Source organism: Pseudorasbora parva, chromosome 9 (genome assembly GCF_024679245.1).
Source record: "Pseudorasbora parva isolate DD20220531a chromosome 9, ASM2467924v1, whole genome shotgun sequence".
In the NCBI taxonomy this organism is placed as follows: Eukaryota; Metazoa; Chordata; class Actinopteri; order Cypriniformes; family Gobionidae; genus Pseudorasbora; species Pseudorasbora parva.
In genome coordinates this window covers 6,082,482-6,184,511 of record NC_090180.1, presented here as the reverse complement: position 1 = coordinate 6,184,511, position 102,030 = coordinate 6,082,482, and the positions used below count along the sequence as shown (strand labels likewise).

General features: G+C 37.2%; 7 protein-coding genes and 1 non-coding gene across 12 annotated transcripts; 3 read left to right on the top strand and 5 right to left on the bottom strand.

Moving 5' to 3' along the window:
• Positions 1 to 1,247: 1,247 nt before the first annotated feature.
• Positions 1,248 to 19,715, top strand: kcnb2a (potassium voltage-gated channel subfamily B member 2a). Its single transcript, XM_067453027.1, has 3 exons — positions 1,248 to 1,584; positions 4,130 to 4,796; positions 17,134 to 19,715. The coding sequence occupies exons 2-3, from the start codon at positions 4,221 to 4,223 to the stop codon at positions 19,057 to 19,059; spliced, it is 2,502 nt and encodes an 833-aa protein (XP_067309128.1). The 5' UTR covers positions 1,248 to 1,584; positions 4,130 to 4,220; the 3' UTR covers positions 19,060 to 19,715.
• A 1,329-nt stretch (positions 19,716 to 21,044) lies between these two features.
• On the bottom strand, positions 21,045 to 24,913 carry rpl7 (ribosomal protein L7). Its single transcript, XM_067453646.1, has 7 exons — positions 24,858 to 24,913; positions 24,176 to 24,278; positions 23,898 to 24,064; positions 23,554 to 23,691; positions 21,887 to 21,996; positions 21,580 to 21,798; positions 21,045 to 21,099 (listed from the first exon to the last, which is right to left on the bottom strand). The coding sequence occupies exons 1-6, from the start codon at positions 24,869 to 24,871 to the stop codon at positions 21,590 to 21,592; spliced, it is 741 nt and encodes a 246-aa protein (XP_067309747.1). The 5' UTR covers positions 24,872 to 24,913; the 3' UTR covers positions 21,045 to 21,099; positions 21,580 to 21,589.
• LOC137090422 (small nucleolar SNORD12/SNORD106) lies at positions 23,760 to 23,850 on the bottom strand. The gene has a single exon (XR_010907858.1). It is a non-coding gene; the product is annotated as a small nucleolar SNORD12/SNORD106 (small nucleolar RNA).
• Positions 24,914 to 25,039: 126 nt separating the features above from the next.
• Positions 25,040 to 27,761, top strand: rdh10b (retinol dehydrogenase 10b). Its single transcript, XM_067453645.1, has 6 exons — positions 25,040 to 25,651; positions 26,251 to 26,486; positions 26,589 to 26,687; positions 26,794 to 26,939; positions 27,028 to 27,159; positions 27,230 to 27,761. Exons 1-6 carry the CDS (start codon positions 25,351 to 25,353, stop codon positions 27,351 to 27,353), a joined length of 1,038 nt encoding a protein of 345 aa, XP_067309746.1. The 5' UTR covers positions 25,040 to 25,350; the 3' UTR covers positions 27,354 to 27,761.
• Positions 27,762 to 36,531: 8,770 nt separating this feature from the next.
• ube2wa (ubiquitin conjugating enzyme E2 Wa) lies at positions 36,532 to 42,749 on the bottom strand. The gene is made up of 6 exons (XM_067453644.1): positions 42,612 to 42,749; positions 42,012 to 42,103; positions 39,525 to 39,627; positions 39,271 to 39,426; positions 39,103 to 39,178; positions 36,532 to 38,990 (listed from the first exon to the last, which is right to left on the bottom strand). Exons 1-6 carry the CDS (start codon positions 42,624 to 42,626, stop codon positions 38,977 to 38,979), a joined length of 456 nt encoding a protein of 151 aa, XP_067309745.1. The 5' UTR covers positions 42,627 to 42,749; the 3' UTR covers positions 36,532 to 38,976.
• A 932-nt stretch (positions 42,750 to 43,681) lies between these two features.
• elocb (elongin C paralog b) lies at positions 43,682 to 46,532 on the bottom strand. Of its 2 annotated transcripts, none has more exons than XM_067453026.1 (4): positions 46,444 to 46,532; positions 46,090 to 46,118; positions 45,785 to 45,928; positions 43,682 to 44,346 (listed from the first exon to the last, which is right to left on the bottom strand). In XM_067453026.1, the coding sequence occupies exons 2-4, from the start codon at positions 46,091 to 46,093 to the stop codon at positions 44,156 to 44,158; spliced, it is 339 nt and encodes a 112-aa protein (XP_067309127.1). In that variant the 5' UTR covers positions 46,094 to 46,118; positions 46,444 to 46,532; the 3' UTR covers positions 43,682 to 44,155. The 2 variants fall into 2 exon arrangements, with proteins under 2 accessions (XP_067309127.1, XP_067309126.1); XM_067453025.1 differs by having other exon boundaries at positions 46,439 to 46,526.
• A 252-nt stretch (positions 46,533 to 46,784) lies between these two features.
• On the top strand, positions 46,785 to 48,725 carry tmem70 (transmembrane protein 70). Its single transcript, XM_067453024.1, has 3 exons — positions 46,785 to 47,032; positions 47,844 to 47,943; positions 48,103 to 48,725. Exons 1-3 carry the CDS (start codon positions 46,832 to 46,834, stop codon positions 48,546 to 48,548), a joined length of 747 nt encoding a protein of 248 aa, XP_067309125.1. The 5' UTR covers positions 46,785 to 46,831; the 3' UTR covers positions 48,549 to 48,725.
• Positions 48,726 to 66,384: 17,659 nt separating this feature from the next.
• On the bottom strand, positions 66,385 to 95,048 carry jph1b (junctophilin 1b). 4 transcript variants are annotated; one of them, XM_067453641.1, is made up of 6 exons: positions 89,641 to 90,355; positions 86,095 to 86,857; positions 79,510 to 79,628; positions 71,463 to 72,124; positions 68,425 to 68,522; positions 66,385 to 68,254 (listed from the first exon to the last, which is right to left on the bottom strand). In XM_067453641.1, exons 1-5 carry the CDS (start codon positions 90,017 to 90,019, stop codon positions 68,442 to 68,444), a joined length of 2,004 nt encoding a protein of 667 aa, XP_067309742.1. In that variant the 5' UTR covers positions 90,020 to 90,355; the 3' UTR covers positions 66,385 to 68,254; positions 68,425 to 68,441. The 4 variants fall into 4 exon arrangements, with proteins under 4 accessions (XP_067309742.1, XP_067309743.1, XP_067309744.1 ...); XM_067453642.1 differs by having other exon boundaries at positions 66,385 to 66,735; XM_067453643.1 differs by lacking the exon at positions 89,641 to 90,355 and adding an exon at positions 95,003 to 95,048 and having other exon boundaries at positions 66,385 to 68,522.
• Positions 95,049 to 102,030: the final 6,982 nt, after the last annotated feature.

Sequence of the window (102,030 nt, the reverse complement as noted above, 5' to 3'; positions counted from 1 at the left end):
AGGGACAAAAAGACAGATGGTCAAGTCTCAAATCACTGTAAAAAAAATATATTCTGTTAAATCTAACCATAAAATGTTACACAAAACACCCTATACACACATTTTAAGAAAAATGAGAAACAAAACCATGCACCATTTTAAGTATTTATATACATTATGAGGTAGCATTTACAGTATTTTACTTGTAAAAACATATTTTAAAGTAAAAGTACTTAATTTTTCTTATGTATTGTAAACTTGAACTGTACACAATATTATTACTTTCAAAATCATGCACTGCATTTTACAGTTAAATGACGTGATGTGATGATAAACCATTTATGATTTTTCACTATATAAGGGTATTTGATGTAGCATGTTTTTCTGTCAAATGTAAAAAAAACATGATACTATTTTAACACTCTCTGCTCCTCTCTTGAACATGACTTCTCAAAAGTTGGCACGTGACCTTCATTTAGCTGGGAGTGTAAAAGCATATCCCCTGTATTTTTAATGAATTTGCCTATTATGAGCTTTAATAGGTTCAGGATCAGAGCGAACAAGAAGGAGGGGGTGGGGGAGAAAGAGTCAGTTTCTCTGTTGACATTGATCCCAAAGGAACTATTGTCCCACTCAGTTAAAGTTGCCTAGAAGAATGCTGACAGGAAGTGTTGAGTGTGTTGAAGTGAAGAAGTGAGAGGGAAGGGGGTGAGAAAGAAGGATCATATCTCCATCCAGTGGCCAATTGAAATACAGCACTTTGCCCCCTGCTGTCTTCTGCTGTACATCTAATGGACATGATGATAAGAGTTTTTTTGATAACATCTTTAAAAAATCTATCTATCTATCTATCTATCTATCTATCTATCTATCTCTTGAGGGAAGTCGAGCCAAGATTATAGTATTTATACAAATAATGCACGTTATATCCAAGACAATAAGCCCCCCACGATCTAAATCTTTTAATCTTTTCAGAGGTGTGATCCCTGATTAAGTTCTATGAGAGAATCTTGAATATCATCTTATTCATCACGCGAATGATATTATCAAAGTTGCTTATTATGCTCTATATTAAGCCTTTCCCAAATGTGGATCTTCGTGTTCCATTGTGTCATATCCCCACCTCGTTTGAACTTGCTCTGACAGAGAGCTAGAGATCAGTGACACTGACTCCTGTACGGGACGGAGGGATCTGATGCTGCTGCTATCATTGGTGATGTACAGCTCAATCCAATTAGGCTTCACCTCCGGGCTGTGATGCAGCGCGCGGGGCGAACACTCCGGCTCACTCGAAGCTCCACTGAGCGCTAAGTGTGACAGTCCTTACACGCGCTGCTATTTCACTTTAAAACACACTAGCATGGCTTCGTGGCGAGAATAATCAACAGTCCTCGGGGTTTTTGCCCCCCCAACTTCGTATTTCTGCTCAATTCGCACGAGTTCCTTGTGAGATTGAGTTCATACAGAATGAAGAGGAACGACTGCCCTTTCAGCAGGGGTACCACTGATGCCTCTATCCCTTGAGCAGATGGAGGGGGAACTAAGAGGCTAACTGACTTCTTTTTGGTTGTAGAGGTAAAGGAAGAAGAGGCGAACGGCGGGAAGGTAAGATTAAATCGCTTGTATCCGCTTTAAAAGAACGGAGGTCGTTTGGATAGTTGTCCGTCAGATTGCACTGTTGTCAGTGGGCAGAGTAAACTCCGCGGACAGGCATGCCAGAACCAGCTACAGTTCTGCTGCTCTCAGCGTGTAGTCGCTCTTAGAAATAAAGGTTCCTGACAGAAACGGAAAAGGGCTTTGCAACTTGATGAAATTGGTTTTACATAAACTTACAGTCTCAACTCAACGGCTTTTTATCGAGCAAAAGTGCTTCCTAAAAAGAACCCAAGAACCTTTGTGTGAAAGTGTTTGATCAGCTGTCTTGAAACAGGTGCACTGGAAAGTACAGCCTCTACCTCCCTGATTAAGGATTAGTCAGTAATGATTGTACTTCAACAGCTTGAAATGCAAAGTTTATTAGAGGAAAGCGCAAGGATTAGACTAAAAAGTAGACCTTTTTCATCCTATGAGAATTATCTTTATTTTTTATTTGGGTAACCAATGTGTCTCACGTTAGTATTTTTGTTTCTCTCTTGACCATCACCGTAATTGAGTTGATTTTTCCTCAGTAATTAGCCTAGAGTTTACGGAGTAATGTTAGTAATAGGGCACACCAACTTAACCTTGTGGGGATAAAGCATAAAGCTGCGGATATATTTATGTGGGATGGTGATATAATAACGAAATGCAAACTATAGTTTTGATAGCCACATTGCAGTGCTGCAGCATTATGAAATGCTGGCCTATATAGTTTCCTCTCTGGTTGGGAGTTTTAAATAGCCGGCTGTTACGAAGTCTTTTAAGAGCAGGAAATAGAAGCCCGCTAAATAGTCCTACCGGGATTTATCATCAAGACATTCTTAAATACTCAATCGCATTACCGTCTGTCCTCAGAGCCAAAAGTATAGCCTGCTTGACATCCAAATGCTATACAAGAACATTTCAGTTGTCATTATTGTTGAATTTACATGTTCGAGAAAATTATTTAAAAACTACACAAAAATAACATTCGTATGATACGTTCTTTGAAAAAGAATTATTATGGCAATTTTGGTTGCATTTTTTTTAACGTTTATATATATATATATATATATATATATATATATATATATATATATATATATATATATATATATATATATATATACATATATTTTTAAAGTATTTAATAACCCTGGAAATTTCAAAAGGTGTAGCCAAATAGGAATGTTAAGTGGCATAAAAAAAATAAAATAAAAATTGTAGGCTAAGCATGTTTTCAAGATTTTCCACAAATATCATTATCCCAAATTTTTGAATATCAAGGTTTCTTAATGCTATTTCAAAACATGCCTATGCAAAAAAATCTAAGACTATGCCATAAAAAAAGCAAACAAACAAACAAACAAAAAACTTAATGACCTTGACACACACGCACAGGTTTTCTGGTCACATGACAACAAAATGGCCTCCTGCATGTTGATAATGCAACTTCGACTTTATTGGGTTTACACTTTAAACGCTTTCAAACATTTATAATATTTTAAAACTAAATTGTTGTTTCAATAGGCCTACATATAATTGACAGTTACAGCACCTAGATTTTTTTCTTTAACCTCCACAAACTTTTTATTAAGAAGGTAAAAACATGTCCATCTTAGGGCAAATTAAGTCGTATTCTTTATGAATCACATAAAATAAAATAAAAAATAAAAAACATGTTGTTGACCCTATTGCAACTAATGAAGTGCATGCAGGGTCCTTGTTAAGATTCATCCTTTCATAGTCATCTCCTTTCTAAAAACTGCGCTTTTGGAGGCTGCAAAGTTTATTGTAAAGTTTATTTATTTCATCATACACTTTTTGATAATAGGCCAGAAGAGAACTGGCACCCTGACTGAGTCTGGTTTCTCCCAAGGTTTCTTTTTCTCCATCATGCCCTGATGGAGTTTTGGTTCCTTGCCACTGTCGCCTTTGGCTTGGCTTGCTCAGTTGGGGACACTAAACTTATGATCCAAATTATTCAACCAAATATACAAATAAAATTAATTAGGTCTTATTTAATTCTATAAACTATAATACTGATCTGCTAACATTGTCGCTCTATGATAAATTAAAATAAGCATCCAAATAAATCAAATATATTATCATTGTAAAAGCGCTATATAAATAAAGTTGATTGATTGATTGATATTGGTTCGTTAGTTTTTTGGAGAATAAAATAAGGTCATAATAGTGTTGGAGTTCTGAAAGCACTGAATTCATTAAAATTATATTTGTACTGTTTTAATGGTTTTATTTATTTTTCATGTATATATATATATATATATATATATATATATATATATATATATATATATATATATATATATATATATATATATATATATATATATATATATATATATACTGTATGTATTATATAGTATACTTTTAATTATATATATATTAATATATTAACTATAGTCTACTTTTACTTTGCCTATTCGTATTCCTGTGAATTATTACAAATATTATTGGAGTAGTTTTTCTCTTCCATGATAAGTCTTCTTGAAATGTCTTTTATTTTCAGGTGCAACCATGGAGGGCCTTGTCTAAGGTGGATTCATCATATTACTCCTATTTGACATCTGAATTCGCATAACATTTGAGTAGCAGCAGTCATGGCTGAGAGGGCAAACTTTGGGGCTCAGAAGGTCGCCCGTCCACAGGGCTCACTCCCGCCAGAACCCATCGACATTATCCGGACAAAAGCTAGATCCAGAAGAGTCCGGATCAATGTGGGTGGGCTGGTCCATGAGGTGCTATGGAGAACCCTGGACCGACTGCCACGAACGCGTCTGGGGAAACTCAGAGACTGCAACACCCATGAAACCTTAATGGAGATCTGCGACGACTACAGTCTAAATGACAATGAGTATTTCTTTGACAGGCACCCCGGTGCCTTTTCCTCCATTTTAAACTTTTATCGGACTGGAAAGCTACACATGATGGAAGAGATGTGCGCTCTGTCTTTTGGCCAAGAGCTTGACTACTGGGGCATCGATGAGATCTATCTGGAGTCGTGCTGCCAGGCACGGTACCATCAGAAGAAGGAGCAGATGAATGAAGAGCTAAGAAGAGAGGCCGAAACTCTCAGGGAGAAGGAAGGAGATCAGGTGGACACGGGCTGCTGTCCAGACAAAAGGCAGAAGCTCTGGGATTTGCTGGAGAAACCGAGCTCTTCTGTGGCAGCCAAGGTAGGGCAAACACGTGGCCCATACACGCACAATACCAAATATCAGAGTATAGTCACACTAATTGATCACATTATGACATTTCCACTTAGGATGTTCTTTTTGTGCATCGGAGAGAACATTTGATAAACAAACTAGCACTTAAAAAAACACTGAAGAATGATTTTGAAATGAATTTTTAATTTGTCTTACAATGACTAGGGGCGAATTCAAGGGTAAAGTTTGGGCTGCAAAATTCTGAGACTGTTGCTAGCAGTGATATGATGAAATATGAAACCCAAAGATGAATTTATAAATACACAAATCCCATATGCATTTCCCCGGCTGTCATGATTGACATATTAGCCCAGGCTACAATGTCACAAAAGTAGGGGCATATTTGTGGTATATAGCTTGCTAGAGGGAAGATTTATGGTATGGCACGTGAGTGTTTAACTATTTTGGCTGCATTTTCCATCCGGGATTGTTGCTGTTGCTGATGTGGGGAGATGCTCATGGATGACTATGCCTCTTAAATAAAAATGATTAAGAATGATTCATTAAAACAATAAGCCTGTTAAATAAATAAAAAAGCGGCACTTTAAATATCTCTCATTGTGGAGTTAAAGTAAATTTTGACTAATTATATTTTCTTACGCATTAGTAGATTGTCCTGGTGGAAGTTGTTGAGAGTATTGAAATGCTTTTTCACAGCTCTTCAGGAGCTTTCTCTCCACTCACTGCCCAGTCCCTATACACAGATCGCCTACTTCCCAGAATACAGGCAGGGAAAGCAGTCAGAAGAGCCATTAGTGAAATGCTTTAATGTACAGGATTTTTTTCTTAGCCTTTGGCTCTTGAGAAAAGAGACTTTCCAAGGGGTAAATAAAAAAGCATGTTTAAAAAATTAAAAAAGTCACTAGAATCCTGAAAAAATGCATTTTGCATCGGGATTATGGTAAAGACGTCAGCATTGCAATCATGACAACTAACATTCTCATTAAAATGCTCATCCGTAAACTGATTATAGATTATAGTTTTTTAATGCAACACAAAACCAGATGTTATTTCACACATTTAAGGTGAATCATTTGGTGCAGAACTGATACTGAATGCAAAAGGTCTAAAAAGACAGTGGAAAGAAACAAAAGGTAAATTGGAAAAAGTGAGGACAGAAAGGGCAGATGCTAATCCTCATAAACACTCCCACTATCCGGCTCAGTAAACTCTAAGTATCAATTTAAACTGCATCCATATGTTTGCTTGGGCATATTTGTCTACAACTGTTACCTGACCAGAAAGGAGAAGCTACATCATCTCGCTCTGATTCATCGTGTTTGACAGATCTACTTTAGCATCGCGGGAGCGGGACTGGGCAGGTGGAGTTACACGTTCTGCTCTTAGAGAGGAAGATGAAGGTTGAGTCACTGCCACTATGATTTGTTGCCAGTCAATTGAGTGAGTCAGCACAAACACACAGCATTCATTGAGCCTACACCTATCAGCCATAATGTCTGCTCTGACAGGCCAGAAGCAGCTTTGTATTGACTGAAATCACCTTCAAATTTGAATTGTTTAGTTATCATATCACCGTTGTGTTCAGTGGAGGGAGACTGAGAGGGGGAAAAAAATTGGCATGATTGCAACAAGCCTATTTAGATGGTATGGCAGACTTGTGCTCACAGTGTATAGCAGTATATTCAATTACAAAGCAGTTCCCTTCAATAAAACCCACTTTACTGTCTGGAAACAAAATAATGCAACTCTGAGTTTTTGCACGCTTGAATCTGGGTTTTGGGAAAACAGAATGAAGCCCTTTACATTACAGGGGTCCTGTCATAAGGGGTTGAATGTGAGCAGCAAGATTAATGGCCAATGGTTCCTAACCTTGACCTCCACCTTCACTTCTGTGGGTCCAGTGGTTTGGTTATTGGACACTTTTGAGCAGGAAATGACTCGTGGGTTTCTGAGGAGGTATTTCCCAATGCCTGTGGACTGCATGCTGCAGGAAGAATATTGCCGATAATATGTTACTTTGTTGCAATATCAGTTTCATTACATTCCTGTTAGCATTAAATTTGTATATATTTAATATCTATGTTTGCTTTATGGGTTGGGATGTCTTCTCAGCAGTTACATGCGTTGTGGAGCCTATTACATTATGGAAAATTCGTTGTTATAAATAACGTACTGTTATTTTTATCATACATACAAAAGATAATAAATGTACAACTGGATAGTTGCTAGATGGTTGAAAAGAAAAAGCTAACAGTAGTTTAGTGGTCAGCACACTGCTCTCTGTGAGGCAATGGAGATTTAATCTCCTTTGGTGATTTACCTAGTCTGCTCCTACAAATAGACTGCTGGCATTCTGTCTGGCTTATGGCTACAGTGTGTAATGTGGTCACGTGTTAAGTCAGAGCAGTTAATCAATTAGTGAAGGCAGTTTTCCACCCTGCGGAAGTTATTAGGAACATTAGAGGACGTTAACTTTTCCACATTGTTTCCGCTGATTCAGAATGTGATGGCAAACATTGTGAATGGCCTGGGAAGATGGACTTTTATCTATTTCAACCAGCTTGTCTCAGATAAACTTTTTGACATCTCCATGGTGCTGGATGCGGAGGTGTGAGATGTCTGGGGTTTTCATTTCCTCGTCAACCATTTAGTTTCCCCTTAATTCTCTACTCATCTCAGAGGACTTGCGTGGTGTGTCAGAGGAATCGAAGCCTTTCCATCATATGTTCAGGCCGAGCTACTTTAAAGAGCTGTCACATCACCTTGATTTGTGTTGCATCATGCATAAAAATCTTGGGCCTTAAGCCACACAAAGACACATAAAATACAGTATGATAATGATGAATACTTCAGGGGATGCCATTCTTTCATGTTCATTTTAGCTGTTATGATATCTTAATTTTGGTAGTCAAACCATTCAATTTACTCTAAGACTATTAAACAAGATAATGCTAATGAAAATACAAAATGGAGTACACTTTTGCAAAGGAAATATATTTTAAATGTCTGTTTCTCTCAATGTGGCTCACATAGAAAGTGAATCATCCTATAGAGCATATAAATGCATAAATATAAATTTGATCTTTATTTAAATAAAAAACATCTTAAATATATTTTTTTTGTTTTAGATGAATGTTTTTATTATATTTTTATGAATGTCAAATAGCTGTTATCATACTTGATAATGAGAGACAGATATCATAATCTGCAAAGAGGTGTTCGCTGCACATTGTTTTGATAAGATCACTGTTCCTCTGAAATGTCGGTGGTGTGAATAATTTATGTGTATTTACAGTAATTGATCATGACATGATACTCTATGCTCTTAGCTCTGTGGCCAGAGAGCGGAAATGATCTGCACAAAGCACAGGGAATGGGAAAGGGGGAGAAAGGGAAAAAGAAGGAAAAGCTGTTTGGCAGTGGAGGTTCTGTTACTATATAAAGAGGCTTGGCTTCTGGCTGAGACTCTGGGTGCAAGGAGATACCTGGTGAATTCCCCTCGCAGCCATCACTTCAAGAGCCATGGAGGTCAACAGACAAAGTGAATGTGAAGATGAGTAACGGTTACATCCAGTGCTCTTTTGAGAGTCTACTACAGTGAGATTGCATCAGTCATTTTAAAACAATTCACCCTTTGTCCACCACGGTACAGATGTTATTTCTCAATGTACTATTAGAGTGAGGTTGGTAAATTGTCTTGTCTTATCATTATGGGCTGAGCAGAGCTATGTTCATGTGAATAATGTGCTGTCAGGTGACAGGTGAATGTTCACTGTGGTATTTATACTTTCAACTTAATTGAAGTATATTTCAAACGTGTTAATGGTGCTGAAAACAATTACAAATGATTTGTAGCATTTCACCTTAAAAAAGACTATTAAAGATACAAGGTTTTTCAGAACCTACTGTCTAGATATTTATCACTGAAAAAAATATTATTGGTTTAACTTATAAGTTTGTAGCCTGGTTGCCTTAAAATTTTGAGTTTATTGAAATAAAAAAATATTTGTTGATACAATGAAGGAAATTGGTTTAATAAATAAAAACTTAAAATATGATTGTATCCGAACCACATAAAAAATTTGATAAATCATGAAAATTGCACAATTTCACTGCATCATCACAAATAAAACACACACAATTACCCAATATGCTTACAAAATCTTTTAATAATATTTGAATAAAGTTTGTCAATGCTCAAAAATGTTCATTGTATTAACTCATTTTTTTTACTTCAATGAACTCAAAATTTTAAGGCAACCAGGTAGCTTACTTTTGAAATAATTTTATACAGTGTGTGCACAGATTTTGAAGAATAAAAATCAAGAGAGAAATCTAAGCTAAACTTTTTTCCGGTTCATTTATCAAATCCATGTGAGAGTTCAGATGTAGGTTAAAACTATGAAACTCAAAGTATCCTCAGATGGGAACAGACATTGAAAGTAATTGTCATGTTATGTAATCCTGTGCTTTCTTAAAGGAAGGGCTGAGCTTGTGACCCAGAGGGAGCAAACTACTGTACATAGACCCAACATAGGCGTCGAGCGGTGGAACGAGTCCTTTAGCCTCTCCGCCGGCTCAGAGGAGTTTCCAACCCCCACAATGTCACACAATTATGTAGTTAAGCCTGGGAAACCTAAAGGGATTTATCTTTAATCTGAGCAATGAACAAACAAAACAGCTACCGTTCCACCTTTCATTTCACTCCGATGGATAAAATGATGTCTGCTGCAAGTTATAGACAAGATCTGATCCTGTAATTAAAGCTTCATTGAGGGTTAAAGCCAATTATTAATGTAGCATGACTTACAATCAATAAGCATTGAGTCCGTCAGTAGTGTGTTTATTATTCTTTTAGCATGTATGAACTTGTCACATTTTCATATTCAGGATATTTCATAATCTGGAGGATAAACTTCCAAAAAAGGAAAGTAAAATTTTTAATGCCTTTCCTTAATGCCTTTTAATCCTAAAAGACACTGCATACCAAGGGATGTTCAAATGCAGATACAATTATGAAAAAGGCAAAAAGTGATAAACTTTTAAGACGATTATCTACTGTGGTAAAAGAAAAAACAACCCTTTGTGGTATTCGGCGACATGCAAAGCCAAAGTCAGAGGCGCACAAGCCCAAGGGAGGTTGAATCTGCCAGTCGGTCTCAGGTTTGAGCTGTAAAAGCATCAATACTAAAATTATGTTTTACATGACAGCTGAAATTTATTAGACAAGATCATTTCTGTGGTGGATCACTGAGAATATGAATTAATAAGAGTCAATGGGAATATGAAGACTACAGGCCAGATTTACTAAATGGAAAATTAACGTGAGACCGCAAGCCTATTATAAAGCTATGAGGGTGATCTACTGACAATGTGTAAATTAAAGAACACAGACAAAGACATTTCAAAAGCAAAATGGATTAAGACATGCTTTTTTTTTCTGGCATTAAATAATGTAACAAATACCAGTAAATTGACTAACGCAAACCTTAGTAAGCCACGTTGCATGATTTATTTAAATACTCTCCTCACATAAATTTTTCATCTGAAAAGGAAAATGCATAATAATTAAAGTCAGCCTCAAAAATAACTGCACATGTCTTTTCATTGCTCATTTTTTACTGACAGTGTAGTTTGCGCTGGCTCAAGGTGTTAGTAAATCTGACCATAGTTCAAAAGTGGAGTTATTAAAATACTCATAGTTAAAACAAATATCTGATGGAATAAAAACAGTGATAAATACAGTAAAATTTACATTTTCTTTCATTGAAATTTTGTTATGAAGACAATATATTTAAGGTCATGCATGGGAAATTTCCTCCTATCTAGTTCTGTATTAATGGGTAACTGCAGTAACTGGATATATATGTATATATATATATATATATATATATATATATATATATATATATATATATATATATATATATATATATATATATATATATAATTTAGGTGTAGAACTTCAATTTAGGGTGTACTGAATGCAGAAAGCCAGGTTTTTGTTTTTTGTTTTGTAAAATCAGATCTGATCCCATGCTGTTCTACTAATGATGCTCTTTCTTAGGCAATCTTTGTGCTATTCATACATTGTGACAGCAAAATTCATGCTATTAGCTCCACCTTCCCAACCCACAACAGCTAAAACCCTGCCACGGGCAGGAGCACTGCCAGTCTTGTAGGATAAGTCTTAGAGTTTTATCCTCTGAGCTCAACCTCTCCTTGAACCCAGTTGTGATTTCCATTCTGAGAGATGATTTTTGGGGGTCAAATGTCGAGCAAATTCTCGTGGACCATGTATGAGGGCAGATATGTTAGATTGTGTTAAAAATAGACAGTGGCAGTTGGACGGACTGAATAGCAGGCTGTGCACTGTGTTTAAGTAGAGGTTGCCTGCCTACCCCACTTGTGAGGCTGAATATTTTGCATGCGAGTAAGTGGTAGGCTGAGGGCTAGCCTGTAAATCACAAGCAGTCATCAGGGCCGCATTATTGACTAATCACTATAATCACGACCCCCTGCTTCCTCCCACCCCCGCGCATGCAAAGACTGTCAGGGTAGGGCAGTCATCTTACTATCTTGTAGCTCAGCTGCTCTCATGCGAGTTTGAACCTCCGTTAGTTTCACATGTACATGGACACTACATTGCACCTTTTAGAGGAACTGGATATAGTGTGTCTCTTACTCAGCAAAAGCTACATGACAAATGTGGGAGTTGAGCTCCAAATGAACCTGTCCTATAAAAAAACACAATCAAACAGATCCCATGACACCCCTTTATAAATAACCCTTCAGTATTGATCAAGACATTCTAGTGTTTCCAGACAGAGTTTCTTCTTCCTCTCATAGCTGTAATGATAACGATGTACTCCAGAAATAATTTAACCTTCAATTCCTCTCAGGAACAGGGGTGTCTTCCGAGGAGCTGTACGGGACGCTTTATATAGAGTTTTAACAGCAAATAATGATCGACGGTAACAAAATGCACTTCTCAGTCCTCCTCAGTTTGTTTGACTAAAGCATTTTTATTTCTATTATATAGGGTGTTCTTTAGAAAGGTATCTCAAGCAGTTCAGCAGAGAGAAAACAGGAACAAGGGTCTGTCCAGCAATAGATAGCAATATTGTTTGTGCAGGGATGTTTCTGAAAGAAGAACTGAAAACTTGGCCTGTTGTAATTGTTTGTGAGAGAACACATTACTGAGTCATTTGAGCATCCAACCAAGGTTTGCAGATAAAAGGAGATGGATTTAACACTCTAATTCCTGAAGCACAGGGCGTTTGCTGGATAAGTGGTTTGTACGGAGAAGGCGCTGTCCATGGTGCTGGCCTGAAACATGAATCAGCTTTACCAAATGTCCAATAGAAAAATAGAAAAATCTTCATTTTTCTGTTTTCCTGGTCTTTGACCTGGCATGTGAACCTTTTTACAATACAGGTAAATCCACCTCACCAGGCAGATTAAAAGGCAAATCCTCATGTTCGGTCAGATTGCCTTCAGTTTTTCCACATTTGTATTATTTGTGATTATTTTAAGATCCTCAGTTCAGTGCCAAGGCAATAATTCTTTTGCAGTGAATTTGAATGAGAAAAATCATCCAGATATTTTTTTTGTACTAGCTCACTATAAAGGCCAGATGTTTCAAGGACCAGAGCAGCTCAACCTCTCACACTAACCAGCCTATTTGACCCATTAGATTTACTGTTTAAAACCTTACATTCTGCTCATGTACATTGTGGTTCTGGTTTAGTGGTCTTTTGAAAATGTACATGTTTAACATGCTACATGAAAGGAAATTAAAACATGACTTAAAATTACTCATTAAAGACAAAATGTATTATCTATTTATTTTCGTTTATTACATGCCTTTCTGGAATTCTCTAATCTGCGCCACCTAGTGGTCAGATATGTCCTCATATTTGCCGTTGTCCATGGCAGATCCTCAAAGTTGTGCGATTGTCAAGAAAATTACTTTAGCATTAATATTACCATAATATTGTTACAGGTTTCTTCTTGTTTGTACATTGTAATGGATTGATTTTCTTTATTAGCTCTATATTAATATATAATCTTGGTTTTAATTGCCCTTGTAACATATTGGCAACGCTATTGCCACAAGAACAATATAGGCATTAGAGGTATTAGATATTCACACTATTAACAACAGCAGCTGTCAGACAAAAAAAGTGACACGTTTCAGTGCTTTTAAAATATTACATGTTTGTGGCACTTTTTTGCTTTTAGTTTATTCCAAAAAATTTATGTATAATTTGAACTATTTTATAAAATGTAATAAATTTGGGTTTCTAAAGAGTCCACTTCGTGTATTGTCCCCCAAAATTTAAATGTTCAAATTATTAGGAAATTGAATCACATTTTACTACTATTCAGCATTGATAATTCCCAACGGTCGCATACATGCTGAACTCGCTGAAACACTGTCAATGCAGAGGAATGTATAAATCCACTGTGCAATAATAATAATAATAATTACATGACACTAAAATGAGGCAAAATAACATAAAATGGAATATAAAACACTCAGTGCACATTGTTAATACCAAAAATATGAAACGTTTCCCAATAATTACTAGTGAATCACACTTTCATTTTAACATTGTTTTTTTACATAGTTTTTTAAATTATGTTTTAATGTAAAAGTATACATATGCCTTTTCCACCTTCTGAAAAAAATATTTTCTTTACAGTAAAATGGCATTGTATTGTCTTTTAAATTACAATTTTAGTCCCCCATAAACAGTAAAGTAACTAACAGTTAATCAACTAAATATTACAATTAATTGTATATATTTTTTACATTCTTTTTCTGTTAAAATGACTTCTAGTTTACAATGCTGTCATCAAAAATTCTCTAAAAACATCACGATCATGCTGCTATCATCAGCGGTGTCAGAATAGTGTATGGACACTAAAGTCCAAGCAATGTTCTGACTTTTATGGTGACTTTAAGTTTGAAGGACATGAATTCCCAGCCCAATGTGTCGCCGTGGTCAGCTCATTAACCAGGTTCTATAAAAACATTCATATCAAGGTACGTCTGACAGGCCTCAGTTTAATGCCTCTGCTGACACATGTATTTGTTCTCAACACGAGATGCAGGAGCGATAAGCACTGAAGGAGAAAGGCAGGAGGATTAGTTAACTGTCCTCATCTGTGGATCTGTATAAACATGATTACATGGGCAATGATCTCAACACAGGGAGAATTCTGGCATTATGCCAAGGCTTATGCGTACAGGGAAGCACAGGAAGCACCAAGAGAGTCACCTATAACGCTAATTTAACTCAGTTTCAGAGAGAGGGTGTACCTTGCTGATGTCAAAAAACTTTTGTTTACATTTGTTTCACGTGTTCTTCAAGGGACGAAGGGCGTCCTTTGACTCTTGGAAGTATTGCCATGTTCGTTTTGTATTTTCAGAGTGATGTTTTGGAACGTAAAAAAGAAAGCACATTGTATTATGAAGAACTAAAACACTGAATTGGATCTCAATTGGATGGGATATAACGTGTCCCATAGAGTTACCTCAGTGACCTTCTCCTCAGGGATTAAAATCAGCTCTTTTTTTACTCTCATCTTCGTGGGTGCGCCAACCTCTGACTGGACTTTAGGTCTCTTGGTCACAGCCAGACGCTACTCAACCCTACCTGGCGGGGACAATCCCTGCGTCAAGCGATGCCAATTACAGTCTCCCTGGGGGCTATTCAGAATCCTTTCCTTACTTCTACTGCATTACACAATGTCAGCAGGCATATGTTTTATTTGTGCCTACCCGTTAAGCCAGACATTTGTTTAGCCTGCCTCACCAGTTGTTTGACATGCTCTAGCAGCACTCAATACTTGTGTGATCAATACAACAAGGCACTGTTTTACTACCCAAATGACATTGGTGTAGCAGGTGTAGAAATAGTTTCAGTGCCATTTTATCGCCTTTAATTGCAGAGTTGACAGACCCATTGCTGGTTAAATATTCACTGCTTTATTCAAGCCCTCTACAAGACCTTTGAATAAACTGAAAGGCGATTATTGTAATCTAATGTAAGTATCACATTCGGAAAACGTTGACATTTTTCACTCTTGTTTGAGAACTGCATGGACCTTGTGAAAGATGTTCACATTGTCGTCTGTGTGGGAGGACATTTCAGGATAATTGTAATAGGATTGAGTTTCTATCTATAGTAAGGATATAGAAAGGTTAGGAGCAGTTACTCAGTCTTTCCCCTCCCCCCACAAGGGAAGAATCAACCTGTAATCTCTTTAGTCTTCCTTAAACATTGTAATATTAGTAAAAGATAGTGTGCTGGCTGCGCCATAGTGCTGATCGTGCGAAATTAGCTAAATCACCCATTCCTCTGGCTCATCATGCGTGTCATATATATTTTTTTGAGTTTTGAGCAATTTAAATGACTTAATGTGACTTCATATTTAAACTATTCTAGTGTAATATCATGAAGAAGTCTATCAAATGTGCTGAATATGTAAAAGTGTGTTATTACATCTCTTTCATAAGAGTATGTGCACCATCCACAATGACAGGACACTGTCAAGGTCAGCCGTTTTATTCTCCACCCAGGATCATTATTAATCCTCTCTTAATGCAGTTCCAGTGAATGAGTAACAGTTCCTCAATTTATTGCTCAGTTGTTTAGGTGTAGCACATCATAGTTTGTTATATATATTTATATATTGTTGTTATATATTGTTTTTTTTTCACAAGAGAGGGGATATAGAAAAGATGAATGTCTGAAAGTCTAAAGAGGCTGGTAAAGACATTGTAAAATAAAATCAGCTCATCGTGGTCTAGAAAATGCCCTTAAGAAGCTCTAAAACTTGCAAATGAGTTTTAAACACTGTAGGGGTAACACATTACAAATAGCGCGAGTTACGTAATCAGATTACTTTTCAAGTAACTAGTAAAGTAATGCATTGCTTGCAATTTACAATATCTGAGTCAATTTTTCCGTCCTTCGGATGAGATGTTAAACCGAGGTCCTGACTCTCTGTGGTCATTAAAAATCCCAGGATCTCTTTCGGAAAAAGAGTAGGGGTGTAACCCCGGCATCCAGGCCAAATTTGCCCACTGGCCTCTGTCCATCATGGCCTCCTAATAATCCCCATAACCTGATTGGCTTCATCACTAGGTCTCCTCTCCACCAATCAGCTGGTGTGTGGTGAGCGTTCTGGTGCAATATGGCTGCCGTCGCATCATCCAGGTGGATGCTGCACATTGGTGGTGGTTGAGGAGATTCCCCCCTTCAATGTAAAGCGCTTTGAGTGCCTTGAAAAGCGCTATATAAATCGAACGCATTATTATTATTATTAAATAAGTACTTTGTATTCCCATTTATTGAGCGGCACTCCCCCATGTTGAGAGGAATCGGGAGGAAGTGCAGGGGTTTAGTATGCGCTGTGTAAACGTGATGGTTATTGTAGTTCTGGACTAAAAGCCAACAACATGCATTTACTCGTCTCACTTGCACAAAAACAGATTTTTTATTCTACAAAAGGAAAAAAAAAAACGGTGAAATGCAAACTCATAATATTACACAAACCTGCAATAATGCCTACCTGGACAATGTTCACAGACTGACATTCTCTTACATATACATCAAAAGGTTTGCATTGGTAATGCATTTTTTTATTTTCAAGAATGTGATGTTATTTCTACATGTAATGCAGAAAACAGGAAAATTGATCTGAAATGCAATATAATAGCCAGACAAGTGACTCAGTCTGATCAGGGTTATTTGATTACCTTGCAAGATGATTTAGATAACCTCACGGGACAACCTCCATATTCTAACAAAGTAGCTGATCAATAAGTGCTTGTCAAAGCCATTTGTGAATTGATGTGCTGTAACAGAATGAGTGAACAGGCGATGCAGATCACATTATCCTAATAAGGATGAGGGCAGTCTCTTTCACTCTCATTTCTGTTTCCACTCAGACCCATTAGCATTTTCATTATCATAAATTCCAAGAAATGTCCCTTATTCTTAGCTTAATGTTTTGAATATATGCAACACTTAAAATGTACGTTTAAGTATGTTAAAGTATGTTTTATATATTCTGTATGAGTGTACAGTGGTCCTAATTTGGACACTTATGGAAACTGCATGTTATATGTAAAAATACCCCAAAAAGTAAAATTAAATGAAAATAAAATGCCTGAATATATAATTGTATTAGTATTATGTGTGATCATTTGATATATTTTTGCATAAATGTCCAAATAGTTTTATGGTTTTTGGGGCCACTATGTGTATATAACATTTAACTTCACACCACTAAATCTCTGCTTTTCCCCTCTTTTTCTTTTTCACAGATTCTGGCCATAATATCAATTCTGTTCATTATCCTCTCAACCATTGCACTGTCACTGAACACCCTGCCTGAATTACAAGTCATTGATGAATTCGGACAGTCCAACGACAACCCAAACCTGGCCCACGTTGAAGCCATTTGCATCGCCTGGTTCACTATGGAGTACATTCTCCGTTTTTTGTCTTCGCCAAATAAGTGGAAGTTCTTCAAAGGTCCTCTGAATGTCATTGATCTGTTGGCTATCCTCCCTTATTATGTCACAATATTTCTCACAGAATCCAACAAGAGTGTCCTCCAGTTCCAGAATGTGCGCAGGGTAGTTCAGATCTTCCGGATCATGAGAATCCTGAGAATCCTGAAACTCGCGAGACACTCGACTGGTCTTCAGTCTCTCGGGTTCACTCTGAGAAGGAGCTATAATGAACTCGGGCTGTTAATATTGTTTTTAGCCATGGGCATCATGATCTTCTCCAGTCTGGTGTTCTTTGCTGAAAAAGATGAAGATGCTACGAAATTCACCAGTATTCCTGCTTCATTCTGGTGGGCAACAATTACCATGACAACTGTGGGTTATGGAGATATCTATCCCCAAACTCTCCTGGGAAAAATAGTGGGTGGACTCTGTTGTATCGCTGGTGTGTTAGTAATTGCTCTGCCCATTCCTATAATTGTCAACAACTTCTCTGAGTTCTACAAAGAACAGAAGCGACAAGAAAAGGCTATCAAACGAAGAGAAGCACTTGAGAGGGCCAAGAGGAACGGGAGCATTGTGTCAATGAACCTGAAAGATGCCTTCACTCGCAATATGGAACTACTGGACGTTGTGATCGAAAAGAATGAGGAGAAGGGCTCAGACAATCATTTGTCACCCAGTCGCTGGAACTATCAGAAGAACCCGAACTCTGACTTGGTTTCCAAAGGCTATGATGCAAAATATCAAGAAGTAGCCCAGTTGGCTTCTCCAGATCGCTTATTAAAACCTACTTCAAGCCCTCAGCGACTGAACGCGAAATCCCTCGAGCAAATGTACAACCAGATGACGGCCGCCTCGTCCATGAGCAGCAGCGGACCTTCGGTTTCCAAAGCAAGCACTGTCGTTAAAGAAGAAGAGATGGAGATGAAAGTAGTGCAATGTGAACCACGGATCAAAGAGAGACCCGTCACGGAGATCAGAAGCCTGTCCAGCGTGGACAGTTTCGCCAGCTGTGCCACAGACATCAGTGAGGTCGAAAGAAGCGCGCTTCTGCCCAATTTTTCAGGAACGCACACAAGACATCCACGCGCTCCTCCGCCACTCGACCTCAGCCAGATCACCTCCCTGGAGAAACGAGCCCCTGAGAGAGCAAAGCAGGCCCCGATTATTAAAGAAGGCCTCTACGAGTTTATCCAGTGCAAGTCAGACGGCAGCACCATGTCACAGGGCGAGGAGAACCAAAGCTTCGATCCGAGCGGTGAAAACGTGAGGAGCCCTCCACGAGGAAACCAAGTCAAAGTCAAGGGACTCAAAGTGAACTTCACCGAATCTGCAGACGAGGGGGCTTCTAACTTGCACCTAGTCGTGACGGATGACGCGGCCACACTGACACCAAAGCTACCGGTATCTGACCCATTACTGCTAGCAGGTTCTCCTCGGCAGAGTCCCAGGTCCCCGGGGAAAGGCTTCGAAGGGGATGGAGCCACAAGCTCACTAGGATTCAGCCTGATGTCGCCTGAAAGTCAAAGAGGGAGAAACCACGTCGACAGAGCCGCTGTTAGTCCCACGTCCCCTAAAAGTGCACAAAACTGTGCTTCTGCAACGGTTGGCGCCGTTGGAGTGGAAGACAGCATTCAAAGTGGACAGAAAGTGGACAACCACCTGCTTTCCCCTGATATCCTGAAGTCTTCAGGGGAGGGAGGTCGCTCACCACCGTGTGAAACTAGCATGTGATGTGCTGAGTTGCATTAACATGTTATCTGTGTTGTTCACAGAACAAATTCATCTAAGTATGTGGACAGAGAGAGCAACTGATGTAGTGAAAGGGATTTTCTTTTGTCTTTCTTCGACACTACTGGACTGCATAGCCGCAGAGATTGACTTTATGATCCAGAGAGACAAGGTCTGCTTTCAACTTCAGGAGCTTAGTGATATTCATTCAGAGGGAGGACATTCAAGAACAAAACATACTCTTATTATTCTAACATTATTATTTTGTAACAGTATGACCCTCCATGTGAAGGATTAGTTAGCTGAGTCATATATCTTTTGAATCAAAGACTGATTAAGGCAACTGTGATGAGATACCACAAATTCTTCATTGTAGATTTACAGCCCTGCAGATGTTGTAAGCATACACATTTTTAAAAGACTAACCACTTTAAAATTTGTGTTGGGTTTGTTTAATAGTTCTGACCAAAGTGCTACCAGTGTAAATTGGCAGTCAGCATTTGACTTGAAATAATATTTTTGACCAAAATATGCCTTCATTTGATGTTTTCTTGCTGAGTGATAGGCTATTATTCCTCAGTGGTCATATGTGAAGCAAACACAAAGTTTTCCGTTCCCTTTGCAAATGCAGATCAAATCAAATTCCATTTTTTCCTTTAACTGTCCCTTTGAACAAGTAATACAAGAGGAAAGACGTAGAAAAAAGACTCTTAACAAAAATAAAACATGTCAGTAGTAAATATTCTGATATATATTTGAGCATGTCTGTTTCAATGAAACGCAAGTTCAAGTGTTTCCATTTGCATCACTTTATAGTTGAGCCATAGCCTACCTAGAAATACTTATATTTGATTAAATAGTTTAGCATGTTTACTGCTGTGGACATCTCTCCACATCAGTGAATCTGTACAGAAAGATGTTTTTTTATGTTGCCTTCAATTCAGAAACAGTTGAGGGAAACCTACGATGGCCATAGTAAATCAACTATGCCCTCTGCTGGATGAAGGAAATGGCACTTTATTTCTATGAGATGCCAGCTTGACTGGATGGGAGTATTGTATTTAAGGAATGTTATTTTAAAATATTTCTCCCTAACAAGCAATACAGTTGCCCGGGTAACAGAGGTCAACGGGTGTCAACAGCTAAAAGTAGAACCTGGAATGAGTGTATGATTTGTATGTTAACTGAACATTCAAGACATTATCATCTACATCCATTTAGCATAGAAACCCAGGTACACAAGTTGTGTGATGTTAATCGTACTCAAGTTATTTGTCAAACTAGGCAGGAACAAATCCTGCTTTAAGTATTCAAATCGGTGCCTTTTCATAAACAGTCATTTATGAGAAGGCGTTAAGATCTATGGTTTGGTTCAGACAAGTCTGTACAGAAAGTCCTACTTTTTATAGAGTTAAATATGCAAATACAATTAAGTTCTCAGGTTTTTTAATGTAATCTTGAAAGCCCTAATGTTTCTGTATGTAAAATCTTTTTTTGCTGATGTCATATCAAAAGGAACAATAAGCTGCATGATCATCTACTTGCACAAGATTTGAGCAGATTTATCTTTAATACGACTTGACTATTATATGTACATTTCAAAACAGACTTTCATTTCTGCATATCAAACTTTTCCCCCATTAAGTTTGGATTCTAGTTTGTATATCAATGTGATGTTTATAGTTGTACATCTTTTCTTTGAAATAGTGACTGCATTGTTCCAGATACCTAGAACGACCATTAAACAAATAAAATGTTTGTACAGGACACTACAGGCATGTTCTTTAAAGTTAAAACATCAGTAGCCCTTCAACCTCATCTTTAAGTGGTTTAATAGTGAGAAGCTTCTTTAGATGTGATGAAAGGCACAGCTGTAGCATCTTTTTGATGCAATTGAGAACTCGGGATACATGCTTTTACAATATAATCATGAGCAGACTAAAGTGTCATAATAAAGGGATGCCAAGAAATAAATCTCTAAACCAGTGTTTGTGTAAATGATTTTATTTTCACACAGACCACCAGCAGAAATGTTCCAAAAACCTGTAAAGACAAACCAAAAAAGTTTTAGAGTAAAAGTCAAACTCAAGCAAAGTCAGTCAAGCAAAGTGAGATTCCTCCCCCCGATATTTAATGGGTCTCATTCCCAATACCCATTTTAGAGAATATATTCAAACCTCTACACTACTGAGGGTTAACCAGCACAATTATGAATAGGCATCAGTATCAAGCAAATAATGCCTGAAGGCCTTGCTTCTGAGATCAATAAAGCCCACATTACACAAATTAACAATGAACAAAGTACTACGCCACTACCATAATAATGTTGCTTAATGCATTAACGTGAATGAAACGGTTATTCCATAACACAAACATCATTTAAGTGACACTTTTAGATCTACTAGTAATACGTAGATATTGAAAAATGACACATTGCCATTTTGATTTGCAAGGAAAAATGTAATGCAAATAAATTGTCAAACTTAAAAACAACTAGGCATCTGTTGCAGTCAAGGTGCTCACCTTGTGTTCTTTAGTTCATTCTCCTGATGAGTCTGTTGATCTGGTCCTCCCTATTTCCTGCATCGCCTCCCTCAACAAAGTGAGTGGTCTTCTTGTTCATGCCACCACGAGGAGAGGACAGTTTGAATGGCCAGAGGAAGTTGTTTGCAGCCTTGAAGTTCTTTCCAACAGTGTAGATCTCATGGATGAGATCCTCAACGCAGATGATTCCACATTGACCTGAATATATGCAAATTATGTGATTAATTCCTAATAAACTACTCTAAACACTACTACAATACAGTGTTCAATCACTGCCGGGTCTTACCAAGGGTCTTCTCGATAAGGGAGTTATCTGTCAGTCCAATGCGCTGCTTTTTAATCTTGCCGAATCCACGCTTGTAGATGAGCTCACGCACCGATTTAAGATTGGGGTAGCTGAAAAAGCAACATGAGGCTTCAGCAAGCAGGTAAAGTTCATTTTAATATTAGGAGACAGTTGCTGTATTCGGAACCACATACTAGCATACTATGCAGTTTCACATTATCTATGTGGCATAAATGGTAAATGTGGTATGCAGTTCCAAATTCAGCCATTGTATCACAGCACACAACATTTCACATTAAATGAGATTTTTGTCCCTCCACTGAATATCTATTCCCCCAGAACTCTTGATAGTTCAAACGTTTATAAAGAGATTATAAAATAAGACTATATGAATTAAGTGATTTAACTCAAGTCTTCCGAACAGACGTAATTGTTTAACAACGAATCTTTTCATCATAAAATCATCGTCTATTCAGAAGAGACTAATCAGCTTGGATTAAATATTTTTACATGAAGAAATAACTGATGACAAATTTCATTTTTGGGTAAGCTGCTGCTCTTTCACAGAACAAAATTAGAAGTATTTAGACAGCCACTTTTCCACATTATGAAAGGGGGGGTGATGAGTGACAAAGGCACCACCAAAAAAATTCTTGACTGATTTTCATCTGTACTATATTTAAAATCTTCTGAAGCCATACAATAGCTTTGTGAGAGAAAAAGAAAATGTGGCTCAATGTTAGATCTGATGTCAAAGTCAACTGGTCATGTCATGATGAAATGACAACTCAATGTTCAAATATTAGTTTGTAATAATTAGTAATAATAGCCTGGAACACAGAGTCCCCATTCACTAATTATATAAAGAGAAATGCCAGTACATTCTACAACTTGCTCAATGGGAGGAAAGTCCTATTGGTTTGGAGCAACATCAACTTCCAATTTTTGATCCAAGTATATACCTACAGTCAAAAGGTAATTGAAGCGCAATCAGCAGCGAAAGACAATGAATTTTACTATATGCACACACTCAGAGATGTGCGACAAATCCGCTGCTCAGTGTGAGAACTAAACAGTGCTTTTGCCACCTAATTGGGCTTGTGTGTGTCAAAGTGACCATATTTGCAAGTAAATAGTCACTTATGTCTTAAGTTAATGTAACAGGTTAAGAAAGAACTGAGAAATCGAGAAAGAACACCACATGAGTATAATGGATCCAAGCAGCCAGACTTAAATTGACAACATCCAAAATTACCTGCTTATTAATGCAAACAAAAAGAAAATCTCACTGCTCTTAACTGAATCAATTTCAATAAGAATAATAATGAATAAGAGTAAATGTATACCTAATTTCTGGTTAAGACCATGTCTTTTTTTATACATAATACTTTGTCATGTAGCATTTCTAGTAATTTAAGTTTGAGTCCATTTCATGCATTTCTTTGTTCAATTGTAGTTTGTTTTCTTTGCTCACTAGCATCAAATTGATCTCAACCTTATTTAAAGTTTAAAAAAAATAACCATACTGTGATATACTGTTATCGTGAAATAAAATTCCTCCTATTGTGATATCATCATTCACCCCAACCTTGAACCATAAGAATAAATACAATATTGACAGTCACAATTTGTTTTACATGTTCAACATTTAACACAGTTTTACGTACCCCCAGGCAATGTAGGGCTCTGCAATTCGGAGCATGTTGATGGAGGCCTTGTTGAGTTTGACAAAGACACCATTGAAGATCTGACGGAGACGGAGCAGCTGAAGCACCTTGCGGACTTTGGGGCTGACACCATTGATACTGAGGGGAGACAAGGTATCCCCATCAACAACGTTCAAAAGACTTAATTTCACTGAGATTACCACACAGTGGTGGTTTCAGAAGACTTGGCTTATTTTTCAAGAGGAATCACCATGGTCGATAAGACGGGGAAAAAAGAGCAACATCATTAACCACAATCTGTGACTGCCTGCACCATGGCAGACCTTATGAAAGTGAAAATTTACCCTCGAATCCTAACGACAAAAGCCAGTTTGGGCTCTGCTGGGACGTAGTAGTTGCCTGCCTTACGAGCCATCCTGCTCATGCGGATTTCACGCCTGTACATCTCCCTGTACTCCTTGTGGTAAGCTTCAGCTCTTTTGAAGATGAGCTTCCTGGTGACTTTGCGGGCCTATAGGTGAGAAGACATGAATTTTCAATTTGGGTTCTGTTGAAGCTTCATCAGATTATCTTGACCTGTTTATAAACAACAAAGCTAGCAGGTAAAATCTAAACCACCAACCTTCTTGTCAGCCATCGCCTTCTTCAGGCGCACAGTCCTGATGGCAGCAAACCGCTGTCGCCTCTTTAAGAGGCTTTCGGGGACTGAGGGAACCTTCTTCTTTCTGATGAGAAAAGGTAAAACATGTTATTAGGCCTGCAGACGCAGACCAGGGTATCATAAGAGCAATGTCACGTTAAAATAAGCACACACATATACATTTCACACACATATATTTTTTTTTATATATATATATATATATATATATATATATATATATATATATAAAACACATTGACAGCACGATCTTAGACTAAGTTGTATTCTCAAAACTACTAATGCTAGCGGAGTAGTATCATGCCTTTGCCTAAAGTTAGCAGCTAATGACAATAAATTCTAGATTGAATAGGACTATTTCATTACTACAGAGCACACTTAGCTATTTTGGTCCATAAAGACTTATTCGGGCACGTTTAAATGTTATTTCGTTAACTGCTTTTTCACACGTTGCTCAACCGATTCCACCCGGTAGGCTACACGACATTCAGATCAAATTTATTGATTCATCATTCACCGATGCTCCCAATTTTCCCATCATAGTACTTAAACATACCCATATTGCTCATTTAGACTCTGAACAATATCGTATGAGCTATATTTAAACCGATGGAAGAAGATTCAAATAGCACGGTATTCAACTTACGCTTCACCCGCCATTATCCCCACAGTAAAAGAGGCTTGTACGCATGCGCGGTGAAGCCTTATAAGCTAGGTCCTTCTTACTTCCGGTTAAGTGTAAGGTCTCTAGATCTATTGCCTGCATTTTAAAATTTAACACCGCTATAATTTTACTTTTAAGAGATGTTCTGGTTGAATTGCTATTTTATTCTTAAAATGCATTATGTTGATAAGTAGATAGGCTGGTAACAGTACATATAGATATGACGCACAAGCTATGACTACTTTGCATGGCAGGCGGACACGCGTGGAAAGTTATGAAGTCAAGTGAGTTCGATCATATTTAAAGAGCCAGAGCCACAAAAATACACTATGGGCAGATTTCATCTTGCCGTGGAAGCCGAGGGGTCCGGGTTTTGTTTACTGTTCGACAGAGTTTTTCTTTGAGCACCTCTGCGGTTTGATTTCTTTCTTTGCTGTTAGAACTGAATGTCGATTTAATTTGTTTAGTTTGGCGAATGGAAACACAGCGGCACGCACGCATCATGAACATAGTCACCGAACTATTCGTGGTCACTTTTAAAATAATCTGGTCGTTTGTGCTGGCCGGTGGTAAATGGTTTATTCGTCCAAGGGAGAAGAGTGTGGAGCGCCAGGTGTGTGTTATTACCGGTGCGGGAAGCGGTCTCGGGCGGCTCTTCGCATTGGAGTTTGCCCGGAGACGAGCGATCCTTGTTTTGTGGGACATCAACCGACAGGCTAACGAAGAGACCGCGGAGATTGTGCGTGAAATATACCGAGAAATGAACACCTCTGCTGGTGAGTTTGGTGGTAAACTACATTTTCTTCTTCATTTAAAAAAATAAATACCTGTATTCTTTCACAAGACACAATAAAGTCATATTAGTCTTACCGTGTTTATTGTTTGTTAAATGTAATAAGACAACCGTTAGTTCGTGTTAGCTCGGGTTCACTAAATATTAACGTTTGAATATTGTAATGCATTGGTAAATGTTGAAATTTTCATTAAGAAGGGTGAATTAAGTGCTTTAGATTAATGTTTCATTGTTAAAGTGTTGGGCTACCGATTTATTTCCCCCACTAAATGAATCCCAGATTTCCCAAAGAAATGTATAACCTCATAATAATAAAACGAAATAGTTTGTTAAAGTGTGTTTTTACAAAAAAAAAATTGTATAGCTGATAGGAATTTGCAGCGTTTTGCTCTGTAATATCCAATATTAAGAATAATTTTGTAACATTTATTTTTGTTGTTGATGCATTTACTTCTGGTGACTGCATCAACAACCCTTGTAGACTCAAATGTTGATACTGGTGGGGTTAAAGGGGATGAGTTGAAAATGGTTAAATGTTTGCAGTACTGTGCTGTTACCAAATCTATTCTCATATTCTTACAGGGTCTTCAGACGGTGTTCAAGAGTTGCCTGTGTTCCAGCTGAAAGTTTACACGTATGTTTGTGACGTTAGTAAACGCGAGAATGTGTATTCGACTGCAGAGAAGGTGCGCAAAGAGGTGGGCAACATCGACCTGTTGATCAATAATGCTGGAGTTGTCTCAGGACGTCATCTTCTCGAGTGCCCAGATGAGCTTATCGAAAGGACTATGATGGTCAACTGCCATGCTCACTTCTGGGTCAGTATTTGGCTTTGATCAGTTCTACTTATGTCAAGTTTCTTTATTCATACTTGATATTTTGTGTTCATCTTATGATTCTGTATATATTTATATTCACAGACAGCGAAGGCTTTCCTTCCCAAGATGCTGGAGCTGAATCACGGACACATTGTAACTGTTGCTAGTTCATTGGGCTTGTTCACTACAGCTGGTGTGGAGGTAACAAAGTCACACTGTTTTAATCTTATATCTAGTGTAATGTACTACAATGTAGCAAAGATGCTTTTGCAGTTCAGTAAACTATGGTTTCTCCTCTTTATTGTAGGACTATTGTGCAAGCAAGTTTGGAGCCATAGGCTTCCATGAGTCTTTGAGCCATGAACTGAAAGCAGCTGATAAGGATGGAATAAAGATGACGCTTGTCTGTCCTTTTTTAGTTGACACTGGCATGTTCAAAGGCTGCAAAATTAGGTTTGTGTTTTACTAAATATCTTTGATTTATTTCTGATAGCAAGACATATTTTAAATCTAAATATTCCCTTACAATCTTTTTAAACAGGAAAGAAATGGCTCCATTTTTTCCACCACTAAAGCCAGAGTACTGTGTAAAACAGGCCATGAGAGCCATACTAACAGACCAAGCAATGATCTGCACGCCACGAATCATGTATATGGTCACCTTCATGAAAACGTAAGTATAATATACTGGGTTTATTTAATTTGTATATGTATAATGGTCTTTAATCTCTCATATTTTGCAGGATTTTGCCGTTTGACGCCATTGTGTGCATGTACAGATTTATTGGTGCTGATAAGTGCATGTACCCCTTTCTGGCTCAACGGAAGGAGTCCACAAACAACAATGAATCAAAGACTGGAATCTAACTGGTTCTGACGGAGCAGTGCTGCTAAAATCTGTAGTTCCTCTGGAACGATGAAAGCTGTACATTACAAGATTTTTTCTGATGACATTTTTCTGTCAACTATGAGAATGCAAGAATTGCATATGTATAAACATTATTTAGCGATCAGCTTTAATTATTAAATGTTGTGTGTTACTGTAAGACTGCATAAGAAGGCCTGTCACCTATTTATATGCATTTACATTTTATTGGTCATGTATTGTTGCTTTCCTCATTTCCTCAAAACATCCCATGATTTGTCACTTTAGAGGTCTTATCCTCCTAATATAACACTACAAAATGCACTACATGTGTTGAAAGTATTTCTTGTTGATGATTTGGGTGACACCAATGATTGACAAAAGATGAGCTTAAATAAACAGTCTTCATATAATCATGTACCGTGTCCTTTTTCCCCCAGATTAAAATATTTAAGGGCTAAGTGATTAAAAGGTGCTTAGTTCTGGCAGCATTTCCGCTTTTGTGAGCAAAGAGGTGGTGGTTTAATCAGTGCTTAAAATGTGCTCATAGATTGTCAATGTTTTAAGATATAAAAATTGGAAAAGATAAATAAAAAGGCTACCCATTTGAGAGAGAAAAAAATCCATTCCATATGAGTACATTTCTAATTTCCATCATCTGCTGCATCTTCACTTTGAATTGTGCTTCCTTGTTCTTTATGCATTTAACTGCAGGAAACAATCTGACACATTTAACCAAAACTAATCGGCTATAATATCAGTAATGTAACTTTGTGGCCAGTTGAAAGCACAAAGCAGGCCTATTAAAAATACATTAAGTATTATATATTAGATTTACTTTCAAATACGGTGCCTTCTGAAATTATTTGTACCCCCCTTGTTTCTATCTGGGCTTTATTGCAGAGTGGCAAGACTCAAGCCTCTCTTCAGTGAACACACACACACACACAACAGCAACTATATGACAAGTTTTTACAGTCTGATTAATGTCAGTTCCAAATGTTAGGTCTGGAGGAACCCAGGTGATGAACTGAACCCAGTTCATCACCTGTCCTGCACAATACCATCCCAACAGTAAAGTGTGGTGGTAGCAGCATCATGCTGTGGGGTGTTTTTCAGTGGCAGGACCTGAGGGACTAGTCAGGAAAGCTTGACGCAGCAAAATATAGAGATGACCTTAATGAAAAACTAGTCCAGAGCATTCAGAACCTCAGACAGGGCAGAAGGTTCACCTTTCAACAGGACAATGACCCAAAGCACAGAGTAGACAATGCAAAAGTGGCTTATGGATAACTGCAAATGTCCTTGAATGGACCAGCCAGCGCCTGGCCTTGAACCCAATCAAACATCTCTAGAGAAACTGTGCTTGCAATGTACATTTTTTTCTTTCTTTACTAAATTTGAAAAGTTATCACAAATCAGTTTTTTTTGTTGTTGTTGCTTTGGCATTATGGTGTATGGAGTGTAGCTGTAAAAAAAAAAAAGAAGTAATTAACAAAATGTGAGGAGAGTGATTAATTTCACAAGGCACTGTATATAAATTCAGGTAAAAAGAAAAAAATATGATAATTTAACTGAATTATTTACAGAATGATAGGGCCCCTTTGGGAAAGAATGTAAAAAAATATATTTGTAATATTTCATTGGAAAAACACCAACAGCATTTAATGCAGAGAAAACATTACTGAAATGAGATAATTATAATTTATTAAATGCATGAATGCTGATTTAAATGTAGGGGAAGACAGGGGATAGTATTATCGTTTTCCCTATAGCAATCACTGTACATTAACTTGCATGACCTGAAATATTCATTTTAACTTCAAACTCACATACTAAAACAGTTAGCTAAGTTATGGCTGTTAGGGGTGGGGATGGTTGTAAGAGTTAAATTTATTTTTTACAACCAGCTTCTATGATGTTGCGTATCAAGGGATTAATACAGTAAAAAACTTTTTTTTTTCCATCATAGTTTATGTTAATACGTTTTAGAGCACATTATTAGAATTTATGCACATCTTAATGTTTCCATCCAGCATTTTTATGTATATTTCAAAATTCACATTAAAATAGGATCTTGGAAAAATAGCTTGACTTGAACCCTTATGTGACAGGAATACACTTACACACACATTCACATGTGCATGTTCATTGTTCAAAATGGATTTTTTTAATTTGTTCTTCATCTATTTATGCAGAAAGTGGATAGTGTGGGTGGGTGTTATTTCAGCAGATGAACTCTCAGTGTTACATCTATCCCCAGCTAGAGTTACAACGGTAGTGGGGGTCGTAACAATGGAACTCTTTGTAGTTTACTTTAATTCACATAATCTGTGATAGTGTAGTACACATCCAAGTAAGTTATATTTGTAGCAGACAAATGTGGCTACAATGTATCAAAATTTGAGACATTGCTCATTTTAGCTCAGTTTCATTTATTAATTATATGTCCAAGTTATTCATCCTCAGCCACACCCCTATGGATGTGCCTACACAATGAAAAGCCTGATAAATGAGTTTTTCCCTGCCCACTCACTTGCGGAAATACCAGTGACCATCGGAGAGAAATATTCTTATCATCCTTATCAATGGAATGAGAGAAGCAGGGAATCACATTCAAATGCCACCACACTGATTCTAAACACACACTTTTCCCTGTGCAGAGGGAAAAGGGATTCTCTCAATTTTCATTGATAGTCAAATCAGGAATGAGCTCACATTAGAGTTTGATCTTTTGTTCACATTGCCTGCAGAAATGTATTTTCAGACGGAAGTGTTTTTCACAGTGGATATCTATTTAAATATAGCAAATAATGATGTTTATTATCAGAATATCCTGACTACAAAGAGGTAACCAAAAGTTTTAAAAAGTTCTCATTATTTCTTTTCTCTTTAATTTAGTGCAAGTGTTGAACTGAGCAAAATTACATTTATGTAATCTTACTTCAGACAGAGATGCCAGTGTTACTAAACTGTTTCATGTCACAGCCTAACAAAAACCTGGAACATGCACTGACAGTTCAGTGAATAAAAGCCAACAAGTGATGCCTGTTTGCGGGTTAGATAACTCCACTTTCAGCCTAAATACCACAAAACAATAATGAGGCCCTTGTACAAACTCAAAATATGCAGCATATCACTAATTAGACATGACAGCATAATATTGATGTGTAGAAGCTCATTGTAAGCTTACGATGTGCTTTCACTGGCATTTGTTGTATCAGTTATTATATACATTGACGATATTTTGATTCTCTGAATTGCTTTGAGACTGTAGAGTTACACAGACCCACTTTATATTAATTAATCATTTGATACAATGCACTGATTGTATACACTATAACTGCATAATTACATCTGTAATTAATTTCTGTTACATTTATAATTACACTGTTGACACTTCCCTTACACCAAACCATACCCTTAAACTAACCCACACCACCACACCTGTCGCTAACTTTACCCTTAAACTAACCCACACCACCACACCTGTCTCTAACTTTACCCTTAAACTAACCCACACCACCACACCTGTCTCTAACTTTACCCTTAAACTAACCCACACCACTACACCTGTCTCTAACTTTACCCTTAAACTAACCCACACCACCACACCTGTCTCTAACTTTACCCTTAAACTAACCCACACCACCACACCTGTCCCTAACTTTACCCTTAAACTGACCAACACCACCACACCTGTCCCTAACTTTACCCTTAAACTGACCCACACCACCACACCTGTCCCTAACTTTACCCTTAAACTAACCCACACCACCACACCTGTCCCTAACTTTACCCTTAAACTGACCCACACCACCACACCTGTCCCTAACTTTACCCTTAAACTAACCCACACCACCACACCTGTCCCTAACTTTACCCTTAAACTAACCCACACCACCACACCTGTCCCTAACTTTACCCTTAAACTAACCCACACCACCACACCTGTCTCTAACTTTACCCTTAAACTAACCCACACCACCACACCTGTCTCTAACTTTACCCCTAAACTAACCCACACCACCACACCTGTCCCTAACTTTACCCTTAAACTAACCCACACCACCACACCTGTCTCTAACTTTACCCTTAAACTAACCCACACCACCACACCTGTCCCTAACTTTACCCTTAAACTGACCCACACCTCCACACCTGTCCCTAACTTTACCCTTAAACTGACCCACACCACCACACCTGTCCCTAACTTTACCCTTAAACTGACCCACAACACCACACCTGTCCCTAACTTTACCCCTTAAACTAACCCACACCACCACACCTGTCCCTAACTTTACCCTTAAACTAACCCACACCACCACACCTGACCCTAACTTTACTCTTAAACTAACCCACACCACCACACCTGTCCCTAACTTTACCCTTAAACTAACACCACCACACCTGTCCCTAACTTTACTCTTAAACTAACCCACACCACCACACCTGTCCCTAACTTTACCCCTTAAACTGACCCACACCACCACACCTGTCCCTAACTTTACCCCTTAAACTAACCCACACCACCACACCTGTCCCTAACTTTACCCCTTAAACTAACCCACACCACCACACCTGTCCCTAACTTTACTCTTAAACTAACCCACACCACCACACCTGTCCCTAACTTTACCCTTAAACTAACCCACACCACCACACCTGTCCCTAACTTTACCCTTAAACTAACACCACCACACCTGTCCCTAACTTAATGCTTAAACTAACACCACCACACCTGTCCCTAACTTTACCCTTAAACTGACCCACACCACCACACCTGTCCCTAACTTTACTCTTAAACTAACCCACACCACCACACCTGTCCCTAACTTTACCCTTAAACTAACACCACCACACCTGTCCCTAACTTAATGCTTAAACTAACCCACACCACCACACCTGTCTCTAACTTTATGCTTAAACTAACCCACACCACCACACCTGTCCCTAACTTTACCCTTAAACTAACCTACACCACCACACCTGTCTCTAATTTACCCATTTCCCACCTCAATATCAGCAAAAGTGTTTTTAATTACAATATGAACACAATAAGTACACTGTACTTATATTTTAATGCAAGTAAGGTCACCAAATATGACATTTTGCACAACTATTTTAGTAACTGTTAATTTATTGTGTGTTTCTATTTCTACCTGCCCAGGGACTACGGGTGGAAAATAGCAATTTGCTAAAACCCGGTGCAATGCATCTCTCCTTGTTATAAACAAGGCTAATGTTTTTATTGTGCACTGTCCCTGTCTCAAATAAAAGTAATAATAATAAATAAGTGGGGCCATTACACATCCTTACCTCTTTTAGCTTTAACCTGGGTATTTGCAGCAAAAATCTTAAGAAACAACCGTTTCATTATCTCTCTCTCTCTCTCTCACACACACACACACACACACACACACACACACACACACACACACACACACACACACACACACACACACACACAATTTCGTTATCAAATGGGCAAACAAAAGAATTTCAGTTTATTATAGGCCTAGTATTTGCATCACTGTCCTGTTATCTCAGTAATGTTGGTTTGACAACTCATTACGGAAAGCAGACCCCCAAACGTAAGCCCTCCGACTAATAGGCTCAGACCTGCTCTGTTAACTCCCTGAAAATGAACACGCATGAGAGATTACTGATCCACAGTCATTCCCGTGCCCTGTACCAGGAAATGACACCCACTCCCACCATGCTCATTTGGTTGATAGCATTACAATGCCGGTGCAATGATGTCACAGACATGTTTCAAAAGAGCAGATATCCTATGAGGAAAATCCTAAGCATTCGTACTCCAGTGGAATTCCGTCTGACGGAAGAGAAAAACGATGACTGTGTTGCTCATCAGACAGAGGATTTTAGAATCACATCTGTATAAACAGTTCAGAAACATTCCAGATTGTTTTTTTTTTTTTTAATGAAATGGCTCACTATCATTATTCAGTCTGAATAGATGATTCACTAAAATAAATTGCACATCGAGAACATATAACAGAAAACACACACCTTGATGACTAGTATAGCCCTGATCACACTGTTGGTTTCTGTGGCTTCATGCTCTACTATTTAAAAAAATAATAAGAAAATAGTTCCCTGAAATAATAAGTGTTATTCATTTATGCTCCATTTTACTTTTTGCTGGCCTCCATTTCTCATTTAAAGCAATATAATCAACAAAAATACATTGTATTCTTCAACTATACTCTTACTAATCTCTAACTATTTAACTTGCTATTATACTTTAAGGCCTGGTTTCACAGACAGGGCTTGGATTAAGACAGGATTAAGCCTCCGTTTAATTAGTTTCATTTATAAATGTGTCTTAGAAAGAAATAGTACTGGTGTGCATCTTGAAACAAAACAATTGATTGAGCTATTTTAAAGGGTTAGTTCACCCCAAAATTATTATGATTTATTATTCACCCACGTTGTTCCAAACCTGTAAGACCTTCGTTCATCTTCAGAAGACAAATTATGATATTTTTGATGAAATCCGAAAGCTTTCTGTCCCCTACAAAGACCGATTTAATTAACACTTTCGAGGCCCCTAAGGGAAGACATTGTTAAAGCTACACTGTGTAACTTTTTTATTTTATTCTTAGCTAAAAACACTTAGTTCTTTCAAAAATATATGTGCTCATTAATGTATATTTACTTCTTTCAAGTAATAAAGTATTCTCGTAAGTTTATAATATGCCATTGAAAATACATACGGGTGAGGGGTTCGAATGCTGGTCGCCATGTTGTCCCTCTATCTTGAAAGTACATTAGCCAAAGAGGGACATACCCATAAATTCAAGCTTCGCCTTTCGCATTTTAACACTCGATGGCATCGTGTCGAATGTGAAGAGGGGGATTGGCCATGTTAATCTTGGACTAAATCGGCCACCGTAGGAGTAAAAACGAAATCAGAATTGAGAGGAACAGAAACTATTATTCACTGGATGGTCATATACCTTTTCACCGCAAGATGGGGGAAAATATCACACAGTGTAGCTTTAAAATAGTCCATGTGACTCCAGTGGTTCACACTTAATGTTATGAAGCGATGAGAATACTTTGTTTAAATAATAAGAATAATTAATGAGTTTATTCAACAATTTGTTATCTTCCACGTCAGTGTCCAATGCTGTTCATGTAGTAAACACAGTTCAGCACTTCGGAGTTCTACAGCGGGATGCTGCCTCACTATTGGCCGATGCTGTTCACATGACCAGCTGATGCAGGAGCTAACCAATCGGTTGTTTTTTGCCCACAAAAAATATTCTTGTTGCTTCATAACATCAAGGTTAAACCAGTCACATGGACTATTTTAACAGTCTTTACTTGAAAGTGGTAATAATGTGGTGTTAACGGGTTTGGAAGGACATGTGGGTGAGTAATTAATGACATAATTTTAATTTTTGGGTGAACCAACCCTTTAAAATAGGTCAGTCAAGTTACTTTCAGTGAAAACAGCTCAAACATGTATTTTAACCTGGGACTAGGCTTAAGCCTTGTCTGTGAAACTGGGGGGGATCGCCCTGATACCTTTTTTACAATTAGTATCTTTGTTCTTACAGAACTTGACTTGCACTCAAAAAAATGCTGGGTTGTTTTAACCCAATGTTGGGTCAAATATGGACTAACCCAGCAATTGGGTTGTTTTAACCCAGCGATTGGGTTGTTTAAATCCTGCGGTTGGGTTAAATTTTTGCTCAAGACAACCCAATCGCTGGGTTAAAACAACCCAATTGCTGGGTTAAAACAACCCAACTTTTTTACTCAGAATTTTTTAGAGTGTGGTATCAAGACATACACTGCCATTCAAAAAATATTTTTATATAATAATATATATAAAACACAATATGTTGCTCTTTTGAACTTTCAATTCATCCATCTGAAAATCTTGATCATGATCCATAAGCAGCACAACTGTTTTCAACATTAATAATAAAAATAAATGTTTCTTGAGCAGTAAATCAGCATAGTACATTTCTGAAGGATCATGTGACACTGAAGACTGGAGTAATGATGAAAATTCAGCTTTGTCAGCACAAGAATAAATTACATTTTAAAATGTATTAAAATAGGCATTTATTTTAAATTCTAATAAATTGTATCAAATAAATGCAGCTTTGCATTAAAACAATCTTACTGACCCCAAACTTTTGAACCGTAGTGTAGATTAGTAGTTTACTGCAAATGAATGTGAATGTAATGTATCCACTTATGACATTACTGTACTTCCCTCTAGTGGACAGATCAGCATTCAATCACAAACTACCATAAAATGGTGATGTGTGTAATTGTTTTTACATACTTCTCTTATACCAAACATAGTCTGTTGACAATTCTGAAGATAATAACTTCATCATTCAAACAATATTTGAAGTCAAACAATATACATTTATAAAGCAGTCTAATTAAAATGCACATCAGCCTTTAAAATATATTACTTTAATAAGAACATTTGTTTTAAATAAAGTTAAATAAAGTTTTAGCAAAACAATAAAGACAATTTTAACATTTTCTAAAGCTAACTGCATGAAAAAGTTGTATTTTTAAAAAGAATCTTACCCAGCACAGCAGGATACAACCAATAAATCAACAGACAATTTTCATATAACTAGATAGAGCTTCACATAAAAGATAAAGTGATTATGTCTAAAGTTATCTCGTTTTATCTACACAAAATGTGGGTCTATCTATGAAACCAGTGCTTAAACCTTAACCCATCAATCAAACTCCAAATTACCTTTAAGATCATGTAATATGATCAACACCCTGCATCTAATCTGTACATATCCGTAAATATGACATTTATCAGAATAGTACTATACACCACACCCTGCTACAAAATTCAACTTAAAATGGCTTATTAGGGGACAAGGACCAAAGGTGCAGGGCATAGTTGTTTTAAAAGAAACAAGGTTAAGTATACAGATTAAAATATTCATGTACAAATTTGCCCTGTTTGAATTCCACAGTGCTTAACCAAGCAAGGAAAACATACGGTCTCCGCTTTTGATTATCGATCCATTACATTGCAGTGGTTTTACTTTAAAGGGGTCATGACATGGATTTTTTTGTGCATTATTTCTCCTTCCTTGACTTATGTTAAAGTGTTTTGAACAACAACATATATATATATATATATATATATATATATATATATATATATATATGTTGTATATGAGGAAAAACAATTTTCACACTTCATTCTGACATATGTTTTTATCTTCTTTAAGGCTTGTCAGTGAACTGTCACTGTTATGAAACAGTATCAACACCCACTCGCTATTGCAGGTCAGTAAGTGTTTTGAAAACATTATTACACTGTGCCTCGTTTACAAAACTAAATGTTCTGAGCAAAAATATAATCCTCTAACGTAATCTGGGATGCCATTAAAATAAACCATCCTCTTGTTTCTGATGCTGAAATCCTGTTCAGAGATGCAAACAATTTGTTTAAAGCCAACCTTCTTTACTCTTCCATCTGTCCTGTTGTTGACCTGTCAGAAAATAAATGCGCATCTGTATACTGTATCCAGTGTAGGCAACGTTAGTGATCATATTGATTTTTACGCTCACATCCAGTGTAGGCAAATGTCAGCCGCTAAGTAACTCCAGTAGGTGGGGTATTCGGTGCAAAGATGTATACCTATTTGATTATGTCATATGCAAATGTATTTGCCCGTGTCACATCACAGGTCACCCAATATCCAAAAGAGCCAATTTTTTGGAGCTCGATTAAATAAATGCTTTGTTTATAATGAGGAGGATGTTTTAAACTGAAACCTGCATGATATTTTAATGGTACAAAGACCTCTTATACTTCAAAATATCAAGGCAAATTTGATTTCTCATGTCATGATCCCTTTTAAGTGATAGTTTACCCAAAAATGATAATTCTGTTCATTCTCTCACCCACCTGTCGTTCCAAACCCATGACGTTCGTTCATCTTCGGAACACAGAGGAAGATCTTTCTGTCCTTCCATTTGCAGCTATGCAACTGAAACTTTGACACTTTTAAAAGTTCATAAAGAGATTGTAAAACTAATCCATATGAATGGAGCGGTTTAGTCCACATTTTCTGAAGAGACCCAATCACTTTATGTGATGAGATTAATTTAGGCTTTTATTCACATATAAACATTCATCAACACACAGTTGTTGTAAACCACAGAAGCTCAAGCATGTTCGATTCAGGTGCGAGAACCAATGAGGTTCATTCTCGCACATCAAGCAGGTTCGGCTGAACTTCTGTTTATGTTCGCTGATGAATGTTTATATGTGAATAAAAGACTAAATTCAATTGGCTCATCACATTAAGCATTCGTGTCTGTTTAGAAAAATTGGAATAAACCTGCTCATTTCATATGAACCAGTTTTACAGTCTCTTTTAGAAGCATCACAGTGGTGGTTGAGCAGCTGCCAAAGGAGGGGCAGCTCCGATGAACAAAAGTCTTATGGGTTCGTAACAAACAAAGGAATAATTAATGACGGGCCATTGAATTATTTGAAAAATAATGCAAACCTGAGGTGGTAATGCGGTCACGACTCGAAGCAAGTACCACACCTCAAAACTATATTACTTATTTCAAGACAGGTCAGGTTGTCTTTTAAAATGCTTGTGTGCAGGACTCATTTCTTATGCATCCAAACTCAAGACTCCTTTGCTAGTTCCAAAACGTCATTTAGAGCTCGTGACGGAGGCTTGAGTCATTGATTGCAGACTAATGCAGTTAATAATGCAGTGAGTTATGAGAGAGCGAGAATTACCTCAGGCTCAGTCTGCTCGGCGGCATCACTGTAAGAACAGCACCTTTATTACCTCGCTAGTGAAAAATGTCATGTAGCTTTTAAGTTGTAAAACTATTTTACTAATAAGTGTGTGTGTGTGTGTTTGAGAGGGAGAGTAGAGAGAACTTAAAAAAAAAAAAAAATGAGTATGTGCATATGGTACTCAAACAATTTTGTGTGAAAAACATGGAAATAATTGGTCGTTTTTATCGTATTGTTTGCTATATTTCTTTGCTCGGTCCGTGTCGCAGTGGGTTTTGGTTATTTAGCTGTTGTCGGCTGTAAGGAGCATTGAAATAACTGAAATCATTTGGCGAAGTGATATTGAACTGTAATGTAGTCAAGACCTGCCTGGAACTACTTTAGCCGTGCATTTTTCTGAAAATAACTGCACACCTTAGAATGTTCGTCAGCCAATCAGATTCAAGCATTCAACAGCCCCCCGTTGTATAAGGACGCATAATTATTGACATTTTTGGGTGAACTATCCCTTTAATTCCAAACCCACATTGAAGATATTGCACAAACTGAAAACCCTTAGAGGCTTATGAAAAAATAACTAAATGTAAATCAAATAACCAAAATAAAAGTAATAAAAAAGCTCCACATCTTGCTTCCATCAAAATATACTTGCCGGGTGGGTTACATTCTTGCAGTTTTATGTACTTCTTGCTGTCAGCAGAAGTGTACGCCTAATCCTTACATAAATCATCATCCCAGGGTCTGCTGGTTCAGTCTTAACCCAAAGACTGTGTCATAAAGTACTTGATGCACTTGGAAAAGTCTGTTTATTTATCAAAATGGTGTTGATACTAGCATGTATCATCTGTAAAACAAAACAAAAGAAGGAGGCAGAGAAAGCAAGTTATTTGATCACATCACTTCAATTCAAACTCACATGAAAAGTAATTATAGAAAAGATAATGTGATACACTCACCATGATACCACCACTTAGTTTTCTTTGGATTTTTATTACAGGTCTTAACATAAAATGAGTTATCTGGAGGACGCCGCTGAAAAAAACCCACAGAAACAGCTCATTAGACCAAGCATAATGAATTTCATTTACCTTTCCCAATTTGTTTAACTAAAAGGTTAAATGTACCTTTTCTTTGCAGCTTGACAGCATGCTAATAATGCTTAAACAAACAGATTGCACAGACAGAGCTGGTGACCAGTCTTCTGTTAAAATAGATAAACAGATGTGACCGTTGCTATAGACGTGCGGATGGATGGGTATATTCTCTCCAGTGAACATTACCTATAGGAACAATATTTATTAGCAACAAGCATTCAGCTTTGATACAAAAACAAGACTTAACAAAAACACCAATATATTTAAGAAGATTTACAATTTACCTGAGGTGAATCAAAAGGATATCGACCACTGAATTTGAACAGGAGTTGAAACTTCTCTCCTTCATAAAGTGTACCTGAAGCACCTTCCATATCTATAAACCACCTGGACAAATACAAGAACACAATCATTGATTCAATGCTTTGACACAAATATAAATGCGTGAACCATTTGATACAGAACTGAAGTGCGTTCTTCGTACATCGCTCAATACATCTGAGATTTGACAGATCCCAGATCTTCTAATCATGATAACTGATCTCTGGCTAAATTGAGTCTTCAAAGGAATTTGCAGATTGGATGAAAATATCTGGATTAAGTTATCCAAGATTACAGCGCGTTCCTGAGTTCCCTGAAGAGGGCAGATGCATCGATACTCTAAACCACGATCAATGCAGTGACTGGCTGGCGGCAAGACAGCAACGTAACCACATCATATAATTAAAAACCAAAAAACTTGACAAGAAGGAAAAAAAACATTTCTGGACATTTATAAAGAAACAGCCAAGCAACCAAAACAATATAAAAGTTATAGTATATCAATGAAATGTGCACTGTTATTTTTAAACAATTATTTTTATTCATGGTTTTATAGTATTTGTACACCCTTAACATTTTTAATTCAATGTTGTAATTAGCAATTCATTTCATTTTTAATTCAAATTCAAGCAGATTTGTTACGTAACAGCATTAACATTTCTTAAGGGTCAAGATCAAGTTATCTGCTTCTCCTGCAGAGCATCAAGCCATCCCATAATATCCGTTGTCACTCAAATGAATGCATGGCTCAGATTAACTGTACAGCATGTGTGTAAGACTCCAATCAAAGATAATTATTCAATCAAAAATAAATCTCTCAATCAAGTGTCTATAGTATTATACACATTATAATATTTTATCTGCTGTTTTTAAAATGTTTATTTCTCCTGGTTCAGTAAGAAACTCTTGAAATAAAGTAGCAATGGTTGGGACCAATTTTAAGCATCAACACCTCTAAAAGATGCAATCTAGTCCGGTTTACATGAAATAAGCTGCTCCAGAGCAGGTTTATGCTTATGGACCTGTTGCTATGACAGTAGCAGTGCCTGACCTGTGCTGTATGTAGATAGACTCAGTCTAAGGTAATACAAATATAATGGCTCATTATGTAAGGTCTTTATGTTTTACCACTGAACACATATGCTGTGTTCAAAATCGCCCCCCTATACACTCATTCACTATTCCCCACATTACATATAATATAGTCCATTTGAAGGAGTAAATGAAAACGAGTGTGTAAATTCAGACATAGTGCTCTGGAAGAGCTGCTGCTTTTGCATAGTTTCTGCTTGGTGTTTAATAATTATTTGATCAAAGTAAACAAAAAATCTGCACACTACTGGTAACGTTGACCCAAAGGGTCTTCGCCAGGCCAGACGAACGTCAACGTTTTTCGTTGACAAACGTCATCCTTTTTAATACATTTGTGGGAGCAGCAAACAGTAGTGTGCAAATGTTTTGTTTACTTTGATGCTTTTTTGAATCTAGCACCTGCATAAGTGTTACTAGATATGCGCACAATTTTTCCTTTTTAATAATTATTTGAAACATTGCAAACTTGAAGCTCCAGTAGTAGGTTAAAAAAGAAATGTAAAAATTAAAGAAAATTAAAAAGAAATGTATACCTGTATGACAATACACTAGAACAGCGGGGGGAAATTAATGAATGATTGATTCAACTGCAGGCGCCATCTTCTGGCGAGACGCCGGAATTCATTCAGTGCGCGACTCTCACAGTGCATTATGGGTATTCTTTAGCCGCTGAGTGTATGTCAGTTGTAGGCCCCATCCCAAATGGCACACTTTCGTTCTTGTGGACTTTATGTCCACGAGACCGCAGGAGTGTCCCATTTGTCATTTTAGGTCTCAAAAGCCTCCATGCGGTTGATATGCACCCTCGATGCACACTTCTGCCGAGCAGTCACTAATGCGGGTTACACAGCGAACTCCTTCCCGGCAGTCAAAGCGGCAAACGGGGAAACACTTTGAGGGTTTAAGGTGCCATTTGGGACAGGGCCATACACTTATTGCGGTGCATTGTGGGATTAAATGAGTGCCCTCAATAACATCCACTGTAGTTTTGGACACCATTACAAATGACAGGTCCCTCAAATAGTGCCCAATTTAGGGGTATAAGGGGCGATTTCAGACGTAGCCAGTTATGTATATTATATTGCATTTCTGTCAACAGATCCTCATAATTATTACTACACGACATTGCACCTTTAAGTGGACTAAATGATTGAAGAACCTGCCATATGACATTTTGATTAAACATTGCAAGGTCAAATTAAAAAAGAAACATGCACAGATGAATTGTCCACAATAAGATCTATACTGATAATAAATTAATTTTCATGTCAACCTTAAGGAAAGGTTGCAAACTGTCAAAATGCAATCCAACTGAACTGACTGCTTGATCTTACACATTTACACGTCTCACAACTTACTCAGTGATTGTGTTCTGCACACTTCTCTCATTTAGTGTCATTCCAGGAGGTGGATCACTTTGCAATGCCAACAACTCCTTTTGTAATCGCTTCTGGGAAGTGAAAATGACTTAGGTTAATGAAATGAAAGTAAAAACAGGACAGCCCTTTTATAACACTCTAAACTATTAATACATAAATTGTAATACAAAGTGTGTGATTTTTAACCCCAGTGTCCGAAAAGTACTGGAAAATACAACTAGCAAGCAGACTGCTAACAACGAGCTAGTCAAACAAACGATTTGCAGTGCTATAGAAACTAGCGATTAAGTACCATTATGATTGTTTACAGCTCCGGAAGAACTCTGCTACGTAATGATTCACGTTTATATGTATCGTCTTCCAACTGTGATGTGTCCGTACAGAGTTTGTTGGGCTGCCAGACTGACTGAACGTTAGCTTACAAAGTAAACAAATGTACGTACGAATGAAACAGCTGACTGTCCTGTGTTCAAATCATCACAGGCAGGGACAAACCCAGTACGTGTCACAGCTATGTGTGAAAAATGGTGTACATTGTTATTTGAAAATAGTTGCTCGTGTATGTAGGGAGATACTCACCTGCATAGACGCCATGATGGAAAGCCCCTGTAAAGAGGCGATTGGCCGAATGACGTCTGATCAGGCTTTTCACGGAACCGCAATGCAACAACACTCACAGTTTGAAACAGGGGGAGGCACTACAGGTGAAAATGCTCAAATTCGCTTTTATAGTCTATAATATAAAAGAAAACAAGGAATTGCATTGTAACGTTGCGTGCAAACTAGCCAAAATAATTTAAATGGGAAGTTTGTTGCTACACTTTACTCCAGTGAATGTTGCCAGCCGTTTTATTCTTAAAGGGACTTCGATATTAATCATGGTGGGGTTATTTTTTAATGTCTATTTTTTATGTACATACCTTGATTAATTGAACATGCCTTCCGTCATAGCGCAGGAAAAAGACTGTATGTATGTATATGTATGGTAACGGTGGAACCAGCAAGCCAATTAAATGTACAGTAACAAAAAAAATTAAAGGTAACACAAACAATTTCTCAACGTTGTTGGGACCAATAATAAATTATATATTTTAAATACACATTTACATTTTAGTAAAATTTAAATATATCACATATTAATTAAGTGTATAATTGGGGTCTATATATAGTATAGATAATATCAATATGCAGGTTCTCCCTTTAAAATCATAGTAAACCTAGCTAGAAATAACAATTCTGTCATAATTTACTCACGCTCAAGTGGTTCCAAACCTGTATGAGTTTCTTTCTTGTTTAACGCAAGGAAGATATTTGGAAGAATGCTTGTCAGATCTCGGCAGAAAAATACAATGGTAGTCAATGGCTTCCATGATCTGCTTGGTTACAAACATTCTTCCAAATATCTTCCTTTTTGTTCAGTAGAACAAAGAAATTCATACAGGTTTGGAACAACCTGAGTGTGAGTAAAATACAGAATTTTCATTTTTGTGTAAACTGTTAAAGTTATCCCTTAAACTTTCAAAAATATTTGAAGATGCAGTCCCCCATGGGGAACAGAAATACAATACTTTGGAGAATTCACTGTTTAAAAAAAAAGGTTCAAGTGCACACCATCTCCACAAAACAGACTTAAATGAATGAACCAAATATTTTCAAGAACAAATAAATTTATTCATTAAACAACTGATGAATGAATCCTGGGAACAAATTATAAGACTTCTATTTGATGAATCCACATGCAGAAAAGGTATGACAATTCTATTTCATCTGAATTTTGTATTTGTTAACACAAATAGACACAGTTGTAAAACTACATGTGTGTCTGGTTGACTCTAATCATGATGAAACATCACTCCAGGGATCTTTATTTTGCAATACAGACATGATGTAAGTTAATACTAGGTCAAAGCTTAAAACAAAAAAATAAAATAATGTTATTTTTAAAGCAATTACAGGTTAAATAAAACAAGTGACCAAAAACTGTAACACCTTTTATTCAGCACAACATACCTGTTTCCAAACCTAAAAAAGTATTTAAAAGCAATAAAATGAACCAATACTAATTTGCTGATCATATTTATTCTGCAACCAGATGTATATATGAGTGTTTCTTTTTTTTACGTTTAACAATCTAAGAAGTTTGCAGCCATCAGAAGCTCCAGCGCTATCTCTGGGGCAATAGGGAATTCTGGGATTTCCGTTGAACTATTAGTATAGCGGACTTTGTATGTAAAGTACATGCACACTTTAGAAAGAACGTGAGATGGGATCTCTCGAAAGTTGACTTCATTTGTTTCATTCTCTGCAAACTGGCCTGAAAAACAGAGATAACACAATGTCACTATCACCTCAAAGCTTCAATAAGATAAAAGAACCAATACAATACACACTTTACACATCAAATGTAAAGAGTATATGCAGAATTCAGATGCAAAAGCCTCTAAGGCCCCGTCCACACAAAGCCAGCGCTTTCCCAATCTGATCTTTTTTTTCCCCTCGTTTCAAGAAATATCTGCATCCACACGAGATTACCGAAACCGACTAAAAACGATGTAGTTTGCATGCCAGGCCAGTGTGTGGCGCTGTAATTCTGCCACAGAAAAACACTAAAAATGGAGAAGAAAGTCAGAATATCGGATTCATGCTTCTAAAACGCCGGATCCGCGTGGACGAAATGCTGATACGGTAGAAAATGTATACGTATACAGCTAAACGCGTCTCCGTGTGGACGGGGCCTAAGTCCATCTGAGGTTGTTTTTTTGTTTTTTAAAATAAGTATTTTTGTCAGGCTTTATGGCCCCATTTACACTGCATGGTTTAAGTGACCCAATTCCGATTTTTTCCTCTCCGATATGACATGTGAACGTGTATGCAGTAAAAAAAAAACCTGCATGAATTCTGATATCCTCAGATCGGATTCAGGCCTCACGCATATGTGGTGATAAATCCGATATGATTCGGATACGCCGTGCATTAGCGTCTGCCATGCAAGCGGTCAAATCGGATATTCCCCAGTAAATGCGAGTCATACGTCATTGAAAAAAGGACGGAGGTGAATGACGTCAACTCAGGTGGACACAAACTGCGATCCAGTGTTGCCAAGTCCGCGGTTTTCATGCGGAATTGGGCTACTTTAACACAGTTTTGAGTTGCAATTGGGCAGGTTTTGTTGTGAAAACCTGACAACCCTGTCAAGGGCTCTCCTCTTTTTCTCCGCCTTAAGAGAGAAATGTTTTGCCGACCTTTAAAGATGTGTTGAACAGTGCAGACAGCAAAACATTGTGCAATCATTTTGTCTGCATCCATTGCATATCGCGCTGGTTTACTTCTTTTCACCGGTTAAGAACGTCTTGGGCTGTTTTGCCAGTGTACAGTGTAAATGCAAATATCGGATGTGGTCGCTTTTGAAAAGATGATATAAGCGGTTCGTCAAAAAAATCGGTTATAGTCACCAAATCGGAATTGTGCATCAAGACCTGCAGTGTAAACGCAGCCTAAGTATAGGTTTCTACCTACGTACTGGTGCTTCTGAATGGGCTGAGGCTGGGATTTAGTGGGTCTGAATTGAAAATCTTTTATGAATGTATATTATATGTGGAGAGCATTCACTTAGTATCGTTTTCTCATTGACCAAAGTGACTTTTACATCTGAACTCTGCATATGGCATAACAACTATTGGACAAAATTCGGGAAGATCCTGTTTTTAGATCCCATTCGAATTTTATTTATTGCTTTGGTAGCAAATACTCACCAGGACCACTAAGCATAGCTTTGATTGTTCCAGATGTCAGAGCATGTTCCCTCTTCACAATAAACTCATGGCCATCAGAGGAGATCAATTTCACGTACATGGCATCTGGCCCTTCACAGCCACCATAGGTCTTTTCTTCTCCATCTAAAATGTTAACGTTAAACGTTAATTTGGTCATACACTCAGAACAACCAACATATACACAGCTCCCTTACTGTAAAATGCAGGGTTTCTGCCAATAACACAAAATGACCATGTCTAGAAGAATTTAAATAATTTGTTTACAAAAACTTAGAATGCCTTACCCATTTTTACTGCCTTCCCTTGTCTCTTTCTAAAAAAGTAATAGAGAAATTAAGTTTCCGCGTATAATGTAACGGTAGTAATAACACACAATATGCAACGGCTGCGGAAAACAACCAATAACATGATATTTTTGATTGATATTTGGCACAAGAATAAAAAAGTTAAACTAATCATGTGGCAGTGTGGATCATGTATGTAACAGTTAGAACAGTAAATCATAGGCAATGAGTTCCCTTCACAGTTAGCTAAAGCAGCAGTAAATCATATTTCCCCAACATATTTCAGTAGACAGCATTCGCACGAAAAATATTAAATTGTCATATTTAAATACACGATATAATGTATCACCTTACTAAGATTGAGCTGGTCAGGACAGTTTTCTTCTGCTTTCTCTCCGATGAGTTTCTGCCAACTGCTTCTTCTTCTTCTGTTGTCACTGCGGACAACAGGAAACAATTGCCCAGGCAGAGAATTAACGAACTTCCGTTACATATATTACAAACTAAGAGTCCTCTTCAAAATGCTTTAATAAGTAATAGCACATCAGATTTGCATGCTTTGGTGGATTTGACATTAAAGTGCAATGTGTAAAATATATACTTATTGACGGATGGTTTTTGTGCAGTATAACATTAACTACGAATGTTTTACGCGCACATGTGTGCTCGCATACCAAATTGCTTCCGGTGCTTACTTGGTCATCTTGCTATCTGAGGAAGTGGGAAAACTCCACATGATAAAATGTATCAGATTGGAATTTTACATGGGTTGCGGCGTCTGGTAAAAAACCAAGAACAGATCATCAGGAAAATCCAAATTGGTGTCCGTCCGACATCCCACAGCAATGGGAATATTCGCCACACTCATGCTGTAGTTTTAAAGGGGCAGGATAATTTGCTGCATGTGAACCGAAGGTCATTTTTAAAAGCCCATGCAAAAAAGGTATATTGTAGATTACTTTTAAATATGCTGTTTAACTTTGTGTAAATGTTACGGTTGTTTATGTAACATTAGTCTGTTTATATCTGGACAGCTTACTGGACAAAAAATGCCAGTTCATAATTTGGCTTGGCACAGAAGAACATGGATCCTGTGCATAAACATAAAATGTTAAATTTAAATTGTGGTTTACTTTGTTTTAAGCATTTAAAAAAAATATTATATATATATATATATTCTGATAATGTGGAGATTGTCCTCAGTGTGACTGTACAGAAACATATCTAATGTGGGCTTTTTCATAAATTATTATAGCCTAATGATATGGACCATTGTGCCAGGCTAGCAAACAGTGTAAAATAAAATCACTTCAGGTAGCCAGCGGTTGTTTCAACAACATTGTCTTGAAGTTGCAGCGAAAAAGACTAGTTGTTGTTTTTACTCCACTATATTGATATGTCAGCTAAATTCACTGTTAATAGATCGATTACACATGCTAATATCGTTATCGTTATAGTTATCATCCTTGGTGTGAAAGGGCTTTCAGTTCACCCACAAATATCAATTCTGTCATTGTTTGCTCGCCCTCATGTCCTTCCAAACCTGCAAGACTTTCCTTCATCCAACCAAAATAACCAAAATATATTTTAATGAATCAGAGCAATTTCTGTCCCTCCACTGAGTCTCCGCAACTACAACTTTGATGCTTCAAAAAGTTATATGTTAATATAATTCTAAATTTAATCTGTTTATTATATAAATTGTTATGTCTCTTTATGAACTTTTTGGGGGTTAACTAACTTGTTTGTTTTAGGTTCAACCACATTGTGCTGTTAGATGGTATGCATCTTTACCAGTCCAGTCTGAAGAAGGAGAATTGATCTACACGGGCAATCTGGGAAAAGCTGTCCTCGGTAAATTGCCTGGCATATATAGCACATACATAATTTATACTTGTAAAACATAACATGAACTACCAAACTGTTATATCAATAAGTTGTTGCTTTGAGTTTTTTTTTTTTTTTAGCTTCTTAAACCTAACCTAATGATCTAAATTTGCTCTTTTGTTCTAGGTGTAAAGTTTTTCTCCTACTCCAGCAGTATGTTTAGTCTCTGTGTGATGCCATATGTCCTCATGAAAACAGGCATTGGTGTGAACAGCTTTGCACTGCAAGTGGCTTTTTGTGGCTTTATAGGTTTCTTTACATTTCTGACTCCTGTTCTCCTCCATTTGATCACCAAAGGCTATGTAGTGCGTCTATACTACAACAAGGAGACAGACATGTACACAGCCATCACTTACAGCGCCCTTTTAGTGGAGAAACGGACTGTTTTCCATCAGAATGATGTCATTATTCCTGCTGTGAGCAAGATGTTCACTAGTTTTTATGCCAAGAAACACTCGATGCTGGTCAACCCAATGCTTTTTGCTCTGCCCCAAGACTACAACCACCTCATGGGTTATGACCGGCCCTTTTCCTTTGACACAGATGACTTGAACAAACCAGATAAAAGTTAACTTGTCCACCAACATTGGACAAATGCAGCTTGGAAAACCAACATGTTTTTCATTTCACTCCTACATTTCAATGGAGTGTTGTGTATTAAATATCGGCATCTGTTATCCAGTATATTTGTGATGTAGAAACTTGTATAAACGTGTAAATAAATGGATATTTACCATCAGCGCACACTATCTCAGTTCCCTGCCTGCTTTATGAGTTTATCTTGTGGCCCAACTTCTGTTTCTTCTTTATTTCCATGACTAGTGCTATTTATAGGGGGAAAAAACAGTGATCTATCTATCGAAAGGGGATGTTCATCTGTGAGAAACAAAAACTGTTGTTAATTATATCAGAGCTATCTGCCTTCTAGTTTTATTCAGAAAAACACAGCAGTTGTGATGTTTTTTAAGACTTCAGTTTATATTTTTTGTATTATAGCTTTGCCTTGTATGTCCTCTGCCTCTGCAGAAAGAAGATTATTATGCTCCTCAGAGCGTGTCAGTGTTTGGTACAGCTTCGAAGGTGAGTTATATTTATTATACAGCGCAAAATGTTTTGGTTTGGTCTGTTCAGCCTAGTTATATTATTATGACATTTAATCAAACCGTTATCTGCAAAAGAGAAGATAGAAACATTTCCACAGATGTTTAGATAAAGTTCCAGACAATTTGGTCATTTAGATTATCACAAAGATGGTAAAAGCTTCAGCCATGCTCTCTCTTTAACCATGCAGGGCCGTTGTATTACCTGTCAGTGACCGGTTCCCCTTGCCTTTCAAAAAAGTCCTTCTTCACATTAACTTACACAATAATCCCAAGTAAGTTTATTAAAATGTCATGCTCCTGAATCAATGCATTATGTATAAAATCTATGTCATGCAACTTGGAATAAACAGAGGTTGCTAGTAGAGGTGTATATAGGTTTTTTGTTAGGTTTTTTTGTTTTTTACAAATTTGCCATTCTAAATTTGAAATGAACTTTGTTATTCAGTGACCACAGTTGCTCGTTTCGGATATCATGCTCGAGTTTACTACAAAGGTCAGCTCTGGTTTGAGCACACACAACCAGAAGTTCCTTGTGAGGACGCTAAAATCTGTTACATAATCAAAGGAGGTATGTTTACTGCACTTTATCTTTAAGAAGTTATGCAGCTGTGGATATTGAGAGTGCTTTTCTTTGTTTCAGAAACACTGCATGATACGTTTCCAATTCATTTCAAAAGATTCGGGTCCCATACTCCTCAGGTGAGATTACATGACTGATGTTGTACTCGTTCTAGTTTTTTTTTTAAGTTGTTCCTGAAGCTAAACTGATATAGCATGGCAACACCAAGGGCATGAGTTTGATTCTCAGTGAACATGAATATAAAAAAATGAAATGCATGGTTGCTTTGGATGCAAGCACATGCAAACTGAAAATATGATTCATTTGAAGCTATAAAACAAGTTTTATTTATTTTGTTTTCCTTTCTAGGGAGAATATCAGCTTTACTTGGATGTGAACATTGTTGATGATTTTGAAAAAATGCTGCCATTACATGTCAACGTCACTGTACATGTAAAAGGTACTGGTAGCTAGAATGCAATTTTTTTTTAGGAGGAGTGTGAGAAAACGTGCAGTATAACAGCAAAGATGAGATCAAGATCCATTAACAATGTATAGTATTTCAAATAGAAAAAAAAATGTCTCTTTATCAAAGAATCCCGAAAATGTTTTAGGACCGTTTTTTTACACAAAACAAATTAAGCAACAGCTGTTTTCAACATGACAAAAATAAGAGAGATAATAAAATGATTTCTGAAGGATCATGTGACACTGAAGACTGGAGTAATGATGCTGAAAAGGTGCATTCATGGTGTCATTTCGAGAGTTCAAAGTGTTCACGTCCTCGCAGAGCTCGTAATTACAGTTTGTAAGCTGGGAATTTTCTCAGAGCTCCTACTATGTACCTGCTGTTACACTGAACGCTGCAGATTCATTTAGGCATTGATAGTGTTGCCATCGAAGTCACAGTAATTAGGAAATGGCATGTGAAAGCAGCAAAAAATCAGTTTTACCCTCAGAGAAATAAAATACATTTGTAAAACTATTCAAATAGAAAACTTTTTAATGCTGTGTTAGTGTGCTTAAGAGATTTCTGTGGAAAAAACTTACAAATTTGACTGACCCCAACATTTTTTAACGGTAGTGTAACTGACAGCAAAATTAACATAATTTGTTGTGACAGTTAATGTTTTAAACACAAACTTCATTAAATATATTATATTTTATTTCTCATTTTATAACAGCCTTTTTGTGGTGTGTGACTTGTTATATGTGAGAGATGTAATATTTTCTATTCAATATTGTTTTTAATTATCTCAAGTGTTTTATTATGTTTGGGAAGCTGAAACATCTGTGAAAGTGTAAATTAATGCCATTTAGATGAAAAACTCTGAATTCACTCCTTTCTGTTTACTAGCACTTATTTGTTCTCATAATTACAGGTCAGAGAAACAATGTATTCATGTTTCAATCCAAAGGAGAAGTTTTGCAATAGGATCGTGATTTGTTCATAACCCAGATGTCTGGAAGACTGATAAACTTAAATGGTAGACAGAGCGATGTTGTGGATGGTTTCATTAAATGACAACAGCAATGGGGCTTCTGTACCTTTGAGCTTCTTTGTCATATAGTAGCATTGTTTTGGTAAGATACACAACGGTAAGATACATGTAGTTTAATCAGTTTACTTACTTATTCAGTTTAATCTGTTATCTCAGAACCTAGGTAACAGCAAAAGACGCAGGATACTTAAACTTGATTATATAGGCTACACTGATCAGTGTGTTGTAGTACTTGAGACCGGTCTTGGTCATAAGACCGGTCTAAGACCATTTTTTCGGTCTCGGTCTCGGCCGCATTTGTACTCGGTATTGTAGGTCCTGCACACTGTGCGATTTTTTTTTTTCAAGATCCTTTGCGAATGTTGCTTGTCAGACTGTACGAACATGATCTCTGATGTAGCCGTGTCACACTACATGGGTTACACCCCTACTCTTTTTTTCCCTAAGGACATCCTGGGATGTAGACCACAGAGAGTCAGGACGTCTCACCTGAAGGTAGGGTCCCCATCACTATACTGGGGTGTTAGGACCCACACAGACCGCAGGATGAGCGCCCCCTGCTGGCCTCACTAACACCTCTACCAGCAGCCCAGTTGGTCTCCCATCCAGGTACTGACCAGGCTCAGCCCTGCTTAGCTTCAGTGGGAAACCAGTCTTGGGCTGTAGGGTGAAATGGCTGCTTATAAATTTGACTGCCATCAAGTAAAACATGATTTTTTTCTAATGTATTTATTTTATTAATCATGTCATTCAGTGTTCACAATCACACATGGGGTTTCATGTTTACTACAAAGGACAGCTGTGGTTGGATCATGTTCTTTTAAGTTATATTACTTGTGAAGAAAATATGTGAAGTGCATATTAGACTGTTTTACTAAGTCCCTCAGTCATAGAGTGTTTCAATTGTGCATTAATACATCTCACTAATGAGACTGCATTCTTGTTTTAGAGACACTTCATTTTATGTGAGGACATGTTATCCCTGGGGTGAGCAATTAACAGTAGCCAATGCTTTATCTTCGTATGGAAAATGATATAATAACATGTCATAACACGTTTATGAAACATTTTTCTGGCCTAGCTTCAATACTAACACTTTACCCATTCCAAAATAATGTTATTGTTATATTTTAATGATCTTATGTATTTTGTTTTACCTAGGGTGACTATCTGGTTTATGTGAATATGACATTTGTTGATGGACCTTGGAACATACAAACAGTCCATTTCAATGCCACTGAAAAATCACAATGTTATAAACAAAATTTTGGAGTGATAGGAGGGAGGTAGTATGTTGTGAGAGCTCAGTGTGATGCAGCGAAAGAAAACTAAATGCCAAAAGAAACAACTCTAGCATATTAAGAAGACATCTTCATCAGTTTGACTACATGTGCCGTAAATGCTCACAACGCAATCAAATACAAAAACACGCTCATTAAAACATTTATAAGATGTTTGCTTCAGTTCAGTTGCAGCGTGTTGAGCTCTCTCATTTACCGTAGATGTAGATGTAGGATAAGCTACACTGTAAACAATTATTTAGAAAAAAAGTTACCTGGTTGCCTTAATTTTGAGCTCATTGATATTACAATTTTGAGTTAATACAATGACAATTTTTTGAGATTCGACAACCTTTAAAAAGATTTTGTAAGCATATTGGGTAATTGTGTGTTTTATTTCTGATGATGCAGTGAAACATGCCAAATAGTGCTATTTTCATGATTTATCAAAAAATTTATGTGGTTCAGATACAAAAATATTTTGAGTTTCTATTTATTAAACAAATTTCCTTCATTGTATCAACTCAAATTTTTAATTTCAATAAACTCAAAATTTTAAGGCAACCAGGGTACTGGTTAAATACAAATACAATTTTTTTTTTTTTTACAGTGTACAAATTATTTTCTTTTGTTGGGAGCAGATACTCTGATAAGATCAAGTGATTGCAGTGATTCATTCATATTCCTATCTTGAGCTGCATTTTGATGACAGTTTGATCAGACATGTAAAACACCGTATACACTAATATTTGTTCTATAATTGTCTTTGTGTGTGATCTATAAAATAACCCAATGACATAAATAAACATTGTATTTTCCTGTTGAGAAGTGTGATACACATCCTCATGTGAACATCAGGAGACAGGAAATTCCATTTTGTTGTTTCCGTGGTCAGTTTTAATACATTAAATAATTGCAGAAATTTATGATACTGAAACATGTAAAAAAAAAAAAAAAACTAAATAAAGTCACACACATAAGGTTCCCACTACATTCCTGTTTGTTTCATGATTTCTTCTCATGGCAAAACTTCCTTTTTCAGCAGTTCCCTGTTCACAACCACTGGCACTGAACAAAAAACCTGCGGCGGATTTCAAACCAAATGTTTTATAAAAAAATGCAGTGCATTGTTAAAAGCAAGAAGTGTTTTTACAGATTGGTCAGTTTAAATCCCAGCTTCCCATCTTGATTTTGCCACTGCTGTTGCTGATGAAGGAGAGCAGATATGGTGCTTTTGTGCTCAACGTTCCTCAGTTTTATGGCATTATCTTGTGTGTCATCTGTGATTGCAGAGAGAAGATTATTATGTTCCTCAGAACATCTTAGCATCTGGTACACATTTGATGGTAAGTGGAATACTAAAAATAAAAATTACACTCACAAATTATATATTCAAAAGTCTGGGCCAGTAAAACTTTGTCTCTTGTGACCAAGACTTTATTATTTTGATCACAATACAGTATATAGTAAAAACAGTAAAATTGTGACACATTGTTACAATTTAAAATAACTGTTTATTGTTGAAAACAGTCGTGTTGTTCAATATTTTTTAAGGTCTAACTTTTTAAGATTTTTTAAATCTTTAAGGTCTAGAAAATGTAAAAGAACAGCCTTTATGTAAAATAGAAATATTGTATTACATTAAAAATTACTTTACTGTAACTTTTGATCATTTTAATCAATCACTGATCATCAGTCCTTAAAATTTTAAATTTCTTTAAATAAAAAAATAAAAAACTTACAGACCCCAAACATTTGAAAGGTATATTGTGGGCACAAATAATAATTGTAAACCCACTTAATTACTAAACCACAAAAAATGATGATATTCAGTATTTGAGATGTTTTTTCATGATTTCTCTGTCTTTAATCAGGACCGTTGTATTACCTGTCAATGACTGCTTCCCCCTGCTCTCTAGGAGTGGATTTGTACACTGTAACGTATACACTAATCCCAAGTAAGTTTATGAAAGATTTATGTCTATTAAATATTACACAGTTTATCTAACTTATGGAACAGGCCCTGCTTAATTTAATCATAATTGATACAGTTTAACTAACTTTGATGTGTTTTGACTTTGCCCTGTTTTGTTTCAGTGTTCACAATCAGTCGTGCTGGTTATAGTAGTAGTGTTCACTACAAAGGTCAGCTGTGGTTGGAGCACACACAGCCAGATATTCCTTGTGAGGATTTTAAAATATGTTACATCATCAAAGGAGGTACATGTTACAATATGTTTACTGCATTATCTTGTACTGTAGCTGGGATAGTTAATGAGATTGCTTCCTTGTTTCAGAAACACTTCATGAGACCGCTCCATTATACGTGAAAAGGTTTACTGGCCCTGAGGTGAGCAACCAAATGCTTTATCTGCTCCAATTTAAATATGATCTATTTTTTTAAATTAAATATATACTATATTATAATATATAAAAAATATCACAAAATAGAAATAAGATTAAAAGCAATAATCTTATAGTTAAACTGATTTCCCAATTTTACTTTCCAGGGGGAGTATGAGATTTATCTGACTGTAAGAATTGTTGATGAGCGAGGAAACAAAGAGACATTACGATTCAATGTCACTATAGAAGCAAAAAATGATGGCAATAAGAACAATTTTTTTGTGCCACAGCTGGGAGGACTATAGGGCAAACTATGGAGTATACAGCTTCTTCTTTTTTGAGGCAGATATGATTATTTATTCTGTATTTTTGGTTTTGTTTTCTGGGCAGATCAAGTGATTGTCCGTGGTTAATGCATATGAGTGTTACTGTAATGATTTGGTTGGTGTCTCAATTTTTTCAAGGAGGATTATTGAACAAGAAAAGCTTATTTAAACAGTAAGACAAAAAAGACAAGAGAAATGCATACAGTCATTCAAAAGCCTGGGTTCAGTTAGATTAAAAAAAGAAAAAAAGAAATGAATACTTTTATTCAGAAAGGATGCACCATAACAATTTATAGTGTTACAATAGAAATAAATAAATACAAATCTTTTCAACAAAGAATACAGATTTTTTTTATCAAGGTTTCCACGAAACAAAAATAAAAGTTTTTAACTGTACAATTTTTAAATGTCAGTATTTTATTCAGTATTTTATACTATACAAAGATGCCATAAAACTAAAAAAATGTATAATTTTAAGGTAAAAATAAGTTGATTTTAAATTTCATGGCATCAACACATCTCATAAAAGTTGGGACATGGCCATGTTTACCACTGTGTGACATCCCCTCTTCTTTTTATAACAGTCTGCAAACATCTAGGGACTGAGGAGACAAGTTGCTCAAGTTTAGGAATAGGAATGTTGTCACATTCTTCTACTGCCTTATGGTTGATCAACTGTCTTGGGTCTTCTTTGTCACATCTTCCTCTTTATGATGTGCCAAATGTTTTCTATGGGTGAAAGATCTGGACTTCAGGCTGGCCATTTCAGTACCCGGATCCTTCTTCTATGCAGCCATGATGTTGTAATTGATGCAGTATGTGGTCTGGCATTGTCATGTTGGAAAATGCAAGGTCTTCCCTGAAAGAGATGACGTCTGGATGGGAGCATATGTTGTTCTAGATCTTGGATATACCTTTCAGCATTGATAGTGCCTTTCCAGATGTGTAAGCTGCCCATGCCACACACACGCATGCAACCCCATACCATCAGAGGTGCAGGCGTCTGTACTGAGCGCTGATAACAAATTGGGTTGTCCTTGTCCTCTTTAGTCTGGCGTCCCAACTTCAAATTTAGATTTTTCTGACCACAGAACAGTTTTCCACTTTGGCACAGTCCATTTTAAACGAGCCTTGACCCAGAGAAAATGCCTGTGCTTAGATGTTTAGATATGGCTTCTTTTTTGACCTGTTAGCCGGCAACGGCGAATGGCACAGCTACCCCCACCCCCACCCACCCACCAGAGGATAGCCCCGGTTTTTCTGGAGGTGTATGAAGAGCTGACTAAGTCATGCTGTGTTCCGAATTAATTTTGCATCCACTCTTCCACCCTCAAATCTGTTGATGATGCAGCACAGAATGGGGATGAAAACCCCCCATTGACTGAAGTCAAGCAGCGCTCCCAGAGCGTTAGGCGATGCGTCTTCCCCAAGTGTCAAGACCCTCGCCCCGGAGAGTGTTGGACCCTGAGCAGCAGCCCTGCACTGTTAAGGTCCTCTGATCAGAGCTCATGCCTGGTCCAGGCTCGTAGTACCTCTTCTCTGCCTTTAGGCTGGGACAGTCCTGCACTAGTAGCACAGTGCTTTCCCCCTTCCCCATTTTTTTGTGTCAGCCACTGACAAAATGATGAGTGAACCATTATAGAAAGGACTTATAGTTACTTAACCCGGTTCCTTGAGATAAACGAGAACAGGATGCTTGCTGTGTTACTATGCTGCCACTGTTAGCAGTCACTTGCCCGCTTTTCTCAGTTGAAAAATGCTGATTGAATGACACTCAGCTTCAGCTTATATAGGAAAATGTGCATACCCATTTGGGTGTGCTAAGACACCATCTGTCTGTGTTGCGCAGATGTGATTCAATCAGGCTTCAGTACACTCTTAAAAATAAAGGTTCTTAACTGGTTCTTTGGCAGGTGTACAGTTCCATACACAACCCTTAATATCCAAAGGCCCTTTCCATTGCACAAAAGGTTCTTTGTAGTGCAAAAAGATTCTTTAGACTATACAATGGTTAGAAAAAAAATGGAACCTTTCACAAAACGGTTCTTTTTAGGACAAAAATAAAAAAGGGTTATTCTATGGCATCACTGAAAACCCATTCTTGGTTCTTCCAGGCACCTTTATTTTTAAGGGTGTAAAAGAGACTTTCCCTATAGTGTCAGCTACTGCTGTCTCATTCCCGTCTATCTTAGGGAGCCAAGGATATGTTTGGAACCAAAACATTTTTTTTTTACTGTTTTTTTGATCAAATCCAGTAAATGCTGCTTTGGGGAGCATAAGAGATTTCTTTCAAAAACATTAAACAAATTTTTCAAACTTAAATGTGTCAGTTATTAAGCAAATGTCATGCAAGTAAAACCTTGATACATGTATTATATATTGTATTTCTTATTTTAAAACTGTTTCTGTGGTGTGTGACTTATGAGAGATTTTGAAGTAATTGTCAAAGTCTGGACTGTTGAGGAGAGTCGTTGGTGTGTTTTTAGGATGTTTGTGAAGCTGAAACATCTGTGAAAGTGTAAAGAAATGTGACATTAACTCTGAATTGACTCATTTACTAGCACTTCTTTGTTCACATAATTATGGGTACTTAAAAAAAAAAAACGTATTCATGGTTCAACCCAAAAGAGAAGTTTTACAATAATGCAGTGCATTGTTGTGTCCAGTTGTTATTAGATCATGATTTGGAGACTGATATGCATTTTGTACGAAACCAATAAGGAGAGATTTTGCCACTGAGTTGTTTCATTAAAGGAGATCAGCAATGGTGCTTCTGTACCTTTCAGCTTTTCTTTGTCATACTGTGGCATTGTCTTGTGTGTCCTCAGCAGAGACACACTTGGTTTGCTCCTCAGAAAGTGTTAGCCTTTGGTACAGCTACAGTGGTAAGATCTTTTTTTTACTTATTCAGTTTGATGTTACCTCAGCTATTAACATAAGATAAGTTATACTTAACTTAATCAATATTAAATTGATTTTTTTGGCCAAAATGTTTCTTCCGATTTTAATTTCAAGTTATGTACTAATTGTGTTCATGAATCTTGTGGGCTTTGAATATTTTGTCATGATTCTGATGTCATTGTTATGTAATTAAAATCAGTCAATAATCTCTTAAATCAGGGCCGTTGTATTACCTGTCAATGACTGGATGCCCCTGCTCTACAGGAATGACCACGTACAATTTAACATATACAATAATTCCAAGTAAGTTTGGGAAAGATGAATGCTCTATTGATTCCAATAATATAACCTAATGTTTACTTTATGGAACTGACCATGGGTAGGCTATTAAGCTTCACTATATCCTGTTATATTTATAATAATTTAATCATAATAAAATATATATTATTATTATTATTATTATTTATTCGTTTTTTTATTTTCTATTAATCATTTATTTTCCTTGTTTTGTCATTCAGTGTTCACGATCACACATATGGGGTTTCATGTTCATGTTAACTATAAAGGACAGCTGTGGTTGGATCATGTTCAGCCAGTTGGTACTTGTGAAGATTTGAAATTATGTGATATCATCAAAGGAGGTATTAGAAATGAGACTGTTTTATAACCCTCACAGTCACAGAAGAGTGTCTGTGCATTAACACAGCCCACTAATGAGATCTCATTCTTGTTTTAGAAACACTTCATGAAACCATTCCATTGTATGTGAGGGGATTTTATCCTCCTAAGGTGAGCAATCAACAATAATTCATTTTATTTTCTGTCATTTAAATAACCTTTATGGTCTGGATGTATACAAATATATAGCACAATTATAATAATACATTATTACTATAGGATTTTTTTCTGGTCTAGAGGATTCGACACTAACACTTTACTCATTCCAAAATAAACAATGTGTTATAGCTTTATGATCTATTGGAGATTAAACAGATTATTTTATGCATTTTGTTTTACCTTCTAGGGTGACTATCAGGTTTATGTGAATGTGACATTTGTTGATGACCTTGGAATCATACACACAGTCCATTTCAATATCACTGGGCAAGTGAAAAACCATAATGTTAATGTTAACTAAAGTTTTTAACGGATGGGAGGGGTGTATAAGGTACATTTATGGTATGCTGTTTCTTTTTCTTTTCTTTTTTTTGGAGCAGATATTCACTAAGCTTGAGTGATTGTCAGTGGTTCATTCATATTCATTCATGGCGTTTTGATGACTGTAAAATGGGCATGGGCACTGGCTTTGCTCAGACTTGTAAAAACACCTTATACACTGATATTTGCTCTAATTGTCTTTGTGTGTGATCTTTGAAATAAATAACCCAATAACATAAATAAACATTGTATTTATGTCATTATGTTTATGATACTAAAAAAACTAAATAAAGGCACACACATAAGGTACCCACTACATTCCTGTTTGTTTCATGATTTCTTCTAATGGCAAAACTTCCTTTTTTCAGCAGTTCCCTGTTCACAACCACTGGCACTGAACAAAAAACCTGCGGCGGATTTCAAACCAAATGTGTTTTATAAAAAAAATGCAGTGCATTGTTAAAAGCAAGAAGCTTCCCGTCTTGTTCATAACCATTCTGACTCTGACAGAGTTCCTGCCACTGCTGTTGCTGATGAAGGAGAGCAGATATGGTGCTTTTGTGCTCAACGTTACTCAGTTTTATGGCATTATCTTGTGTGTCATCTGTGATTGCAGAGAAAAGATTATTATGTTCCTCAGAACATCTTAGCATCTGGTACACATTTGATGGTAAGTGGAATATCAAATACTTTTACACACACACACGCACGCACCCACGCACACACTGACAGACACACACACGTTTATATGCAGCCTATATATATATATATATATATATAGTTTTTATACTTTTATACTTACTATATATATATATATATATATATATATATATATATATATATATATATATATATATATTTATATAGCCTACTTTTTCTCCAGGAAAAAAAGGTGTTTGGGGGGTAAAATGTGTGTTATTTTGGCATGGTTGCCTGCTAAAATTCACACTCATGGGTCTATATATCACATAGTCGCTTCAACCTGCAGACATAGAAAAAAAGCCGCGGAAAAAAACGCAGACTTGGCAACACAGTGGAGTTGAGCTCTAGCCTGACATGGTCATACTCAATTCTAGTCAGAATATGAGTCTGAAACTGCTCCATTGGGCTGTGATTATGGGGCGTGTTTCAACCGAACCAGGAAAGACATCAATTGGACAGACCTACAACCAATCAGAGCAACGAAGCGACGCATTGTCAAATGTCAACAGAGCTCAACTGCACCGTGTTGCCAAGTTGCCAAGTGTTACCAAAGGGTTGTTTTCTATGTCCGCGGGTTGAAGCGACTATTATGTGCTACATAGACCCATGAGTGCAAATTTGAGCAGGCAACCTTGCCGAAATAGCACACATTTTACCTCCCAAACGCCATTTTTTTCCAGATAACCCCCGAGAAGCTATTGTTTTGGGCTAGTTGGCGGGTTTTGTTATAAAAACTTGGCAACCCTGTCTGCACGCACACTGGAATACACGATCTTTGCCAGTGTAGTACAAAAATAAAATAATTGAATGATACTCAGAGTACTTACCCAACATGATCATCATTTTTGAGAGAAATAGTGAAGGTGAATGCATATACAAACAAGCTCTCCGTTTAGGATTTGAACAAATATAATCCAAGCACCTTTGATGACGTGATGATTACGTTACTGTTGATCATCTGTCCATCATCGTCTAAAGCCCGCCCTGATGATTTCTTTGGTCCGAACAGATTCTGTTCAGGGATAATCACTCCTCTATAGATTGAGGCCAGACCGAACCAGCCGACCTACAAATTTTGTGGGTGGGGCTAAGTTCGCCTGGCATCCAGGCTAGTTGAGCTCTGTTGACATTTAACAACTAACATTGTGTCGCTTCGTTGCTCTGATTGGTTGTTGGTCTATCCAATTGAGGTCTTTCCTGGTTTGGTTGAAACACGCCCCATAATCACAGCCCATTGAAGTCGTTTTCTGCCGTGTTCACTCATATTCTGACTACAATTGAGTATGACCACGTCAGGCTAGCAGTCTTCAGTGTCACACAATCCTTATAAGTAAGTCTAATAATGATTTGGTGCTCAAGAAACATTTTTATTAATATCAATCATGTGGTGTGCTACTGAATTTTTTTGTGGAAACAGTGATAGATTTATTCTATGATGGATAAAAAGTAAAAAAAAAAAAAAAATATTTGACATTTTAAATGTGTTTAATGTCACTTATGATCAGTGTAATCCTTTCTGAATAAAATAAATCAGATAAAATAAAATAAATTAAACTCTTACTGACCCCACACTTTTGAATTGTATGCATACAAAAATATAGAATTGGAAATCCACATATTATTAATAGATGTTAGATGTCTTTTCATTAAAGGGTTATTTCACCCAAAAAAAGACAATTCTCTCATGAATTACTTACCCTAATGTCGTGGACACCCGTAAGACCTCCGTTCATCTTCGGAACACAGATGAAGATATTAGTGTTGAAATCCGATGGCTCAGAAAGGCCTTCATTGACACCAATGTCATTTCCTCTCTCAAGACCCATAAAGGCACTAAAGACGTCGTTACAAAGCCCATCTCACTACAGCGGCTCTACAATCATTTTATGAAGCCATGAGAATAGTTTCTGTGTGCAAAAAAACCTAAATAACGACTTATATAGTGAAGGGCTGATTTCAAAACAAAGCTTTGAACCGTTATAAATCAGCGTATCGATTCATGATTCGGATCGGCAATGTCACGTGATTTCAGCAGTTTGCCAAAAACTATTCTCATCGCTTCATTAAATTATTGTAGAACCACTGTAGTGAGAGGGGCTTTTTAATGACGTCTTTAGTACAACACGAGGGTGAGTAATTAATGACCGAATTTTCATTTTTGGGTGAACTAACCGTTTTAGATTTCTCTGTCTTTAATCAGGTCCGTTGTATTACCTGTCATTGACTGCTTCCCCCTGCTCTCTTGGAGTGGATTTGTACACTGTAACGTATACACTAATCCCAAGTAAGTTTATGAAAGATTTATGCTGATTATATTACATAATTGATCTAATTTATGGAACAGGCCCTGCTTAATTTAGTTGATACAGCTTAACTAACTTTGATGTGTTTTGACTTTGCCCTGTTTTGTTTCAGTGTTCACAATCAGTCGTGTTGGTTATAGTAGTAGTGTTCATTACAAAGGTCAGCTGTGGTTGGAGCACACACAGCCAGATATTCCTTGTGAGGATTTTAAAATATGTTACATCATCAAAGGAGGTACATGTTACAATATGTTTACTGCATTATCTTGTACTGTAGCTGGGATAGTTAATGAGATTGCTTCCTTGTTTCAGAAACACTTCATGCAACCTTTCCAGTATACATGAGAAGGTTTACTGGCCCTGAGGTGAGCAACCAAATGCTTGTGCAAATATGATCATTCAGAAATTAAATGTATTAAAATATATAATTAATAAATAAATAATAATACAAAATAGAAATAAGATTAAAAGCTATAATCCTATAGTTAAACTGATTTCCCAATTTTACTTTCCAGGGAGAGTATGAGATTTATCTGACTGTAAGAATTGTTGATGAGCGAGGAAACAAAGAGACATTACGATTCAATGTCACTGTAGAAGCAAAAAATGATGGCAATAAGAACAATTTTTTTGTGCCACAGCTGGGAGGACTATAGGGCAAACTATGGAGTATACAGCTTCTTCTTTTTTGAGGCAGATATGATTATTTATTCTGTATTTTTGGTTTTGTTTTCTGGGCAAGTGATTGTCAGTGGTTAATACATTTGATATGAGTGTCACTGTAATGATTGCTCTGGAGTTCTTATCGTGTCAGTCTAGCAAATTCATTTTAAATTCTTGACTTGCATACTGTCTGTTTTTTGAATTATCAATAATATTTACGTTTCACAAAATAAATGGACTGCATTTATAAAGCGCTTTTAACAGACCCTATGGCCATCCAAAATGCTTAACATTTTGCCTCACATTCACCCATTCGTACACCGACACAGATGTTAACCATGTAAGGCGCCATCCAGCTCGTCGGGAGCAGTTGGGGTTAGGTGTCTTGCTCATGGACACTTCGACACTTGGTCAGGTGGAACCGGGGATCGAACCAGGTTTGTAGACAACCTACATGAACCACTGAGCCACTGCCGCCCCGAAAATAGGAAATATCACCCCTTCAGCCCAGTCTGTCAATTAGGAACTTGATTCTCCTTCAGGATGGTGCATTATCAGCTGCTGAGTATTGTCATTCATTCAGAACGGCCCTCCTGTTTGAAGTTTGGACAGACTGAAATAAAGGAGGTTAAAATAAGAGCCTTGAGCAGCCTTCAGCCAAGAGTAACTCATACATAACCATAACTTTTAACTTAATATATTATGTGGTGACTTGTGTTTCTGTGATCAAGTGTCATATGTCTCATACATATATAAAAAAATGAATGCAAATAATTTGTTAGTATATATTTTTGAAAGAGTTTCTGTAGATATGCATTGACTGCCCAATATAATAAAACAAACAAAACAATACTTTAATAATTATAGAAGCATATATAAGTAGCGTCTATGTGCGTGCTACATGTGTGCGTGTTTGTGTACATGTTTTTCTATTCCAGTGGGGACTCGTGTCACTTTGGGGACCTAAATGGAGGTATGCACAAAGAAACAAGTTTAAAAATCACACAGAAGGAGTTTTTTTGTTGTTGTTTGTGTGTGGAAAATATAAAAAATGCAGAAAGTTGTGTAATACGGTATACGTTTAAGGGTAGGGTTAGTGTAAGGGGGAGAATATACAGTTTGTACAGTAAAAGCATTACATAGAGAGTCCCCACAAAGATAGTAAACCTGTGTGTCCTGGTAAACACAACATTATGGGGACAAAATGTCCCCATAAGGATGGCAATATCCAAAAATCCTTGTGGGGACATTTTTTTTTTTTTTTTTTTGATTAAGGAAAACAGTTTATAAGTTTTATAAATCACACAATCATAATGTTTTTTTTTTTTTAATCCTACTTTTTTGAAAATGTAAAAATGCAAAAGTTTTCTATGATGGGTGGGGATAGCATATTCAGTTTTTACAGTATAAAATCATTGTGTATGGAATGTCCCCATAAAACATGAAAATGCGTTATTATATTGAGAAATATATAATTATAAATTTTAAAAAATGTTTTTGGGACAGTAGTATAGACAGACAATTGCAGCCCTATATTCCTCATATGACAGAAGACAAGTGAAACCTCTGGAGAGTACCACATAGCAGACACATGCTGTATTTGTCAGTGTAATTTATACAGTATGTGTGGTGGAAAGTCAGAGCTTGGTACAACTCTTGTCAAGAGGGTTGGGTGTGAGTTGCATATTCGCAGTGGGAGTGTGGGTGTTGCAGGCCTGACAAGCGAGAGCAGGTGTCTCAGGACGGGCTGACCTCGCAGCTTTGACCCTTGGGGCCTATCAATCTAGATCTAATGGCAAGGCGGGTTAAGAGTACAGGCTTAATTAGGGAGCCTCCATACCCCCCCCCCCCCCCCAACTCCACATTGCCTACTGTAGGCTATGTTTCAAAAGGGAAGCTGAGGCGCAAAAATGTTTTCATTTGTCATACATTTACAACTTTTTTTTTATATAAGGAATGATCATCATCTGTGTCCTCAAGCAGCAATTCCATAGTACTTTAAGTTAATCACTTTAATAATTAAGCAGGGTCATGTTGGGGCATTTATATATAAAAAAAAAAACTAGCTTCTTGTTTAAAAAGACCATTGTACTTGATAGTTAATAGTTCTTAAAAAATGGAAAAAAAAGGCCCTCGCCATTCATAAAGGCTCTTTACCACAAGCCTTTTTGTGATGACCTGTGAAATATGAGCTGGTGTATGTAGCTTGAGATGGTTGAGGTTTTTCACTGTCTCCCATTCACATGCCACAAATGATTGACCTTGGCAATTCCCACCGAAATATTTCTCAAACTACACAGGTTCTAAATTTGTCTCAACCATTTGTGCTTTTTCGAAAATGATGCAAACAATGACACGACGTCCTGAAGGTGGAGGAAATACCAACAGGGCCATGTGACAACGGGATATGCAGTACCTTTGTGCGGTCCTCTTCCTGTTTGTGCGTCAGCAGGAGGATCTTGAGGTAAAATGTCACGTGAGACTACATGCTAATGGCTGTGGCCGATGAGAAACAGAGCTATGTGTGTTATGTCTGTTGGTCGAGCCTCTATTCAGGCTCTTTCTATATTAACTGTAGTCCACTATATGGGGTCCGTGTTCATACTAAAAGAGAACAACAAAGCAGCTGGTGTGTGACCTTCCACTCGCGCCAGTGATCTCAGAGGAGGAGAGAGACGACATAGGCTGGCGCAACTCTCATGGTGCTCAAATACGACCCTCTCCCAGCCAACAGCAGCTGCTTCGCACTATTTTGGTCTTAGTATCACCACAGCAATCCTCTAGACAAGGAACAATTTTCACACTCAAGGGGGAAGGACTGCTCTAAAATAAAGTATACCTGTAAGCCTTGAGAGAGGAAATTTGAGCCCCCTGTCTGAGTTTTCTGTCTAATAATTTTCTGCATTCATTTGCGTAATCATTTAAAAGTCTTCTTTGACTAATAGTAGGTTATTAGACATAATTTGGACTAGGTGCTGGTCAATGAAATGGAATAAAATAATGTCAGGACATGCGTCAAGACTTTGCAATGTCGCCTTTTTAATTATAATTTATATCAATAATTTCCTAAAAAAAATTATATATATCTTTGTGTGTGTGTGTGTGTGTGTGTGTGTTTTAATGTCAGTAGGTGTGTGGGATAGTTCATATCAAAACTTTCATCACCCTTTAAAATGAAAACAATACATTCAAATGATTTTGAAAATGTAAAGATATAACATTGACAGATTAAAGCCATTTCAAATGCCATATGCAAACCTTTTGTGCTATTGGAGGCCTTTTCTTTTCTTTTCTTACCCCTTTTATGCTTTAACAACTTCATGAAGGCCTTGGGAAATTCTCAATTTGTGATTCTTCTGCTGTGAAGTTTTGGACGGTCAATTTGACCCAGTAAGAGCTACGCTGGATCTTAAATCTTAGAAGCACGAAAGAGTCAAATGCTGTTTTACAATAAAACATCTTAAATACTTGTTTGTTTGTTTTTGTGTGTGTGTGTGCGTGTGTGTGTGTGTGTGTTTTATAATACAGAAATTGTAACTTTGCTTGGTAAAGAGATGCATAGAAACAAAATGACAAAAATCTTTATTGGTTTAACAAATGCCAAATTTCATGGGGAACTTTTAATAACATCTAATATGTGTCAGGTCAGGATGGAATATAAACAGAAATAGAAAACAAAACAAATTAAAAATTGCCATGTACATAGCCAATGAGTGTAAATCAAAGGTGTTTCCCCTGCCACAAAAAAAAAAACGGAAAAAAAACGAAAAACAAAAACAAAAAAACGATTCCTTTAAAAATAAGCATACGTTTGAAGATTATTCTCTCTTGTCAAATGACAAGCCATCATCCATTCTGATGCTCTTCTCTTCCCTCCTCCTTCCCTCTCACATACTCTCGCAGTCTGACAAAACCTCTGTAAAAACAGTCAGCCTGTTACTGCTGAAATTCATGCTTCACACGACACATACAGCCCCACATCCGTGGCCACCAAATACGCCATGCACGCAGCAAAAGATGCTGTGCTGTAATTTTAGTCAAGGCCATTAAGTGTCCAACTGTTGACTAAATATATTCTGACTTTGTATATAAAATAGATCTATTTATATGTATACATTTGTCGTTTAAATGCTGGTGCGAACGCACCATGTGCACATTCATTGCAACCACATCCTCATGCACCACCAGACTAAAATAATGGAGAATAACAGCAGATTTCCACAAAATTCCTAATTAAGACAGCATTTCATAAATCACATATTGTCTGAGGTAAACTATAACACTGTTACAAATTCTTTAAAGGCAACCATCTCTACATTCGCATTTATAACCAGTGGGTCGACCTGAATGTATTCAACACAATTTTGCAGGCATAACATCGAGGCAGGTACCGCTCTGCACATGTCAATTTATGGGCTAGTGCGAGGGGTTTCTGGGTGGGTTGGTGGGGTTAGAGGGCACAGTATCAGGCCATGAAGATTAAAGGTGCAAAGGTTTCTCAAAATAATAATAAAAGCCATGCATTATACCCTACAGTCAGTACAATGTCAAACATACTCTCTATTTTTTTTTAAAGAAAAATGCACACACAATTTTACAACAATACTTCAAATAAATATATATTTTAAATCAAACCACGCACTTGTATTTTCCAAGAGCCAATATTTAAATAAATAATATTTGACTTTGTTTTCTCCATAGGACAGGTACAACTGTAACATGCTGTTATTTTCAAGTTTGATTTTTGAGAACGAGAATACAACGGACCTCTTTAGCTACAGGTGCAGTAACACAACAGAAAGAAAAACAAAGTTGTTAAACCAGTACCATGCACGGGCATGTCATGGAGGAATCTCCTAAAACAGGAGTGGATGTTAGACAAGGCTGTAGAGATGGGTAATGGAATAAGACTGGCAAGTGACCCTTTCAAAATGTGCATGGTGTTTTGAACCAAGTGGAAAGCGGACACTGGCACACACACTCCTGCTGCCCAAACACACTGGCAACCCACTGCACATCTCCCCTTTAAAACGTCAGTTGGTAAAATAGTAAGGCAGCTGTTTGCTTCCGTCAACTAAAAGTGCATCTCCGAACATATCCAGTTAAGTCCCCCCATTCCACCCCTCCCCATAGCAGCGGGGTGGACATGCACTTGACTGGGTACGGCTTGGATCAGCAGATTCTTTTTCTTTCCCAACGACTGCTTGCTTCAGCTTTCAGAGCCCAAGCGAATCACAAATCATCGCCAGAGGAACTGGGTTGGCTCAGGCCGAATGGTCCGGGTTTCGTCTTTCTCCCGTGATTTGCTCTAATTCCAGTCGTCCAGTCCTTTGCCTTTGCCTGTGTCTGAGTCTGACTGGCGCCATTTTGTTTTAAAGGCCATTGACGCAACTGCGGAGAATTAGGGGCCTATGCCGCTAGTTTTCATGAGCTCACTGAAGGGTCGAAACAGTTAGAGGGTAAGTAATTATGTTGAATAACATTCAGGCACAGCTGCAATTACATGGCAAGAGTAAGGTAGACTACATTAGTTGGTGACTGACATGGGGCAAAGATCAGGTTCAATGGCAACCTGCAATCCTCCATTTGAGTGCGAGAGTCTTACCTGAGTTTAATGTTCCGTCAAGTGAGAAAATGGACAAAAATAATTGCCAGTCCAATATTTATCAGCATCACTAGAATGACCAATATTGAGTTGGGACCCTGAAGAACCAACAAGAGACAAAAAGATGATTGTAGAGAAACTCAAAGCACCACCTGCTCTCAAATAGCAACTGAAAATATTCTGGCCAATACCCCAAAAATGTAATTCTTTAATATTGTTTATAAATAAATGTAAAATAAATACAGAAAACTAAAATCATTTTAATTACAATCTCAGAAAAAAAAGTGACAAAAGATGTCGCTGGGGAGTTACCCTTTCAAAAGATACACCTTTCTACTTTATTTACCCCTAAAGGGTGCATATTAGTTGTGTAGGGATGAATATCTAAGTGCCATATTGATTTAGTGGCCAATATTAGAGATTTTTAAATGTATTGGTATAAGCAAATATTGTATATTTTATTCTGCATGCTCATTTCACCTATTTTACATCTTTAAAGGACAACTCCGGTGAGAAATGAACCTAGGGGTAGTTAACAGATGGTTACCGAGTACATCGTTCTCTGGGATGTGTTTTCATGAAAATCGAATGTAAAGAGTTTTATCTCTAAGAACAGATTACATGATAATGCTTGTATATGGGGCACAGAGTAAGTAAAATTAAATCGCTAGTTGATACCACTATAGCCCCTTTCACACTGCACATCGGACCCGCAATATTCCCGGAACATTGCCGGGCCACCTTCTGTGTGAAAGCAACCACGTCCCGGGATTGATTACCGAATTCGACCCGGGTCGGGTACCTAGTAATATTGCGGTATTCGACCCGGGACGAGCGCTGTGTGAACAAAAGCCGTAACATATGCCGCAACGTGTACGTAGTTATCGTGCGACTCCTAGAGCTTGTTTTTTCAATAATACAACCCTGCAGTGCCAGAAGAGCTAGTCGGTGTTTTAAACGCAGAGAGTGTTCGTATACAAAAGAAACTAAAATTAAACAAGCAGAAATGTGTACAAACTGGACACAAGTCGAGACCACGGAGCTCCTTACTATCCGCGCTGAAGCTGAGATCGCTCGCCATTATACGTCACATCAGGATGTCACGTGTCAACTCGACCCGGGACCGTTAAGCGTTGTGTGTGAAAGCGCACATATTACGGCATTTCGCTGGCTGTGTGAATGGACCAAATCTAGCGGCCCGGGAACAAATGCCGGGTCACATTATCCGTGTATTTGCCGGAATCGCAGTGTGAAAGGGGCTTAACAAAGCTCAAAATAGCATCACACGAACACGGTAGCAAGAGCGCTGTGCTAAGTGAGCTGGTCGATAGAAATTAAGTTTGTGAAATCTAATTACATGGACATTTTTATCTTTATTTATTTTCTCTGTTGCGTTCAGTGCTTTCTTTCAGAAAAAAACGGACTGGTTCATATGAACTGTTAGGTTCATACGAGATTCCAAGTCACAGTTCATCACTTAGCACAGCGTTCGTGGCTCGACTCGTCGAGACTGTTTTCCAAGATGACAGCTGTTGTGTGCATACACGTAATGTACTGCAGAGTCCTGCAACCTGCATAAAAGTGGCTAAAACGGGTGGATTGTGACATTTATAAAATTCACGGGCGGGGATGCGGGCGGATAATTAACTCGGGTAGTAGCGCAGATGAAAAATATGAGCAATATTTCTGTGGCGAGGTGACCGAGAGAGAGAGAGAGAGAGAGAGAGAGAGAGAGAGAGAGTGAGCGAGACCGGGGCGTGATTGGGAATGAGCGTCACCTGCGAGCCACACCGGTCTCGAGTCCTCTGAAGGAGCTCGGAGGCATATAAGGACCAGAGATCACCAGACCTGGACTTGTTGTTGAGTTGTGTTTACGTTTTATTATGTGTGTGTGCATGGCAGATGTCCATGAGGGGCTGCCCACGTTACTTTTGTTTTGTTTGGTTAAAGTCTTTTAAATGTTCGCCGGTTCCCGCCTCCTTCTTCCCCCCTCGTACAAATTGTTGGCTATTACCATTACACATACACGCAACAACGATATGCCATTTGACCCATCACGTCACCACCACTGCGACATTGAAACTTTTGTTGATGCCTCTCGTAACCCAGAAGGAGCGAGCAGGAGTAGCAATGAATGAAGTAAAAGTAAAGTTGGAGTAAAGTGGAGTCTTTAAAGGCACATGCCTGTTTCATTAGCCCATTCATTACGCTGTTGTGATGTTGAGAGAGGTGCAGGATAAAAAATAAAGCATTTTAATTTGAATGATTTTAGCGTGTGTGATTTATCGCGGGCACGCGATATTAACGGGTCTGGGTGGGTGCGGATTTAATTTTGATATTTTCACGGGTCACGGGTCGGATCTGGTGCTAAACTTTGCGGGTACGGGTCTCCAAAAATGGACCCGTGCAGGACTCTGATGTACTGTCGTTATAAAGTGTCTTATTAAACAGTTTTTATGCTTAGAAAGTGTAATGTATGTAGGGACCCTCACTATGCTACTGTGTTAGTGTGAGGCTATTTTGAGACTTGTTAGTGGTAATAACCAGCGATTTAATTTTACTTACTCTGTGACCCATATACAAACATTATAAGCTAATCTGTTTTTAGAGATACAACTTTTTACATTTGATTTCCATGAAAACGCATCCCAGAGAACGATCTACTCTGTAACCATGTGTTAATTACTCCTAGGTTCATTTTTCACCGGAGTTGTCCTTTAATTGCCTTTGCCGTCAAGTAACGCTCACATAAAAAGTTAATCTTTAAAACACTAATAAATTAATAACACTGCTAAATGTAATCTCAAAATAAATATCCATTTTGTTACTGTACATTATAATGTTGTGATGCTTAAAAGGATAGATTAAAAAAAAAAAAAATCTAGAATTGTAATATTGAAAGAATATGATAATATATAGCATGTATATGTGAAAAATAACATTACCATATTGTGCAAAAGAGCACAGTTAAGTTATACAGTATACAGACAAGAATAGTCATTTTTGTAATGAATGTCATGTATGTTGCAGCTACTTACTGATTCCTCCTCAACAATGTCAGTAGTAATTTCCATGCTGGCTTTCTTAGTTTCTGCTAGGCTCTTTGGCTTTAATGATTCTTGTTTCTTCAGTTTGGGCTCGGGTTTGCTCTCTTTGGCCATGACTGGTTTGGGTGTTGGTGCACGGTACTGCTTTGCAGGCGGGGGCATCCTGGGAAGAGCAGTCGACGTTACCTGGTGTTCTTCCTCCGCCAGATCATCGGGTGGTATCATCACCTCAGCCTTCACAAAGTATCCGTGATACTGGGAGTGCAGCTCACCATTCCCAGGGCTGGAGGCATTGGCGACCTGCGCCGGAGGCTTGGAGGGTTTGGCTACGGGTACTACTTCCTGTTTTACTTCCTGTTTGTCTGATATCCTGGAAGTAGCCTTGGGGACACCCGCTGCCAGGTTTTCGACAACAGGGGGCTTGTTTTCTTTGATGGCTTTTGGGGCACTTCTGTTAAAGAAGGGCTTTTTCTTGCTGACTGGGGGTGAGGGAGGTGGCGTAGGACCGGGGCTTTGGGAAGGGGACTGGTTTGGGGTTGTGCCTTTGCGATAAAAGTGCGGACTTCCTGAAGGTGATTTCTCTTTCTTTTCTTCTGGTACTTCTTTAATCTCAATAGGCTCACTGGAGAACCTCTGCTTGATATAGTCGGGGCCTTAAAGAGGTATAAAAAAGTCAGAATTAGTTTTGTTTTATTATATTTTATATCAATATTCATTTTTGTTGTGATATTTTTGTTACTTAATACAGACTTAACATCTGATTCTTAAAAAAACCTAAATGTAATAAGATCAAATTGTTACTGTCTGACAAAAAGTCCTTAATAGATCTAAATGCGGCTCAAACTCTCAATACTCAGAAACAAAACATCTCAAGAGTGCTGCTTGTGAATATCAAGCTCAGAATAAACTGCCGACACAGATGCAATTTCACATTTTCAAAGACTCAGTCTGTTAGTGTTTATGCAGGGATGGACATTAAGAACTTTGCCACTTGCTTTATGATTCAAGTCAGAGCTTCCAGTCATTCTCCAGATTCTGTAGACCACGGATATGGCCAGAGTGGCCTCACAGCTGACACAGATGGGCTTTCTAGAACTTGCACTGGATCTTGTCCAAGCCCAGGCTAAGACTGCAAATAAATCACACTGTTTATCAACCTTTTTACAAAGCTGAAACGTGGAACAGCTCATCTGCGGAGGGCCTCTCTCTCTCTCTCTCTCTCTCTCTCTCTCTCTCTCTCTCTCTCTCTCTCTCTCTCTCTCTCTCTCTCTCTCTCTCTCTCTCTCTCTCTCTCTCTCTCTCTCTCTCTCTCTCTCTCTCTCTCTCTCTCTCTCTCTCTCTCTCTCTCTCTCTCTCTCTCTCTCTCAGAGATGAGGCAAAAAAAAAAAGTTTTTGAATTTTTCTGGAAGAGCCTGGAGGCTCATGAGAATTTAAGAACATTACTGCAACAAATGATGGTGATTGTTAAGACTCTAAGACTTTGACCTTGTATCATACTTTGATTTATACCATAAAGTGACAACAGCCTAATTATTGTGAAATAAAACATGAACTATACTATTTTTTTATCCCATTTTTATTTTATAAGGGGTTAATCAACATTAACTCTTTCCCTGCCAGCATTTAAAAAAAAAAGTTGCCAGCCACTGCCAGGGTTTTTGACAATTTTCACAAAAATGTAATAGCCCATAGAATATTTTTTTTAAATGAATATCTGAGCATGCCATATATCAAAATTAAGAGTTGACCATCTTTTACAAAAAAAAAAAAAATCGTTTTATTCTAACTTCATGCATTCCTTTTTTTATCAACACTTGAATATGGGTAGGTTTCATAAAAAAAAAGCAAAATTTTGAAACAAACGCTGAGAAAATCCTGTATTTGTGAAAGACTGATTCCAGATCAGATCCAAAGCGATGATCAAACACAGATGGAGTAGATCGAGTCCATCAACACTCCTAATGCTTGCACAGTCCTATAGCTCGTCCTGGGTCCACATTTCATTCAGAAACATTAGGCAGCTTTGATTCATATGCTGTTTATTGACGATGATCACGTTATTTTTCATATGCATATGATTACATGCGATTGCTTGTTTCACTGCGTCTTACTTGTGTGTGTTTTGTTTAGGAGATTCAGTACTCTCATTCAGAAGATGCGCAATAGCGCCCTCTACCGTCCGACCGTGAAAACACGGAAACACGGAAAATTCTGTTTTTGGCCTGGAAGCGTTTTCTCACAAATAATGGAAATTTCCGTGGTTGGCGGGGAACAATTTAATATGAGTTCCCCTAGCCTGAATATTCTCCCCAAGTGGTTCTGGCTCTTTTTCTGCCTTTGAGAAAATGAGAGGCCAGATGAGCTGATCTTGAATTCTCCTGTTATGATGTCATACCAGGAAAGGTTTCCTCCCCTTTCTCTGCTTTGCCCACAATGGATTCATTTTATCGGTCACAATGTCAGCACAGGCTTTACCATACGGATTCAACAGCACCGCCACAAACAGTGAGTAACAGTGTTCATTAATGCCTGATCTGGGATCAGTGATTTCTGATGTGTAGCTAATCATTCAAGTTCACACAGACATTCTTTCTAAATTGTTTAATACTGTCAGTCCTGCAGCTGGCCGTCTTGATGCATCAGTGAATCAAGCCAGTGACTAAAATTATCAACTTCATGTCATTTCTGTTAGTATCATGAAACAAATCTGTTATTTAAATTATTAAACTACAGAGAGCGACCAAAGTACACTCTTTATAATGTTCGGATCAGTCAATCACACGTTTATCTGCAGTGCACTCTTGCCCAAACTGCCATTTGAATGACGCTGCTCATTATGCTCAACCGAAGCTCTTACTGTATTCATGTCGATGCCATGTTTGTTGTTAGTTGTGGGGAAAGCATCTTGTGAGAGAAATAGCATTGCAAAATTCACTCGTGTTTATTCAGAGCTCTCAGATACAAACAAAATAAACTTGCGCTCTCAACAACTCGGTACAATAACACTTCATCTACAATCTTTCCCCAGCTCTTCGTCTCCTTCGACTGGTGACAATGAGTGCTGCTGTTGCTGCTTGCCTGACTAAACCACGCCCCCTCCATAAGTAATCTCATTTCAAATGCAAAGATGTCAGCCAATCACAACAGTGGATGTTTTCACTGAAGACTCACAGCAGACACGCCTCTTGAAACAGAGCATTCCAGCCAGAGGGCTAATATCAGTATAGAAAAAATGCCTTTTATTTCTAAATTTTGACATTTTTTGATGTAAAAACCATACAAACAATGAGTTGGAATTTAGACTGAAAAGTACGGAGCCTCTATATATAGGGACATGGTGATGGGGAAAAAGAGATTTTTGAACTGTCGTGATGTAAATAATATGAGCTGGGAGGAAAACCAACCCTCCATAGTGGATTTTTTTTAGCCTGGATGCCAGCCGAACTTAACCCCGGCCACAAACGTTTTAGGTCGGGCAGTTCGGTCTGGTCTGGTCTTGCTCCATAGGGGAGTAATTATCCCCGAACAGAAACTGTTCGGACCAATGAAATCATCAGGGAATTCCTAAACGGAGAGCTTGTTTTTATATGCATTCACCATCACAATTTCTCTCAGAAATTATGATCATGTTGGGTAAGTACTTTGTGTATCATTATATTATTTATTTATTTTTACAACACCGGCAAAGATCGTGTATTTCAGCCTGATTTCAGCGTGCGTGCAGACAGGGTTGCTAAGTTTTTACAACAAAACCCACCAACTACTAGCCCTAAACAATAGCTTCTCGGGGGGTTCTCCGGGGGACAAATTGCGTTTGGGGGGTAAAATGTGTGTTATTTTGGCAAGGTTGCCTGCTAAATGGGTCTATATAGCACATAATAGTCGCTTCAACCCGCGGGGAATAAAAACGCGGACTTGGCAACACGGTGCAGTTGAGCTCTGTTGACATTTGACAATGCGTCGCTTCGTTGCTCTGATTGGTTGTTGGTCTATCCAATTGATGTCTTTCCTGGTTCGGTTGAAACACGCCCCATAATCACAGCCCAATGGAGCAGTTTCAGACTCATATTCTGACTAGAATTGAGTATGACCACGTCAGGCTAGGATTTTTTACACCCCTAAAATCAGATTTGATCCCAGTGAGATCATGCTGTCAAAACGTAACTATACATTTAAGTTTGACTGCAATGGATGGATAATTTTTCTAACTCATTTTTTGCATAACATTCCAAGTTTGACAGCCGCTATTTAGAATCCTGGAAGTAGAGCTATTTCAGGAAGCAAGATTGGTTTTGAACAAGCTATAGTGATCCACAATGTGTAACATACATTTAACCTCATAAAGAAGATGTCACTGGCCAGCCATGCAGACCTGCAGTTGAGTTGGGGGTGAGGATTTAAGGTGTCCACTTGGAGTGTTTGGGAATTATCCCGAAACTGTTGGGTAATGTATGGACAAATGCCAAAGGCTTTTTGGCTTTACCAAGGCTTTATATGAGCAGAACTGGTTGAAGAAACTGGCCTCATTGAACTGAGGTTAATGTGATATTATTGAATCATACGAATCATACATATCTATGGGCAATGTTACGTTCGTCAATGTGTAGGACACTGGACAGTAACACTCATTTTCACTTTGTTAATGTACTTAAATATGTTTTTCTAGTATCTCTACTTTATCAGACTATTTGTATTTTGGGAAACTTTTACTTCACAACATACCAAATTTCAAACTTAAGAAATCGCCACCCCCTCTGAAACATAATATCGATGTCCAATTCATAACCAAGCCATTTCTTTCTGATGAACCTGATGAACTGATGAAGCAGACTGATCTGATTACAGATGTTCTTGAATCAGCTACTCGAGGAATAAAGGGGTCATGAACTGAGAAATTGTATTTCCTTTGAGAGGTCATCATACTATAAGAATATACTGCAAGTTTCCGAACTGAAAACTAGTTAGTTAGCTTTTATTGTTACAATTATTTTATTGAACTTCATTTTTTAATTTTATTATAGTTTATTGAACGATGTATTGTGGAATGTGCCTATAATAGGTTGGTGAAAGTCGCCTCTGCAGAAGAAAAGCAACGCCTACTTCATTATTGCAACTTTGGCCCCACTCACTGGCGTGTTAGTGAGATGATGAGGAGAGAAACGCAATACAGTTAATAACATTGCAACGTTTTGACTGTCAGGTTTTTGTCTAGGACAAACTTAGTGAACTAAGGTACAATAAATTGGAGCAGTTGTATCAGTGTGCGGACATCACATTCGTTTTTTGCTTCAGTTGTCTCCTTTGTCCTGCACCTGAGCCCTGTTTAGGTTTGAGGATTATGCACACCATAATGACTTATAACTACAACTAAAGTGAAGGCAGAAGTGTGGTCATGCTTTATTTGAAAATTTGAGGCTGTTATGTCCAAAACTAGGAGTTTTATTAAACATTTTCTAAGACCATGTCTGGATTTTTTTTAAAGATATTTTTATCAAATAAGTTTGTTGGCCTGAAGACACGTTTGGAGTCTTTTGTCTAATGTCTGGCGAGGAGAACAGCTCAATAAATTCTACAATGTGCTCACTTGACGATCGCTTTACACGTTTGAATGTATGAGACGCAATCCTCATTAACGTTATTCTTTTGTTATGAATATTTTGCTTTTTAACAGCCATTATTCAAACCATTATAACATGTATGCCTGCTAAATGGCCTCTTAACAGCAAAGTATTTAATTTAGTAAGCTACAATTATCTAGTCTTTCTAAAAGAAAAAAAAACTAAACTAAACTAATAGCACATTATGTGAATTATTGTAATATAAATAGACAAAGCTCTTGGTCCAACAGGTGTAACGCTATCAGAGCTTCAGTTAGCATCAAGCTACATAACACAATTTAAAACATTAAAATTACACCTTCATTCTTTATCTCACTTTATACCACCATCGAGTGTTTTTATTTGTTTCCTGTTGCGATATAATGGGGGTTTTATTCAAATGGTGATGGTAAAACATGTTATATTTACCATGTTATATGGAGCTAATTGCTACACCTGTTAGCAGTCATAATGTAAACATTCATTATTGATATAAAATAGTCGAAATCACATAACAATCACACAAAAACCTTATTCCATAGTTATCGTGTGTTTATTAGCTTCTTAGTTCACGCGTAGAAATGAAGAATAGACTCGTTCTTCACAGAGCCGGAATGAGGAAGTGTCCACACAGGAGGAATGCGTCGTGCGGAGGGCAGTGGTGAGCAGTACGATTATTGGCAGCTCAGTGAGCAAATAAACGCCTGATGACTGATATCTGATGCATATCATTAAGACGAGACCTAGAGAGAGCTCCGTGCATGCTTTAGCTCTTTTATATCGAATAATTCAGTGAGAAATTAATAGAAATGGCATTCTGTATGACGAAATATTTTGCAAACATGTGATATGTCAATATTTCTCCATATATGAGCACTTTTGAACTAAGAGCTAGACTGAAAGCTGTTCTTTGCGATCTGTGTGAACACAAATGAGCCAGTGCAGACGAGAGAGAATGAACGTGCGTGTGATAATCTATTCAAAATATCGTTCATAACGGATCGATTATAATGCACTCCTGACACAAATTAAGAAATTAATGTCACTGCAACCCAGTTTTATCATAAACAGTGTTCAAATATCAAAGCTGGAGTCTTTAATCTGTCTAATGATACTGAGTTTGTTGAGATGAAGTTAGAATGTTATGTTTTTACCATGCAATGAATGTTGACATCAGTAATCTGATGCCTTATACGATCTTTGACTGGTAAGGAGTTAAATTATATACAGAAAGCAATCAACAAACGCTCCCTTTAAAAATCGCTGGGGCTGTCAATCAAACAGCCTGAGTTTATCAGTTCCTGAGTTCTAGACTCCCATAATAATCAATGGATCTCTTATTTACATTGTGTTTGCACTGTTAGTTATGATGAAAGCATTCGTTATTGTGCAGGAATCGAGCTGCAATGATGATATCAGAGCACTCAACACGCCTGTGATTGGCTCATAACTGCAACCTCTTATTGCCATGATCTAAATATAATGCTATAATCAACCTTGAGAGCTGTAATAGTAAAAATGTGCTGATTACAATAATAAAATCACATTTAGGTTATGACTGTCAGTTATTTGTGAACTAAATCTACTAAAAAATACCAAGCTTTTGAAGCCCATTAAAATGCTTAAATGTTGACATGTCCACATGTGTGTCACCATCAGTACGCCGATTTTAGTTTGTAATGTTGCAGCTTGAGCATAAACAGTATCTGCAAAGTTACAGCCCTGAAAGTTCAATGCAAACGGAGATATTGTCTTTTAAAATTATGGCAGTTTATTGCCTACTAAAACGTCCGGTTTGGACTACAACGAGTTCCTTTCTGAGTTGGTGACATTATAAACCCTTGCTAGTCTCCTCAGATGTGACTTCTGTCCGTAATGGTAAGGGGCGTGGCGTTTCCGGACAACCTGTGCTTGGCACTTCAGCCAATAAAAATACAGGAAACTACATTTGGCCATCTAACCAATCTAAGACCATTGCGTTTTTCAGAGGGATGGGCTTCATAGAAGCAGGAAGCAAACGAGCCGTTCAAAGGACAGTGGAGACAGCGGTGTGGAATAAAGGTCAAATAGAAGACAAATACAGCGTTTTAAAAAATAAGAAGTATTAAGACTGTTATACTGCACCTCATAAACACAACCAAGCCTAGAAAAAAACACACGGAATCACCGCTTTAAATAATTTGCAGGCATTAAAAGCAGTTGGAGCTGGGCTCAGAGAAGCAGTAGATAATTTATGCAAATTATATTCCTCCCCTTCACAACTCATTTGCAGTTGCATCTGCTCTCTTTTTCTTTGCTTGACAGTGAAGCAAAAAAAGAGACACTTGACCCAGACACAAAGACAAGGACACAAAGGGAGTAATTATGTTGGGGTGAAAGGGCGTAGAAAGCGTGTGCGTATGCATGAGAGAAAATGAATGTTTGAGTGGATGGTGGGATACCTGGTTGATGAAAGTTGGGGGACAGATCTCTGGCCACCGCTCTGGCGATATCAGAGTCCTGGCTGGCAGATAGGCCGGCCTGGTCAGCCGCCTCTGCTTTGGCCCTGGCGTGTGCGGTTCTGGGTAAAGCAAAGACACAGAGCTGGAGTCAGACGGCTTGGAAGATAAGATATGGGAGAAGGGTACATCATTTAAACTCTGCCCCTGGCACTGTCAGTCACCACCACTGCAGTGGCCACAGCGCCGCTCACAACAAGCACACAAAGATGCATTCATTACAAGAAACAAGTTACTATACTGTATACTGCTTTCATTTTCCTATTCATGAAAAGTGAATAGTGCTAAGATAGAGCTAATTGTTCATTAAACTGCAGAAAGAGTACAGGACCGTCTTCTGTCAATATCTGAATATCTATTATAGGGCTGAGCAATATAGCAAAATAAATATATCGTATTAACATATATAAATAAAAACATTTTAATCTTTTTCAGTCTTTTGATAATATTTTATAAACACTAGGTGTGTTAACAGTATAAACAGTGTTTAATATACGTTACCATTCAAAAGTTATCATCAATAAGAAATTAATATTTGTATTCAGCAAGAATGCATGAAAATGTTTAAGTAAAGACATAATGTAATAATGTTACAAACGTTTTCAGCAAAGAATACAAAAAAAAAAGATATTACGGTTACCACAAAAATATTAAGCAGCAGCACAACTGTTTCCAACACTGATTATAATAAGAAATGCTACTTTAGCACTAAATCAGCATGTTAGAATTATTTCTGAGGATTATTTGACACGGAAGACTGAAATAATAATAATTTAATTATTTTAAATAATTTTGTTATTTTAAATTGTATTTTTTAACATAAAAATGCCGTTTTGATGAGCACAGAGACATCAAAAATATTACAAATCTTACTGACCTCAAACTTTTGAACTGTAGTGTATCTTTTCTTTTGTCTTTACACATATATACATTTGAGTAATTATGCAAACAAATCTTGATTCTCCAAATCTTGAGTCTTGAATTGAATGATTTAAACACTTTCTAAACAGCCTCTAAACTCTCCAAACACTCTCAAACAACTGTAAACACTGGTTTTGCACAAAAAAGCTCAAATCAAACAAATGATCAAACCATCTCTGTCTCAGTGCTCTAGTACGAGAGTTTGATGAAGCCTTGAAATATATTGTGAATGTTTAATATACACTCTCAGAAAAAAAGGTGCATTGCTGTCACTGGGGCGGTACCCTAAGGTAAAAAACTAAAAAGGTACTAATATGTACCTTTAAGGTACTACTATGTTCCTTTAAGGTACTAATATGTTCCTTTAAGTTACTAATTTGCACTCTTAAAGTACTGATATGTACCTTTTAAGGTATTAATATGTACCATTTAGGGGTTCCATTTAGGTACAAAGATGTACCTTTTCACTTTTGGACCTTAGGGTAGCGCCCCAGTGACAGAACTGTACCTTTTTTTCTGAGAGTGTACAGCAAATTACCCCATATTTGAAACGCTTAAATATTATTTAGTATTTTGTATCAGCCCAACAATGCCTTAAATAATCCATCGGATTAACACTTGTTAAGAGGATGTATGCATGAGCGAGTCAGTGAAGAGAGAGTTTTGTAGATGTACAGTATGTTACAGTAAAAGGCCTACATAGACAGATATACAGTGCCATGAGCACTGAAACGCCTACTTCTAGCTGGTTTAAACATTTCATCTAGTGTGAGCATGTCTGTACGGTTAGACATAATGTTCTTCTTTTAGGCAGTGCCCTACTTAAAAATTCCCATCACATGTGTATATCAATGCCATCTTCTCTCTCATTGCTAAAGATTAAGCATTGCTATATTTTATTCTTTACACTAATATTTTCCCAGGCCGTTAGTCTTAATATGAATGAAGTCATAAAGTGTTAGCTGGCTCTTAAGGACTTGAGTTGTCATGAAACATTCCAGACAAAGTATCTTTGGAAGTCCTTCCACATTGCAAATATTATGCTAAGCTTGCTTTTAAGGGATCATAGACTTTAACTGTGGTGAGGAGCTTTGTATTCATCACATTCTAAGAAGAGCTGTGCGAATAAATTAAATTTAATCTAAAGCTCTGACTGAATGAATTAAACCATCAGACTTCTCTTTTCCTTCTAAAACTGCACTGTATACACATACAGTATAATTGGGATCTATAATGCAGATCCTCTGCTGAGAATTGCAATAATGGTGATAAATGAAACGGGAGAAAGATATACAAGATTTAGAGAGTCATGCCATGGTGTGGAAGCGCTAAAACAAATATACTGAGCGTCTGGCGCTTGTATAGAGCACAAGCAGCTCTAATACCCTGTGAGAGCGAGATTAATGCTTTATTATGGTTTAGCCCAAACCAGCGCAGCACATATCAGTTCCTGAGGAGACCCATCTATCTCACTGGGCCTCTGTAACCGCCCTGGGTCGAAATTAAAACATTATAGCTGGGTCTTGAGAGCTAGCTTTAGCTTGAACAGCATTGCTGTTCAAGAGTTTGGGGTCATTTTTTAAAAAGAAGTGTATAAATGTATTTAGCAGGGATGCATTAAATTAATCAAAAATGACTAGAATAATTAAAAAAATCTATTTTAAATAAATGCTGTTCTATTGAACTTTCTATTTATCAAAAAAAGTATTACTGTTTCCAAAAAAAATTAATAAATGAAAATATGAAATCTTCAAATGTCATTGTTTACTTATGTTACCGTATTTACATGTATGCATTTGAAAGGACATCAACATTTAGTAATAAAGGCTATCAGTGAAAATGTACTTAATTTTTAAATATGCTAAACATTTGCGAGACAGCACACTTTTTCCCTCACATCTCATATTTTTTTCCATTACCGTGTACCTTAAGGGGCTCTGTATAATTGACATTTTTGTTAAAGGTGATTTTTGTGTTTCACCAAAAAGAATGACAGCATATGAGTTTGAAATGGCATAAGGGGGAGTTTTGAGTGAACTGTCCCTTTAAATAAATTACTACTTAGTACTTACTACTGATTAGAATTACAAACTATTTTAAATAAACAGCAAGCATGGCTCCTCTACACACACAAGACATGTATAATATTAATATAAGATTAAGAGAGTATCTACATTTTATTAACCAGCCAAGTAATAAGCAGCACCTTCTCTAGGCGTTAATGGACCTAATGTGATATTCTTTGGCGTCTGAGCCAGAGAACATCTCCTAGGCGACAGATGGAGCACTTGCAGAAATTCTGAGGGTTTTAATTTGGCAGTGCCTCCTCACATTCGCCCACTCTATCACACACAGAGCTCAGATAAAGATGTGAAAAGGAGCACATCCTCCCAGCTCGAGCTCACAGCAACTCAACACGTGTCCTGATTCTGATCTGTCCATTTAGCTTTCGCAAATTGCCATTTCTGTACATATTCTTATAGTGGTAGTTTATATGATATTCCCATTGATGTGCCGGAATACATTGATAATTAATATACACATTATAGGGCTAATGTTTTTTTTTTTGGAGACTAATCTCAGAATTTTTCTTCAGTTAATACTAGGGTTGCAAAAGGGGATGGAAATTTCCAGAACATTTCCAGAAAATTTCCAAAAGTTTCTTAACATTTTCCCCAAATCCTGGAAAAAAACAGAAAAGTTTCCAAATATATATATATATATAATATCACTCTTTTTTTACGATATTTTTGTTTAAATAAATGTGGCCTTGCTGAGCATCGGAGACTATTCCTCCCTCAAACTTTGAAATAGTAATGAATCGCATGTGCTAAATCGTTGCCTTTGACAGGCCTAAAAAATCAAATAAGCATTTGTGCGCTTATGCAAACTTTGCTAAATTAATTTCATGCTAACACATGATGAACAAACCACTACAAAACAGAGCGTACAAAGCAGATTCCCATGGAAGAAAACATTTCTCTACATAAACTGTCGTGGAGAACAAACAGAATATGGTTAATATTTTCAGATAACCCTGCCCATTAAAGCCTTGACCAAATCTAGAAATTTGCAGGATACATAAATATTTCATGAAATCAAACAAAATCACCTCAATAAAAAGGGTGGGAAAAAAGAATAGTTTCTTTCCACCTAAATAGTTTTCAAAGTCTCCTCAGCACTATCAAAAAAAAAGTATTGAATGAAATTAAACTAAAAAAATATTCAATAATTGTAGCGATTATTATTATGATTGGCAGGTTAAAAAGAAAGTCTGTGCTAACAGGATAAACGCACACACATACACACACACGCGCGCGCGCGTGGCTCTTAAGCGGAGTGCTCTAACAGATGATAACAGGACGCAGACTGGCTACTGTATCAGTGACGGCTGCAAGACTATATTCTTGTCAGCGATTGAGAAGCCAACTCCTGCCTTGCCTTATTTAGTCAGGCTCAGTGCTGACACACAGTACACACATGTGAGCGAGCACAGGCCTGAGAAGCCTCTCTCACACTCTTTTTTTCGGGACTCCTTCAAGGCAATCTGAAGCCTTCTCAGACTCTCTGCACATTCCCTGAACCCTCAAAGTGCTTATCACTTCTCTCCCCAACAATCTTCAAAGGCACGGAGATATTTTATTCATCCAGCAGCTCTGGGACATATTACTATTTCATTAGCTACATGGACTGTGGAAGTCTCATTATAGCAGATTTCATTAAAATTCATGCTCTTTCAGCTATCAGAAAGAAGCACACGGTAATGAATGAACAGGACAAGGACACATTTTTTTGATGAGAGAAGAAGTAAATAACTGCATTAGTTAAGAGTTAAGCAGAATTTTCAAACTAGAAAAACACAATAAAGTAACACTTAATACTGTTAAAGAAATATTGTGTCATTATTTACTCACTATTAACTTTGCTTCATTAAACCAAAAAAATAGAAAATTTAAATAAAAATAATGTACTGGGTGCTGTAGGTTGCTCTTGAAATTACAAATAATTAGGCCTGGAGCTTTGAAGCTTTAAAAATAACGCAAAAGCATCACACGTTTTACAATCATTTGTTTGATGAACAGACTCTATGCACTTATCGTCAGCGAGTTGTTAACCACTAAGACCAGATCAATGAAAGTGAGCTGAAATCGAGAACCAGATTGGTCTGAATCATTAAACTGAATCATTCAGACCTATTCACTGCAAAGCTCAGACTCAAAAGAGTAATTCATCCCCAAATCTGACATCACTGAACTCTCTTGAACATTGCAATGAAAGCTGGGGTGAGCGTAAAGATGATCAAGTAATATGGACTGCGTTTATGATATTTCTGATGCTTTTTTTTTGTTTGCTTTTTTGTGCCATTTTTAAGCTCCCCGTCTTCATTCACTCATATCAAAAAGAGTGCCCAGGATATTCTTCAAAAATTCACATATCGTGTTTCACTGATTTCATACGAGTTTGGAGCAACAGGAGGTTGCGTAAATGTCGACAAAAGGTTAATTTTAGTTTTTTACCTTCAAGCATACCATTGTAATTCTTACTACTCTCTAAAGCATTTTGAAAGAGAAATAATGTACAAGGAAAAGAACTAAATGAGGGTCTCAATTTGAAAGCACTTCATATTATTACTAAACAAGTGAGAGACGTCTCCTCCTTCAGAATCAACACCAGCACTAGTGGCGAGAATCGCATGTCCTTACAGGAATCAGAGGGTACACTCGGCTCACACAACAACATTATTGAGTTCCTGTTTAACACACTCTGATCTTCACAACCTGCTTCCACTTGCAAAAATCAATGTGTGCCTTTAGCCCACTTTGTCAATGAATTACAAGAGAAAAAAGGACGTTTTCTAGAGTGGGAAAATGCCGTTTAGAAAACAATATTGGACATTCCCTTAATCATGTAACTTAATCGGTAATTATGTGTTATGTATGATAGATATAAAAAGAACCAGTGGTAATTCAACCCGAGAGGTATGAAGCAGCATCGCCTTTAAAAACCGCATTTGTCATTTGATTTACACGTACCACTCCACCAGGAAGTTACAAAAGTATCTCCTCTGAGCTTTATACATCTGTGATTAACTTCTCTTAGGAACGTATATATGCTTAATCAACGTAATGAGCAGTAATGCATAAAAGTACCATGCAATTTCTTTTAAATGAGTATAAATGTTACGACTGGCACCCCTCTGATTCCTCTGTGATTTCATTCAGTACATCCTGTTGGCTCTGCATTGATTATGTGATCAGCATGAGAGCTATGGCCGGGGGGCATGTGATGGCACTCATGCAAACAGACTATTCAACGGGGCTCTTGTGCACAATAGCTGCCTGCCTGTTCGCCTGGTCACTTCCCTGCTGCGTTTCGCTCATTCACATGAGGGCGAGTGAGCAGCATTTAGCTCCTTTACAGATTGGGATACAGCATGTGCTATGCTGGTTGGAGGAATAATTATTGTGAGCAATAATGCGTTAGTTAGATGTAGAAACGTGTGTCTTGTGTGCAATATAAAGAGATCAGAAAGAGAGTGAGATAAATGTTTAGTAAATAGATGCAATTGAAAGTGTGGTGTGGGACTGATCTGGAGGAAGTATTAACCTTGAGGTGGCAATTTCTACTTTTGTTCGGGCAATGGCAGACGCTCTTACGGCTCCCTCGACGGCACGGTCTACTTTCTGCTTCGTCTTGGTGTTCTTGAGGGGAATGAGCTGCTTCTTGATACCACGCACCAAAACGTTATTTTTGTACTTCCCCTCTTCTTTCGTCCCGTCTGGGAACAATGTGCACCCATAGCCGTGCCGTTTGTTGTTTATCCACTCCCCTTCGTATTTCATCCCATTGGAGCGCTCGCTGACACCGAAACCATTCCGCTTGTCATTCTTCCACTCGCCCATGTAGGACTCGGTTGTGGTGGCATCGACGTTGTCCTCAGCCGGCATGTACTCGTCCGCCACTTCTCCGTCTCCAAAACTAATGGTGGAGTTTGCGTCGCTTGAGCTTATGCGGCTCATGGTGGCATCGCTTCGCGCCGAACTGCGCTTGCTGGATATGGAGGAGCGAGAGTCTGACTTCCTCAGCTGCTTGAGGCTCCCAAACAGCGAACCCCGTCTGAAAAGGCCCTTTTTTTTGCTGGAGCCCACTTCACTGTCACTGTGGAAGTTCAGGACGAAGCCCCCGCGGGTGCCAGCGGGGCTGTCGGACATGTGGTCGTGCAGGACTGAGCCGTTACTCTGCTCGCTGCGGAGGGAGGCCAGAGAGGTGCGGAGCGGGGAGCGGATGACCGTGGCCATGCCGTACGGCACGCTCTGACGTACACCGTAGCCGTGTCGCATGCCACCCATCCACTGGCCCTGGTACGTACCTGGCAAAAGGATTAGAGAGACTTTAGACCTGATATTGCATAACACATAATACAGGGATTACATACAAAAGAAAACACTAACATGGTGGGTGCTTTGATGTTTTTAAGCAACGTTTAGATTTTTCTTATTATTATTGAGGCATCGCAATATTCCAAGCCAATTAGGAATTTGATTAAATAATGAACTAAATACATTTCAATAATTAAAATAAATAGACTATTTACAATTATTTTAATTATTTATTTGGATTCTATCACTACTGAAAACAGTATTAGTGAATGTTCATCCAACTAAAACTAATTTAAAAGGAGGTCTAAACTGCACTAATCAAAGACCTTCACATATTATATCTTAAAAATATTTTTAAAAGTTTTATTAAGACTGAATTCGAGAATAAAGACAGCTTGTTGGAGGGAAGCATCCACTAATACTTTTTTACTTTATTTATTACTTTATAAATAGTTTTAAGAACAATTTACCATCAGGAATCATGATTAGAATTTTTACCTTATGCTCACCAAGGCTGCATTTATTTGATCAAAAATACAGTAAAAACAGTAATATATTATATTACAAATATTTTTTACAATTTACTTAAAATATCATAAAACATATTCTATGTTATATATATTTTAAAATGTAATTTATTCATGTGATGGCAAAGCTGAATTTTCAGCATCATTACTCCAGTCTTCAGTGTCACTGATCCTTCAGAAATCATGCTAATGTGCTGATTTAGTGCTAAGAAAAATGTATTATTATTATTATTATTAATGTTAAAAAAAGTTGTGCTGCTTAATATTTGACTTTTTTCAGGATTCTTTAGATAATAGAAAGTTTAAAAGAAAAGCAATTATTGGAAATAGATTAAATCTTTTGTAGCATATCTCTACTGTTACTTTTGATCAATAGAATGTCCCCTTGCTAAATAAAAACCTTACTGACCCCAAACCTTTGAACAGATCATACATGTACTATTCAATATAAATATAAGGCATTTTTCCTTATTGCCACCATGTCTAGGTCAAAAGTTTTTTAATTTGACCTTCAGCAAATATCCAAAGTATGAAAGTGCATAAATAAAACTCGATTATAACTGAATAAATAATCGTCAGGCTAGTAATATGCAGGTGTAATCTTATCCACGTTATGACGGTGAGGTGACGAAGTGAACAGCTCTCCCTCCTATATCTCATATGCCGACCTGTCAGACCTAACAGCTTCAGCAGCAGAGCCAGCACTATTTTAACACATGGAAGTAATCTGAGCCGTTGTGAAGTTTGTGGCTCCAGCCAACCATAACTCTTATTTACCTATTTATCCACTCATTTCTTATTATTCTGCATATGCCATTGCCTCTAGAGCAGCAATGCTGAGAAGTTAATATTCAAATAGCAGGTAAAATGGCAGAATGGAAGTGACTTATGGTATATATACAGTGCGCAGCAGCACTCTGTCTCAGCAGCCCAGCAGAGCTGAGCTACTTTTTGCAGAAGATGAAAGTGAGTTATGAGTAAGCGGTAATGTGTGACCCTGCCTCATAAATTCAACAGTGGCCCAGCTCTCTGACGCCACCACATTTCAAGAGAACTTGCTTCCTGCCAAAGTCTTGTCTAAATATCACATTACCTTGGATTTAAATTTGTTCTTAAAGGACTTGATAATGTACTGTGCAATGTAATTTAAGTTATCTGAGTGGTAATCCTGTTTAATGTAAGCAAATTTTGATTATATATTTTTCCCTTAAAGATGTTGCAATATCAGGTATTCATTGTATTCAGGTAACACACTGTAAGGAATGTTAATTATTAATTATAACAGAAAAAGGTTAACATGCTGCAGGAAAAAAAACATTAATTGGTTAACTGTAAAAATATATATATTTGGATATTATTCTGAGATTAAAAGTTTTATAATATTAATTCAATCTAAAAATATACAGTGATGGCAATGCACATATTTACCACAAATAATAATAAAATTATGTTTTTGTTATCTCATAATTCATATGTTGCAAATGTTAGCATAATTTTTGATTAATTTGAGTTTGCCTTCTTTTTTTACCACTTAGTCTATCAGTTTAATTTAGGATACAGAGCACTTTCAAGAGTCCACTTGTATATCAACATATTAATGATATACAGTATGCTTATGAACTGTAAAATATACAGCCACCAATTTGTGCAACACTGCCACTGTATTTTAAGTGTACATACAAGTGAATTAAATTAACAGGTGGACAACGCCACACTTTTAACTTAGTATTTTAACTAAATATATGCACATTTTCATAACTTCCAGCGACTGAAATGGCACCGAATTTCCATGTAGCACTTAAAATATTGCAAAAGAAATAAGTCAAGCTTTTCTGCTGGTCTACTAAGTCAGCTAGAAGAACTTTCATTTGACATGTTGCAGATGTAACTATTATTAGCCATGACCTCTGTGAACAACTTCTGCCGACCAGTCCAGTTATATGCCATTCATCAACTCAACTGCATGGGCAAACTGCTTCATAAATCTGTAGACCGTGATTTATGGGCAAAATCTAACAGTCAGGCAGAGGAAATAACTCAAGACACAATCTTGCTTTGATCTTTCATAAAACAAAGATGAAAAAAGAAAAATCCTCATATTATAGCCTACATAAGAGGCCTTGGTTTTATAGTGATAGCCTATATTACAAAACAGAGACCTGATTTCACTCGGCAGCAGCATCATCACATGCACGCAAGACTTTAAAGAACATTAAATAGGTCAAGTGATGTTTAGCTGAACTCACCCCCGTCCCCGTATGTCTCGACCCCATATCCATCTTGCAGTCCGTTACTCCATGTGCCTTCATACCTGGCAGGTGTATTGAGACTCTGGCGAACCCCATAGCGACCCTTAAATCCGTGACTCCACTCCCCGCGGTACAGCCACCTCCCCTTGGACTCTACGCCGAGCCCGTGCCGCTTCCCCTGAGCCCAGTAGCCCTTGTATGTATTCCCACTGGGCCAGGTGTACACCCCGACTACCTCAAACCCGTTGGACCAGGACCCGGAGTATTCGCCCTGGCCCTTGGGGCCGGTGCAGATGCCGTGTCCGTGGGCTTTTCCATCCTCCCATCCACCGCAGAAAGTGCCGCCATCGTCGAAGTCGAACCGTCCGCCCGTCATTCAGATTAAGGGTTGAAATTAAAGTGTTTGCGTCTCGATGGCTGGTCGTATGTCGGATGCTCAACAACAACAAAAATAAAATGGGGGGTAAATATCAGACTGCGGGCGCAGTGGTGTGATGATGCGGTGGTGTCTGGTGGAGATGGGTAAGCGCGCGCATTGGTGCGAGTGTTGGAGGATCGCGCACAGGCGCCGCAGCCGCAGGCGCTGTTAGTGTCGCCGTTCCTGGCTTTTTTAATGATCCTCTCCCCCCTGTTCGCTTCACAGGGAGGGAGAGAGCGAGGAGACAGCAGCCCTAAAGCCGGGCGAGAGACACCCAGCTGATGACGTCAGTACTACAAGTCCGCCCTCACGCTGTACCACATTCACATCGTTTCACATAATGGGTGGGTGAGCGCTGTGCGCTTTACTTTTTTCAGTTTTAAATCAGAAATAGGACCAGATAGACAGGCAGATTTTTATTCGAATGTTTAACTATATTTTCTAAATATCTAAATTGTTTCCCTTTCCAAAGGCTATTTATTAGGAAACATTTAATAAGTTTTTTAATTGAAGCAAATAGCCTACTTAGCTACTTTCCGCTAATTTAAAGATGTTGCAATATCAGGAATTCATTTTATTCAGGTAACTAGGCTACACTGTAAGTTATGTTATTAATTATAACAGAAAAAAATGGGAAAATGCTGCAGGAAAAACGGTTGGATTGAAATAAATAAAATTAAAACTTTTAAGACATTAATTAGGCTATAGAATGGAATTCTGAGAATAAAAAAAGTTTTATAATATTAAAAATACTAAATCTTAAAATATACAGTGAAAAATTTTTTTTTACAAGGCAATGAATTCACATATGCCTATATTTATGAAAAATGAATGCTAATTTTTTTGTCTCATAATGTTTCTTAGTTATTGCATTTTATTTATTTATTTATTTATTTATTTATTTATTTATTTATTTATTTATTTATTTATTTATTTAAGTTATATTGCCTTCTATTTGCCCACCTATTTGTCAGTTTAATTTACGATATAGAGAACATTCAAGTAGGCTACATTTGTTTATTAACATGAATTAGTTAACTGTTTATATGCCAAAATTGTTGACTTTGACAGACGGACAGACAGACAGACACAATTGTAAACACCAGTGAAACATATCCCAGCTTATGTGTCAAAGCTTTGCTATCACATTGTTGACAGCTATGTTGAGCAAATTTCATAATAAATTTTGATGTGACAAAATGGGCTGCAAGAGGACCTTGTGATTTATGGATCTGGCATAGACTTTTATTGTTTCTAAATCCTCCCACCAACAGTCAGACCAGTTTAGTCTACAATTAAGTCTATAATTATGCAGCTTACCTTATTGTAACTACTAAAGAAAACATTGGTAATGTTGTCACAACAAAATAACTGGACACTATTATGATCAGATGTGACAACGCTTGCCCTGAGTGGATTTTGGGGTGCTAGTGATTGGCAACTGAAAATGTATCACTTCTCTGTGGTATCAAATTCATTTAGGCTACAGGACTGCAAAAAAAAAAAAAAAAAAAAAAAAAAACTGCACTTTTTTTGCAGTATGTCGCCCTGCAGATTGCAATTTCTGTAGCCTATATAATGAATGCTCAGAGGATGTCAGACACTTGCTGAAAGATGAATGAACATGTGGCCATGCAAAAGGTGACAAAGAACGTCATCCGTCCTCAGAATAGAAACACTGATCCATGTGGACAGTATTTTACAACAATGCTAAAACAATGAACGCAGAAGCACATAGCCTACCTCTGTGGTAAGTTAGCCTCTAAACTAAAGCTAAGTTTAGTAACAAGAAGATTCGGCATATAGGCCTACTTGTCAGAAAGATAACTTGTAAGAAAATAATGAATATTTTGATTTTCATTTAATTTAACTTGCTAGCTATTGTATTTTCTGACGCCACCTGTCGCTGACATTTGTAGTTCTTTTTAGTAACAGGTGTGAATGCACAGGCTATGAAATAAATCTCACAATGTATTTTTGAGGAACAATGAATGCAAATAGCGACCCCTGGTGTCTATCCTTCATGTTTCGCCGCTCTCTCCGCTCTGTGGACAGTACAGCAGCCTATGTCCTAGTTCATTTAAATGCTAAATTATTTAATCTTTAGAGTTCGGTAGGAATTTAGTCAAGATTCATTTGTGTGACAAATATGACATCAATAGGCCTACAAAATGTAGCATATCGAAAGAAGCCAACTGCTATAATAGAGTATTATGAACAACATCTACACAATTACATTTATTAATGTAGAAATGTGAGTAATGTGAGTTGTTTTGCTTAAGTTATTTAGTTGATAAAAAATAGCTTTATGGCCCATGAGAAAAGTAAAATGTTTCTTCAGGACATTTTACCATAATCCACCACAAGGTGTCAGTGTGTGCTTGATTAGTTTCCCATTGCGTTTGCAATACACTTATAATGTCACTTGTTACAGATCTCTCTTTTATGAAAACCTATAAATACAGATTTACTCTCTTATTCCTAGTTTTGAACGCAGCCATTGGTTCTAGATACACATTCGGTTCATTGCCATATCCGCATGACTGTTTCAATCGTTTTGAAAATGATAACAGGCTATATTAAGTAAAGAAGCCCTCTTGCTGGTTCCATTTGGGCAAACGTGGTTATGATGTCAGTGTCTTTCCCCCAATCAGCAGCTGTTTAAATAAACAAGCAGAGACAGAACCACTCCCAAAAACAAAAAACTAAAACCTCAGCACAGATTCTTATACTTAAAGCTGATGGGTAAAGCAAGAAATAGTAAAGTTAAGTTGACAACTCTCTATTTTAGGATAAGAACATTGTTTTATGCAATTGTCATATCTCTGTTTTGTGTTGTTCTGTTGTGTTGGGGGTTACAACAGAACAGCTGAATGATTCTTCCTTGCGTCATAAACCAAACATTACAATTTATAATCACTTGAAAAATTGGCTTCATGTTTGCACCACGAGCTATTTGGTTGCATCATGGTTATCCAATAGCTGCCAACATGGTTATCCAATAGAATATTTTTCTTATATACATGGCCACCTGACAAAATAAAGCACTTTGGGCACTCCAGCTGGTCATTTAAGACCTGTTTTGTGCCTCTCGAGGCAGTAGTTCATGGTGGTTCTCACAAAGGCTGGGTCCTCTATATTTGTTTTGGGGGCACTGCAGAGAGTTCAGGCCTCAAACAGGAGGGAAACGGAACAGCAAGCCAACCATAACACTTGCTAAGCACTTAGATGGAACAAAGACAAAACCGGGTCTGCCAGTATGTCCCAGAGTGCATTGCAAAGCCAAACTACATTTCTATAGATAAAGCCATCAGTTCTCTCTATGTCTTTGTAGGAGAAATGAAGCACAAAGTGCCTGCGTTCCTTTGTGCCTAAAGAAATATTGCTGAAGATAAGCAAGATGCAAGTAAAATAATATGAAATAGTCTTATCATGACATTTTTTCATGCCATATTGCAGTGGATTTTCCCAGTAACCCCTCTCAGAAAAACAGTAAAAGAGCTTGAGTGGATTTCTTTCCTTCCTAAAACAATGCTATTGATACTGTACAGTTGGCATGGACTTTCCCATGTGTGAAAGTGAGATTTGCTGTATTCTGTGGACACACGTCTACTATCTGAATATATATATATATATATATATATATATATATATATATATATATATATATATATATATATATATATATATATATATATATATATATATATATATATATATATTCAGATAGTAGACGTGTGTCCACAGAATACAGCAAATCTACCTGGTTACCTTAAAATTTTGAGTTCATTGAAATTAAAATTTTGAGTTAATACAATGAAATTTTTTTGAGATTTGACAACCTTTATGAAAATATTAATAAAAGATTTTGAAAGCATATTGGGTAATTGTGTGTGTTTTATTTCTAATGACGCAGTGAAACATGTCAAATAGTGCTATGTTCATGATTTATCAAAAAAAAAATTGTGGTTCAGATTCAATAATATTTTGAGATTCTATTTATTAAACAAATTTCCTTCATTGTATCAACTCAAATTTTGAATTTCAATAAACTCACAATTTTAAGGCAACCAGGTTACTTACTTTTTTAAGTTAAACCAACAAAAACCAACCAAATTTTTTTACAGTGTGTACAGTGTGTGTGTATATATATATATATATATATATATATATATATATATATATATATATATATATATATATATATATATATATATATATATATATATATATATATATCCCTGTAAAGTTGGTCATTATTAAACTTAAGTAAAGTTTTACACTTATTCATCATGTGCACAAAAATGACAACAGAACTGCACAATGTTGCCATAATTACACACAACACAAAGATAAAACTAAATCTGTCTGTGCAGTGCAGTGCATAACAAGTCATAAACTGCTGTTGTGCTGATTGATTGCATCATTCAGGTTGAGGGGTACATTGGATACGCTTCTCCTTATCGGACCCCTTGTATCAGCTTGAAAAACATGGTTGCATGACATCATCTCCTTTTCTAAACTATGATTTCAACCATGAGCTCTTGCCATTATGTCAGCTGTTATTGTTAAAACTAACCATTTTAAAAGTGAAAAGTGTTTCCCTTTCCTTTTCATTGATGGTCTGTGAAATGTATTGCTCATTTATAATATACATTTTAGTCATAGTTTCATTTTATACCTTTTGCATGTCATCATATTGTGTCACTCCTATAAACAGTTGTAGTTGTGGATGATGATATCGCCATGTAATAATCTTCTGCATTAATAGTTCAAATGTTTGTAAATGCCATCTGTTAGTTCTATTTTTGTAGTGTAATTCTATATATGGTACTGAGAGCTCTTTTCTTTTCTGGCATACATGTGAATTGAGGAAGAAAAAAGTTGTTGGAATGCAGAAAGAATTGTTACACAAGCACACTAATAGACACATACACTTACCATGCTCTCATTGAAATTCAGACCTACTGTGCAACCCATTTGTTGTGATGTTCCCAAAGGCTCTAGAAATAGATTCAGACATTTGCATTTACATTAATGCATCTGGCTTTAATACTAAACAGTTTACAATGCATTCAAGTTTTCTTTTGGAGCAACACTAAAGATATGGAAACAATTTTACACTATAATTTTGGTGCAAATATGGTGTTGTAATGAATGTAAGATTTAAAACATGTTCCTCCCACACTGAAAATGCGGGCCATTGCCACTTCCTGTCTACACCAGACAACTGACCAGCCCAGTGCACCATCACTTTAATCACGGCAAAAAAATACAGCTCCTGTTCCATTCGGTCTAGACCACATTAAAATTCCCTTTGATGCAACAAGACATTTTACAACATTCAACATTAGTTTGTGCATTAGTCCATGCTGCACACTATAATTCACATTTATTTAAAGTGCTTGCTATGGTTTCCACTGCTCAGGGTTCCCAGAACAGCTCAAACACAGTTTGTGATTCAATCTCCCTTTTAACAATAGGTTTAGGATGGGATCGTCCCAAAGGTCATTCAGTGCTTGACCGAGGCAGCTGGTCCTGCATGTCTTTTTCATGTGCATTAGACTAATTTCGTTTTAAGAATTTTAGCATGTTTTTGGTGATCTTGACTTCTTGGGGTTTTTTGATACGCTGCAATAGTCCTTCAGTATGTTCAATTATTTAACTTTTCCTGACATACCGTAGTAAATCAACATGACAAGAATGTCACAATATCATCCAATAACAGCCATTAAATGTATGTTCTGTATAGTGTGTGCTGCAGTATAAATATATTCCGATATGCTACATTTGTCATTTTGTCATGTGACTCACCAGCGTCAGTGGCGTCAATCCACTGCCATTCACAAATCTTCTCACATGTGGCCATGTCCATTGGATTCGCACTTCAGAATTTCGACAAAAGTGGTAAGTCATTTTGGTACTTTGCCTTTTTGATAAATTCAGACATACTACTCTTTTACATGCTGTTTTGCCAATATAGTAGGAAAATCAAGCGCAGCATCAGCTGACTCTCAGCTTTTCCACTTCTTCCTGTAGGAATACAACGCCTATCACGGCATCGATAATATGGCCTATCAGTATTATGGGCACACTGTAAAAAATAAAAGCGGAAAATGTTACATTTTACGGAAATTTACATGAACCCTTAAAACACAAACTAATGTGTAATTCAAAATACAGGTAAAACACCTGTAAAAAAAACAATGCGGAAAATTCCTTCATATGTATACAGTACATTGTGCCCTATTTTTACGGACTTTTTTTTTTTTACAGTGCATCTTATCACGTTGCTCAGGATCTTTCCTCCTCCATCCCCAGCTCCTCTTCTCTTCCAGTCAGGATTTGACCTTCTGATTCCACTTTGAATCTGACTAATTTCTCTAAATATGTTGTAGATTAAAATATTAAACGCTAATGATATCTGCAATACGTCTATATTGGTTCAGTTCTGTTTACCCGGCTAAGGGGGGTTATCGCTGCTCTCCCGGCTCGTATTCATGCTAAAGTCTCCATACCACCACCAATACAAACTGCTAATTGTCAATCATATTTGACGATGGTGGTTCTGAAAGAAGTATGCATATTCAGATGCAGCCAGCCAGCTTTCTTTCCACCCTGAAAGACATGTTTTATTGTGGATTGGTTAAATAAATGATTGAATGACTCACTCTTAAAGAATTAGGCTATCTACTTGCTCAATCCTAAATTAATCTGTATTTTGAAGGAATCGTTTGAATGAACGATTCAATGACAGTCACATGTCGCCACTAACTATAGACTAATCCCCATCACTAATGCTCAGACTGACTCAAGTGATAGGCTACAAACAGTGAGAAGTATCTCGACCATTTAGATTTAAAGACTGGAATTAGGCTAACTATGTTGGTTAGGCATTTATAAATGATATAAAACAAAAAAAGGTTAGGTGGTTCATTGTTTTTGGATATTTTTTTAATTGTGAATTTCGCGTGAGGACATGTATTTTTTTTTTCATCCCAGACTGCAGATTTGCCACTTTATGGCTGCAACTTTACTCTTTTGCAGAGAAATATGATGTGCATCAATTTGCCATGGCATCAGTTTTACAAACGGAAATATATTAAAACTAATTAGAACAGATGATATTTCTCCATCTGACCAATATCTGCTTACAGTTAATTATAATGGGGCCACTGGGTTCACATTGAATGTCCTGTAAATAAATCTAATGTGTGAAATCTTTCTCCACACTGTTAGACCTCCATTATCTTGGTCTTGCCAAATACACAATATTGCCAAGCCACAAAATAACCATTACTTAAAAACCACATTATATTTAGTTTTCTCCATTAGATTACAGATTCCAACATGTGGATTAAATGGTTTTTGGAGGTTGTGTGGGATTCACCTCTGGTGAGAGGTTTGGTCATCTTATAAATCATTTGCCATTAAAATCCTGATGAGAAAAACATAGCATTGCATCATGGTGGTCACAAAACGACAGCTGATACAGGGGTGATTGATATCAGCATCCAAATGAAATCAAGGTTTACATGTGGACTTGAGAATAAAACAGATAGTTAATCACATCATAGTCTGAGCCAACTTCACTGACTCTTTTAAAGGAAAATATAATAATAGTACTAATGAATTTCGGCATAGAGACTCCATAGTTTGGTGATCTCACAATAGTGCTTTATGAGCCTTAAAGCTACACTGTTTAACTTTTTTAATTTATTCTTAGCTAAAAACACTTAGTTCTTTCAAAAATATATGTGCTCATTAATGTATATTTACTTATTTCAAGTTATAAAGTATTCTTGTAAGTTTATAATATGCCATTGAAAATACATACGGGTGAGGGGTTTTAATTCCGGTCGCCATGTTGGCCCTCCATCTTGAAAGTACATTAGCCAAAGAGGGACATACCCGTAAATTCAAGCTTCGCCTTTCGCGTTTTAAAACTCGATGGCACTCATGGAGGAGGTCGAACTGGAAGCCATGTTAATCTTGGACTAAATCAGCCACCGTAGGAGTTAAAACGAAATCGCTTCAAAAGTTACACTGTGTGATACTTTCCCCCATCTAGCGGTGTAAAAGTATATGACAATCCAGGGAATAATAGTTTCTGTTCCTCTCAATTCCGATTTCGTTTTAACTCCTACGGTGGCTGATTTGTCCAAGATTAACATGGCTTCCAGTTCGACCTCCTCCATGAGTGCCATCGAGTGTTAAAACGCGAAAGGCGAAGCTTGAATTTATGGGTATGTCCCTCTTTGGCTAATGTACTTTCAAGATGGAGGGGCAACATAGCGTCCAGCATTCGAACCCCTCACCTGTATGTATTTTCAATGGCATATTATAAACTTATGAGAATACTTTATTACTTGAAAGAAGTAAATATACATTAATGAGCACATATATTTTTTGAAAGAACTAAGTGTTTTTAGCTTAGAATAAACTAAAAGAGTTACACAGTGTAGCTTTAACTCCAGCTATAGACATTTATGTGTTTAATTTGAAACATAATTGTTTTCATTACAGTACTCATAAATCTCACACTTTAATAAATAGCCAAAAAGGCATATCTTGGATGGTGATGTGATCTTCCTATAAACAGCACTGCAGTTTAAGTGAGTGCATTAGAGGTTTGTTCTCTTTGTGTTCCAGGGAATTCTGTCGAGTGACTCATGATAGTATAAGGGAGGTCTTTAATCTAATTTTTTTTTTAAAATCGGAGCTGTAGTCCAGTGCTTTTATGGAGTACTGAGAGAGTTGTTGTGCTTGGAGGTTCCCTTAAGGGGGAAATGGCTCTTCTCTCCCTACTCTGACATTTTAAATTGTCAATAAAATAAAATCAAGGATTTAATTGTTACTAACATTTGCTTTGTATCATAACTGCTAATTTCACCTTGAGCCTAATCCGAGCACAATGGTTAGCAAATAAACAAAGAAGCAAAATGATGTCAAAAAATGATGTAAGAGATGTTTTGACATTCTGCAACAAAAGAGTATTCAGAGAATAGATGTATTTGATTAAGCAAATATCAGAAACACGAGCATGTTTGCCATGGCTCTAAGAGTGCATGACAAAGTTTTAAATGTTTTTCATTACAAGCTGCCATGACTGTCATAGTTCCTTTTGTCTAAAGCATTTTACATCTTATTTACAGTGGGACAGACTTTATCCCCTTTTAGTCTAAGAAACCATTTGACTGTTACATTTTTACCTGCTCTGTAGCACTAATGTATTTTGTCAAAAACTTGATTTCAATTTTTTTATTTTACTTAATACGTTTTAATGTGAGAGGGAATATTTAGCTCAACTTTAGCATGTTAAAGATGACTTAATATTGTATTTTTGTTTAACACGTGTAACAAAAATTAGGTTTGGCATCAAACAACAATTGGTGGAATCCAGAACCAGACAATGTTTTGGCACATCATCTACAGAAATGTTGCGCAACTCCATTATGTCACAAATCATTTGTAACATTATAAACACCCACCCTAACTGTAAGCAACAAAGCTCACTTAAGATATAGATGTATTTTGGATGATCTCTTCATTTTGTCAAGAAACATATCAGCCTTATTGCAGCTCTAATACAAAGAGACATATTTCTTCATAACAAATGAAGTTGTAAATTTGTAAATTGGCTGTTGCTGATCGATTCAACATGCCTCTGTCTAACTAATGCTTCTCAGATGTGTGTGCACGTCAAATTCCTGTTCAAATTTTCAGTTCGTTAAAGAATCCTGAAAAACTATGTATCTCGGTTTCCACAAAAATATTCATAAGAAATGTTTAATAGCAAGAAATGTTTCTAGAGCAGCACATTTGCATATAATGATTTCTGAATAATCATGTGACACTGAAGACTGAAGTAGCATTTTAAAATTAAAACAGAAAACATATTTTTAATTAAAAGAATATTTCACAACATTACTGTTTTGACTGTTTACTTTCTCGATTAAATGCGCCCTTGGTGAACATAGAAGATTTTCTTTCTGACCATTCCTGACCACACATACATTCCCCGCACTTACACTCTAAAAAATTCTGGGTAAAAAACAACCCAATGTTGGGTCAAATATGGACTAACCCAGCAATTGGGTTGTTTTAACCCAGCGATTGGGTTGTCTTAAGCAAATATTTAACCCAATACCAGGATTAAAACAACCAAATTGCTGGGTTAGTCCATATTGGACCCAACATTGGATTAAAACAACCTAACATTTTTTAGAGTGTACAGTAGTGCACGTTTGCAAATGCATCTACATTCACAATAGATGCTCTTTACTTAAATAATGTTGAGCACAATTTGTTACAACAAAAAAAGTGACCAGACAATAAACAGTGTTTAGTGATGGAAATGAGCAGACTCCAGTGATTCGGCATGTGAAAGGTGAATGAACACAATGTTCCTGTTTAAGATTTTCATAGGTCCTTAAGGAATAATTCGATAGTATGTCATTATTTTTTTTTTAAATTATTGTTTCAACAAATGGGTTTCTAGCCAATCCTTTAAAGACTGAATGAATTGTAATTAACCATTTGACACTTTGACCTAAGATTTCCCCATGCCCACTCCTGCATATTGAACTCATTCATTTCTTTACATTTATTTATTGTGTTTTGACTATCATGGATTTTTTTTTAAATTAGATTTGAGTGTGTGAATGAGTTTTGACAGTACAAGAATGGCAAACAGTGGGAATGAAATGGATAATGAGATGCAAGCACAAAGCAATCTTTCATACTGGAAAGTAAGCATGCCAATACGTAGCTTTTCTGGGACTTTATTTTATTACTGCAGAATTTACCACATAAGTAGGTTGCTCAATTATTTTTTTTATGAAAATAAACAATAGTTATATATAGAAGCCATTGGCTTTAGAGAACCGGTCCTCTGATTACAGGTTTGTCTTTTAAAAGTTTCACTGGGACAGAATTTACCTCCTAAACGGAGCACAGGGTAATGAATTTGTTATTCTGTGACTATGAGCTGCCAGTTTAACATCATTGGGTGGAGCACTCAAATGCTAAGCAAGGATACGGATGGCTTGGCAGTAGACCTTCTTTTTCTCGCTCCCACTCTTCAGCTAAATGGCACCGAATACGAATGAGTTGGGGATGTAGGGGTATATATTGCATTTCCTATCATCTTACTGCTGTAGCTCAGTTTGTGTGAAATGTATTCCTAAACTCAAAAACAGCCTGAATGGTTCCTCCATTAAAATCCAGTACTGTGCACATGTGAAAGGAAATCCATCAAATTACAGATATCCATTTACCTTATTCATCTGGTTTCTTCAAGCTGTTTTATCATTTCCTTACCATGGATAATATTTAATTTCAAATAATGCAGTTTACAGTTATTTCTCTAATGATTCTTTAAACACATTTTGTCCCTCATATATGACTTACTTTGGTGATACAGACAGAATTGGCGATACATTGTACTGATACAGAAAGCAAAATAACATTTGTTCATTTTATTAAGTTATCACTGAATGTGATAGGAACATTGTCCTGGGTCCTGTAAAAAGGGGGACCCAATAAAATTCTCTATCTATGGTATAATCCACTTTTTGGGCCTTTGGAGAGGCAGCAGCTGAAAAAGTTGCAATGAGGTGAGAAAATGCCATGCATTTTCTTCATAATTTAATCCAAAAACTAAACTTCTAACTTAGGGCTAATTACTGGACATAGTAAACATCTCACTTCTGGACCAAAGAATGCATAAACAGTAATGCTCAATTCCAAGAAAACCTGCAAATTCTCAGTTCAGTGAAAGAGGGAAGGAGAGTTGATGGGGGAGTGGGGTCGTATGTGCGTCACGTTGCTCTTACTCAGTTTCCACCTGCCAAAGAAAACGATATGCCTCTAAAGGGCTTCTTAACTTGGCTCCGCACACATGCTGGCAAATGGGCTCTTTGGACTCATACACTGAACAAGTGTATCTGTATGATGAATAAGACAAA

Coding starts and splice junctions, on each gene's coding strand:
- kcnb2a (XM_067453027.1), top strand. CDS start 4,221: ATGGCTGAGAGGGCAAACTTTGGGGCTCAGAAGGTCGCCCGTCCACAG. Junction 4,797..17,133: donor GCTCTTCTGTGGCAGCCAAG/GTAGGGCAAACA, acceptor TCTTTTTCACAG/ATTCTGGCCATAATATCAAT.
- rpl7 (XM_067453646.1), bottom strand. Junction 23,692..23,897: donor TTTGTCGTTAGGATTCGAGG/GTAAATTTTCAC, acceptor GTCTCCCCTCAG/TATCAATGGTGTCAGCCCCA. Junction 21,799..21,886: donor CCTTATCGAGAAGACCCTTG/GTAAGACCCGGC, acceptor GCATATATTCAG/GTCAATGTGGAATCATCTGC.
- rdh10b (XM_067453645.1), top strand. CDS start 25,351: ATGGAAACACAGCGGCACGCACGCATCATGAACATAGTCACCGAACTA. Junction 26,688..26,793: donor TCACTACAGCTGGTGTGGAG/GTAACAAAGTCA, acceptor TCTTTATTGTAG/GACTATTGTGCAAGCAAGTT. Junction 26,940..27,027: donor TTCAAAGGCTGCAAAATTAG/GTTTGTGTTTTA, acceptor CTTTTTAAACAG/GAAAGAAATGGCTCCATTTT.
- ube2wa (XM_067453644.1), bottom strand. Junction 39,628..42,011: donor GTGCAGAACACAATCACTGA/GTAAGTTGTGAG, acceptor GTATTTGTCCAG/GTGGTTTATAGATATGGAAG. Junction 39,427..39,524: donor ATCCTTTTGATTCACCTCAG/GTAAATTGTAAA, acceptor TTGTTCCTATAG/GTAATGTTCACTGGAGAGAA.
- elocb (XM_067453026.1), bottom strand. Junction 44,347..45,784: donor AGCTATGCTTAGTGGTCCTG/GTGAGTATTTGC, acceptor TCTGTTTTTCAG/GCCAGTTTGCAGAGAATGAA.
- tmem70 (XM_067453024.1), top strand. CDS start 46,832: ATGTATCAGATTGGAATTTTACATGGGTTGCGGCGTCTGGTAAAAAAC. Junction 47,033..47,843: donor TAAAAGCCCATGCAAAAAAG/GTATATTGTAGA, acceptor TGTTTGTTTTAG/GTTCAACCACATTGTGCTGT. Junction 47,944..48,102: donor TCTGGGAAAAGCTGTCCTCG/GTAAATTGCCTG, acceptor CTTTTGTTCTAG/GTGTAAAGTTTTTCTCCTAC.
- jph1b (XM_067453640.1), bottom strand. CDS start 90,019: ATGACGGGCGGACGGTTCGACTTCGACGATGGCGGCACTTTCTGCGGT. Junction 86,858..89,640: donor CGAGACATACGGGGACGGGG/GTGAGTTCAGCT, acceptor TCCTTTTGCCAG/GTACGTACCAGGGCCAGTGG. Junction 72,125..79,509: donor CCCCAACTTTCATCAACCAG/GTATCCCACCAT, acceptor TACCTCTTTAAG/GCCCCGACTATATCAAGCAG.